The following is a 144,179-nucleotide window of genomic DNA, read 5'->3' as shown; positions in this document are numbered from 1 at the left end:
TGACCTATAAAAAACTTCGAATCTTGTCTTCAAACTTCCAAGGGTTTATCTCGGTACCATTGCGCACAATCTCAGGGATTTTGAGCAAGTTTTGACCGTGAAAAATATCTGAAACTGAAAAAGAATGAGTAGAAGACAGAATATTCGGCAATATCCAGCAAATTCCTGTAGAACTCCTCCTCCTGAAGCTCTGATACCACTTGTAGGATCGTTTGGCGACCCGAACGAGTCGTTCAGAGGTGTTTTCGTCAAGTACAGGTGCGGAAAACAAGTAAATGACGTAGGAATAGCTTGTATATCACTTTAAACTCCCTTTTCTATTGATTTGACGATAAGTACAACCTGTTTTCGATCCGGCAACGAGTCGTTCAGAGGTGTTTTCGTCAAGTACAGGTGCGGAAAACAAGTAAATGACGTAGGAATAGCTTGTATATCACTTTAAACTCCTTTTTCTATTGATTTGACGATAAGTACAACCTGTTTTCGATCCGGCAGCACTTCGGTACAAAAATCAGGAACATTACAAATGAGATCGCTCTAAGGGTATTTATGTGACAACCCGAATATTTAAGGTTTGCACTACTTTAAACTCTGCAACCTTTGACGTGTGTCGTTACGTTCATTTATCTGTTTCATGCACCACTAAATGTTTATATTTGTGTGGGTTGTAATTGTGCTAGGCATCAGTAAACGTTTTATGTGTGTTTAATTAAGTTAGGAAACTTATTTACGTTGTGGCTTACTTGGCATGCTTCTTAGAATTAGGCCGAAAAATCTCTTGTTACATATCTCTTCTCTCGGCCCACATACCCTACCGAGTCCAAGCTAAGTCGAACCAACCCGAACCCAAACCCGCTTTCACCTTGAGCCCATCTCGGTTACCATGTACCACCCAGAAATCATGTTTGGAGGTTACTGGATTTAAAAGTCATAGTTGGGCCCATGAAAGCCCAAGTAGTTCAGGATTTGGGGGCCGGTTGTGGAACTTAAGTTATTTATTTATTTACATGCTAAGCTACGTATCAAGATATCACAAACTCAAACAAACCCCTACCCTCCTCCATCTCCTTCGCACGGCAGTAGCGCAATCTCTTCCATCTCCTTCGTACCGTCACCATATTCTCCATATTTTGCGGTTAGTATATTCATCATCACTTGAAAAAGTTGATAAACATCCTGTGCTTTTTATGTGTAAACATGTTGGTTTGAATATATGAGAAGTAGTAATGATTTAGGGTTAGGTGATAGTTGAAACAGTGATGAATAGTTGGTAAAACAAACTGGTATATTCAAGAAGGTGCATATGATTGTATCATGCGATTTTTAGTGTGCCTCTAATGATGGTCATATTATGAAGGTGCATGTGTGATGTTTTGAAAGTGTAGTCAATTAGATAAGGACCCCTTCTTAATTGTCGGCTACTGTGTTATAATTGCGTGTGATTGTCAGTGGGCATATGATTCTTATGTGTCTCTAGATTATATATTATATGCTAAGTGCTCTTGATTTACCCATGAATAAGGTTTCGATCAATACTGAAATATAATTGGATGAAACATGTTAAATACGTGTGATATGTTAGATGTATGCATCACATGAATGAACTTGCAGCCCACTACTAAAAATCGGTCCAATCATAGCATGAAAACAATAATTTGTGGTCGGCCATTTTTGTTAATTTTATAATATTAGGTTATTGATAAGAATCAAAGGGTAAATGTTATGTATATTAAACCACGCTATGATGTCGGATATGTTGAATTAAAAATCTGTTTGAATGAAGAACTAGATTAGCAGGTTTTTACAAATAAGAAAGCATTGTGTGAATATATACAAACTATTATGAGGCTTCAGGATGGCAATGGGTCATCATATTGCATGAACAAATATATTAACGAGCATGAAATATGTTTAAGTTACTACATGTTGAGTGAGTATTTGATGGCACTATGTGAAAGGCTTAACTATCACGACTTAAATTACATGCATGTGTTATATGTACAATGAATGTGTTTTATGTGGACCATGAATACGTGAATTAATTTCATATGTGATACGCAATCTATGTGCATATAAAACTGACCGTTACCAGTAACCATGATAGGACGCGGTTGATCAACTGGTAATTAAGTAACTAATCTTACCGAGCAAACCAAGGTGAGTTCACTGCACTTTTCTAAGCATGCGTCCCGGTGGTTTGGGACATCTAGTAAACGTTTCTAAAGGGAATACTGGGTAAACTGTTTATTTGGGATGTTCGTTATTGAACACAGTATAAATCATGTAAGACCCCATACATCTACCGTGTTGCTGAGGAAGCAACGAGGTATTTAGTTGATAGCGCTATTAGGTTTGGCACCCTCACACCGGGCCGAAAGGACGGGCGTGAACTAATTACCTGGACTTCATGACCAATGCCTAGTTAGAGGCATTGGGGTTGGGCATTCACATCGTGTACATATAAGACCCCTTACATCTATTCAAGGTTGTTTGATACCTTGACATCATGACCAATGCTTAGTTGGAGGCATTGGGGTTGGGCATTCCCATCTAGTCGCCACATACGGTAATCGAGTTAATAACAACATCAAATCAAATCATCGAAACTGTGCAACGTTTTAATATGGTAACTGGTATCTAAACACGTTAACAAAACTTTGAACTCACCAGCGTCGTCTGACACACTTGTCTGCATGCTTGCAGGTCTGTAGGGTTATATCATGGAACTTGCTATCTGGAAGGCTGGAGTGGTCATGGGTCGAGATATGTGGAATCGCAACATAAGACTAATGGTTTTTACATGTGGTTTATACACACTTAACAAATGAATTATGCTTCCGCTGTATACTGTGAATTATTTGTAACGTTGTAACTCTTAATGCTAATAAATGAAAGTTTTTATTTAAATACATACTATAGTTCAATGTGATTGGTGGCTTGGATCCTGGTACGTCACACGTCCCGTGGTGTTTCCGCTTGTGGTATTTTGGGGGTGTGACATTTTATAGGCGACAGGAACCGCTTATTGGACAGGCCCAATAAGCGGTCCAACATGACATAACAGCGATCCAACATGTTGTCATATAAGCGACCCATATTGAATGACACATGAGCGGTCCATCTAGCTACCACTCGAGCGACCCACAAACCTAATTGACTAATAAGCGGCCCAACAATCTTAAACCTATACAATCTCACTATTTTCTATATTGTACCCAGATCTAACATTTAAGACAAATGACTCGATACAAGACGTAATCAGCAGATGTAGTGCACCAACAAGTAGATTTGGATTAACAACAATCCAGTCCCTCTGCCTTCTTGATTTGTTCTTTCAACAATTTTAAAGCCTTGTTTTTCACTATCTTTTGTAAATGCCAAATCTACTAGCTGTTTTTGTGATTCATACAGAGTTATTGGGAATTCTGTGCAAACTTTTTGTGATACCGACGTTCTGAATTCTGGAAACTTGTCTGTAACTTGTTGAACGCATGCCCACCATGGTGTATCAATCATTCTTTCTTTGAATGAATCATAGCTTCTGTTTAAGACTGTGTTTGTTTCTTTTTCTTGAAGTTTTTGTAACACCTGTTCATATTTTGTTTCGAGAATACTAACTTTTTGTTTTATCAGACTATTTTCAATCTTTTCTTGTATAGAGTGTGTATTTTTTCCTTGTTGTACAAGCTGATCTTGTAACTCAGTGATCAGCTCTTCTTGATTTTTAATTATTTGTTCTGGCTTAATTTTAGCCATGTCTGCAAATGTTTGAACCTCTTCAGGTTCTATGTAAAAGCCACTTACCCCAAAATGTTCTGTTGCTGTTTTTATAGCTTTTTGAAAATCTGTAAAGCCTTTGTAAATTGGATTGGGGCATTGGATATGTTTAGCCACAGTTTCCCATTTATTAAAAATACCAATTTTTGTGCCTCGAAATATGACATAATGGGTAAACTTAGGCCTCTGTGGTTTCTCAGGTGTTTTACTGCTTTGTTCATAAAAATAAATGTTTAATGCATTTAACACCTGGACTTTAAAGGTTGAGGTCTGAGGCATAGTTTGAATATGCCACAGGTTATCTAGTAAACACTGTTGTTTTTCTGTTAACTGCATCCCAATAATTGGACGAAACTTTGTATTGGGATCATCACATCTTTGCAATGCATAATTACCAAAGGTGATAACCGCATTTTGTGTATTCTGTGATTGAGAGCTTGCCCTTTGTGTAAAATGCCTATTTTTTGGAGGACGAACATTTGTAGCCTTTGATTGACTCAGGTTGTAAAACTGTGTAATATTGTTGAGATCTGTTAGTGTTGCAGGTAGTTGTCTAAAATTCTGTGTTCTTGCTGCTTGTATTGACTGGCTCATGAGTTTCTCTGTTTTTTCTCTTCTTCAGATGATGTATTCATTGGAGATGATTTTATAGGCTGTGTAGGATGTACAAGTATTGCCTTTCCTTTATCTTTTTTCCTGTCCATCTAAAAGCAACAATCTGTTAATATTACGAGATAACATATCGGCTATCCCATTATTTTTCCCTTTAATATGTTCAAAATTTATTTCATATCCACTTCCTTGGATAATATTTTGTAAATTAACCCATCGGGTCCTGTTTATCTTTTTTACTTTGATCATTCTTTATAAATTTTACAATAGCCTCACAATCAATTCTTACTGTAAATTCTTTGTGAAGAAAGAGTTTGAATTTTTCTAATGCATATATTAATGCCTGTATTTCAAAATCAATACTAGTCCAACTTGTTTTGTTTTGAAAATTACCGCTTGCATAAGCACAAATTTTCTCTTCTTGCTTAGGACTATATTTACTTGGTTTGCAGAGAAGAACTGCTCCCATCCTTCTTTGTATCCATCTGCCTCAATAATTATGTAATCTGTAACAAGTGGTAATTCTAGTGGTTTAATATTTTTAATTGCCATTTTAATTTCTTTAACTAGTTTTATGTCTTCTGAATTAAAGTACCTTTGGCCATTTTTTATTGTTTTACTGTATAAAGACCCTACTAACTTTGATAAATTTGGAACAAATTTTCTAGCATAATTGACCAGTCCTAGAAAGGCTTGTATTTGTTTTAAGTTTTCAAATTTTTCTGGGAAATCAAGTATCTTTGTAGAGATATGTGATTGTAATTCTATTTTTCTATTACCTATTTCTAATCCTAAGAAAGATATTTTTCTTTTAAATAGTTTCATTTTTCGTTTGGAAACTACTATTCCATTCTTTTTTATTTCTTCAAACACCTGTTGTAAATGTTTTTCATGTTCTTGTACTGTTTGGCTTGCTACAAGTATATCATCAATATATACTAAACAAAAGTCATATTTTAAGAAAATACTATCCATAAATCTTTGAAAAATTGAAGGAGCGTTCTTTAGCCCAAAGCTAAGGACATTCCATTCAAACTGTCCTTCTGAGCATGTAAAAGCTGTCCATGGCTTAAAACTTTCTTCAAGTTTTAACTGATTATATCCTGACTTTAAATCAAATTTTGAAAAAACCTTCTTTTTCTGTATAAGATTTAATAAAGTGTCTTTATTGGGAATATTATATCCATCATCTACTGTATTATCGTTTAGTCTTTTGTAATTGTATACTATTCTTGCTTTACCTCTTTTTATTTCACTATGGTTTCTTACTATAAAGGCTGCTGATCTATGAGGACTTTCTGATTTTTTAATTAATCCTTGGCTAATCATTTCAGGGATTTGTTTTTTAAATTCTTCTTTGTTTAAAGGACTATATTCTACATTAGCAGTTCTTATAGTAATATCTGGATTTTTTAGTTTAAATTTACATATGTATTTTATATGTGATTTTGTAATATCTTCACCTATAAGACCAACTTTTTCAAAGTGTAAAATCATAGGGTGATTTATACTTTTTGTAATATCTTTTCCTTTTTCTACTTCATGACTTAAAAAGTCTGTTAACAATTTTATAGTTTCATTTTCTATTGGATTATTTCTTTTTTGTTGCCTTAAAAATTCTAAACTTCCTTGACCACCACGCTTCTGTGCAATCTTTGATATATTGTTATACCTTGTTGTCGGGATTGTATAGATTTGTTTACTGAGTGTAATAAAGTTTCTATTCACTGTAACAGAACCATTTAAAGCAAATAAAAAATTTAATCCTAGCACAAAGTCTTTTGACTGTATATATGATGGGTTTATATTTACTTGTGGTATGTCGTACTTTATGCTATAATTGTTTGAAAAATCTAAAAACTGTATTCCTATAGGTTCTAAGTAGTGTGTTATTCCAACTAATCTATTTTCAATTGTTCTACTTACAACTTTATATTTTAATTCCTTATGGTATTGTTCTGGTACTAGACTATGTGATATTAGACTTTTTGTTGCTCCTGTATCAACTAATGCTGTTAAGTCTAAAAATTTATTATTATCAAGCCATAAACGGCATTGTGTATTGATCATATTTATAGATCCTTGAGTCTGTATAAATACTTGTTCCTCAGGTACTTCTGTCGACAGTTGACTTAACTCTTCTATTATTTTAGCTTCTATCTTTCTTTCTAGTTCTATAATTTTATTGTCTATATCTCTTAACTTTAGACTGTGTAATTCAGTTGCTAATTCTAACTTATTTAATCTTTCTATAATTATGTTGGTACTTGTATCTATAGTTTTTGATGTAGTACCTACATCTATGTTATGTAATTTCTTTATACAAATGCAACATATTTCCTGAAAGCATATATTACATTGTAACCTTTTTTCTATACTAGGATAGTATCCACAATTAGAGCATTTTATATAATTATTACCTCTTTGATGTACCCAGTTATGTTGACATTCCTCTATATTCATGTATGTGTAAGTGACCTTGGTTATTGGTTTTTCGTCTTCACTGTATATGCTATAGACTGACTCATTGTCTGATTCGTCTGATTTAATAGCTTCTATTTCATAATCGTGTAGCTGTTCCACTAAGCTAGCCCTTTCTATGTTCTTATTTTTATTAGGACATTTGTTAGCTAAATGTTGTTCTTCTCCACATATAAAACATTTACATCTTCTTGTTTGAGGCTTTCTAACATATTTATTTTTGTTATAATTTGCTTTGTAATGTTTGTTATAAGTAGTGCTTTTTCTTATATTTTTCTTTTTATCATAAAACCCATAGGCTTGGGGTGTGTAGATTGCTGTTTTACAGAATGCATATGCATTTCTTTTTAATTGTTCTTGTAAAGCTACTTCTTTGCATTTATCTTCTAGTATTCCAAATGTATAAGTTATTCTAGGTCCTATTCCAAGATTGTGGTGTTCTCCATATATTGTCTTCCATGACTCATGTATATTTTTTCCTAAATCACCTGGTAGTTTTATAAAATATTTATCACATAGATCATTATCCATTGCTTTTCCTGTTTGTGATAGCAATCTTGTAAAATCTAGTGTAAATTCATTTATGTATTTCATATCAGCTATACTTAATTGTTCTAGATTTCTAATAGCTGTATCTTGTATTAGGCTATTATTTTTTGCTGGATCAACTCCTAATATAAGTTTTCTGATTTGTGATGTGAAATTATAAAGATTATCTCCTACAGCTTTTAAATTGTTAATTTCTGCTGAATCTTGTGCTTTTTTACTTTGCCAGATTCCTAGGGCTATTTGTCCTAGTGTAGTTTCTAGATAGGAAAACATGTCCATACTATCTTTTTAATTTTTTCCCACATTCTAACTACTGTTTGTTCCCATGTTAACACTTCATCTATCCATAGTTGGGGTTTTTGCTGTTCTAATAACAACATATTCCCACTGTATGTTTGTCCTATTGGTAACCTGCTACCTCTTCCTCTTAATGTTGATTCTTGACTGTAATCTATTGATGGTTGTGTCCAGGGTTCTCTTCCTAAGGTTTCATGTGAAGTTCTATTACTAGAATCTCCACTCCATTCCATTCTAGGTCTTTTTCCTTGTAATTCTTCTTTTGTTGCCATATATGCTTGTTCATGTTTATAAAACTCTATTAACATTGTTTTTCCCTGTAAAATGCTTTCTACTAATGGTAAATTATAGAATTCTTGTAATTTTTTATAGCTTTCTTCATAGGTCATACCTAGGTCTATTATACATTCTATTATCATATTATCTACTTCTTCTTGTATATTTAATTCTGTAAATTTTCTATCTATTATTTGTTCTATTGTTTTGTTAATTTCCTCCGTTTTAAAACCTGTTAACTCCTCGTCTTGATAATCTATTAGAGTGTAATCCATATATTCCTCTTTAAATTTTAAGAAATCTGTGTTTATCTCGTCTTCATTTTCTGTATCGTATATTTGGTTTATTTCATCCTCCTCTAGTTGTTGTATATTCATAAAACTATATTCCATAGTATTTTCATTATTTTCTTCATTTGTAGTTTCTTTAAAATCTGTAAATCTTAAACTTTGTTTACCATTTGATCCTTCATATATATAACTCCTCTTTAGAATTAAAACTGTTTTTTCATTTTCTTGAAGATTGTTTATATTCCATTCTAAACCTGTTAATTGTTCGAGATCTATTTTAATTGGTTCTATCATTTGTATAGATTTTGATGCTACTGCCTTAACTATCCCATCTATGTTTACCTTGTATTTCATTCCTGAACTGTTACTAGCCTTTCCTAGTACTCCTACACTTATAACTATATTGTTTCCATCGTAATTTTCATATCCTTTTATTTGTAAAGCTATTTTTATATTTTGCAAATCTCTTATGTCTTTTAATATTCCTGGTGTGCAATAGAATAAGACTGTATTTTGGCTTAAGTCAACTTCCATTCCTGATATTATGGCTTTTTTCATTTCTGTTTTCCAACTTTTATCTAATATTAGTGCCAATAGTTTAGTTCCTAAATTCTTTCGTCCTAAAGCTTTAATGCCTATGACGATTAATCCTGTATGTACAAAGTGTTTACCAGAGTGTTTAATTCTTTGTATAGTTTCTGGTGATAATAAATCTATAGTTACTGTTTTATCTAGAACTCTGAGACTTTCTTCTCTAGTACTTCTTATTAATGTTGTATTTACATTAAATATACCCGTTTGATATAATATGTTTGGGTTTAATATGTCTAATTGGTGTTGATTATACAAATCCATATTTCTGTCTACATCTATTTCTTCTTCTATTTGTACTATCTGTTTATTACTATTAGACCCTGATCCTCGTCTAAGTATCCGATTTAAAAATGTTTCAGATGTAATTATATCTTGTATACTACTTGTTGAATTTCTAGCTTCTTGTATAGATCTACTTCTTCTTGAAATTTGGTTATTCATTTTCGAGGTTGCCAATGTTTATATGGTGTTGGTTTTTTAATAATTTTTATATCTTCGATGTTAAGCTTATTTATAGCGTCTGTGATTTTATCTACTTCTATTTATATATTATTATTTTGTATATTTTCTGTTTGTTTTTCTAAACAACTTTTCTTTAGTTCTTTAAGTATTTGGTTGTTTTGTTCTTTTATATAATCTAAATTTTGAGAATATTTTTTAAATTCTTCTGTATATACCGAAATCTTTTCAAGTAACTGTTTATTAATTATGGAATCTTTCTGTAGGTTACAACTGAGATTTATTACTAGATCTGTTAAAGCGTTTAGATGTGGGTTGTCTGTATGTAGACTATGTTTACACTTATCTTTAATTCTGCAAATAAAACTATAGTTTTCTGTATTAATATTTTTAAGGCTGGGTTTTTCAGTAAATTCTAAATTCAAGAATTCAAATTTTTTGAATGGCGAAGATGATTGAGAGTTCTCTATGGTTTAATAAATTCCGACTCCTTAGCTTTAATTCCTACCCTTAGTCTCTTGTTAGATATTCTTATATTCCAGTTTTTAAGATGATTAATATGAATCTAGTTCTAATATTTATTATATAATACCATAGAACCTCATCCAATTTGTTACAAAAGCAATAAACATTTCCCATAATCTTCACCTGAGAGAGTTTCCCACAAAAGGTTTTGGGCATTCATAGCCAGTAAAAATATGGGGCTTGTCTCAGTCTTTTAGATTTTAGGAAAGCCTTTGCTCTGATACCATATCAGAGGGGGTATATACTAATTTTTAGAATTTTTTATTAGTATACACAGAAATATAAATATAAACATAAATATGTAAAAAGAAATATAAACAAAAATATATAAGAAAAGAAATGCTGTGTACACCTGTCTCTTTGGGTCAATGCTTTCATCATGTCTTTTTAGAAATCTCTGTGTGTTGAGTCTATGGACTGTGGGCTTCCAGGGTCTGAGTCCGGTTCCTGGTCATCTTCAATATTGATTATGTGATCAATTTTAAGAGATTCCCCTTCTCCCACAAATGGTAGTAACATACTCCATTTGGAGGATGTGTAAATCTGAACATAATGCCCTTCACCTGACAATTTAAAGTCTAACCATTGCAAACATTTGGGAATTTCTGGGGTTTTTTGATGTGTTTTGATAAAATTGTTTAAGGCTTCTGTATTTTCTTTACTCCCATCCTTTAACCATGGTAACTTACCAAAGTCTATATTGTAGTTTACAAATTTGTCTCTTAAGGAGTATTTATAATCTTCAGTATCTCTGATAAAAATCCTTTTTCTAGCTGGCCTGTATGTATAAGCATCTATATATGGGAGAGAAGAGAATATCTTGTAGGAGATTGTAGGGCATAATGCTCTGATAGCAATATTGCCTGCTATGATTACCATCTTTTCACCCATTTTGTTTAAAAGATTTGTTGTTCTAACATCTGTCTTTATCTCTATGTGATCAATCATACCATTATGGTAAAATTGAAGGATTTGATCATCTGTTAATTTTGTAGGTAAGTGGATTTGGATTAACAACAATCCAGTCCCTCTGCCTTCTTGATCTGTTCTTTCAACAATTTTAAAGCCTTGTTTTTCACTGTCTTTTGTAAATGCCAAATCTACTAGCTGTTTTTGTGATTCATACAGAGTTATTGGGAATTCTGTGCAAACTTTTTGTGATACCAACGTTCTGAATTCTGGAAACTTGTCTGTAACTTGTTGAACGCATGCCCACCATGGTGTATCAATCATTCTTGCTTTGAATGAATCATAGCTTCTGTTTAAGACCGTGTTTGTTTCTTTTTCTTGAAGTTTTTGTAACACCTGTTCATATTTTGTTTCGAGAATACTAACTTTTTGTTTTAACAGACTATTTTCAATCATTTCTTGTATAGTGTGTGTATTTTTTCCTTGTTGTACAAGCTGATCTTGTAACTCAGTGATCAGCTCTTCTTGATTTTTAATTATTTGTTCTGGCTTAATTTTAGCCATTTCTGCAAATGTTTGAACCTCTTCAGGTTCTATGTAAAAGCCACTTACCCCAAAATGTTCTCTTGCTGTTTCTATAGCTTTTTGAAAACCTGTAAAGCCTTTGTAAATTGGATTGGGGCATTGGATATGTTTAGCCACAGTTTCCCATTTATTAAAAATACCAATTTTTGTGCCTCGAAATATGACATAATGGGTAAACTTAGGCCTCTGTGGTTTCTCAGGTGTTTTACTGCTTTGTTCATAAAAATAAATGTTTAATGCATTTAACACATGGACTTTAAAGGTTGAGGCCTGCGGCATAGTTTGAATATGCCACAGGTTATCTAGTAAACACTGTTGTTTTTCTGTTAACTGCATCCCAATAATTGGACGAAACTTTGTATTGGGATCATCACATCTTTGCAATGCATAATTACCAAAGGTGATAACCGCATTTTGTGTATTCTGTGATTGAGAGCTTGCCCTTTGTGTAAAATGCCTATTTTTTGGAGGACGAACATTTGTAGCCTTTGATTGACTCGGGTTGTAAAACTGTGTAATATTGTTGAGATCTGTTAGTGTTGCAGGCAGTTGTCTAAAATTCTGTGTTCTTGCTGCTTGTATTGACTGGCTCATGAGTTTCTCTGTTTTCTCTTCTTCAGATGATGTATTCATTGGAGATGATTTTATAGGCGGTGTAGGATGTACAAGTATTGCCTTTCCTTTATCTTTTTTCCTGTCCATCTAAAAGCAACAATCTGTTAATATTACGAGATAATATATCGGCTATCCCATTATTTTTCCCTTTAATATGTTCAAAATTTATTTGATATCCACTTCCTTGGATAATATTTTGTAAATTAACCCATCGGGTCCTGTTTATCTTTTTACTTTGATCATTCTTTATAAATTTTACAATAGCCTCACAATCAGTTCTTACTGTAAATTCTTTGTGAAGAAAGAGTTTGAATTTTTCTAATGCGTATATTAATGCCTGTATTTCAAAATCAATACTAGTCCAACTTGTTTTGTTTTGAAAATTACCGCTTGCATAAGCACAAATTTTCTCTTCTTGCTTAGGACTATATTTACTTGGTTTGCAGAGAAGAACTGCTCCCCATCCTTCTTTGCATCCATCTGTCTCAATAATTATGTAATCTGTAACAAGTGGTAATTCTAGTGGTTTAATATTTTTAATTGCCATTTTAATTTCTTTAACTAGTTTTATGTCTTCTGAATTAAAGTACCTTTGGCCATTTTTTGTTGTTTTACTGTATAAAGGCCCTACTAACTTTGATAAATTTGGAACAAATTTTCTAGCATAATTCACCAGTCCTAGAAAGGCTTGTATTTGTTTTAAGTTTTCAAATTTTTCTGGGAAATCAAGTATCTTTGTAGAGATATGTGATTGTAATTCTATTTTTCTATTACCTATTTCTAATCCTAAGAAAGATATTTTTCTTTTAAATAGTTCCATTTTTCGTTTGGAAACTACTATTCCATTCTTTTTTATTTCTTCAAACACCTGTTGTAAATGTTTTTCATGTTCTTGTACTGTTTGGCTTGCTACAAGTATATCATCAATATATACTAAACAAAAGTCATATTTTAAGAAAATACTATCCATAAATCTTTGAAAAATTGAAGGAGCGTTCTTTAGCCCAAAGCTAAGGACATTCCATTCAAACTGTTCTTCTGAGCATGTAAAAGCTGTCCATGGCTTAAAACTTTCTTCAAGTTTTAACTGATTATATCCTGACTTTAAATCAAATTTTGAAAAAACCTTCTTTTTCTGTATAAGATTTAATAAAGTGTCTTTATTGGGAATATTATATCCATCATCTACTGTATTATCGTTTAGTCTTTTGTAATTGTATACTATTCTTGCTTTACCTCTTTTTATTTCACTATGGTTTCTTACTATAAAGGCTGCTGATCTATGAGGACTTTCTGATTTTTTAATTAATCCTTGGCTAATCATTTCAGGGATTTGTTTTTTAAATTCTTCTTTGTCTAAAGGACTATATTCTACATTAGCAGTTCTTATAGTAATATCTGGATTTTTTAGTTTAAACTTACATATGTATTTTATATGTGATTTTGTAATATCTTCACCTATAAGACCAACTTTTTCTAAGTGTAAAATCATAGGGTGATTTATACTTTTTGTAATATCTTTTCCTTTTTCTACTTCATGACTTAAAAAGTCTGTTAACAATTTTATAGTTTCATTTTCTATTGGATTATTTCTTTTTTGTTGCCTTAAAAATTCTAAACTTCCTTGACCACCACGCTTCTGTGCAATCTTTGATATATTGTTATACCTTGTTGTCGGGATTGTATAGATTTGTTTACTGAGTGTAATAAAGTTTCTATTCACTGTAACAGAACCATTTAAAGCAAATAAAAAATTTAATCCTAGCACAAAGTCTTTTGACTGTATATATGCTGGGTTTATATTTACTTGTGGTATGTCGTACTTTATGCTATAATTGTTTGTAAAATCTAAAAACTGTATTCCTGTAGGTTCTAAGTAGTGTGTTATTCCAACTAATCTATTTTCAATTGTTCTACTTACAACTTTATATTTTAATTCCTTATGGTATTGTTCTGGTACTAGACTATGTGATATTAGACTTTTTGTTGCTCTTGTATCAACTAATGCTGTTAAGTCTAAAAATTTATTATTATCAAGCCATAAATGGCATTGTATATTGATCATATTTATAGATCCTTGAGTCTGTATAAATACTTGTTCCTCAGGTACTTCTGTCGACAGTTGACTTAACTCTTCTATTATTTTAGCTCCTATCTTTCTTTCTAGTTCTATAATTTTATTGTCTATATCTCTTAACTTTAGACTGTGTAATTCAGTTGCTAATTCTAACTTATTTAATCTTTCTATAATTATGTTGGTACTTGTATCTATAGTTTTTGATGTAGTACCTACATCTATGTTATGTAATTTCTTTATACAAATGCAACATATTTCCTGAAAGCATATATTACATTGTGACCTTTTTTCTATACTAGGATAATATCCACAATTAGAGCATTTTATATAATTATTACCTCTTTGATGTACCCAGTTATGTTGACATTCCTCTATATTCATGTATGTGTAAGTGACCTTGGTTATTGGATTTTTGTCTTCACTGTATATGCTATAGACTGACTCATTGTCTGATTCGTCTGTTTTAATAGCTTCTATTTCATAATTGTGTAGCTGTTCCACTAAGCTAGCCCTTTCTATGTTCTTATTTTTATTAGGACATTTGTTAGCTAAATGTTGTTCTTCTCCACATATAAAACATTTACATCTTCTTGTTTGAGGCTTTCTAACATATTTGTTTTTGTTATAATTTGCTTTGTAATTTTTGTTATAAGTAGTGCTTTTTCTTATATTTTTCTTTTTATCATAAAACCCATAGGCTTGGGGTGTGTAGATTGCTGTTTTACAGAATGCATATGCATTTCTTTTTAATTGTTCTTGTAAAGCTACTTCTTTGCATTTATCTTCTAGTATTCCAAATGTATAAGTTATTCTAGGTCCTATTCCAAGATTGTGGTGTTCTCCATATATTGTCTTCCATGACTCATGTATATTTTTTCCTAAATCTCCTGGTAGTTTTATAAAATATTTATCACATAGATCATCATCCATTGCTTTTCCTGTTTGTAATAGCAATCTTGTAAAATCTAGTGTAAATTCATTTATGTATTTCATATCAGCTATACTTAATTGTTCTAGATTTCTAATAGCTGTATCTTGTATTAGGCTATTATTTTTTGCTGGATCAACTCCTAATATAAGTGTTCTGCTTTGTGATGTGAAATTATAAGGATTATCTCCTAAAGCTTTTAAATTGTTAATTTCTGCTGAATCTTGTGCTTTTTTACTTTGCCAGATTCCTAGGGCTATTGGTCCTAGTGTAGTTTCTAGATAGGAAAACATGTCCACACCATCTTTTTTATTTGTTTCCCACATTCTAACTAATGTTCGTTCCCATGTTAACACTTCATCTATCCATAGTTGGGGTTTTTGCTCTTCTAATAACAACATATTCCCACTGTATGTTTGTCCTATTGGTAACCTGCTACCTCTTCCTCTTAATGTTGATTCTTGACTGTAATCTATTGATGGTTGTGTCCAGGGTTCTCTTCCTAAGGTTTCATGTGAAGTTCTATTACTAGAATCTCCACTCCATTCCATTCTAGGTCTTTTTCGTTGTAATTCTTCTTTTGTTGCCATATATGCTTGTTCATGTTTATAAAACTCTATTAATATTGTTTTTCCCTGTAAAATGCTTTCTACTAATGGTAAATTATAGAATTCTTGTAATTTTTTATAGCTTTCTTCATAGGTCATACCTAGGTATGTTATACATTCTATTATCATATTATCTACTTCTTCTTGTATATTTAATTCTGTAAATTTTCTATCTATTATTTGTTCTATTGTTTTATTAATTTCCTCCGTTTTAAAACCTGTTAACTCCTCGTCTTCATAATCTATTAGAGTGTAATCCATATATTCCTCTTTAAATTTTAAGAAATCTGTGTTTATCTCGTCTTTATTTTCTGTATCGTATATTGGGTTTATTTCATCCTCCTCTAGTTGTTGTATATTCATAAAACTATATTCCATAGTATTTTCATTATTTTCTTCATTTGTAGTTTCTTTAAAATCTGTAAATCTTAAACTTTGTTTACCATCTGATCCTTCATATATAAAACTCCTCTTTGGAATTAAAACTGTTTTTTCATTTTCTTGAAGATCGTTTATATTCCATTCGAAACCTGTTAATTGTTCGGGATCTATTTTAATTGGTTCTATCATTTGTATAGATTTTGATGCTACTGCCTTAACTATCCCATCTATGTTTACCTTGTATTTCATTCCTGAACTGTTACTAGCCTTTCCTAGTACTCCTACACTTATAACTATATTGTTTCTATCGTAATTTTCATATCCTTTTGTTTGTAAAGCTATTTTTATATTTTGCAAATCTCTTATGTCTTTTAATATTCCTGGTGTGCAATAGAATAAGGCTGTATTTTGGCTTAAGTCAACTTCCATTCCTGATATTATGGCTTTTTTCATTTCTGTTTTCCAACTTTTATCTAATATTAGTGCCAATAGTTTAGTTCCTAAATTCTTTCATCCTAAAGCTTTAATGCCTATGACGATTAATCCTGTATGTACAAAGTGTTTACCAGAGTGTTTAATTCTTTGTATAGTTTCTGGTGATAATAAATCTATAGTTACTGTTTTATCTAGAACTCTGAGACTTTCTTCTCTAGTACTTCTTATTAATGTTGTATTTACATTAAATATACCCGTTTGATATAATTTTTTTGGGTTTAATATGTCTAATTGGTGTTGATTATATAAATCCATATTTCTGTCTACATCTATTTCTTCTTCTATTTGTACTATCTGTTTATTACTATTAGACCCTGATCTTCGTCTAAGTATCCGATTTAAAAATGTTTCAGATGTAATTATATCTTGTATACTACTTGTTGAATTTCTAGCTTCTTGTATAGATCTACTTCTTCTTGAAATTTGGTTATTCATTTTCGAGGTTGCCAATGTTTATATGGTGTTGGTTTTTTAATAATTTTTATATCTTCGATGTTAAGCTTATTTATAGCGTCTGAGATTTTATCTACTTCTATTTGTATATTATTATTTTGTATATTTTCTGTTTGTTTTTCTAAACAACTTTTCGTTAGTTCTTTAAGTATTTGGTTGTTTTGTTCTTTTATATAATCTAAATTTTGAGTATATTTTTTAAATTCTTCTGTATATACCGAAATCTTTTCAAGTAACTGTTTATTAATTATGGAATCTTTCTGTAGGTTACAACCGAGATTTATTACTAGATCTGTTAAAGCGTTTAGATGTGGGTTATCTGTATGTAGACTATGTTTACAATTATCTTTAATTCTGCAAATAAAACTATAATTTTCTGTATTAATATTTTTAAGGCTGGGTTTTTCAGTAAACTCTAAATTCAAGAATTTGAATTTTTTGAATGGCGAAGGTGATTGAGAGTTCTCTATGGTTTAATAAATTCCGACTCCTTAGCTTTAATTCCTACCCTTAGTCTCTTACTAGATATTCTTATATTCCAGTTTTTAAGATGATTAATATGAATCTAGTTCTAATATTTATTATATAATACCATAGAACCTCATCCAATTTGTTACCAAAGCAATAAACATTTTCCATAATCTTCACCTGAGAGAGTTCCCCACAAAAGGTTTTGGGCATTCATAGCCAGTAAAAATATGGGGCTTGTCTCAGTCTTTTAGATTTTAGGAAAGCCTTTGCTCTGATACCATATCAGAGGGGGTATATACTAATTTTTAGAATTTTTTATTAGTATACACAGAAATATAAATATAAACATAAATATGTAAAAATAAATATAAACAGAAATATATAAGAAAAGAAAGAACAGTAAAAAGTAAAAATATTACAGTAAAAAGTAAATAAGGGGGGTAATAAAAAATTTCTTACAGTGGGTAACAAGAAAATGGCTCCTGAATGTGAAGGCAGAAGCTTGAGTAAAACTTGAGACTTATGCACAGCGGAGTGAACAAGGGGTAACAAAAGGTAAAAAAGACCCTGAATGTGAAGGCAGAAGCTTGAGTAAAACTTGAGACTTATGCACAGCGGAGTGAACAAGGGGTAACAAAAGGTAAAAAAGACTCTTTTTTTTTGTGGAATATGATATGAAGAACAATGAACAAAACTAAGGGGCTAGGAGGTTAGGCTAAGGAGTGACGGAGAGGATTTTAGTATGCCATAAGGATGAATGAGAATGCAAGAAATTTCTATTGAATTCTGGGATGATATTTACAACTGCATTCTATGCCTTATATAGGCAAAAAGAAAAGCTATCTTACAAACAAAACACTATACATATTGCTCTAGTGTCAGAAAAATAAACGGATACAAATAAAAGAAAGAAAAAGACAATAGGCACTATCTACAATAATGGATTCTTTTTCAGATGCATGTGCTGGGCAACAATCTGTCTAGAAATGCTGTGTACACCTGTCTCTTTGGGTCAATGCTTTCATCATGTCTTTTTAGAAATCTCTGTGTGTTGAGTCTATGGACTGTGGGCTTCCAGGGTCTGAGTCCGGTTCCTGGTCATCTTCAATATTGATTATGTGATCAATTTTAAGAGATTCCCCTTCTCCCACAAATGGTAGTAACATACTCCATTTGGAGGATGTGTAAATCTGAACATAATGCCCTTCACCTGACAATTTAAAGTCTAACCATTGCAAACTTTTGGGAATTTCTGGGGTTTTTTGATGTGTTTTGATAAAATTGTTTAAGGCTTCTGTATCTTCTTTACTCCCATCCTTTAACCATGGTAACTTACCAAAGTCTATATTGTAGTTTACAAATTTGTCTCTTAAGGAGTATTTATAATCTTCAGTATCTCTAATAAAAATCCTTTTTCTAGCTGGCATGTATGTATAAGCATCTGTATATGGGAGAGAAGAGAATATCTTGCAGGAGATTGTAGGGCATAATGCTCTGATAGCAATATTGCCTGCTATGATTACCATCTTTTAAACAAAATGGGTGAAAAGATGGTAATCATAGCAGGCAATATTGCTATCAGAGCATTATGCCCTAAAATCTCCTGCAAGATATTCTCTTCTCTCCCATATACAGATGCTTATACATACAGACCAACTAGAAAAAAGGATTTTTATCAAAGATACTGAAGATTATAAATACTCCTTAAGAGACAAATTTGTAAACTACAATATAGACTTTGGTAAGTTACCATGGTTAAAGGATGGGAGTAAAGAAAATACAGAAGCCTTAAACAATTTTATCAAAACACATCAAAAAACCCCAGAAATTCCCAAAAGTTTGCAATGGTTAGACTTTAAATTGTCAGGTGAAGGGCATTATGTTCAGATTTACACATCCTCCAAATGGAGTATGTTACTACCATTTGTGGGAGAAGGGGAATCTCTTAAAATTGATCACATAATCCATATCGAAGATGACCAGGAACCGGACTCAGACCCTGGAAGCCCACAGTCCATAGACTCAACACACAGAGATTTCTAAAAAGACATGATGAAAGCATTGACCCAAAGAGACAGGTGTACACAGCATTTCTAGACAAATTGTTGCCCAGCACATGCATCTGAAAAAGAATCCATTATTGTAGATAGTGCCTATTGTCTTTTTCTTTCTTTTATTTGTATCCGTTTATTTTTCTGACACTAGAGCAATATGTATAGTTTTTTTGTTTTTAAGATAGCTTTTCTTTTTGCCTATATAAGGCATAGAATGCAGTTGTAAATATCATCCCAGAATTCAATAGAAATTTCTTGCATTCTCATTCATCCTTATGGCACACTAAATTCCTCTCCGTCACTCCTTAGCCAAACCTCCTAGCCCCTTAGTTTTGTTCATTGTTCTTCATATCATATTCCACCAAAAAAAAGAGTCTTTTTTTACCTTTTGTTACCCCTTGTTCACTCCGCTGTGCATAAGTCTCAAGTTTTACTCAAGTTTCTGCCTTCACATTCAGGGTCTTTTTTACCTTTTGTTACCCCTTGTTCACTCCGCTGTGTATAAGTCTCAAGTTTTACTCAAGCTTTTGCCTTCACATTCAGGAGCCATTTTCTTGTTACCCACTGTAAGAAATTTTTTATTACCCCCCCCCCCCTATTTACTTTTTACTGTAATATTTTTACTTTTTACTGTTCTTTCTTTTCTTATATATTTCTGTTTATATTTCCTTTTACATATTTATGTTTATATTTATATTTCTGTGTATACTAATAAAAAATTCTAAAAATTAGTGTATACCCCCTCTGATATGGTATCAGAGCAAAGGCTTTCCTAAAATCTAAAAGACTGAGACAAGCCCCATATTTTTACTGGCTATGAATGCCCAAAACCTTTTGTTGGGAACTCTCTCAGGTGAAGATTATGGGAAATGTTTATTGCTTTGGTAACAAATTGGATGAGGTTCTATGGTATTATATAATAAATATTAGAACTGGATTCATATTAATCATCTTAAAAACTGGAATATAAGAATATCTAACAAGAAACTAAGGGTAGGAATTAAAGCTAAGGAGTCGGAATTTATTAAACCATAGAGAACTCTCAATCATCTTCGCCATTCAAAAAATTTGAATTCTTGAATTTAGAGTTTGCTGAAAAACCCAGCCTTAAAAATATTAATACAGAAAATTATAGTTTTATTAGCAGAATTAAAGATAATTATAAACGTAGTCTACATACAGATAACCCACATCTAAACGCTTTAACAGATCTAGTAATAAATCTCGGTTGTAACCTACAGAAAGATTCCATAATTAATAAACAGTTACTTGAAAAGATTTCGGTATATACAGAAGAATTTAAAAAATATTCTCAAAATTTAGATTATATAAAAGAACAAAACAACCAAATACTTAAAGAACTAAAGAAAAGTTGTTTAGAAAAACAAACAGAAAATATACAAAATAATAATATACAAATAGAAGTAGATAAAATCACAGACGCTATAAATAAGCTTAACATCGAAGATATAAAAATTATTAAAAAACCAACACCATATAAACATTGGCAACCTCGAAAATGAATAACCAAATTTCAAGAAGAAGTAGATCTATACAAGAAGCTAGAAATTCAACAAGTAGTATACAAGATATAATTATATCTGAAACATTTTTAAATCGGATACTTAGACGAGGATCAGGGTCTAATAGTAATAAACAGATAGTACAAATAGAAGAAGAAATAGATGTAGACAGAAATATGGATTTGTATAATCAACACTAATTAGACATATTAAACCCAAAAAAATTATATCAAACGGGTATATTTAATGTAAATACAACATTAATAAGAAGTACTAGAGAAGAAAGTCTCAGAGTTCTAGATAAAACAGTAACTATAGATTTATTATCACCAGAAACTATACAAAGAATTAAACACTCTGGTAAACACTTTGTACATACAGGATTAATCGTCATAGGCATTAAAGCTTTAGGACGAAAGAATTTAGGAACTAAACTATTGGCACTAATATTAGATAAAAGTTGGAAAACAGAAATGAAAAAAGCCATAATATCAGGAATGGAAGTTGACTTAAGCCAAAATACAGCCTTATTCTATTGCACACCAGGAATATTAAAAGACATAAGAGATTTGCAAAATATAAAAATAGCTTTACAAACAAAAGGATATGAAAATTACGATGGAAACAATATAGTTATAAGTGTAGGAGTACTAGGAAAGGCTAGTAACAGTTCAGGAATGAAATACAAGGTAAACATAGATGGGATAGTTAAGGCAGTAGCATCAAAATCTATACAAATGATAGAACCAATTAAAATAGATCCCGAACAATTAACAGGTTTAGAATGGAATATAAACGTTCTTCAAGAAAATGAAAAAAACATTTTTAATTCCAAATAGGAGTTTTATATATGAAGGATCAGATGGTAAACAAAGTTTAAGATTTACAGATTTTAAAGAAACTACAAATGAAGAAAATAATGAAAATACTATGGAATATAGTTTTATGAATATACAACAACTAGAGGAGGATGAAATAAACCCAATATACGATACAGAAAATGAAGACGAGGTAAACACATATTTCTTAAAATTTAAAGAGGAATATATGGATTACACTCTAATAGATTATGAAGACGAGGAGTTAACAGGTTTTAAAACGGAGGAAATTAACAAAACAATAGAACAAATAATAGATTGAAAATTTACAGAATTAAATATACAAGAAGAAGTAGATAATATGATAATAGAATGTATAACAGACCTAGGTATGACCTATGAAGAAAGCTATAAAAAATTACAAGAATTCTATAATTCACCATTAGTAGAAAACATTTTACAGGGAAAAACAATGTTAATAGAGTTTTATAAACATGAACAAGCATATATGGCAGCAAAAGAAGAATTACAAGGAAAAAGACCTAGAATGGAATGGAGTGGAGATTCTAGTAATAGAACTTCACATGAAACCTTAGGAAAAGAACCCTGGACACAACCATCAATAGATTACAGTCAAGAATCAACATTAAGAGGAAGAGGTAGCAGGTTACCAATAGGACAAGCATACAGTGGGAATATGTTGTTATTAGAACAGCAAAAACCCCAACTATGGATAGATGAAGTGTTAACATGGGAACAAACAGTAGTTAGAATGCGGGAAACAAATAAAAAAGATAGTGTGGACATGTTTTCCTATCTAGAAACTACACTAGGACCAATAGCCCTAGGAATCTGGCAAAGTAAAAAAGCACAAGATTCAGCAGAAATTAACAATTTAAAAGCTTTAGGAGATAATCCTTATAATTTCACATCACAAAGCAGAACACTTATATTAGGAGTTGATCCAGCAAAAAATAATAGCCTAATACAAGATACAGCTATTAGAAATCTAGAACAATTAAGTATAGCTGATATGAAATACATAAATGAATTTACACTAGATTTTACAAGATTACTATCACAAACAGGAAAAGCAATGGATGATGATCTATGTGATAAATATTTTATAAAACTACCAGGAGATTTAGGAAAAAATATACATGAGTCATGGAAGACAATATATGGAGAACACCACAATCTTGGAATAGGACCTAGAATAACTTATACATTTGGAATACTAGAAGATAAATGCAAAGAAGTAGCTTTACAAGAACAATTAAAAAGAAATGCATATGCATTCTGTAAAACAGCAATCTACACACCCCAAGCCTATGGGTTTTATGATAAAAAGAAAAATATAAGAAAAAGCACTACTTATAACAAAAATTACAAAGCAAATTATAACAAAAACAAATATGTTAGAAAGCCTCAAACAAGAAGATGTAAATGTTTTATATGTGGAGAAGAACAACATTTAGCTAACAAATGTCCTAATAAAAATAAGAACATAGAAAGGGCTAGCTTAGTGGAACAGCTACACGATTATGAAATAGAAACTATTAAAACAGACGAATCAGACAATGAGTCAGTCTATAGCATATACAGTGAAGACGAAAAACCAATAACCAAGGTCACTTACACATACATGAATATAGAGGAATGTCAACATAACTGGGTACATCAAAGAGGTAATAATTATATAAAATGCTCTAATTGTGGATATTATCCTAGTATAGAAAAAAGGTCACAATGTAATATATGCTTTCAGGAAGTATGTTGCATTTGTATAAAGAAATTACATAACATAGATGTAGGTACTACATCAAAAACTATAGATACAAGTACCAACATAATTATAGAAAGATTAAATAAGTTAGAATTAGCAACTGAATTACACAGTCTAAAGTTAAGAGATATAGACAATAAAATTATATAACTAGAAAGAAAGATAGGAGCTAAAATAATAGAAGAGTTAAGTCAACTGTCGACAGAAGTACCTGAGGAACAAGTATTTATACAGACTCAAGGATCTATAAATATGATCAATATACAATGTCGTTTATGGCTTGATAATAATAAATTTTTAGACTTAACAGCATTAGTTGATACAGGAGCAACAAAAAGTCTAATATCACATAGTCTAGTACCAGAACAATACCATAAGGAATTAAAATATAAAGTTGTAAGTAGAACAATCGAAAATAGATTAGTTGGAATAACACACTACTTAGAACCTGTAGGAATACAGTTTTTAGACAATTATAGCATAAAGTACGACATACCACAAGTAAATATAAACCCAGCATATATACAGTCAAAAGACTTTGTGCTAGGATTAAATTTTTTATTTGCTTTAAATGGTTCTGTTATAGTGAATAGAAACTTTATTACACTCAGTAAACAAATCTACACAATCCCGACAACAAGGTATAACAATATATCAAAGATTGCACAGAAGCATGGTGGTCAAGGAAGTTTAGAATTTTTAAGGCAACAAAAAAGAAATAATCCAATAGATAATGAAACTATAAAATTGTTAACAGACTTTTTAAGTCATGAAGTAGAAAAAGGAAAAGATATTACAAAAAGTATAAATCACCCTATGATTTTACACTTAGAAAAAGTTGGTCTTATAGGTGAAGATATTACAAAATCACATATAAAATACATATGTAAGTTTAAACTAAAAAATCCGGATATTACTATAAGAACTGCTAATGTAGAATATAGTCCTTTAGACAAAGAAGAATTTAAAAAAACAAATCCCTGGAATGATTAGCCAAGGATTAATTAAAAAATCAGAAAGTCCTCATAGATCAGCAGCCTTTATAGTAAGAAACTATAGTGAAATAAAAAGAGGTAAAGCAAGAATAATATACAATTACAAAAGACTAAACGATAATACAGTAGATGATGGATATAATATTCCCAATAAAGACACTTTATTAAAACTTATACAGAAAAAGAAGGTTTTTTTCAAAATTTGATTTAAAGTCAGGATATAATCAGTTAAAACTTGAAGAAAGTTTTAAGCCATGGACAGCTTTTACATGCTCAGAAGGACAGTTTGAATGGAATGTCCTTAGCTTTGGGCTAAAGAACGCTCCTTCAATTTTCAAAGATTTATGGATAGTATTTTCTTAAAATATGACTTTTGTTTAGTATATATTGATGATATACTTGTAGCAAGCCAAACAGTACAAGAACATGAAAAACATTTACAACAGGTGGTTGAAGAAATAAAAAAGAATGGAATAGTAATTTCCAAACGAAAAATGGAACTATTTAAAAGAAAAATATCTTTCTTAGGATTAGAAATAGGTAATGGAAAAATGGAATTACAATCACATATCTCTACAAAGATACTTGATTTCTCAGAAAAATTTGAAAACTTAAAACAAATACAAGCCTTTCTAGGACTGGTCAATTATGCTAGAAAATTTGTTTCAAATTTATGAAAGTTAGTAGGCCTTTATACAGTAAAACAACAAAAAATGGCCAAAGGTACTTTAATTCAGAAGACATAAAACTAGTTAAAGAAATTAAAATGGCAATTAAAAATATTAAACCACTAGAATTACCACTTGTTACAGATTACATAATTATTGAGACAGATGGATGCAAAGAAGGATGGGGAGCAGTTCTTCTCTGCAAACCAAGTAAATATAGTCCTAAGCAAGAAGAGAAAATTTGTGCTTATGCAAGCGGTAATTTTCAAAACAAAACAAGTTGGACTAGTATTGATTTTGAAATACAGGCATTAATATATGCATTAGAAAAATTCAAACTCTTTCTTCACAAAGAATTTACAGTAAGAACTGATTGTGAGGGTATTGTAAAATTCATAAAGAATGATCAAAGTAAAAAAGATAAACAGGACCCGATGGGTTAATTTACAAAATATTATCCAAGGAAGTGGATATGAAATAAATTTTGAACATATTAAAGGGAAAAATAATGGGATAGCCGATATGTTATCTCGTAATATTAACAGATTGTTGCTTTTAGATGGACAGGAAAAAAGATAAAGGAAAGGCAATACTTGTACATCCTACACAGCCTATAAAATCATCTCCAATGAATACATCATCTGAAGAAGAGAAAACAGAGAAACTCATGAGCCAGTCAATACAAGCAGCAAGAAGACAGAATTTTAGACAACTGCCTGCAACACTAACAGATCCAACAATATTACACAGTTTTACAACCCGAGTCAATCAAAGGCTACAAATGTTCGTCCTCCAAAAAATAGGCATTTTACACAAAGGGCAAGCTCTCAATCACAGAATACACAAAATGCGGTTATCACCTTTGGTAATTATGCATTGCAAAGATGTGATGATCCCAATACAAAGTTTCGTCCAATTATTGGGATGCAGTTAACAGAAAAACAACAGTGTTTACTAGATAACCTGTGGCATATTCAAACTATGCCTCAGGCCTCAACCTTTAAAGTCCAGGTGTTAAATGCATTAAACATTTATTTTTATGAACAAAGCAGTAAAACACCTGAGAAACCACAGAGGCCTAAGTTTACCCATTATGTCATATTTCGAGGCACAAAAATTGGTATTTTTAATAAATGGGAAACTGTGGCTAAACATATCCAATGCCCCAATCCAATTTACAAAGGCTTTACAGGTTTTCAAAAAGCTATAGAAACAGCAAGAGAACATTTTGGGGTAAGTGGCTTTTACATAGAACCTGAAGAGGTTCAAACATTTGCAGAAATGGCTAAAATTAAGCCAGAACAAATAATTAAAAATCAAGAAGAGCTAATCACTGAGTTACAAGATCAGCTTGTACAACAAGGAAAAAATACACACTCTATACAAGAAAAGATTGAAAATAGTTTGTTAAAACAAAAAGTTAGTATTCTCGAAACAAAATATGAACAGGTGTTACAAAAACTTCAAGAAAAAGAAACAAACACAGTCTTAAACAGAAGCTATGATTCATTCAAAGCAAGAATGATTGGTACACCATGGTGGGCATGCGTTCAACAAGTTACAGACAAGTTTCCAGAATTCAGAACGTTGGTATCATAAAAAGTTTGCACAGAATTCCCAATAACTCTGTATGAATCACAAAAACAGCTAGTAGATTTGGCATTTACAAAAGATAGTGAAAAACAAGGCTTTAAAATTGTTGAAAGAACAGATCAAGAAGGCAGAGGGACTGGATTGTTGTTAATCCAAATCCACTCACCTACAAAATTAACAGATGATCAAATCCTTCAATTTTACCATAATGGTATGATTGATCACATAGAGATAAAGACAGATGTTAGAACAACAAATCTTTTAAACAAAATGGGTGAAAAGATGGTAATCATAGCAGGCAATATTGCTATCAGAGCATTATGCCCTACAATCTCCTGCAAGATATTCTCTTCTCTCCCATATACAGATGCTTATACATACAGGCCAGCTAGAAAAAGGATTTTTATCAGAGATACTGAAGATTATAAATACTCCTTAAGAGACAAATTTGTAAACTACAATATAGACTTTGGTAAGTTACCATGGTTAAAGGATGGGAGTAAAGAAAATACAGAAGCCTTAAACAATTTTATCAAAATACATCAAAAAACCCCAGAAAGTTTGCAATGGTTAGACTTTAAATTGTCAGGTGAAGGGCATTATGTTCAGATTTACACATCCTCCAAATGGAGTATGTTACTACCATTTGTGGGAGAAGGGGAATCTCTTAAAATTGATCACATAACCAATATTGAAGATGACCAGGAACCGGACTCAGACCCTGGAAGCCCACAGTTCATAGACTCAACACACAGAGATTTCTAAAAAGACATGATGAAAGCATTGACCCAAAGAGACAGGTGTACACAGCATTTCTAGACAGATTGTTGCCCAGCGCATGCATCTGAAAAAGAATCCATTATTGTAGATAGTGCCTATTGTCTTTTTCTTTCTTTTATTTGTATCCATTTATTTTTCTGACACTAGAGCAATATATATAGTGTTTTGTTTGTAGGATAGCTTTTCTTTTTGCCTATATAAGGCATAGAATGCAGTTGTAAATATCATCCCAGAATTCAATAGAAATTTCTTGCATTCTCATTCATACTTATGGCACACTAAAATCCTCTCCGTCACTCCTTAGCCTAACCTCCTAGCCCCTTAGTTTCGTTCCTTGTTCTTCATATTATATTCCACCCAAAAAAAAAAATAGTCTTTTTTACCTTTTGTTACCCCTTGTTCACTCCGCTGTGCATAAGTCTCAAGTTTTACTCAAGCTTCTGCCTTCACATTCAGGGTCTTTTTTACCTTTTGTTACCCCTTGTTCACTCCGCTGTGCATAAGTCTCAAGTTTTACTCAAGCTTCTGCCTTCACATTCAGGAGCCATTTTCTTGTTACCCACTGTAAGAAATTTTTTATTACCCCCTTATTTACTTTTTACTGTAATATTTTTACTTTTTACTGTTCTTTCTTTCTTATATATTTCTGTTTATATTTCTTTTTACATATTTATGTTTATATTTATATTTCTGTGTATACTAATAAAAAATTTTAAAAATTAGTATATACCCCCTCTGATATGGTATCAGATATATATATATATATATATATATATATATATATATAGGTAGAGGATCCTGTAAAAAAGACCTAAAGTGTGAGAAGGGTAAGAAAGAATCTCAGCCATTAGATCTTTTGATCTAATGGTTGAGATCAATAGGGACCAAATTGTAAAATATTTTCATTAATTTGGACTGATTTGAAATATCTAGGGGCAATATAGTCTTTTAAACCCACTAGAAATTAGGTAATGCACATGTAACTTCCCCCCGTCTTTTTTAAATGTCAATAACTTTTTATACGTATCTTTTTTTTAAAAAAAAATTACACCATAATACGAGCGTTTTTTTATCTTTAATATGAGTACCATATTGCTATACTTATATAGAGAAAAAAATATGTTTTGATCAGATGTTTAGTCAATGAATTGTGTTATATACTTGCTGAATGGTGTTATATACTTGCTGAATGGTTTATATACTTACTGAATGATGTTATATACTTGTTGAATGGTGTTATATACTTGCTGAATGGTGTTATATACGTACTGAATGGTGTTATATACTTGCTGAATGTTGAATGGTGTTATATACTTGCTGAATGGTGTTAAATACTTGCTGAATGGTGTTATATACTTACTGAATGGTGTTATATACTTACTGAATGGTGTTATAAACTTGCTGAATGGTGTTATAAACTTCCTATAATTAAGGTGGCGGTTATGGGAAATTTTTAATTAATTGAATTAATGATAAAATTACTTGTTTACCCTTTTCAATTAATTTAGATCTAATGGCTGAGATTCTTTTTTACCTTTCTCACACTTTTGGTCTTTTTTACAATAACCTTACCCTATATATATATATATATATATATATATATATATATATATATTCAGGGGAGGGTTTATTGGGGAACACTAAAAAAGTGGGGAACAGCGGGGAACTGACTCAAACGAACTCCGATTGTACTCATTCCAGCGGCGTTGGAACCGGCTCGTCGAACCCTAACTAAGATCTCCTAACTCTAAACCGTAAATCCTAACTCCTAAACTCTAAACCTTAAAGCTAAAAAATAAGACTAAAATCTAAACTAAACCGTAAAATCTAAAGTATAAACCCTAAAAGCTAAACCCTAAAGGCTAAACCTAAAGCTCAACCCTAAAGCTAAACCCAAAAGCTAAACCCTAAACCCTAAAGCTAAACCCTAAACCCTAAATCTAAACCCTAAAATCCAAACCCTAATATATTTAGGGTTTAGGGGATATGATTTAGGGTTTAGGGTTAAAAGATCCTAGTTAGGGTTCGACGAACCGGTTCCAACGCCGCTGGAATGAGTCCAATCGGAGTTCCTTTGAGTCGGTTCCCCATTGTTCCCCACTTTTTAGTGTTCCCCAATGAACCTCACACTATATATATATAGGGAGAAGATCATGCGAGAACCACCTATTATTGCGAGAACCGCGAGAACCAATCTGAACACAACCAAAAATGCCTAGAAATAGCTAAAAATCACACAAATTTTTTTTAATATTTTTTATATAAAAATCGCTACTTTTCGAAGCCAAAAAAAAATTTTTTTGGCCACTAAAAGTAGCGATTTGAGCATAAAAAATACTAAAAAAAAAATTTTAGATTTTTTTTTTTTGATTTTTTTAGATTTTTTTTAGATTTTTTAGGTTTTTTGGGGGTTTAGTTTTTAGCATTTTAGCTTTGGTGGGGTGGGGGGGGGGGTTTAGGTCTTTGGGGGTGGGGGAGGGGGGTTTAGGTTTTTTTTTTTTTGTTTGGAGGGGGGGGGGGGTTAGGTTTTTTTTAGGTTTTTTGGGGGTTTTAGTTTTTAGCATTTAGCTTGGGGGGGGTTAGGTGTTTTTAGCTATTTTAGGTTGTGTTCACATTGGTTCTCGCGGTTCTCACAATAAGGGTGGTTTTCGCATAAGCCCCTCCATATATATATATATATATATAAGTTCAATGAAAGAATCCTTAAACTAAAATAGTAAAACTAGATATTAATATATAAAAAGATTCTTTATTTTTTAAAAATAGAATATTAATTAATATATATTAAAATAACTCTTTAACTTTTCTAGAAATATATTTATATATAATATAAAAACCACCAATCCCAACCCACCCACCCGTCTCTCTCTCTCTACCTCCCCCCCCCCCCCCACCCTCTCTCTCCACAAGTCCACAACCCTACCTCCACCTCCCCCTTCACCCATCACCACCCACCTCCGTCATACACCAACCTCCACCATCCATCATTGTCCACCTCGCCCGTACAAAACAATCGGGGATTGTTGGATTTATATTATATATAAAAATGTTTTAAATTTATTTAATATATATTAATTAATGTTTTGTTTTTAAAAAATTAAATCTTTTTTGTATATTAATATGTATTTTTATTTTTTTAGTTTAAGGGTTTTTTAATTAAATTTTATATATATATATATATAACTGAATAAAAAATGGTTTTTGGATGAAAATGACAACTACCAAACTATTTAGTGTGAGTTAACTGACATTGTTTAACGAAGTTAGTGGGTTGGACCAAAATGACAAAAAAAAAATGGAAAACCCATGGACACGAATAAGAAAAAAACTATTTGGATTAAAGTAACAATTTGGGAGAAACCTTAGGGACTAAAATGCCAATTTACTCTATTTTAATCTTAAACATTGTTTTGGTAAAAATTTTGTAAACTATCACTACAAGAATTAAAACCTTTGCTGGTCTGTTTAATATTTTTCTCCACAACACTATACCTAGGGGTGTTCATGGTTCGGTTTCAAACTGTGAAACCGTCCAAACCGGACATCGGTTTGGTTTCGTGGTTGGTTTTTTCTTTAACTTTCGGTCGGTTTCAAGTTTCCCAAACCGTAACAAACGGTTTGGTTTCCGGTTTATACCCAAAACCGGTCGTATAAAACCGGACCGGACCATAAGATTTAATTTATATGTTTATTTTATAGATATTTCCTATTATACATATTTGGTTATTTGTATTAGTCAAATTTTATTTTTTTCTTGTACAATAAAATCTGTTTTGTACAACAGCTAGAAAACTTATTCTAAGCTTTCCAGGTGTTTTGGTTTGAGTTTGTTATTCTCAGCATCACCTCCATTCTTGATGTTTTGGAGGCTAGGAAGCTTTTTGTATAACATATTTTATGTTTGTATCTGTTGTAGACAACTTAATTTTCTCAGGTTTATTTATTATTATTTAGAGTAAATTACTGTTTTCGTTTCTGTGGTTTAGTCAGTTTAACCATTTTTTTAAAATGGAATCTTCTAACATATCAGACCATGGGGTTGCATTTTATAACAATTTCGGCCAGTCACACTAACTTTGCTATTTTTTTACAGTTAAGTGTAAAGGTCATTAGGTCATTATATATCTTAAGGGTTGTTTTTGATAATTAAAAAGTTATTTTAATATTTAAGAGATTATTAATGTAATTACTCAAGTTTTTTTTATTATTTCGTTATTTTCACAATTATTATTAATCAATTAATCAAACATTCTACCCACTAATCCGTTAAACTCCTTTTTACAACCCATCAACCCTCGTTCCAATCCATTTATTATAACGTTTAGATAAATGGATTAAACAGGTCGTATTCAAGTACACAATATTAAGTGTGTGTCGGTTATGGTTAATGGTTTTGAAACAGATAAAAATATTAATCGAATCGAATATGAAACTAATCAACCTGCCCACCCACCCAACAGGATTTAAATCCTTCACTTACATTAGCACACTTATCGTGAATAGTTTCCCAGCAATAGAGATCTTGATGGGTGGGATGCTTGTTCTTCTGCAATTAAAGGGTCCAAAAAGTAAAATATAATTAAAAAGAAAGCAGACATATAAAAACCATTTAAAACTTTTTTTAAAGCAAAACGAATTCTTTAAATGGGCTACTGACGAAATTCACCACATCGGGATACACTCGTCTCTGAACCAGGAAAACTCTCACCTAGGGCTGAAGCCTGTAAACACTCGGCGCCGAAGGCACGACAGTGCGGTGAGGTAAAACCCGCTCAGGTCAAGGATCGAACTAGCGATCTCCCCCTATTCACCTAGTCCCCTATCATCACCAGTTGCCGCAGAAAATACCGTGTGCAGGAGAAAGAGGCATGGGAAGAGGAAGACGAAGCCAATGAGGAGAACATAAAAGCTGAAAACATAATAGTTAATCCGTTGAATAGTTGCGTGTTTGTAAAGTGTGGCGGCACCAATAAGCATGCACTCCACCATCACCATTCCTGCAAATGGCAATAAATCTTTATACATGAAACCCCCTCCATCTTCAACATCCATTCTCTCTCTCTCTATCTCTCTAATAATTTTGTATCTAGATTAGGTAGTAACAGCTTAACTACCAGCTTTGTGTTTTTGATTTTACATCAATGTCCTTCATAGTTGACCTGTGTCAAGAAGCAAATGATATTGCCTGTCACTTTATTTTAACAGTGGGGTCAACAAATTAGACAACTTTATTGTTGATGAACAGGCAAAGTTAAAGGATAGTAGGATACCACCACTTTCTTTCCCTAGCAACTCACAACAAACATCATTATCTAATTTATTTAACGAAAATGTACCTTACTAATGAAGAACTAGGTGTTTGACGTAACGTGTTGCGACGAAACGGAACAGATAACAATGTTAACAAACATTATTTGAAAATGATGCATGTTGTTAAGAAAACCAAACTATCAAAATCGGTTCAGTTTATCATCGTACCGTAAAACGATACCAAAGATTTTGAATACAACATTTTTAACTACACTTCTAACAAAATGTCCAAGGGAAAAAAAATAAACACAACTACATACTTCAGTTTAAAAAAAATTAAAGAACACAACTTATTTAAAAAATATATTAAATTAAATGATAAAGGAATATAACTTAAAAAGAAAAGAAAAAAAATTATGGATAACAAAAAGTGACAAAGGGAATATGATTTTAAAAAAGGAAAAAAAGATATATGTTAAAAGTAAATATAATATAAAGCAATATAATTTTAAAATAATAAAAAAATATAAATTATTATAAATTTGAAATTACTATTCATCGTCCTTTATCAACAATATATACTAGCTTTTTACGTCGCGTGCGACGAAACTGAGCAAATGATATTGTAAAACAAACGTCATTTGAAAATACGGCATATTGTTTAGAAAGCCAAATCATTAGAACAATTTAATTTATTATCGTACCATTTTATGATAACAAATAAATACTTTATTTTGAGCACAACTACGTTTCTAATAAAAGTTATAACGGAATGTAAGCGAAAAAATCAAGCACAATTACATACTTAAGTTTTTAGAAAAAAGATATAAACATAAATTATTAAAGAAATATCAAATTAATAGATAAATTAATATATGTTCTAAAAAAAAGAAAAAGAATTACTACAAACAAATTGGTAAAGGAAATATAAAAAAGGGAAAAAATAAAAATATGTTATTAAAGTAAATATAACAATAAACTACTATTATATATTAAATAAAAAATTAAGAAAACTATATTTATTATAAATATAAAATTACTATTTATCATTCTTCATCAACAATATATATATATATATAATATACATATATTTATTATATAATTAAAGAAATAAATTAAATTAATTGATAAAGATAATATAATTAACAAAAAAGAAAAAAAAACAATTATGGAAAACAAAAACTAAATGACAAAGAGAATATTTAAAAAAAAGAGAAAAAAGGATATATGTTCAAAGTAAATATAATATAAAGTAATATAATATTAAAGTAATAAATTATTAAATATATATATATATGTATTATAATTAGAAATTAATATTTATTATCTATATTAAATTAATTGATAAAGAAAATATAATTTAAAAAAATAAATAAATAAGAGTTATAGAAAACAAAAAGTAAATAAAAAAAGGAATGTGGTTTTCAAAAAAGGAAAAAAAGGATATATTCAAAGTAAATAGAATATAATATAAAGTAATATAATATTAGATTAATTAAATATTAAAAAACTATAAATAATTTTAAATTAGAAATTATTATTTATCGTCTTTCATCAACAATATATGTAATAGTATTCTTCCTTACCGCATATACTTATATAATATGTATAAGAGGTTAAATTTTAAAATCCAATAAAAATAATAGTTATATAATACAGACCGGTCCAATTAATTTAACGCTACCAACCAACTTATGATCCTTATGAGTTACACCTTGGATAATAAACATTAAATCTAGTTAACTTGATTAACAGGTGACCACGAACAGTTAACACAAAGGAATATATAATTATCTAGAATAATTATATATCCACGATAAACGGGATTTATTATATATATGTGTTATAAATAATATAACGTTTAATTATTTTTTATTAAACTATGTTTTTCGGTTTCGTATCACGAATTGGGCTTATACTTGACGTGTTAGGCTTTAGGCTCAAGAGATGATTAGCATATAATTAATTGGGTTACGAGACTTAAGCCTAATTAAGATATATATTAGTCACACCCTAATATCCTATATATGTGAAATAAACACAACCGTCAACCAAAGTTAAAAAAGGAGTTCTATTGTTTTGCTTTGTGATTCAATACAACTAGTAAAAGATTCGCGCGCGTTGTGGCGCGGGTATATTGCAGACGTCGAAAGGATTAGTTCAAACGTTGTGTAATGCGTTAATCATATGAAAACGTTCGTATCGTCGTATTTGATTGAACTCAATGTAACCTATAGTTGCATTGCAATTGGATAAAAACATAAAGTAAATCAAGTTTATATCGTACAATCATAACGTATTATATGCAACCCAACTAACTCGAATTTGTACCGTCAAGTCAAAACTTTTTATATGAGACCCAATTCATATGTAGGAAATATACAAAATAAAGCACAAAAGCGTATACCAAATTTACATCGAAAGGTGATGCAAAGTTTAAAGTTGAGGGGTCCGTATAAAGTATATGGTCTATAAACGTAAATTACCTAAGTATAGGCCAAAAACATAAGTTACAAAAGTAGGGGTTAAAAAGGAAATTTATATGTGCAAAAAATACAAATTATAAAAGTATAACATAAAAAAAGAAAAACTTTCAAAGTCAAAGGGCTGGTGGTGAAATATTCACCGATATTCCACTTTAATATATATAGATATATAGAAATTCCTAGCCGTAAAAAAAGGGTCGTATTATTGGCACATTTTGGGAAATTAAATCGACACCCTCAATACGCATCGTATAGGTCTATACGATGCGTATTGAAGGGGCCTATACGATGCGTATTGAGGGTGTCGATTTAATTTTTTTAATTTTGCAAGGTAGCTTTCTGTCATGCGGTAGCTTTTCATCATGCGAACGAAGAAGCAGCACTTTGGACATTTGTTGATCTTTAAACATCTAGGAAACATTATTTGAAAATACCCCTGAATTTATCGAAGCTGTAGAATAAGATCCTCCACTGTTGGGTTATCATCTTTCAACCCCATTTTTCCTAAATTTATCGATTCTGTTTTTCAACAGGGATGTAATTCAATGATTCCTCTCAATTGAATAGACAGACACGTGCTTCATAGGACTCACTTGAATCATCTCGGATGTAATAACAATACATTTAGCATCCGTGCCTGCTTGAATTGCAGAAAGCAAAGGATAACAAAGATGAACATTGTATTTATCACGAAAGTACTAAACAACCGAGATAACAGCTCTGGTTTCATTAGCTGCATTTGGATCAAGAAGTCCAACACTTCGTTCATTATCTGTTGTTGTCTCAACAATATGAATGCATGCAATGAATATCTACAATCCAATCAATGCACATTATGCGTTTCAAATCAAGGGTCCCATCATTACTGTCACACCCCCAAAATCCACCTGCGGATAACACCCGCTTTGAGGGCGTGACTGACCAGGATCCAGCCACCAATTATACCGAACATCGAATAATAGTAGAAATATTTACTATCCAAGGTGGTGAGCAATACCATAGCTTAAGTTCGATAATTAGTTTAACAAAACAGCGGAAGCATAAACCAAAGTAGTTTTAAAGATAATTCTTAGTTCAAGGTAGATAAACCCAACACACGGGTTCCGACGAACACTACACATCCCCAAGCAGCAGCTCCTCAGTCACGGGTTACCTGCAAAGCATGCAGTAAGGGGTCAACAATAACGCTGAGTGAGTTCACTGGTTGTCCAGTTTTAGTTTACCAAAAACTTAGGTTGTTTAGATAAAGCATTTATAATCACGTTGTGGGGAGCTACCCCATCTGTAAGCTCACTAAACTGTAGATACCGAAACTGTTGACGGAATGATATCGTGCCCCGAGTCAATGTCTATCGTCATTGACCATATTGCAAGGTCTACTAGTTCACGCCCGATCTCCCCCGGTCACGGTGTGAGGTTGTCAAACCTAATAGCGCTATCAACTAATAACCCGTTCGCCCCCGGCGACTAATCGGTATTTTAAGCAGGGACTTAGAGTGATAGAGTTTCGTTTAGTATAGCTAGTTGTGATTTATAATAATGTCCAAACGTATCTCCCCTGGAGATAGTAGTTACCCATTCTGTTTTCCCCCGGAGTAATGGGTCAAAAGTATTTTTTTCCAAAGTTGGTAGTTTGTTCGTGTCCCTCCGCGGGACGCATGCTTTTAGTGGGTGAACTCACCTTGGGTTGCTCGGCAGATTAGGTTACTCGTCAAACACGTTGGTCACCACGTCCTAACATGGTTACCGGTATAGGTCAGGTTTGGTGTACAAGCAATCACGTAAAATCTACACATAACTAACACGTTGCATGCATGAAATCAAACAGTGGGTTATTGGGCCGGCCTTAACATTTACACAGTCAAACAGCAACACATAATCCAGTTAACAGGTAGCCCATATTACACATATCGGCCCAATAACCAAAATGGACAGCCCAGTCGCAACCAGGCGGTCTCGAGTCGCAACCAGGAGGTCTCGGCTTGTCACGCTGTGGTTGCGAGTCGCAACCGTCGCGGTTTCGAGTTGTCATGCTATGGTTGCGAGTCGCAACCGTGTGGTCTCGAGTTGTCTTGCCATGGTTGCGAGTCGCAACGGTGCGGTTGCGAGTCGCAATGCTGTCCCTTTCATGTTCACGTGATGATTCAGATACATCAGTCCCATTAGTACAATGTAATCAGGCCCAAATCGAGTAATAGCCAATAAGGTTCAACTAACAACTTTTCCTAATCAGTCTATTAGTAAAATTGGATCAAACATTGCCTTTTTGAAATCTTCAAACCACATTCAACAAGTTCATCACAAGTTCATAGTTTTCTAGGGTTTTCACCTTAACATAATCATACATTTGGACCGAAAATCACATATTTCTAACAAGATTATTATGCAAGAACAAGTAAAACATACACTTTGTAGCCGAAATCTTGTGTTTAACAACCTCATATTGCAAGAAACAATGAAGCATAGATTGGTTGGCCATGAACACTCTTAAACTACCATTTTCTAGCCATTTTAAACATGTTATCACATATTTTCAAACTTTACAAATCAACCTAAGAATCATGCATAATACTACTAACCAAGTATTTCATAGTTCATTCAACACAACATAAATCCTATGCATATAATAATAATTAACACTAACCGGTTGTGAAGAAGAAGAAGAAGGAGCCGAAACAAAGGAAAGGAACCGAGAAGATGGAGTGTCCGAGTGATGATCTTGACCGAGTTTCTTGTCCGAGATTCTTGAGCTTGAACCGAAAGTTGGAGGAGAATGGAATGTTGTTTGGGGTTTTCTAGTTGAGAGAGAAGAGAAGTGTATGTGTGGATATGTTTGTGTAACAAATGAGGGAAGTGAGGAGAAGGTTGGGATTATATACCAAGTGTCAAGTTGGTTAAGGGGGGGGGGTGTAACACCTCGAAAAATTTCGTCCAATAATGTCTTGACACGTGTCATAAGGTTCCGTTATGTGAAAACATACTTTAGAGGGACTAAAAGTGACAAACAGTGAAAACTATGGAACGTAAGGGTCCAAAGTGTCAACAATGGATAAATAGGCTCTATGATAACCCCACATAATGTTTATAACCTTTAACGGATGGTTCATGGATCATACGACGCGGAAATTGCACAAAAGTGAAGTATTGTAAACTATAGGGGCCAAAAGTGTCAACATGTTTAATTTATACCTCTGAGTGAACTTTTGGCAGACCCGAAGCTTTGTATAGCTAAAATATACTCACTAGAATATGTGGTAAAAATTTCATGAAGTTTCGTCAACGTATGAGAAAGTTATGGCCAAAACCGTACTTAAGGGACTAAAAGCGTCAACGTCGAATTTCAGGCTTTTCGGTTGAGCGCAAAGTTATCCGAGAGCATTACCATGTTGGTAAAAGTCCTAAGGTTCTTAAAAACCAAGTTTGGGGGTTTACGGGTCGAGAAAAATAGCCGAAACATCGCGTACAAGTTCAGGGGTCAAAGCTGTCAACATTTGAAAGTTGTTTGGCTGAAACAGGGGTCAGGCGACCCGCCTGGGAAGGCCCAAGCGGGCCGCGTGGGTTGCCCAGCGACCAGAATTCGTAATTTGGTTGATTTGAGTCCGAATTTGAGTGCTTAACAGCTGGTTCTTGCCTCCTTTTGCACCAATTAGAAGCCATGCATGGCTAGGCAACAGTAACCCACGAAATTGTGACTTTAAATCAGATTTGATCAATGTTCTTGGCACTTGCATTTGTAAACAAAAGCTCTCTCTATCAAGAACCTTCAAGGCAAGACTTCTGGAGCTAATCTGAGCAACAAGGCCGACTTCTAGTGTCCACTAAACATCTTTAGGACCATTGTAAGCCTTCAATTCGTTCTTTAATCCGTTCATGTTGTGTTTATTGATAAAAGTCAAACTGGGTGTTCATAACCTTTGACTTTCTGATTAAACGGATTTCTTTCAGTAATATCTCGAATTGAAACTTGTTATAGATTGGTATTTATGTGGGAAACAAACCCTCTAAAGGGTACTAACTGATTCCCACTACATGCATGCTAAATGTCGAGTCAAACCTACTTCTAAAAAGTCAACAGAAGCGATTTTTGTGAAAAATGACATGATTAATGATATAGATGACATACAACCTGATTGATCATTAAAAATAACTTGTAATACATATAAGAATGTGTTTTAATCATCATCAACTCGACAATCTATAGTATAGCCACGAATCGGAACCGAAAGTCTTATAAAACGATTATTTCGTAGACTATCGATTCGGATTCATACATGCATGTTCGAGATCTGTATTGGAAAGTATTTTTGACTATTTATATTTTAGTTAAACTTTCTGGAATTTTCTTTGATTGAGTCTATGCTTAGCCTATTCGAATGCTTGTTTCCGGTTTATGCATAAAGTTGACTATTTTGCCCTTTTTGATTTAAAACGGGATTTTTGGAAAAGTGAAAGGATAGGAATCTTTATTTTTATTATATAAACTTGCACCGAAAGTTTCGGATCAGTTGGTGGTCCAGATTGTGAGTTATGGCCATTAGCGTAAAACTATATTATAAATTTACATAAACGGTCCTTTTTGCGTAGAACCCGTTTCTGGCCACGTTTTGGTACAAAACTTTTTACCAACAGAAGTAATATAATATTCTGGGAATTTTGATGATTTTTAATTGATTTTTGGCTGAACGGATCCTAGGTCGCCTAGTCATTTCGGCTTATGTCGGTTTTGACCGTTTTAGCCATAAAATGAGTTTTACACCTCCTTTTGACCCGAAACCTTTTTCTACTGATTTTATATGATGAATAAATTAATTTAAGTATTCTGGAAATATAAAAATCTCAGATTTTATTTGAAAACCCGAAAACGCCCTTAAATCGTATTTTTAGCGTTTTAACGCATAGTAAAGCATTATACTTGTTTTAAACATATAAGACTTATACCTACTGATGTAAATTACATATTTTCATATAATAACAGTAAGTATAATATTTTGAACTCAGGTTTCCAGTTTTGGCATTTTTAGCCCTTGTGAAATTACTAAATTGCCCCTACGGTGCATAGTTTGGTTTTAAATGATAAATTTGATATATGGGTCATACCCTACTGATATAATATGTTATATTAAGTATATTTACTGTATGAACCAGACCCGAAACTCAGATTTCTAATTTTACCCTTTTATTATCTTTTAAATGACCAAAATGCCCTTCTAAGGCATAAATCGAATTTAAAATTATCCCGGGCAATATAGAACATAACTTACTGATATAATATCATACTCTAAGCATATTACTTCAGGGAACTTGCATTTGAATCATTTGTCTACCCGTATCGCCCTTTTCGCGTTCGGTTCGGTTTACGTAACTAGTTTGCGTAAATTGACCGAAACGGGTCAAACGATATCATTTTTACTTCAAAATCCAGAATGTATTTAGTATACCCATATTATACAAGTATTCAAACTTGTCGGGTCTAAATCACACTCTATCCGGTCTTTCGCTTAATCGGGCGTAAACCGCATCATTCCTAAAACTAACCGGTCAAAGCTTAAGCTTAAATAAAAGGCCGTTAGGAATCTAATAGGTTAATTATAAACCTTTGTTCCAGATTAGGAAGCCCGGTAAAAGCTACCGCTCTTATCATTTGTGACTTATACTTGCTCAGGTAAATACATTTTGACTTATTTTCCCTATACGGGCTTGGGGTACGGTATTTAAAATACCGCTTGATCGGGCGCACAAGTCCTGCTCCTTATAGGTGTTCAGTCTTGAATAGCTTGTGCGACTTCGTTTAAACAGTTTTGTCTTACTTAAAGGCTTTGGGGGGTTGTTGACCATGTCCCGGATATCCTTGGCATTATCTTACGAGATGGCCACGACCAGAGCACGGGGTGTAGGCGTACACCCGTCGTGTATAACTCTTTGATGTGGTGTGTCAATTAAATCTCTAGCCCGGACAGTAGATCCCGGGCCACCAGAGATATAAGTGCATGTAATTCGTTCACAAGTTTATATTATATAATTATCCCAAGTTAATAAAAATATTTATGCCTTGTGCATTTAAATCAATTTTCAATCATTTTCAAAATGAGTCAGTCGATTTGTATTTACCAGTGTAAACTGACGTATTTTTCCCAAAAGATTAAGTGCAGGTACTATACGGAAATAGGCTGGCTGTTTCCTAGAGAGCGTCCACAATAGTCTCGCAAACTCGGACGACATTTATCTGTTGAACTATTTATTTCTATTTTTATTTGATCCGCCTGTGGATCCATTTCAACTACTGTGATATTTATTATTACACTTTGTTTAAAAGTTGAAATGTTTCTATTCTGCTTCCGCTGTGCATTATTATATTGTGTTGATTGTCTATGACGATGCCAACTACGTCACTGTACCCCACACCGGGCCCACCGGTGACACGTGGAAATCGGGGTGTGACAGGTTGGTATCAGAGCCAACGCTGAGTGAATTAAACACTAGTCTTTTGTGTTTAATCTCAGTTACACAATTGCACATTCCTCGATTTTCGAGTCTAGACAAAGAACTTAGGAAATGTTCAACATTTCGTTTAATTTACTTTTATCATTTTGCATTGTCTTATATATATTGTTGTGCAACTTGTTTGACTTTTGACAGGATCAGGATGCCGCCAAGGATGAGAGGTCGTGGAGGATTTCCCACATCACATGATCATGAGGCTGGTCCCTCGCATAGGCGGGCTCCATCCGCTACACACCACACAGCCGCCAACGACCTTTGGAGGTCTTTTGCCGAGCCTGCTAGGCATTCGGTTTCCGCGAGCACTTCTCCGTCATTACCCCACTCGTTTGGGCCCCATTCGGAGAACGGGCCCCATGGTTCGCATGGATCATACATACCACTGCACCAGTCACCGCACCAGTATCCAGCGCCAGCCTACCAGGGTTTGTATAACCCTAATGCTTATGTGGAGGAGCCAGTGGGCCATAACCCACTTGGACAGGAGGACCACTTTTCTGGTGGTCACGAGATGGACGTAGACGAGGAGACGGACCCTTCGCTCCCACCATCAGGTACACCAAACCACCCGATTGAGATATCGGATGGGTCGCCATACACGGGATCACCATTTAATGGTGTGGACAGCTTCCAGGAGAGGTTTAAGCAGCATGATTGGTACTTCACCCCTAGCCACAACTCTCCGATGCTTCAATCACTCCATGGTACTCCGATGCTCCAATCGCTCCATGGTTCGCCGGTGCACTCACAGCACCACTCGCAGCAGCAGCAGCTCCAGCAGCAGCCGCCTCTACCGCAGGACCTATCTGAGGCCCTGTGGCGTGACGTGATCACTCCGTCACCACCGCCGCCGCCAGTTTTACCTCCTCCGCCTCAGAGGCCGAGGAGGAATGCGCGCATGTCTACGCGCGGAGGGATTCGCATAGGCACCCCTCCACGTGTTAGTAGCAGCCGCTACACGTCTCTACCCGGGGAGTCCGAGACAGGGGAGTCTCAGCATCCCGTATCGGAGGTTACTTCTGTTCCGATCCCGCCTCTGCCGCCGCAGAATTTTGGAGAGCCGATTCCGGCTTATGCTAGTGCCGCTCAGTTCAACCCGTTCGAGCAGGTATTCCCTCAGGGTTATGATTACACGGGAGACCCTTATTGGCAAGCTGTGAACTACAGCTCACTCCCACATAGTGGTCCACTTGGAGACCCTTGGGCTGCTGGCCCATCTACTTTTGGTTACCCTCCGGGTTACCAGCAGCCACCGCAGCCGCAGCCTTACCAGCCGCCGCAGCCGCAGCACTACCAGCCACCGCCACCGGCGCCTATGATGTCGCCGCCGCAGGTTCAGGAGATCCTGCAGGGGATTGATAGCATGCGACGCGAGTTTCAGCACAATATGCGAGAGGATCGCCGACGCACCAGTGGCATGTTTAAGAAGGTATTTGATTTGCTCAAGGGTAAGAGCAAGAAGGATCGTTGAATCCTTCGATTATCATTTCATGTACTCATGTCCCTGCGTGGACATTTATTCCAGTACTCTACCCCTGCGTGGGTATATCTATCTTTCTCTACCCCTGTGTGGGTATGTTATCCTGTTAACCCCTGCGTGGGTTTGTTTTATTTTATTTTGTTATTGTTGTACTTGTTTAGCCCCTGCGCGGGCATGTTATTCATGCTAGTTATGTTATTTCAAAGTCCCGTTTAGGGCAATTATGTACTGGTATTTTATTGGAAATTTAAATGGTTAATTTGAATTTATCATTTTATTTATATGCATGAATAATATTAAAATAATGGAAAATATCAATTTTTATTTGATTTGCCATGTTATAAGAATCTTAGTAAGGTATAACCTAGCCTGAATGCCTTATTAACAGGCCTGGCCCTGATGGTAAAACCTGGTTGAAAGGATTCAACTCCCTGTTAACATCTGAAAACATGTTAACATTCCTGGCCAAGCGTGATCTGTAAAATCACACAAGCCACCCTTTTTAATAAATTATCTACAGATTATATCTGTATACAAGTCTATTAATGACTTGATACCTACGGGTTATGACTATGTCATATAGTGGCAGTTGTGGTCTATGACTCCCTGCCTAGTAAAGAATATCTACAGATTATATCTGTATACAAGTCTATTAATGGCTTGATACCTACGGGTTATAACTATGTTATATAATGACAGTTGTGGTTTACGACTCTCTGTCTAGTAAAGGATTATTTGTTCAATTATACAATTTATAATCCTATAAAAATCTAAATTTATAATTTAGTGATTGTCCTTGTGACTAGGCCTGTGGTGCCAATATATATATTTTCATTCCTTGATTGCTAATAAGAGCCTGAATGAAATTTATTAAATTAACTGCTAAGGTTTTTGATACCATGGTTAATAAATCGTCTAGGACGATAATACTGTTAGGTTCTAAATAAGACCTTGTCCTTTATTGTAGCTTAAAGCTACGATGGCCAAATCGGAAGAAACCAACAGTCATTCTGGGGAACGCTCAGATAATGCAAAGATTCACGTTACCGGTGCAGAATTGCAAGCACTGATAGATAATGCTGTCGCCAAGGCTATGGATAGGCAGTTCAAAGAATCTAGTGGTACTCAGAGTAGAACCCGCTCAGTGACGCATGTCAAGGCTAAGACTCATTCTGGGGCTCATAGTAAGCCGCCGTCTAAAAAGAGTGAGCCGAAGAAAGCTGAGGATGATAATCATTCCTCCAACCATAGCAGCGTCCCAAAGCAGGAGATTGAACTGAAACGTGACACGTACAGCAGGTCCTGTACGTACAAATACTTTGTATCTTGCAAGCCCAGAGATTTCACTGGGGAAAAAGGAGCCGTCGACTGCATGACGTGGATTGACGAAATGGACACTGTAGTTGATATCAGCGGGTGTGCTGATAGGGACGTCGTGAAGTACGTGTCCCAGTCATTCAAAGGAGATGCGTTAGCATGGTGGAAGTCACTCTTACAAGCTGCCGGTAAGGCCACACTGTACGGTTTGTCATGGGAACAGTTTGTGGCCCTGATTAAAGAGAACTTCTGTCCGCAGCACGAGGTCGAGCGAATCGAATCGGATTTTGTATCCTTAGTCATGAAGAACCTCGATTGTCAAGCGTATCTTACTACGTTCAACACGCTGTCTCGCTTAGTGCCTTACTTGGTGACCCCGGAGCCGCGTAGGATTGCTCGATTCATTGGGGGTCTGGCACCGGAGATTAAAGCCAGCGTCAAAGCTTCAAGACCTACTACATTTCGATCCGTAGCGGATCTATCCCTCTCCCTCACTCAAGACGTGGTTAGATTGAGAGCCATGAGGAGCTCTGAGGAGAACAAACGGAAACGTGAGGATGACACCTCACGAAGATCTGAAAAGCGACATAGAGGGAACAACGACCACAGGAAAGGGTCGGGGTCTAGGAAAGATGATCATCAGTCGGGTGAGAAACCCAGATGCAAGTTTTGTAGGAGACACCACTTTGGGAGGTGTCGGTTAGAAACGAAGTCCCAGTCTTCTGAGAAACGATGTGGAATCTGCAAGTCCACAGATCATAAAGCTGTGGATTGCAAGAAGATGAAGGATGCAACGTGCTTTGGTTGCAACGAAAAAGGTCACATTCGGCCCAACTGTCCAAAGTTTGCGAAGAAGGCCGAGGAAGGGAAGAAGACTAATGCGAGAGTCTTCAAAATGGACGCTAAGGAAGCAGTCCTTGACGATAACGTCATTACCGGTACGTTTCTCGTAAACGATATTTTTGCTAGAGTTTTGTTTGATTCGGGGGCTGATAAGTCGTTTGTAGATAATAAGTTTTGTAAACTGTTAAACCTTCCTGTTAAAACCTTAAGTGTGAAATATGAGGTGGAATTAGCCGATGGAACCATAGAAACCGCCTCAACTGTTCTAGATGGATGTGTTATATCCATTAGGAATCATTCTTTCCCGTTATCCTTGCTTCCCTTTAAGTTAGCTGGATTCGACATAGTGATAGGCATGGATTGGTTGTCAAGTAACCAAGCCCAGATTCTGTGCAATAGAAAGCAAGTAATAGTTAAGACTCCGTCTGGTGAGTCACTTACTATTCAAGGAGATACCCAGCATGGATTGCCGGAGCAAGTGTCCATGCTCAAAGCATCCAGATGCATGCAGAAGGGATGTGTCATTTATATGGCACAAGTTACCATAGATGAGCCGAAGCCGAAGATTGAAGATATTCCTATTATCTCGGAATATCCTGAAGTGTTTCCTGAAGAACTACCCGGATTGCCACCGGATAGACAAGTAGAGTTTCGGATAGATATCATTCCAGGTGCTGCACCTGTAGCAAGAGCACCATACAGATTGGCACCAACGGAGATGAAAGAGTTGAGGACGCAGTTGGATGAGCTTTTAGCCAAAGGTTTTATTAGACCTAGCTCGTCTCCTTGGGGAGCGCCAATCTTGTTCGTTAAGAAGAAGGACGGATCGATGCGTCTGTGCATCGATTACCGTGAGCTTAACAAAGTCACTATCAAGAATAGGTATCCGTTACCCAGGATCGACGATCTGTTCGATCAGTTGCAAGGAGCAAGTTATTTCTCCAAGATTGACCTAAGGTCAGGATATCATCAGTTGAAGGTCAAGGAGGAAGACGTACACAAGACCGCGTTTAGGACTCGTTATGGACATTACGAGTTCCTAGTGATGCCGTTTGGGCTCACTAACGCACCAGCCGCGTTCATGGATCTCATGAATCGCGTCTGCAAACCTTATTTAGATAAGTTCGTCATAGTCTTTATCGATGACATCCTTATCTACTCGAAGAGCCAAGCTGACCATGAGAAACACCTTCGTTGTATTCTCAAACTTCTGTATCAAGAGAAGCTTTATGCCAAATTTTCGAAGTGTGAATTTTGGCTTCGAGAAGTCCAGTTCCTTGGACATGTAGTAAGCGAGCGTGGTATCCAAGTAGATCCCGCTAAGGTAGAAGCAGTCATGAACTGGCAGGAGCCGAAGACTCCTACCGAGATTCGCAGTTTCCTCGGATTGGCAGGATATTATAGGCGATTTATCGAGAACTTCTCAAGGATTGCTGCGCCCCTAACCTCATTGACCCGTAAGAAGATTAAGTTTGATTGGGGCCCTAAGCAGCAGGAATCCTTTGACATTCTGAAGCAGAAGCTGAGCAATACGCCAGTGTTAACGTTGCCCGATGGTATAGATGAATTTGTGGTGTATTGTGATGCATCACATACTGGCATGGGTTGTGTACTCATGCAGAAAGGCAAAGTCATTGCCTACGCTTCTCGCCAGCTAAAGGTGCACGAGAAGAACTACACCACCCACGATTTGGAATTGGGTGCGGTTGTATTTGCTTTAAAGCTATGGAGACACTACTTGTATGGAACCAAGTGTATCATTTATTCGGATCACAAGAGTCTTCAGCACTTGTTCAATCAGAAGGAATTGAACATGCGTCAAAGGCGATGGATGGAAACATTAAATGACTATGATTGCGAGATAAGATACCATCCAGGCAAGGCAAATGTGGTTGCCGACGCCTTAAGCAGAAAGGAAAGGGTTAAACCGATCAGAATCAATGCCAAGCGCATTGAGATAAGAAATAATTTGAATGAAAGGGTGTTAGCTGCACAGAAGGAAGCTGTGCTGGAAGCTAACTATCCTGCAGAAAAGTTGGGAGTAACTGAGGAGCAGTTATCCCACGACAAAGATGGAATGCTACGCCTAAACGGACGAATATGGGTTCCAGTATATGGAGGACTTCGGGATGTTATCCTCCAGGAAGCCCACAGCTCTAAATATTCCGTTCATCCTGGAGCTGATAAGATGTACCAGGATTTGAAGTCAAACTACTGGTGGATTGGTTTGAAAAAGTCAGTGGCCGAGTATGTGGCCAAATGCTTGACTTGTGCGCAAGTCAAGGCCGAGCATCAGAAGCCGTCAGGTTTGCTTCAGCAACCTGAAATTCCCAAGTGGAAATGGGAAATGGTGACAATGGATTTTATCACCAAGTTGCCAAAGACGAAAAAGGGAAATGATACCATATGGGTCATAGTAGACAGACTGACTAAGTCAGCTCATTTTCTACCCATCAAAGAGACGTATAGCTCAGATATGTTAGCTCAATTATACGTCGATAAGATAGTAGCGCTACATGGTATACCTATATCTATTATCTCTGATAGAGATACTAGATATACGTCACATTTTTGGAAGAGTTTCCAACAGTCGTTGGGCACTCGTTTGAATTTTAGTACGGCTTACCATCCTCAGACTGATGGTCAGAGTGAGCGTACTATTCAAACTCTGGAAGACATGCTTCGTGCATGTGCGATCGACTTAGGTGGTAGTTGGGATAAGAACTTACCACTGATTGAATTCTCCTACAACAATAGCTACCATTCCAGCATAAAGGCTGCGCCTTTTGAGGCCCTATACGGTAGGAAATGTAGATCGCCCATTTGTTGGGCAGAAGTTGGAGATGTCCAGTTGTCTGGACCAGATATCGTCTTTGAGACGACAGACAAGATCGTTCAGATCCGTGATCGTTTGAAAGCTGCCAGGGATAGGCAGAAAAGTTATGCGGATCCTAAGCGCAAAGATTTTCACTTCGATGTGGGTGAAAAAGTGTTGCTTAAGGTATCACCTTGGAAAGGTGTAATGCGATTTGGAAAGAAAGGCAAGCTGAGCCCGAGATACATAGGACCTTTCGAGATTATCGAACGTGTCGGGTCAGTCGCTTACAAGTTAAACTTGCCTGAAGAGCTTAGTGCCATTCATAATGTGTTCCATATCTGTAACTTGAAGAAGTGTTTCGCTGACGATTCACTGGTCATACCGCATACAGATATACACATAGACGAAAGTCTAAAATTTGTGGAAAAACCTTTGTCGATTGAGGATCGACAGGTAAAGAAGCTTCGAAGGAAGCACGTGCCTATTGTAAAGGTCAAATGGGATGCCCGTAGAGGTCCCGAATACACGTGGGAAGTGGAATCCACGATGCAAGAGAAATATCCCCATTTGTTTGATTAAATCTCGGGGTCGAGATTTCTTTTAAGGGGGTGAGGATGTAACACCTCGAAAAATTTCGTCCAATAATGTCTTGACACGTGTCATAAGGTTCCGTTATGTGAAAACATACTTTAGAGGGACTAAAAGTGACAAACAGTGAAAACTATGGAACGTAAGGGTCCAAAGTGTCAACAATGGATAAATAGGCTCTATGATAACCCCACATAATGTTTATAACCTTTAACGGATGGTTCATGGATCATACGACGCGGAAATTGCACAAAAGTGAAGTATTGTAAACTATAGGGGCCAAAAGTGTCAACATGTTTAATTTATACCTCTGAGTGAACTTTTGGCAGACCCGAAGCTTTGTATAGCTAAAATATACTCACTAGAATATGTGGTAAAAATTTCATGAAGTTTCGTCAACGTATGAGAAAGTTATGGCCAAAACCGTACTTAAGGGACTAAAAGCGTCAACGTCGAATTTCAGGCTTTTCGGTTGAGCGCAAAGTTATCCGAGAGCATTACCATGTTGGTAAAAGTCCTAAGGTTCTTAAAAACCAAGTTTGGGGGTTTACGGGTCGAGAAAAATAGCCGAAACATCGCGTACAAGTTCAGGGGTCAAAGCTGTCAACATTTGAAAGTTGTTTGGCTGAAACAGGGGTCAGGCGACCCGCCTGGGAAGGCCCAAGCGGGCCGCGTGGGTTGCCCAGCGACCAGAATTCGTAATTTGGTTGATTTGAGTCCGAATTTGAGTGCTTAACAGCTGGTTCTTGCCTCCTTTTGCACCAATTAGAAGCCATGCATGGCTAGGCAACAGTAACCCACGAAATTGTGACTTTAAATCAGATTTGATCAATGTTCTTGGCACTTGCATTTGTAAACAAAAGCTCTCTCTATCAAGAACCTTCAAGGCAAGACTTCTGGAGCTAATCTGAGCAACAAGGCCGACTTCTAGTGTCCACTAAACATCTTTAGGACCATTGTAAGCCTTCAATTCGTTCTTTAATCCGTTCATGTTGTGTTTATTGATAAAAGTCAAACTGGGTGTTCATAACCTTTGACTTTCTGATTAAACGGATTTCTTTCAGTAATATCTCGAATTGAAACTTGTTATAGATTGGTATTTATGTGGGAAACAAACCCTCTAAAGGGTACTAACTGATTCCCACTACATGCATGCTAAATGTCGAGTCAAACCTACTTCTAAAAAGTCAACAGAAGCGATTTTTGTGAAAAATGACATGATTAATGATATAGATGACATACAACCTGATTGATCATTAAAAATAACTTGTAATACATATAAGAATGTGTTTTAATCATCATCAACTCGACAATCTATAGTATAGCCACGAATCGGAACCGAAAGTCTTATAAAACGATTATTTCGTAGACTATCGATTCGGATTCATACATGCATGTTCGAGATCTGTATTGGAAAGTATTTTTGACTATTTATATTTTAGTTAAACTTTCTGGAATTTTCTTTGATTGAGTCTATGCTTAGCCTATTCGAATGCTTGTTTCCGGTTTATGCATAAAGTTGACTATTTTGCCCTTTTTGATTTAAAACGGGATTTTTGGAAAAGTGAAAGGATAGGAATCTTTATTTTTATTATATAAACTTGCACCGAAAGTTTCGGATCAGTTGGTGGTCCAGATTGTGAGTTATGGCCATTAGCGTAAAACTATATTATAAATTTACATAAACGGTCCTTTTTGCGTAGAACCCGTTTCTGGCCACGTTTTGGTACAAAACTTTTTACCAACAGAAGTAATATAATATTCTGGGAATTTTGATGATTTTTAATTGATTTTTGGCTGAACGGATCCTAGGTCGCCTAGTCATTTCGGCTTATGTCGGTTTTGACCGTTTTAGCCATAAAATGAGTTTTACACCTCCTTTTGACCCGAAACCTTTTTCTACTGATTTTATATGATGAATAAATTATTTTAAGTATTCTGGAAATATAAAAATCTCAGATTTTATTTGAAAACCCGAAAACGCCCTTAAATCGTATTTTTAGCGTTTTAACGCATAGTAAAGCATTATACTTGTTTTAAACATATAAGACTTATACCTACTGATGTAAATTACATATTTTCATATAATAATAGTAAGTATAATATTTTGAACTCAGGTTTCCAGTTTTGGCATTTTTAGCCCTTGTGAAATTACTAAATTGCCCCTACGGTGCATAGTTTGGTTTTAAATGATAAATTTGATATATGGGTCATACCCTACTGATATAATATGTTATATTAAGTATATTTACTGTATGAACCAGACCCGAAACTCAGATTTCTAATTTTACCCTTTTATTATCTTTTAAATGACCAAAATGCCCTTCTAAGGCATAAATCGAATTTAAAATTATCCCGGGCAATATAGAACATAACTTACTGATATAATATCATACTCTAAGCATATTACTTCAGGGAACTTGCATTTGAATCATTTGTCTACCCGTATCGCCCTTTTCGCGTTCGGTTCGGTTTACGTAACTAGTTTGCGTAAATTGACCGAAACGGGTCAAACGATATCATTTTTACTTCAAAATCCAGAATGTATTTAGTATACCCATATTATACAAGTATTCAAACTTGTCGGGTCTAAATCACACTCTATCCGGTCTTTCGCTTAATCGGGCGTAAACCGCATCATTCCTAAAACTAACCGGTCAAAGCTTAAGCTTAAATAAAAGGCCGTTAGGAATCTAATAGGTTAATTATAAACCTTTGTTCCAGATTAGGAAGCCCGTAAAAGCTACCCTTCGTTTAAACAGTTTTGTCTTACTTAAAGGCTTTGGGGGGTTATTGACCGTGTCCCGGATATCCTTGGCATTATCTTACGAGATGGCCACGACCAGAGCACGGGGTGTAGGCGTACACCCGTCGTGTATAACTCTTTAATGTGGTGTGTCAATTAAATCTCTAGCCCGGACAGTAGATCCCGGGCCACCAGAGATATAAGTGCATGTAATTCGTTCACAAGTTTATATTATATAATTATCCCAAGTTAATAAAAATATTTATGCCTTGTGCATTTAAATAATTTTCAATCATTTTCAAAATGAGTCAGTCGATTTGTATTTACCAGTGTAAACTGACGTATTTTTCCCAAAAGATTAAGTGCAGGTACTATACGGAAATAGGCTGGCTGTTTCCTAGAGAGCGTCCACAATAGTCTCGCAAACTCGGACGACATTTATCTGTTGAACTATTTATTTCTATTTTATTTGATCCGCCTGTGGATCCATTTCAACTACTGTGCTTATCATTTGTGACTTATACTTGCTCAGGTAAATACATTTTGACTTATTTTCCCTATACGGGCTTGGGGTACGGTATTTAAAATACCGCTTGATCGGGCGCACAAGTCCTGCTCCTTATAGGTGTTCAGTCTTGAATAGCTTGTGCGACTTCGTTTAAACAGTTTTGTCTTACTTAAAGGCTTTGGGGGGTTGTTGACCATGTCCCGGATATCCTTGGCATTATCTTACGAGATGGCCACGACCAGAGCACGGGGTGTAGGCGTACACCCGTCGTGTATAACTCTTTGATGTGGTGTGTCAATTAAATCTCTAGCCCGGACAGTAGATCCCGGGCCACCAGAGATATAAGTGCATGTAATTCGTTCACAAGTTTATATTATATAATTATCCCAAGTTAATAAAAATATTTATGCCTTGTGCATTTAAATCAATTTTCAATCATTTTCAAAATGAGTCAGTCGATTTGTATTTACCAGTGTAAACTGACGTATTTTTCCCAAAAGATTAAGTGCAGGTACTATACGGAAATAGGCTGGCTGTTTCCTAGAGAGCGTCCACAATAGTCTCGCAAACTCGGACGACATTTATCTGTTGAACTATTTATTTCTATTTTTATTTGATCCGCCTGTGGATCCATTTCAACTACTGTGATATTTATTATTACACTTTGTTTAAAAGTTGAAATGTTTCTATTCTGCTTCCGCTGTGCATTATTATATTGTGTTGATTGTCTATGACGATGCCAACTACGTCACTGTACCCCACACCGGGCCCACCGGTGACACGTGGAAATCGGGGTGTGACAGGGGGTTTCGGCCCAAACCGGTTACGGCCTGAGAGGCCCACTCGAGACCGAGTGGCCCACTCGCAACTGAGTGGTTGCGAGTCATGGTCTCGACTCACTAGTTTATACGCATATACTTATATATATAATACATACACAACACATATCATGCAAAAAGATCACGTTTTCATTTAATAATATATATATACACAAAAATATTACAAGGTGTTCGTTCGGAAAAACCTAGAGTGTCACATTATCCCCAGGTTTTAAGAACTTTCGTCCTGAAAGTTAAAGCAGCCACTGCCAAGCTAGCGTGTTTCAACGGGGTGTCACATCATCCCCCCGTTAGTTTGGAATTTCGTCCCGAAATTCGGTTGTAGCTTCAGTGCTGGGGGTTTCATTAGGGAACAACTGGGGATACTTGGACTTCATCTGGTCTTCCCGCTCCCAGGTAAACTCTGGGCCACGTCGTGAGTTCCAACGAACTCGCACAAGAGGTATCTGGCTACGTTTGAGGGTTTTGATCTCTCGATCCGTGATCTCAATCGGTTCCTCAGTAAAGTGTAGCTGTTCATCAATAGTGAGTTCCTTGAAAGGAATTATGAGTGTTTCATCTGACAGACACCTCTTCAGATTAGACACGTGAAAAACATTGTGCACTGCACTCAGCTCTGCAGGCAGGTTCAATCTATAAGCAACCTTACCGACTTTCTCGGTAATTTCAAATGGTCCAACATATCGCGGATTCAGCTTGCCGCGTTTACCGAAACGAACCACACCCTTCCAGGGTGAAACTTTAAGTAGAACCCGGTCCCCGACCTGGAATTCTAGCGGTTTCCTACGCTTATCAGCGTAGCTTTTCTGACGGTCACGAGCTGTCGCCATGCGTTGCCTGATCTGGGCAATCTTTTCCGTTGTGTCTACCACCAGTTCTGGGCCTGTGAGTTGACTGTCACCGACTTCCGCCCAGCAAAGAGGTGATCGGCATTTACGACCGTACAATGCCTCAAAAGGTGCCGCCTGAATACTAGTGTGGTAGCTGTTATTGTAGGAGAATTCCACCAGCGGTAGATGCTTCTCCCAGTTCTTGCCAAAATCGATCACACATGCTCTAAGCATGTCTTCCAGGGTTTGGATGGTGCGTTCAGACTGCCCATCCGTTTGTGGGTGGTAAGCGGTGCTCATGTCCAAACGTGAGCCAAAGGATTTGTGCATAGCTTGCCACAACTCGGAAGTAAAACGAGCGTCTCGGTCGGAAATAATAGAAGTTGGCACCCCGTGCCTGGAGACTACTTCCTTTAAATAGATTTCTGCCAAGGTAGAAAACTTGTCTGTTTCCTTAATGGCCAGAAAGTGTGCAGACTTAGTCAATCGATCTACTATCACCCAAATAGTATCATTCCCACGTTGGGATCTAGGTAGCCCTGTAACAAAATCCATGGAAATTTGCTCCCATTTCCATTTCGGGATTTCGGGTTGCTGGAGTAGGCCTGCTGGTTTCTGATACTCAGTCTTGACTCTTGCGCAGGTCAAACATTTGCCAACGTAAGCGGCTATGTGGGCTTTCATGCCAGGCCACCAGTACGTGGTCCTTAAGTCGTGGTACATCTTATCTGAACCAGGATGTACTGAATAACGGGACTTATGGGCTTCGTCCATCACCAGTTCTCGTAGATCTCCGTAGAGTGGGACCCAAATGCGCCCTGCCACGTAGTAAGCGCCGTCTTCTTTTTGCTCTAATCGTTGTCTCGATCCTCGCAGGGACTCAGCCCTGATGTTCTCCGGTTTCATAGCTTCAGTTTGAGCATTTCGAATCTGGGTAGGGAGATTAGACTGGATGGTAAGTTGTAATGCTCGCACGCGCTTGGGCGTAGTGTCTTTTCGGCTGAGGGCGTCTGCCACGACATTGGCCTTGCCCGGATGGTACTTGATGGCGCATTCATAATCATTCAGAAGTTCGACCCATCGACGTTGTCGCATGTTTAATTCCTTTTGCTTGAAGATATGCTCGAGACTCCTGTGATCGGTGTAGATAGTGCACTTGGTACCGTACAGGTAATGTCTCCATATCTTAAGCGCAAAGATCACTGCTCCTAGTTCCAAGTCGTGCGTAGTGTAGTTCCTTTCGTGCGTCTTAAGTTGTCGAGAGGCGTAAGCAATAACTTTGTCGCGTTGCATTAACACACAACCGAGCCCATGGATGGATGCATCGCAGTAAACCACAAAGTCGTCAGTTCCTTCAGGTAACGAGAGAATAGGAGTACTACAGAGGTTATCCTTTAGTGTCTGAAATGCGGCTTCCTGAGCTTCACCCCATTTATAAACCATACCTTTCTGAGTAAGAGCCGTGAGAGGCTGAGCAATCTTTGAGAATCCCATGATAAATCTTCGATAGTACCCTGCTAGTCCCAAGAATTGGCGGACTTCGGTCGGAGTCTTAGGGGTAGGCCAATTCTTTATAGAGTCGATCTTTGCAGGGTCGACGTGAATTCCATCCTTGTTAACCACGTGCCCAAGAAAATGGACTTCTCGAAGCCAGAAGTCGCATTTCGAGAACTTGGCATACAGTTGCTCATTGCGAAGGAGTTCGAGGATAAGGCGTAGGTGCTGTTCATGCTCTTCTTGACTTTTCGAGTAGATCAAGATGTCGTCTATAAACACAATCACGAATTTGTCGAGGTAAGGTTTGCACACTCGGTTCATGAGATCCATGAATACCGCGGGCGCGTTGGTCATTCCAAAGGGCATAACGAGGAATTCATAATGACCATAACGAGTTCTGAATGCAGTTTTGGAGATGTCTTCATTGCGGACCCTTAACTGATGATAACCTGATCGCAGGTCAATCTTAGAATAGTAGCTCGATCCTTGCAACTGATCGAATAGGTCGTCGATTCGCGGGAGAGGGTAACGATTCTTGATGGTAACCTTGTTCAGCTCACGATAGTCAATGCACATTCGGAACGTGCCATCCTTCTTTTTAACAAAGAGTACCGGTGCTCCCCAGGGTGATGAACTAGGGCGGATAAACCCTTTATCCAATAGTTCCTGTAACTGAGTAGAGAGTTCTTTCAATTCTGCGGGGGCTAGTCGATAAGGCGCACGAGCTATAGGCGCTGCTCCGGGAGCTAGCTCGATTTGAAATTCAACCTGACGGTGGGGAGGAAGTCCAGGTAGTTCTTCAGGAAATACCTCGGGGTAGTCACGCACCACTGGAAAATCTTCAATCCTCTTTTCCTTTTCCTGCGTGTTGGTGACAAGTGCTAAGATAGCGGTGTGCCCTTTTCGTAAACACTTCTGGGCCTTCAAGAATGAGATAACTCCGGAGATTTCTCCGCCTTTGCCACCTTGTACAATGAGGGGTTTGCCAGAACGGCGGGGAATACGAACTGCTTTCTCTTGACAGAGGATCTCAGCGCGATGTTTGGATAACCAATCCATGCCGATAACGACGTCGAAGCTTCCAAGGGTAACAGGGAAAAGATCGATGCTAAACGTCTGACCAGACAATCCTAGTTTGCAGCCTTCGATAACATGTGAGGCCTCGATGTTTCTACCATTAGCTAACTCGACGATATGAGGAGAACTTAGTAACGAAAGCGGACGCTTAAGCTTCTTACTAATACGTAGGGACACATAACTAGCATCGGCTCCAGAATCAAATAATACAGAAACATAACGATCATCGAGTAGGAACTTACCCGCCACGACATTGGGGTCATTCCTCGCCTCGCCAGCTCCAATCAGAAAAGCCCTTCCCCTAGCACCATTCCCAGCATTGTTGTTCTGATCGTTGTTTCCAGCTCCCTGATTGTTGTTGCGGTTCTGGTTCAGTTCAGGGCAATTCTTCTTAAAGTGCCCCTCAGCTCCACACTGGAAACAACCCTTAGCGTTCCCATGATGTTGTTGCTGCTGGTTCTGCCCCACGGGACGTGGACTCCTACAGTCCTTGGCCTCATGCCCCATCTTGTTACATCGTTGACACTGACTTTTCCCACAAGGCCCACTGTGATGTCGATTGCACTTGTTGCACTTGGGGTGGTTACCGCGATAGCCACCCTGTTGTTGAGTGCCCTTGTTGTTTTCAGTTTTCCTTTGCTGTGCTGGGGCCTGAGTGGGGATAGCATCCTTGCTTTGATTTCCTTCCCACTTACGCTTGTTGTCACTAGAACTCCCGACAGTAGCACTGATCCTTTTGGGCAACCTGCCCTCTTCTACGGCCTGATCAGTAAGTTTGTGAGCAAGTCGAACGATCGGCTGAATGGCAGTGAGGTTGGCTGAAGTTACATGGCTGCGAATTTCTGGAGCCAAACCCTTGACGTACAACTCGATTCTTCGATACATAGGTCGAGACATGTTTGGGCAAAGAGCAGCATAGTCATTGGACAGCTTGGTGTAGGTTTCAATTTCTGACCCAACCATCTTAAGCGCATAGTACTCGTTCTCAAGTTTGTGGATGTCATCCCGGTGACAGTATTCCTCCTTAATCATGTCCTTGAAATCCTCCCACGCAGTAGCATTAGCAGTTTCCAACCCAAACATCTGAATCTGCGCCTTCCGCCAGGAAAGCGCGTTTCCTTCAAGCGTAGCAGTAGCAAACTTTACCCAATTCGCAGGGGGACACTCACAGATAGCAAAGACAGCTTCAACTTTCTCAATCCAGTGCAGAAGACCTATGGCACCCTCAGTGCCGTTGAAAGGGAGAGGCTTGCAATCCATGAAAGTTTTGAAAGTACACACGGGTGGTTGCGCAGGTGCATGCTGACCTGTTCGTGAGAAGCGAAGCGTATAGATTTAGGGATAAAAGGCGATGTGGCGGTAGGATCTAAACATCCTAGGATATCGAGTTTACCTCCAGGGTGAGCTGCGAAAGCTGCAGCCACCGTGTTAAGCAGGTTAGTGAATTGAGCCTGAGTCATGTTGATGTTTCCTCTTCCGCGTCCACTCATTGTCTTCATAACCAGAAAACGCAGTATGAGTGTGATATCGTAATGTAACGAGAATGAGATAGAAGAGAGAGGCGTATCTATCTAATTAGGCACACTAGTACGTATAGTAAAACAGGAAACATAAGGTAAGCAAACAAGTAAACACTGGTCCGAGCTATGAGGTCTAATGTGTTGAGCCTTGCACTTGGAGTGTAGTGTCGTCGCGAGTCATAGGTTATAGTCTGGTTTTTCTCAAAAAGATTTTTCCCCTTTTTAAAACCAAGTTCACTATAACCAATGGCTCTGATACCAATCTGTCACACCCCCAAAATCCACCTGCGGATAACACCCGCTTTGAGGGCGTGACTGACCAGGATCCAGCCACCAATTATACCGAACATCGAATAATAGTAGAAATATTTACTATCCAAGGTGGTGAGCAATACCATAGCTTAAGTTCGATAATTAGTTTAACAAAACAGCGGAAGCATAAACCAAAGTAGTTTTAAAGATAATTCTTAGTTCAAGGTAGATAAACCCAACACACGGGTTCCGACGAACACTACACATCCCCAAGCAGCAGCTCCTCAGTCACGGGTTACCTGCAAAGTATGCAGTAAGGGGTCAACAATAACGCTGAGTGAGTTCACTGGTTGTCTAGTTTTAGTTTACCAAAAACTTAGGTTGTTTAGATAAAGCATTTATAATCACGTTGTGGGGAGCTACCCCATCTGTAAGCTCACTAAACTGTAGATACCGAAACTGTTGACGGAATGATATCGTGCCCCGAGTCAATGTCTATCGTCATTGACCATATTGCAAGGTCTACTAGTTCACGCCCGATCTCCCCCGGTCACGGTGTGAGGTTGTCAAACCTAATAGCGCTATCAACTAATAACCCGTTCGCCCCCGGCGACTAATCGGTATTTTAAGCAGGGACTTAGAGTGATAGAGTTTCGTTTAGTATAGCTAGTTGTGATTTATAATAATGTCCAAACGTATCTCCCCTGGAGATAGTAGTTACCCATTCAGTTTTCCCCCGGAGTAATGGGTCAAAAGTATTTTTTTCCAAAGTTGGTAGTTTGTTCGTGTCCCTCCGCGGGACGCATGCTTTTAGTGGGTGAACTCACCTTGGGTTGCTCGGCAGATTAGGTTACTCGTCAAACACGTTGGTCACCACGTCCTAACATGGTTACCGGTATAGGTCAGGTTTGGTGTACAAGCAATCACGTAAAATCTACACATAACTAACACGTTGCATGCATGAAATCAAACAGTGGGTTATTGGGCCGGCCTTAACATTTACACAGTCAAACAGCAACACATAATCCAGTTAACAGGTAGCCCATATTACACATATCGGCCCAATAACCAAAATGGACAGCCCAGTCGCAACCAGGCGGTCTCGAGTCGCAACCAGGAGGTCTCGGCTTGTCACGCTGTGGTTGCGAGTCGCAACCGTCGCGGTTTCGAGTTGTCATGCTATGGTTGCGAGTCGCAACCGTGTGGTCTCGAGTTGTCTTGCCATGGTTGCGAGTCGCAACGGTGCGGTTGCGAGTCGCAATGCTGTCCCTTTCATGTTCACGTGATGATTCAGATACATCAGTCCCATTAGTACAATGTAATCAGGCCCAAATCGAGTAATAGCCAATAAGGTTCAACTAACAACTTTTCCTAATCAGTCTATTAGTAAAATTGGATCAAACATTGCCTTTTTGAAATCTTCAAACCACATTCAACAAGTTCATCACAAGTTCATAGTTTTCTAGGGTTTTCACCTTAACATAATCATACATTTGGACCGAAAATCACATATTTCTAACAAGATTATTATGCAAGAACAAGTAAAACATACACTTTGTAGCCGAAATCTTGTGTTTAACAACCTCATATTGCAAGAAACAATGAAGCATAGATTGGTTGGCCATGAACACTCTTAAACTACCATTTTCTAGCCATTTTAAACATGTTATCACATATTTTCAAACTTTACAAATCAACCTAAGAATCATGCATAATACTACTAACCAAGTATTTCATAGTTCATTCAACACAACATAAATCCTATGCATATAATAATAATTAACACTAACCGGTTGTGAAGAAGAAGAAGAAGGAGCCGAAACAAAGGAAAGGAACCGAGAAGATGGAGTGTCCGAGTGATGATCTTGACCGAGTTTCTTGTCCGAGATTCTTGAGCTTGAACCGAAAGTTGGAGGAGAATGGAATGTTGTTTGGGGTTTTCTAGTTGAGAGAGAAGAGAAGTGTATGTGTGGATATGTTTGTGTAACAAATGAGGGAAGTGAGGAGAAGGTTGGGATTATATACCAAGTGTCAAGTTGGTTAAGGGGGGGGGGGGGTTTCGGCCCAAACCGGTTACGGCCCGAGAGGCCCACTCGAGACCGAGTGGCCCACTCGCAACCGAGTGGTTGCGAGTCATGGTCTCGACTCACTAGTTTATACGCATATACTTATATATATAATACATACACAACACATATCATGCAAAAAGATCACGTTTTCATTTAATAGTATATATATACACAAAAATATTACAAGGTGTTCGTTCGGAAAAACCTAGAGTGTCACATTATCCCCAGGTTTTAAGAACTTTCGTCCCGAAAGTTAAAGCAGCCACTGCCAAGCTAGCGTGTTTCAACGGGGTGTCACAATTACAACCATTTGTTTGAAAATGGTCAGGAGAGATGAAAAAACTACAATTGGAATTGATCTTGGAACAACATACTCTTGTTAATTACCATATGAAAGCGCTTTTCTAGACAATCTAGGATTATGTTCCGCAAATTGGGAACCACATATTTGCTTCAAGATTTACGTCTGATGTCCAAGTTTGATCACATTTGACTTCATCTGCAGCTGTCCAATGACTTTCTTCCCATGTTTCTGCATCATGATCTTCATAATCTTGGTTCAATACCAACTCATCTTTAGTAGTGTTTGTTTGAGAACCTAATTCAGATTTAAATAATGCACGCCTCATTTCATCTTTTTTACTCTTTTCTTCGACTTTAACAAATCTTTTCAATAATCAGTAAGCAACTACACAATGGTTCTCCAATTCCAGATCAGTAATGTAAGGAGAAGCGTTGAGATAACGTACATCCATCAAGCTCAGAAAGAAAACATGTGTTTCCCATAGTCACAAACGATTGCGGTTTGTATTTCTCATAGCCACCGTTCCCGTAAACGAATCCGATATGTCTTGATATAGAGTGTTGCTGAGCATGTCCTCTTTGCTTCGTCCACTAGAACTATTTGTGTATGCATTCTTTTGGTAGTTAAAGTGATAATGAGGCATCATTAGAAGAAGTACGCAAACATTCTCTCTCTCTCTCTCTCTCTCTCTCCTCGGTCTCGGATGGGCATAAGATCCGTGAGCCCTATTTTCGGATCTGTGACTCCATGGAAGATGTGATTAAGGTAAGTGTGTCGTAAAGTTGCATATTTTAAGAAGTCCAACAATTCGTTTATTATCTGTTGTTGTCTCAACAATATGAATGCAAGCAACGAATTTGACAACTACGACAGCTTATTAAAAGTTCCTCAGGCTCACGACAACCGCACTGGTTTTTCAATCAATTCAACTATGTTGGTTCGGTTTAGTTTTTATCCGACTGTTTCAGTTATGTTTCAATAAATAATATCTGATTGAGAAGCACTAAAATAACAACGGTTCTCCAATTCCAGATCAGTCATGTAAGGAGAAGCGTTGAGATAACGGACCTCCATCAAGCTCAAAAAGAAAACTTGTGTTTCCTATATTCACAAACGATATTTGCGGTTTGTATTTCCCATAGCCACCGTTTCTATAGTAAAAACGGTTGCGGTTTGCACATTCAATCTTCGTTGCTTCATTAAAATTAACAAGGCGGTTTGCACATTCAATCTTCATACTCTAAAATACGAAAAACAAAACTCTAAAATACCATAAAATAGGCAAAAATACGCAAAAATATGTTAAAATACATGAAAATATGCAAAAATACGCTGCAATATGTTAAAATAAGCGACTATACGCTTCAAAATACGCCGAAATACATAAAAAATAACCTAAAATAGGTTAAAATAAGCTAAAATACGTTAGAATACGCTAAAATACGTAAAAAATACTATAAAATACGCAACAATATGTTAGAATACGTCAGAATAGGCGTAAATATGTCAAAATACACGACTAATGATATTTCCACACACGTATACATATAACACGACACTATACAATACAAGTGGATTTCAAACAAAACTGTACATAATCATAGAATACGGTAATCGCACGCAACCGAACGTCACCGAAACGAAGTATGTTGAAGGTATACGTCATAAAATGACAAAATATGCGAAAGTTCGTTAAAAACCACACATATACGCGTCGAACCGAAGAAAACACGATAAAACTAAATTTCAAATTATGCCATATACGATCGTATAGTCCTATGTTGAATTGTATATCGGCTTAATATGCATCGTATTGGCCTATATGATGCGTATTAATCTTCGAATTTTCTCAAAAATACCCCTAAATTTATCAAAAAAATAGGGGTATTTCAGTAATTTCGTCGATTAATACGCATCGTATAGGCCTATACGATGCGTATTAAACTATGAATTTCTCAATTGAATGTGTTAATTTAATTTGTTCAGTACTTCGTGCGTTGCAGTTTGGAAAGATGACCGAATAGAGATCTGAATAGGTTTCTGGAATTGGAGAACCGTTGTTACCAACACTTGAACGACTAAGATAACAGCTCCGGTTTCATCAATTGAATCGTCTCGGAAGTACTGAACAACCGAGATAACAACTTCGGTTTCATCAGTTGCATTTGGAACAAGAAGTCGAACGATCTGTTGAAACCACATATTCGTGTGTTTCACATTATGCGTTTCAAATCAGGGGTCCCATCATTACAACCACTTGTTTTCAACGGGGATGTAATGAAATGATTCCTTTCAATTGAATAGACAGACACTTGATTCATAGGACTCACTTGAATCGTCTCGGAAGTACTGAACAACCGAGATAATAGCTTCGGTTTCATCAGTTGCATCGTTTAACGTGGAATGCATCCTTATTTTTGTAAATCGCACAAACAAGCATGCCTTGAACAAGTCTGGAACACTCGTAATCCTCAACCGGCTTTGAAACCGAAAGGAATCTATGAAGAAAATGTTTGATTTCATGGTGAATGGAGAAATTAGCGACGGGTAAACTATTCGATTTCATGTGTCGTGCTCTTGGTGGGACAGACATGCATCAGGAAAGAAGCATATAAAGAACCTTCAAAAGTTAGAGAATATACAGACATCAAAAGTTAAACATATTTTATTAGCTATTATATCTCGTTTATGTCACACCCCCAAAATCCACCTGCGGATAACACCCGCTTTGAGGGCGTGACTGACCAGGATCCAGCCACTAATCATACTGAGCATTGATTTAATATTAGAAATATTTACTATCCAAAGTAGTTAGCAACATTGCAGTTTAAGTTCGATGATTAGTTTAACAAAACAGCGGAAGCATAAACCAAAGTAGTTTTAAAGATAGTCCTTAGTTCAAGATAGTAAAACCCAACACACGGGTCTGACGAACACTACACATCCCCAAGCAGCAGCTTCTCAGTCACGGGTTACCTGCAAAGCATGCAGTAAAGGGGTCAACAATAATGCTGAGTGAGTTCACTAGTTTCAGTTTTAGTTTACCAAAAACTTAGGTTGTTTAGATAAAGTATTTATAATCACGTTATGGGGAGCTACCCCATCTGTAAGCTCACTAAACTGTAGATACCGAAACTGTTGACGGAATATTATCGTGCCCCGAGTCAACGTCTATCGTCATTGACCATGTTGCAAGGTCTACTAGTTCACGCCCGATCCCCCCGGTCACGGTGTGAGGTTGTCAAACCTAATAGCGCTATCAACTAATAACCCGTTCGCCCCCGGCGATTAATCGGTACTGTAAGTAGGGACTTAAAGTGATAGAGTTTCGTTTAGCATGGCTAGTTGTGATTTATAAATAGTATCCAAACGTATCTCCCCCGGAGATAGTAATTACCCATTCTGTTTTCCCCCGGAGTAATGGGTCAAAAGTGTTTTCCCAAAGTTGGTAGTTTGGTCCGTGTCCCTCCGCGAGACGCATGCTTTTAATGTGTGAACTCACCTTGGGTTGCTCGGCAGATTAGGTTACTTGGTCAAACACGCTGGTCACCACGTCCTAGTATAGTTACCGGTATGGGTCAGGTTCGGTGTACAAGCATTCACGTAAAATCTTTCACATTACTACCACGTATCATGCATACAAGTAAACAGTGGGTTATTGGGCCGGCCCTAACATTTACACAGTCAAACAGCAACACACAGTCCAGTCAACAGGTAGCCCATGTTACACACATCATGGCCCAATAACCGAAGGGAACAGTCCAGTCGCAACCAGGTGATCTCGAGTCGCAACCAGGAGGTCTCGGCTTGTCACGCTGTGGTTGCGAGTCGCAACCGTGTGGTCTCGAGTTGTCATGCTGTGGTTGCGAGTCGCAACCGTCGTAGTCTCGAGTCGCAATCGTGTGGTTTCGAGTTGTCATGCTATGGTTGCGAGTCGCAACTGTATGGTTGCGAGTCGTAATGCTGTCCTTTTCATGTTCACGTGTTGATTCAGATACATCAGTCCAATATGTACTATGAAATCAGGCCCAAATCAGGAAACAACCAATAGGATTTCACTAACAAGTTTTCCTAATCAGTCTATTAGTAAAAATGGATCAAACAGTTAGGTTTTTCAAATATTCACTTTAACATTCAACCATTTTCATCACATATTCATCATTCTAGGGTTTTCTCATTCACACAAAGTAATTATAAATATGCATTTTATGAGTCCCAACACATGTTTTAACAAGATCATTAAGCAAGAAAACAAGAGAAATATACTTTTGTAACATCAAACATGAATTTGGTTGATTTATCATAATTCCTAAAATATCATTCTAGCCATTTTGAATCATGTTATCAAATGTTATCACATAATGATTTACACACATCATTAAGCCCACAAATCACTTCAAAGATCATGCATAACATTTTTAACTCTCATCTTTCTAGCATTCAAAGTAGGCATCATAGTTCACATAACATTTAGTAAATCTCAAAACTAACCGGTTGAGAAGAAGGAGCCGAAAACAAAGAAAAGGAACCGAGAAGATGGAGTGTCCGAGTGATGATCTTGACCGAGTTTCTTGTCCGAGATCCTTGTGCGATCCGAGCTTGGTCCGAAAGTTGGAAGAGGTTGGGGTGTTGTTGAGAGTTTTCTAGTGAGAGAGAAATAGTAGGAGTGTGTGGATATGTTTGTGTAAAAGTGAAGGAAAGTGGGGAAGGTTAGGATTTTATACAAGGTTCAACATAGGCTAAGGGGTTTCGGCCCAAACCGGTTACGGCCCAAGAGGCCCACTCAAAACCGAGTGGCCCACTCGCAACCGAGTGGTTGCGAGTCATGGTCTCGACTCACTAGATTATACGTGTATACTTATATATATAATACATACACAACACATATCAAGCAAAAAGATCACGTTTTCATTTAATAACATATATTACACAAAATATTACAAGGTGTTCGTTCGGAAAAAACCTAGAGTGTCACATTATCCCCACGTTTTAAGAACTTTCGTCCCGAAAGTTAAGGCAGCCACTGCTAAGCTATCGTGTTTCAACGGGGTGTCACATCATCCCCCCGTTAGTTTGGAATTTCGTCCCGAAATTCGGTTGTAGCTTCAGTGCTGGGGTTTTCGTTTGGGAACAACTGGGGATACTTGGACTTCATCTGGTCTTCCCGCTCCCAGGTAAACTCTGGGCCACGTCGTGAGTTCCAACGAACTCGCACGAGAGGTATCTGGCTACGTTTGAGGGTTTTGATCTCTCGATCCGTGATCTCAATCGGTTCCTCAGTAAAGTGTAGCTGTTCATCAATAGTGAGTTCCTTGAAAGGAATTATGAGTGTTTCATCCGACAGACACTTCTTCAGATTAGACACGTGAAAGACATTGTGCACTGCACTCAGCTCTGCAGGCAGGTTCAATCTATAAGCAACCTTACCGATTTTCTCGGTAATTTCGAATGGTCCAACATATCGCGGATTCAGCTTGCCTCGTTTACCGAAACGAACCACACCCTTCCAGGGTGAGACTTTAAGTAGAACCCGGTCCCCGACCTGGAATTCTAGCGGTTTCCTACGCTTATCAGCGTAGCTTTTCTGACGGTCACGAGCTGCCGCCATGCGTTGTCTGATCTGGGTAATCTTTTCCGTTGTGTCTACCACCAGTTCTGGGCCTGTGAGTTGACTGTCACCGACTTCCGCCCAGCAAAGAGGTGATCGGCATTTACGACCGTACAATGCCTCAAAAGGTGCCGCCTGAATACTAGTGTGGTAGCTGTTGTTGTAGGAGAATTCTACTAGCGGTAGATGCTTCTCCCAGTTTTTGCCAAAATCGATCACACATGCTCTAAGCATGTCTTCCAGAGTTTGGATGGTGCGTTCAGACTGCCCATCCGTTTGTGGGTGATAAGCGGTGCTCATGTCCAAACGTGAGCCAAAGGATTTGTGCATAGCTTGCCACAACTCGGAAGTAAAACGAGCGTCTCGGTCGGAAATAATAGAAGTTGGCACCCCGTGCCTCGAAACTACTTCCTTTAAGTAAATTTCCGCCAAGGTAGAAAACTTGTCTGTTTCCTTAATAGCCAGAAAGTGCGCGGACTTGGTCAATCGATCTACTATCACCCAAATAGTGTCATTCCCGCGTTGGGATCTAGGTAGCCCCGTAACAAAATCCATGGAAATTTGCTCCCATTTCCACTTCGGGATTTCGGGTTGCTGGAGTAGTCCTGCTGGTTTTTGATACTCAGTCTTGACTCTTGCGCAGGTCAAACATTTGCTAACGTATGCAGCTATGTGGGCTTTCATGCCAGGCCACCAGTAAGTGGTCCTTAAGTCGTGGTACATCTTATCTGAACCAGGATGTACTGAATAACGGGACTTATGGGCTTCGTCCATCACAAGCTCTCGTAGATCTCCGTAAAGTGGGACCCAAATGCGTCCTGCCACATAGTAGGCGCCGTTTTTCTTTTTGCTTTAGTCGTTGTCTCGATCCTCGCAGGGACTCAGCCCTGACGTTTTCCGGTTTCAGAGCTTCAATCTGAGCATTTCGAATCTTGGTAGGGAGATTAGACTGGATGGTAAGTTGTAAGGCTCGCACGCGCTTGGGCGTAGTGTCTTTTCGGCTGAGGGCGTCCGCCACGACATTGGCCTTGCCCGGATGGTACTTGATGGCGCATTCATAATCATTCAGGAGCTCGACCCATCGACGTTGTCGCATGTTTAATTCCTTTTGCTTGAAGATATGCTCGAGACTTCTGTGATCGGTGTAAATGGTGCACTTGGTACCGTACAGGTAATGTCTCCATATCTTAAGCGCAAAGATCACCGCTCCTAGTTCCAAGTCGTGCGTAGTGTAGTTCCTTTCGTGCGTCTTAAGTTGTCGAGAGGCGTAAGCAATAACTTTGTCGCGTTGCATTAACACACAACCGAGCCCATGGATGGATGCATCGCAGTAAACCACAAAGTCGTCAGTTCCTTCAGGCAGCGAGAGAATAGGAGCGCTACAGAGGTTATCCTTTAGTGTCTGAAATGCGGTTTCCTGAGCTTCACCCCATTTATAAACCATACCCTTCTGAGTAAGAGCCGTGAGAGGCTGAGCGATCTTTGAGAATCCCATGATAAATCTTCGACAGTATCCCGCAAGTGCTAAGAATTGGCGGACTTCGGTCGGAGTCTTAGGGGTAGGCCAATTCTTTATAGAGTCGATCTTTGCAGGGTCAACGTGGATTCCATCCTTGTTAACCACGTGCCCAAGGAAATGGACTTCTCGAAGCCAGAAGTCGCATTTCGAGAACTTGGCATACAGTTGCTCATTGCGAAGGAGTTCGAGGATAAGGCGTAGGTGCTGTTCATGCTCTTCTTGACTTTTTGAGTAGATCAGGAAGTCGTCGATAAACATGATCACGAATTTGTCGAGGTAAGGTTTGCACACTCGATTCATGAGATCCATGAATACCGCGGGCGCGTTGGTCATTCCAAAGGGCATAACAAGGAATTCATAATGACCATAACGAGTTCTGAATGCAGTTTTGGAGATGTCTTCATTACGGACCCTTAGCTGATGGTAGCCTGATCGCAGGTCAATCTTAGAATAGTAGCTCGATCCTTGCAACTGATCGAATAGGTCGTCGATTCGCGGGAGAGGGTAACGATTCTTGATGGTAACCTTGTTCAGCTCACGATAGTCAATGCACATTCGGAACGTGCCATCCTTCTTCTTAACAAAGAGTACCGGTGCTCCCCAGGGCGATGAACTAGGGCGGATAAACCCTTTATCCAATAGTTCCTGTAGTTGAGTAGAGAGTTCCTTCAATTCTGCGGGGGCTAGTCGATAAGGTGCACGAGCTATTGGCGCTGCTCCGGGAGCTAGCTCGATTTGGAATTCGACCTGACGGTGGGGAGGGAGTCCAGGTAGTTCCTCAGGAAATACCTCGGGGTAGTCACGCACTACTGGAAAATCTTCAATCCTCTTTTCCTTTTCCTGCGTGTTGGTGACAAGTGCTAAGATAGCGGTGTGCCCTTTCTGCAAACACTTATGGGCTTTCAAGAACGAGATAATGCCTGTGACTTCTCCACCTTTGTTGCCTTGGACGATGAGGGGTTGGCCAGAACGACGAGGTATACGAACTGCTTTTTCTTGACAGAGGATCTCAGCGCGATGCTTGGATAACCAATCCATACCAATGACGACGTCGAAGCTTCCAAGTTTGACGGGGAAAAGATCGATACTAAACGTGTGGCCAGACAATTCTAGTGTGCAGTCGTGGATCATGTGCGTGGCCTCGATGTTCTTACCATTAGCTATCTCGACGATGTGCTTAGAACTTAGTGACGAAAGCGGACGCTTAAGCTTCTTACTAATACGTAGGGACACATAACTAGCATCGGCTCCAGAATCAAATAATACAGAAACATATCGATCATCGAGTAGGAACTTACCCGCCACGACATTGGGGTCATTCCTTGCTTCTCCAGCTCCAATCACAAAAGCCCTTCCTCTAGCACCATTCCCAGCATTGTTGTTCTGATCGTTGTTTCCAGCTCCCTGATTGTTGTTGCGGGTCTGGTTCAGTTCAGGACAATTCTTCTTATAGTGCCCCTCAGCTCCGCACTGGAAACAACCCTTGGCATTCCCGTGATGTTGTTGCTGCTGGTTCTGCCCCACGGGACGTGGGCTCCTACAGTCCTTGGCCTCGTGCCCCATCTTGTTACATCGCTGACACAGACCTTTCTCACACGGCCCGCTGTGATGTCGATTGCACTTGTTGCACTTGGGGTGGTTACCGCGATAGCCACCCTGTTGTTGAGTGCCCTTGTTGTTTTCAGTTTTCCTTTGTTGTGCTGGGGCCTGAGTGGGGTTAGCATCCTTGCTTTGATTTCCTTCCCACTTACGCTTGTTGTCACCAGAAGTTCCGACAGTAGCACTGATCCTTTTGGGCAACCTGCCCTCTTCTACGGCCTGATCAGTAAGTTTGTGAGCAAGTCGAACGATCGGCTGAATGGCAGTGAGGTTGGCTGAAGTTACATGGCTTCGAATTTCTGGAGCCAAACCTTTAACGTACAACTCGATTCTTCGATACATAGGTCGAGACATGTTTGGGCAAAGAGCAGCATAGTCATTGGACAGCTTGGTGTAGGTTTCAATCTCTGACCCAACCATCTTAAGCGCATAGTACTCGTTCTCAAGCTTGTGGATGTCATCCCGGTGACAGTACTCCTCCTTAATCATGTCCTTGAAATCCTCCCACGCAGTAGCATTAGCAGTTTCCAATCCAAACATCTGAATTTGCGCCTTCCACCAAGAAAGCGCGTTTCCTTCAAGCGTAGCAGTAGCAAACTTCACCCAATTCGCAGGGGGACACTCACAGATAGCAAAGACAGCTTCAACTTTCTCAATCCAATGCAGAAGACCTATGGCACCCTCAGTGCCGTTGAAAGGGAGAGGCTTGCAATCCATGAAAGTTTTGAAAGTACACACGGGTGGTTGCGCAGGTGCATGCTGACCTGTTCGTGAGAAGCGAAGCGTACAGATTTAGGGATAAAAGGCGATGTGGCGGTAGGATCTAAACATCCTAGGGTAACGAGTTTACCTCCAGGGTGAGCTGCGAAAGCTGCAGCCACCGTGTTGAGCAGGTTAGTGAATTGAGCCTGAGTCATGTTGATGTTTCCTCTTCCGCGTCCACTCATTGTCTTCATAACCAGAAAACACAGTATGAGTGTGATGTTGTAACGTAGCGAGAATGAGATAGAAGAGAGAGGTGTATCTATCTAATTTAGGCACACTAGTACGTATAGCAGAACAGGAAACATAAGGTAAGCAAACAAGTAAGCACTGGTCCGAGCTATGAGGTCAAAAGAGTTGAGCCTTGCACTTGGAGTGTAGTGTCGTCGCGAGTCACAGGTTATAGTCTGGTTTTTCCCAAAAAGATTTTCCCCTTTTTAAAACCAAGTTCACTATAACCAATTGCTCTGATACCAATCTGTCACACCCCCAAAATCCACCTGCGGATAACACCCGCTTTGAGGGCGTGATTGACCAGGATCCAGCCACTAATCATACTGAGCATTGATTTAATATTAGAAATATTTACTATCCAAAGTAGTTAGCAACATTGCAGTTTAAGTTCGATGATTAGTTTAACAAAACAGCGGAAGCATAAACCAAAGTAGTTTTAAAGATAGTCCTTAGTTCAAGATAGTAAAACCCAACACACGGGTCTGACGAACACTACACATCCCCAAGCAGCAGCTTCTCAGTCACGGGTTACCTGCAAAGCATGCAGTAAAGGGGTCAACAATAATGCTGAGTGAGTTCACTAGTTTCAGTTTTAGTTTACCAAAAACTTAGGTTGTTTAGATAAAGTATTTATAATCACGTTATGGGGAGCTACCCCATCTGTAAGCTCACTAAACTGTAGATACCGAAACTGTTGACGGAATATTATCGTGCCCCGAGTCAACGTCTATCGTCATTGACCATGTTGCAAGGTCTACTAGTTCACGCCCGATCCCCCCGGTCACGGTGTGAGGTTGTCAAACCTAATAGCGCTATCAACTAATAACCCGTTCGCCCCCGGCGATTAATCGGTACTGTAAGCAGGGACTTAAAGTGATAGAGTTTCGTTTAGCATGGCTAGTTGTGATTTATAAATAGTATCCAAACTTATCTCCCCCGGAGATAGTAATTACCCATTCTGTTTTCCCCCGGAGTAATGGGTCAAAAGTGTTTTCCCAAAGTTGGTAGTTTGGTCCGTGTCCCTCCGCGGGACGCATGCTTTTAATGTGTGAACTCACCTTGGGTTGCTCGGCAGATTAGGTTACTTGGTCAAACACGCTGGCAACCACGTCCTAGCATAGTTACCGGTATGGGTCAGGTTCGGTGTACAAGCATTCACGTAAAATCTTTCACATTACTACCACGTATCATGCATACAAGTAAACAGTGGGTTATTGGGCCGGCCCTAACATTTACACAGTCAAACAGCAACACACAGTCCAGTCAACAGGTAGCCCATGTTACACACATCATGGCCCAATAACCGAAGGGAACAGCCCAGTCGCAACCAGGTGATCTCGAGTCGCAACCAGGAGGTCTCGGCTTGTCACGCTGTGGTTGCGAGTCGCAACCGTGTGGTCTCGAGTTGTCATGCTGTGGTTGCGAGTCGCAACCGTCGTAGTCTCGAGTCGCAATCGTGTGGTTTCGAGTTGTCATGCTATGGTTGCGAGTCGCAACTGTATGGTTGCGAGTCGTAATGCTGTCCTTTTCATGTTCACGTGTTGATTCAGATACATCAGTCCAATATGTACTATGAAATCAGGCCCAAATCAGGAAACAACCAATAGGATTTCACTAACAAGTTTTCCTAATCAGTCTATTAGTAAAAATGGATCAAACAGTTAGGTTTTTCAAATATTCACTTTAACATTCAACCATTTTCATCACATATTCATCATTCTAGGGTTTTCTCATTCACACAAAGTAATTATAAATATGCATTTTATGAGTCCCAACACATGTTTTAACAAGATCATTAAGCAAGAAAACAAGAGAAATATACTTTTGTAACATCAAACATGAATTTGGTTGATTTATCATAATTCCTAAAATATCATTCTAGCCATTTTGAATCATGTTATCAAATGTTATCACATAATGATTTACACACATCATTAAGCCCACAAATCACTTCAAAGATCATGCATAACATTTTTAACTCTCATCTTTCTAGCATTTAAAGTAGGCATCATAGTTCACATAACATTTAGTAAATCTCAAAACTAACCGGTTGAGAAGAAGGAGCCGAAAACAAAGAAAAGGAACCGAGAAGATGGAGTGTCCGAGTGATGATCTTGACCGAGTTTCTTGTCCGAGATCCTTGTGCGATCCGAGCTTGGTCCGAAAGTTGGAAGAGGTTGGGGTGTTGTTGAGAGTTTTCTAGTGAGAGAGAAATAGTAGGAGTGTGTGGATATGTTTGTGTAAAAGTGAAGGAAAGTGGGGAAGGTTAGGATTTTATACAAGGTTCAACATAGGCTAAGGGGTTTCGGCCCAAACCGGTTACGGCCCAAGAGGCCCACTCGAAACCGAGTGGCCCACTCGCAACCGAGTGGTTGCGAGTCATGGTCTCGACTCACTAGATTATACGTGTATACTTATATATATAATACATACACAACACATATCAAGCAAAAAGATCACGTTTTCATTTAATAACATATATATACACAAAATATTACAAGGTGTTCGTTCGGAAAAAACCTAGAGTGTCACATTATCCCTAAGTTTTAAGAACTTTCGTCCCGAAAGTTAAGGCAGCCACTGGTAAGCTAGCGTGTTTCAACGGGGTGTCACAGTTTAATAGCAAGATAAGAAGGATGAGATATCGGCAGTTAGCTCGAAGAAGTTTCTCTCGATCATTCAACACATGTGATCTAGAGGTCGGTATCGGGTGGGCATAAGATTCGTGGGCCATATTGTCGGATCTGTGACTCCATGGAAAATGTGATTAAGGTAAGCGTGTCATAAAGTTACACCTGTTAACAATGTCCTCTTAATTAGTTTCTCTCAATCATTCAACACGTGTGATACAGAGGTTGGTCTCGGGTGGGCATAGTACTTCGTGGGCCTTATTGTCAGATCTGTGACTCCTTGGAAAATTTGATTAAGGTAAGCGTGCTGTAAAGTTGCACCTGTTAACAATGTCCTGTTAATTGTTTAAGATGACATGCTTGGTAACAAAGAGGAACACTTTCTTCTTTTGTTCTTTAATCTTTGTTAGTTGTTAATGTTTTATTTTTTTCTACTTTTAGAAAGGTTTGACCACCTCACGACTGAAATAAAACAGAACATAATCCCAGATTGTCTAGAAAATCGCTTTTATCATGTGTCATATGTTGGACGGAATATATGGATGGAAAGCCCGCATAGTTTGATTTTTTTATAATTTACAGACGATTTAGAGAAACAGAGAATACGTTACGAGATTTTTCGAGAATTAGAAAAGGAGAAAATACAGAACGACAAGGGTGCTGGTTTTTTCTCCCACTATGCAAACTTGAAGAATCTCACCATAACACGTTGTAGACTGGTGGGCTTGAAGATCCGGGGGCCCTATTGTCGGATCTGTGATTCCATGGAAGATGTGATTAAGGTAAGCATGCCGTAAAGTTGCATATGATTTTTAAAACATTCCCACTGACATATATTTTACAAATTGAGAACCACATATTCGTGTGTAAAAGCTCAGAAAGATGACCGAATAGAGATCTGAATATCCTCTTGGTAGTTGTTACCATATGACACATGATAAAAGCGCTTCTTAGACAATCTGGGATTATGTTTCACAAATTGGGAACCACATATTCGTGTGTAAAAGCTCGGAAAGATGACCAAATAGAGATCTGAATATCCCCTTGGTAGTTGTTACCACATGACACATGATAAAAGCGCTTCTTTAGATAATCTGGGATTATGTTCCGTTTTAGGGTTTCTTCATCACCTATAACAATGTCGATAAACGTTGATCGGAACACGCAGCTTAAATCTCAGTTATGTGTCATTGCATTATGACAATACTGACAGGGGTGCTAGTCTTTTCTCCCACTGTGCAAACTTGAAAAATCTCACCATAACACATTGTAGACTGGTGGGCTTGAATGGTTTTAATAATTTCATCTTGGACTATTTAGTCTAATACTGGAAAATGGATATGACCGTGTCAAGATCTTTATCTATCATGTCATTGACCAACTGCTTGAAATTCCTTTTGTTTCTGAGGTTCGCATTCGACACAACACACCAAAAAATAAACTTCAAAAAATCAGTGCCTTGACACGCATCGTATAGGACTATACGATGCGTCTCAAGCCCACCGCCAGACATAACCTTCACCTGTCAGTCTGCCATGTCTTTTACTTTATTTCAATACACATCGTGTAGGCCTATACGATGCGTATTGAATTGGAAAAGTATACGGATAGATAGGCGGTGTGCCATTAGAAAACCCAAAAAAAAAAACCAAAGCAGAGTTCTTTTCTTTTTGGTGACTTTTTGATCAACAAGATAAGGACAAGCCGCCATCTATATGTCTATACAGTGCGTCCTCCTTTTTTCCACTTGCAATTACGACCGGCCAAGACAAGGTCGTCGCTCGGTTCGTGTTTATGTCTAGCACTTGTTCGTTGTAACTCCGTGTCTCACACGATTAATTATTAATCAAAAGGGTATATTTAATCTCCTTAATAGATTTATTTTATATGTGTACCATATTTGTATGTTTGTAATCATGATCCTGTTCAGTTCACTTTTGGTGTTGTTTAATTATAATATTCCGCGGCGTTTTATTAATTATAGATCTAATTAATAAAATATTATCAAACCAGTTTTTGATAAAAGTAAAATTGACACCACTGAATCCCAACAGTGGTATCTGAGTCAAGCTTACAACATGCAAATCGGAACCGGTTCTTTTAACGATTATAGTTTGAAAATTGTGAAGGAATATATATATAGAAAATTTTCAAACGTGTATAACTTTTCCATACAACGATATTCTTTTAAAAAAATTACACCAAATTAAAGATACGTTTATCATCTTTAATTTTGTGTAATTTAAAAAAAAATATTACCATATGAAAAAAGTTATACCTGTTTAAAAATCATGGTGGAAAATATATAAAAAAACGAAAAATGTTTAAGCCTCTCTAGTGATGGCTGAAGCCTTTCTAGAGAAGGCTGAAACAGTTTAGAGTCTTTACAATACACGTGGCGCAATGTGGTTGATTAATGCTGAAAGGATTTTCAAAGCCACTAGAATAGCCTCGATTTCAGTGAGAAGCCTAGGGAGACGCTTCAAGTGGCTATTTTTGAAAACTTGACCGGTCAACAGCTAATTTCGTTATTATCCCTTAATTTATTATTATTATTTTAATTTAAAGGTAAAAGAGTACTGATATGAGAGTATGTGTTTTTGATAAAACAGTTTGAAAAGAGTAAACTGCCAAAATTATCCTAAGGTTTAGTTACTTTTGTCACTTTGGTCCAAAACTCAAACCTTTTGAATCTGGATCTCTGTAGTTTCAATTTTGTTGTCATTTTCATACAAAAGCAAAATCTTTTCAGATTTTTCACTTAACATCCTGCTTTTTTTGTCTTTTTTTCGCTTTTAATGAAGGGCAAATGGTCTTTTAAAGTTTTATTATAACAAATTAAAAAAAAGAAAAATTGACCTTATAAATACAAACGCCCCTTCTTCAACCCCCATTCACATGCAAACCCTAATCCGGTATCGTCCCTTCTTCAACCCCTATTCACCTGCAACTGAAGATCGACAATGGTCTTTATGGTCTTATGCATTATATGCATATGTTGTTGTGACCTTTTGCAGTGAGCAATCACACTATTTATTTCGTTTTCGATCTTAGAACTCATGTTGATGCTTCTATGGTGAACCTGCAACTCATTAGAGCTGTTGGAATTACTGGAATTTGAAAAGGGTGAAGGCCTAGATGAAGTGTTTGTATAAAAACTCTCTTGGACGTCGTCATGGCACGAGAACTATTAAGTTTTTCTTTTTTCATTCCACCAGTTCTTGGGAATTTGCTCCTAGAACCATCTGAGTAGCTCGATTTACCGAAGAATGACTAGAGTTTCGACCACCCAGAGATGATTCCTTAGTTAGGTTAAGCTTTTTGTTCCAAGATTTTTTAGGGTTTTCAGTTGTATTATCAAGAAAGTAACCATTTGGATTGAGTTCCTTGCTAATTTGACAAGAACCTGAAGGTGATATATTGCAGGACCGAAACGGGGTATTTGGGTTGGGGACAGCGTAGGAGCTCGTGGCTAATGAGGTGCCGAAGAATTCATCTAAAGCATCATTGTTTTGGTCTCAGTGGATCTTTTCAACAATTTGTAACATCGGTGGGAAATTAAGGGGAAGGAGGTTTCCTTTGTAGAAGAGCTAATGAGAAGTTGTCAATTTTCTTTTTTTACTTCAATAAAAGTAAGGAAAAAAAAAAGCACGATGTTAAGTGAAAAATTTAACCAAATTTTGCTTTTAGATGAAAATGACATCAAAATTGAAACCACAAAGACCCATATTCAAAATGTATGTTTGAGTTTTGAACTAAAGTGACAAAAGTGACCAAACCTCATGAACCTTGGCAGGTTACCCATTTGAAAATTATAGCTTTTCTTATTTTGGATACAACAAACAAAAATGTCCAAACCTTAGAGACAATTTTAGCATTTTACTCTTTAACTATTTACATATAGTTTTTCTTCACTTTTTTATGCTTTGAAATACTTATCTTTTAAAAATTATTATTTAACATTGTTATATTATATGTTTTTTCATATTTTTTTTTTATTATAGTATACAGTTAATTGGTTGTTCTGCTAGTCCGATCGATCTATTGTTGGACCTATAGAGTAACCGGTTCAATACTTCAATTATTGGTCTAGTTTTCAAAGTATTGTCTTGAAGGGTTTATAACTAAGAAGTCAAAATGTTTGATAAACACTTTACAAGTTTACATATGTTTGATTCAAACAGATATACATGCACATGCCTAAAGGGGTTGCAAGGTTAAAAACAATTCAAATTCAAAATTTTTTGTGCACTTATCATTGTTATTCGAATATAATGTTAGAAATTAAATTTACACATTTAAATTTACGTGAATTCGTAAATAAAAAAAATTTACACATGTGTAAGTTTGTCATTTACACATGTGTAAGTTTGTTATATTTACACATGTGTAAAGAATCGAATAAAAGTGATTTTGAGAGAAGAAATGAACTATATGATGTTGTAAACTCTTTTTCTGATATTGTGTTTTAATTACAATGAGTTTTGTAGTAAAAAAAATTAGTTTTGATTGGGTTTTTCATTCGTTCTCACGATTTTCACAATATTTATTATATATATATATATATCTATACTACTTTATAAAGCACTAGTCACGTACCCGCGCGATGCGGCGGGAGTGGCAATTTACAATAGTATAATTGTTTACCGTTAGTTTATCCGTCGTCTCGTAATATATTGTATAGTACTTAAGTTAGTTTTCTTATTCGTGATATGATGGCACTGGTTTTTCTGTTAGTTTATCGATTCTTTGGTGATCTTCTACAAGAAGAGTACAAAACAAGGAAGTAGATGTAATTAAAAACAAGAAGAGTTCAAAATAGCCAAGTAGCTGGACAAAACAATAAAAACAAAATGTGGGGAGTCTCTTGTATCTCTTCCTGTTTTACCAATACATCCGTTCGCTTATGACTTTCTTGCATCTTCTCCTCTACTGTACCAGATTTCAACACATAAAAAAAATGTTAGACACTTACAGTGATTTAAAATAGTAATTAAAAGGTAATTTCTGGAAGCAAATAAGGCACAACATCTACTAACTTACCTTCTTTTTGATAAGGATGCGATTAATTAATCACGCAACACTTCCTGGTAGACAACATTTGATGTGTAAACTCCGCGTTGTTTGAATTCTTTGGCGAGATGTACCAACACCTTCGTACTTTGTCTTGAAATCCCTCTTGATAACGCGACATAAAGTTGTCCATGTGAAAATACAGAATCCGGTAGATAAATACCAACGTTCGGAATTGTTTGACCTTGAGCTTTATTAATCGTCATGGAAAAGCTAAGTCGAATTGGAAATTGTTTTCTTTTCAGCTTGAATGGGAACATGTCATCTTCAGAAAGGGTTAGAGGGATTCTTGGCAAAAAAACTCTTTTTCCGGCATGTTGACCAACTGCAATTTCCGCATCAATAACATTTCGCATGAAACCCTTACATATCAACCGCGTGCCATTACACAGGCCATGTGATGGATCGATATTACGTAACAATATTATTGGGCATCCAATTTTTAAATGAAGCTTATGAGGCGGCAATCCACTAACATTTAGCGAATTTAAGAACTCGACCGGATAGAAGTTGCGCTGATCGTCTTCAGCTTCATCAAAACTGTAATAAACTTTTTCCTCCCCTTGAAAAATTTCAATCATTTGATTATTAATCTCGTCAACACTATCATTTTTAGTGGACAATATTGCTCTAGAGATTATATAATCTGAAGAATATACATTATCTTCAATTGATGGAAAGATGGCATGGATCAATTCTTTTATAGCGTTTTCTTTGTTGTTGCACTGAATTGTCATGTCATCGGGTATGCGGATATAGTTTCCTTCGATTGGTTCTTCAGTTCCATCGCCGACTCTTAAAAGAAATTTAGAAAACCATGGATCTTTCAGCGCTCTCATATTTATGGTCAACCGCATCTTCTTAGTCAAAGACCAAATAGGTGACATTCGTACGCTGGAGTCTACAATCTGTGCTCGAGTGCCACGTTTGATAACCGGCAACACCTGTCTGAAGTCACCTCCCATAACCATTATCTTTCCACCAAATGGGAGACTAACACCTATAATGTCTTGGAATGTACGATCGACTGCCTCTATCGCTTGTCGTTTAGCCATCGACGCTTCATCCCATATGATTATTTTGGCAGAGCAAATCAGTTTAGCGGCCCCACTCTGTTTTTTAATATTGCACATTGAATTATTTTCAAGATTAAGAGGAATCTTGAATCTCGAGTGAGCCGTTCTACCTCCTGGCATATTATTAGCCGCTGCACCTGATGAAGCTGTTGCGAGAGCAATAAGACCACGTGACCGAATTTCAGCAAGCAAGGCAATGTACAAAAATGTTTTTCCAGTTCCACCTGGACCATCAATAAAGAACACGCCTGGAAGATCATTATCAACATGCATCATGATCTCATCAAACACATTTTTTTGGTCCGGATTAAGTGAATGTTTGGCACTCAAGTGTTCAGGTTCCAAAACAATCCCATACTCTTCTTGTAACTCACGATAACCTGCATCTTGTAAGTTAACATCGTCAGTTATCTTAGGAAGGTCGAATTCATTGAAATTTTTACCCATGGATTGTACCAAGACACTTATTTCGGTAAGAACCATATTTTGAACTCGTTCTATACTTTGACAGTGTAACCGATGATCTTCAGATAGTGAATCAAAGTGGTCATTCCATAACTTTCGAACATCTCCAGGTTCGCAAAAAATCATTATGGTCGCAAATAACCTTCTAAGAGCATTGGGAAACTGAAACGTAGAGGCTTCTTCGAGACATTGTGATAGATATTCATCGTCTTCTATTAAGCCTAACTCAAGAGCTGCTTTCCGAAATGTCGCACACCGTTGACCATTAACTGTGCAAAGATGTTCGAAAGAAGTAGGCCCTCTGACATTTGACAAAAGTAGGCGTAAGTAGTACCTTTCTCCTTCGGCTGGATTAGCGGAAACGATACGACCTCTTTGTTTTTTTACCGAAACGACGACTCCAACGGCGTGTGCTTCCATTCCAAGTATAGTGTTTTGGAAAATCTTTATACAAATGTACCCTTGCTGTTTCATCGTTTCTATTCTGATCAAAAAATGCTGTTAGCATGGTTCTCTTATCCCTTTCCCTATCAACAATATTAGGCATCAAGTCATCATCTCTAAATCTAACCATCTGATTATTTGGGAGATGAAGTTGTAAGGCTAGAACAGCAGGAAAGATTTGAGAAAGAGAGAAGGAAAAAATTCGCCACATAGCCTCTGGGGGCGATATGTAGCGTGCATCTTGAAATCTTTTTATCTCATTAATAACAACCCCTGGCTCACTTTGATCGACTTGAATAACCTGTTTGTCATGTCCTTTATAAACATACTTGAAAAGATATTTCACAGATTTTATACTTGAGCAAACTTCAACATTCATGTGGCAGTTAAACATCATCAAAAGCCTTGGGTTATATGGGACCACCCATCTATTATCAAGTGTTTGTCCTCGTAGGTCCACTTCTATCCCGGTGTCTCTCCTTCGATACAACGGATACGAATCTTCTCCTTGTGTCGTCTGTTCGTTAAATTGTCTAGGATAGTGAAAACGACAAATTTTAGGATCACCCTGCATACAAGGACTGCTTGATCGTAAATTGCCGCAAGGACCGTGAATCATGTGCTTGACAACCATCTCATGCAATCTGGGATGTGTTAGTTTGTTAGGAATTTCAGCACACACAACCTTATCATAATGGTCCGCGTTATTGATCTTGTGTTGCGGGTACATGATTAGGAGAAAATGTGCGTGCGGCAAACCCCGCTTTTGAAATTCAATGACATAGACGTATGACTTAACTTCCCCGAGGACATGTTTCTTGAAGAGTTGATCCTTAAGATCTTCTAATTTAGCCCGGAACACTCTTGAAACAAGGTCTGGACGATCTGTAGCAGTTTGACCAACATGTAAGTTATCACATATCTCAGGCCACTTAGGATTACATGTCATTGTAAGGAATACATCAGGCTTGCCGTCGTCTTGAACTAACGTCATCGCATCTAGAAACCGACGTCGCATGTCGCGAGGCCCCCCGATGAAAGATGCAGGCAACACAATTCTTTTCCCGACTCTGTTTGCATGAACCTCGCCAGTATTGACGCAATCCACAATACCTTGGTACAATTCGGCTCGAATTTTTTCCTGGTTTCTCTCACAAAATTCTAAGCGTGACGTCTCAATTTTGATGTAAACATCAACCACAAACTGCTGTAGCAGCCTACCACCGAACAAAAGCACATTATCGGTAGATCGAATCTGGAACTTGTAACAGTAGTACTCTCGCATAGCCACGGTTGTTCTACCACTTCGTGTGTTAGCCTCTGAACGATGAAGATGTATTAAAAACAAACAGTTAATAAAAATAAAACGCATTACGCTATTTTTATGATCTTCACTTAAAAAGGATAACAAATTGTTGGTACCTTCCATTTCTCCTTCGATGTTGTCATTGTTGCGAACCTCATTGATTGATACTCCTTGACGTGGTATGTTAGCATGCCAACCCGACTCACCATTAGGAAAAAATAAAGGATACGACAATGGATCGTAACAACTGAAGTACGGCTGAATAGTTTGGCTATATTCAGACCTACCGTACACTACAATACTTCGTTTATACGAAGTGATATTGTCATTACCTTCAACCCAAATACCAGCAACCTATATAATTGTGAACTATAAGTAAGTAAAATAAGCAATTATATTAAATAATTGCAATTGATATAATATATTATATATACCTCCGATGTCGTTGGTCGGTTGTACACCCTTTGGTCAAGTTCAACCGAAGTATTCAAAGTGACTCTATAGTTGTCCAGAGGTCCTAGTTCCGCAAGTCTTCTAAATGTATCGACATATGGGTTTGTAGAAAGAACGCGTGTTAAAATCTGAGTAATACGCCGATCAAGATTTGGCCATCGGAGTCTGTGATCTAACTCAGTATCAGGATCGTAAAAATACAACTGCAAGTACCTAGGAGTCCCATCCCTCGGAACTAATTGGTCGATTCTGTGATATATTCCTTTATGTGCACGAAAAGTATATACGCCGTCTCTCATATTGTTCAATGTATCATCCAATGTCACACCCATTGAGGCAAAAGAAAAATTGGTGTTATAAGCACGGATGTTTTGCCTAAACAAATCTCCAATTTCATCTTGAGACGTGAAAAGTCGGTACAATTCCTCTGGAATTTCTAAGTTTGCTAACACGGTTTTCCCACTCATACAACAAAAGGTATCAAATTCAAATTGAAATCGTTTTGCTCCACAATTAGGACATGCGGCTCGTTCCTTTAAAACACGATGCTCTCCAGGTACACCATTGTAAACAAAATTATAAGGATCATCTTCTACGCTCCCATGTTGGAGGGAAGGTTAATCAACTACTTCAGCAAATTGGGGTAATAAAGTACGCGGATGAATTTGAATACCTAAAAAAATTGGTGTATTAAGTAATGAAGGTTGTAAAAGATGTCAAGTTCGAAAAAGAAATCTTTGTTAAATAAATAGAAACCTCGTGATGTTCTATGCCTGACTACGTCAATTACATCATCTATCGGGGTTTGGTTGACTTGACTGCCATTTGAAATACGCATTCCATTATCGTTTGGTGTATTAGAACATCCTTCATTGTACTCCTTGCATTTTGTAGTAGAAACACTTGAGGCGTTCTCATTTGTTGTTTGTAGAAATTGAGTAATATTAGTTTGTAAACTTCTTAACGGTGTCCTTTCTGTTGACCTATTATTCATTAAAGATATTGATGAAGCACTTTGGGGGGCATCACCACTCCCAAATTTAGATACTTTGTTATTTTCTTTGCGTGCAGCATAGTATCTTTTGTGACAACCCGAAAACTAGAACTTTTCGTTGTGTCGTGATGTACCTTGTTTGTACATTATGTGACTAGTGACTGACTAAACTTAATGATAACGTGAATCTTTATGTGATATGTGCTTTGTTATGTGTGCATTGGTATGTATATATGTATGTGTTATATGTGAGCCGAGAACCCAACCCGAGAACAAGGAACCCGACTCGAGACCATGAGGTCTCGAGTGATTTGTGACCATGACTCGCAACCGGGCGGTTGCGAGTAGGCCTTTGGGCCGTAACCGGTTTGGGCCGAAACCCCAAGCCCAACCCGAAACATCCCTTGGTATATATACCCCATCTTTCCCCACTTTCCCTCATTTCATACACAACACACAAACACACTTCTACTATTTTTCTCTCAACTAGAAACCCTCAACAACACACCCCAATCCCTTTCAATTTTCGGTTCAAGCAAGGATCCCGGACAAGGACTCGGTCAAGACCACTAACTCGGACACTTCACCTTCTCTCATTTTCTTCCTTTCTTTCGGCTCATCCTCCTTCTTCACAACCGGTTAGTGTTGTTACTATGTGCATGAGATTTATGTTTGTTATATGAACTAGAAATGCTTGGGTAGTAGTTTTTGTATAATTTTTAGGATGATTTGTGGAACTTGACTATATGTGAAAACCCTTGTGAACAAAGCTTGATAACATGTTTAAATGACTAACAAATGGTAGTTCAAGAATGATTATGACTAACCATACTATGCTTCTTTATTCCTTGCAAATAATGATGTTAAACTTAAGATTCGGATATATAATGTATGTTTTGCATGTTGATCTTGCTAAAACATGTGATTTTGGTTCATAAATATATGATTATGTTGATATGAAAACCCTAGAAAATGATGAACATAAGATGAACTTGTTTGAATATGACTTGAAGATGTAAAAATGGCAAAGTTTGATCTATTTTCATTGCTGGTCAGTTTAGGAAAAATGTTAGTGGAACCTTATTGGCTGTTTCCTAATCTGGGTCTGATTGCATAGTACATATTGGACTGTTAGATCTGCATCATCACGTGTACGTGAAAGGGACAGCTTACGACTCGCAACCACAGCATGATGACTCGAGACCACACGGTTACGACTCGCAACCATAACGTGACAAGCCGAAACCACCTGGTTGCGACTCGAGACCAGCTGGTTGCGAGTGGGCTGTCCACTTTGGTTATTGGGCCATTATGTGTTATGGGCTATCTGTTGACTGGGATATGTGTTACTGTTGACTGCTTAATTGTTTAGGCCGGCCCAATAACCCCATGACTGTTTACTTGTATGCATGTTACGTGCCAGTATGTGTTTTACGTGAATACTTGTATCTGACCTATACCGGTAACCATGTTAGGACATGGTGACCAGCGTGTTTGACCGAGTAACCTAAACCTACCGAGCAACCCAAGGTGAGTTCACAACTTAAAAGCATGCGTCCCGGTGGTTTGGGACACGAGACTAGCAACCCTATCCCCTGGTAAAAGGGGATACCATTTACATACTTTCCCTAGTTATTGGGAACAAAACTTACTTTTCCTTCCCGGGTATTGGGAAACCTTTTGGTTAATTACTGTTTATACGGATTGCAACTAACGGCACTAAACGAAACTCTATCACTCAAGTCCCTACTACAAATACCGATTAGTCGCCGGGTTAGGCGAGCGGGTTATTAGTTGATAGCGCTATTTAGGTGTTTACCAGCCTCACACCGTGCCCTGGTTTGGGACGGTCGTGAACTAATGTACTCAGAAATCCGTCAATGATGATAGAACATTGACATCGGGGCATCCTGCGGATACGCAACGGTTACCTAGTGTTCGGTATTGGAAAAACAGTTTAGTCGCTAACTTTTGGGGTAGCTCCCCAGGGCATGTATAAACGGATAAATTAACCGGTGAAACAAGTTTTTGGTAATTAAAACTGGACAACTAGTGAACTCACTCAGCATTATTGTTGACCCCTTACTGCATGCTTTGCAGGTAACCAATGATTCAGGAGCTGCTGCTTGGGGATGTGTAGTGTCCGTCAAACCCGTGTGTTGGGATAACTGTTTTGAACAACGAACTGTCTTTAAAACTATTTTGGTTTATGCTTCCGCTGTTTTGTTAAACTAATTACCGAACCTAAACTCTGATATTGCTAATTACTACGGATATTAAATATTTCTTAAATGCTCGGTATAATTGGTGGCTGGATCCTGGTCAGTCACGCCCTCGAAGCGGGTGTCATCCGCAGGTGGATTTTGGGGGTGTGACAGATTGGTATCAGAGCCATTGGTTATAGTGAACTTGGTTTTAAAAAGGGGAAAATCTTTTTGGAGAAAACCAGACTATAACCCGTGACTCGTGACGACACTACACTCCAAGTACAAGGCTCAACACTTTTAACCTCATAGCTCGGACCAGTGTTTACTTGTTTGCTTACTTTATGTTTCCTGTTTCGCTATACGTACTAGTATGCCTAACTAGTGAACGCCCACATACAATATTGCATGTGATTGCACGTTAGCACACCAATATGAATTCCTGAACACTTTCTCGTATCATGTGATTGATAGGGTGGTAATTCCCTAAACCTCCGTGACTTACACTACTTAATACTCTTTGAAATCTACTCGAGTGTGGGGAACCATTTGACATGAGTTAAGAGGAGCTGAGATGAACATGCAAATCACAATATTATTGTGGGTGCACACATAATAATATAGTGGGGTGGATGTAAGTCCCAGTGAGGCTTAACAAGTGAAAAAGGGGTTCCGTTTCGTTATCTGTATGATGAGAAACACAACAGTCCATAGGAACCGTAGCAGTGATTGTCTCCTACTCGAACACGATCTTTTCACTTCTCACTGCACCCCTTTCGAACCTCGATGCTATCGAGTATTACCTGAACACCCATATGAACGCCTAGCGAACTGTGTAGAACATTAGGTGCTTGTACGAGCATCCCCGGGATGGGTGTTGAAACGACAATGATTGGTCTATATCCTTCTCACCTTTCTTCACTTGCTGGAACGTAACGTGTTGACGTCTTAAATCCCGAAGTGCGATCACTTCTGCAACACTATCTCAACATACCGTGTAGTACTCAGTCAAGAGGGTAGACGTAGTACCTTACTGGCTTCAGCATTTGAACGACCCTAGTCACCGACAACGAGCATCAGCGAATTGACTCCAATCGAACCCTTAACCCTAGTCAGCGGCTCATAGGAGCCAGCTCTTACGAATCAGTCGGGCCATAAGCGATGACAATCGACAATGGTGCGGAAATGCGTAACGGCCAGCTCAATAAGTACACCTTGGGACGCGGCACGGAAACGCGACAAGATGGACTTGTCAGTGAAGGATCGTAGCGCACCATTTCAAGCAACGACATCAGAAACAACAGTCGCGACAACATCAAGGTCAACAACCAGGGGAATGATGATAGTAATGGGAATCCTCGCAACCGTAACAACAACATTGGAAATGATGCTCGTGGAAGGGCATTTAGGATTGGCGCAGGCGACGCCAGGCATAGTACCAACATGGTAGCTTGTATGGGTAGTTGTTTGCTTCATCTCTATTCTGCTTGACCCTGATACTTCTTGAAACCGAACCAGATGTGGAATCGACTGATGGCAAGTCAAATAGAATCTCAAAAGTTCGTTAGGATGTAAACACGACCTTGTGGGACGAGTGTCCGATGTCGACCTTCCTTCTACCCCACTCGATGGTTACAACGCAGTAGTTAGTGAGAATTGGTTACCCAGGAATCACGCGAATATACCCAGTGAGGAGAAAACTTTGTGTGGAGAATCGGCATTTGTTCTAAAGCATCAGAGTAGTTCAATAGTTAGCGCCATTTCAGCTGTGAAGGCCAGAAGTGTCTACAGAGGGATTACTCCGCTGTGTTAGCAACCGCTACGGATGTTAAGGCTAAGGAAAAGTGGATCGAGGATCCACCAGTTGTTCGTTGTTTCTCTCGGCGTGCTATCCGAGGAACATTCAGTTTTTCTTCCGAAAATTTGTTAGGCGGAATCTCAGTTTGATCTCACGTCTGAGGCAGCCCTGATTACTTGTACTTTTACCATTTTGCGCCAGGAAGGTCGCAAGATCTATCAAAGCAACTATAGGAACCGTTGGGCAGGAGTTTTGTAGGGTCTAGTTCTTCGCTTTGGGGGAGCCCCACTTATCCTAGGGAAGATGGGCCTTTTCGTGTGTATACTGACTATTAAGAACTCATCAAGGTGACAGCCCATAACCGTTTGTCTCGATCCTGTATTGACAACCTGTTGACCAGTTACATGGGTCATGCTCCTATGTAAAGATTGAGTAGCGAACGAACTAACATCAGATGGAAGTCCAAATGGAGGATGTTCCTAAAACGGCATAGCGAACGCAATAAGGCCATTTCCAGGAAACACCGGATGAATCATTCCATGACCTTTTGGGGTGAACAACCCACCAGCTGCTTTATGGATCACACTGCAACTGTGTTTATCTAGTACGTTTTGAATCACTTCTAGGAGAAAGGGGCACCTTGAACAACACTTGTATTCCATTGTAGAGCTTCTAGGGGAGGAGCGTCTACGTGCGAAGTCTACCTAAGTATGACTTCAGGATTCGGGAAGTACACATTTTCTTTTATCAAACAACGAAGTGGGAATACACATGGATCTCGCTAAGATCCATTTTGTTAGGAACTGATCAACATCAAAGATCCCTTCGAGGATACAGGAGTTTCTTGGTCCCACTAGATACTAACGCAGCTTAATCACAAGATTTTCGAAGGTCGCACAGCTTAAGTCTCGTTGGCACAGCAGGGTGTTGTGTTCGTGAAAGACCAAAACAGGAGGACGTCTTTTCAGCTTTCGAATCCCAACTTTGTAATGCACTGAGCATCATCTTCACCCTAGGGTACGGGTGATCTAGCGGTATACCATGATGCTTCGAATCAGGATCCCAGTTGCACATGGATGCAACGCGAGAAGGTTATTGCTTACGCCTCTCGACAACTTAGGACGCACGAAAGGAACTACACAACGCTTGATTTGGAACTGGGAGCAGTGATCTTCGCACTTAAGCTATGACGGCATTACCTATACGGAACCAAGTGCGCCACCTACACCGACCACAGAAGTTTAGAACACATATTCAAGCAGAAGGAACTGAATATGCGACAGCGACGATGAGGCGAACTGCTGAATGATTACGAGTGCTCTATCAGGTATCACCCGGGCAAGGCCAATGTAGTGGCAGACGCCCTCAGTCGGAAGGACACTACGCCTAAGCGCGTAAGAGCTTTATAACTCACGATCCATTCTAGTCTACCTTCGCAAATACGAGCTGCTCAGATAGAAGCACTGAAACCAGAGAACGTTAGAGCTGAAGCCCTATGCGGGTCAAGGCAACGCTTAGAACAGAAGGAAGACGGTGCTTATTATGTAACAGGACGCATTTGGGTCCCACTCTATGGCGACTTACGAGAACTTGCGATGAATGAAGCGCACAAATCTCGCTACTCAGTACACCCTGGTTCGGACAAGATGTACCACGATATTAAGACTACGTATTGGTGGCCTAGCATGAAGGCCCACATAGCAACTTACGTCAGCAAGTGTTTGACTTGTGCGCGAGTCAAGACGGAATATCAGAAACCCTCAGGCCTACTCCAACAACCAGAGATACCACAATGGAAATGGGAGTAAATTTCCATGGATTTCGTTACTGGCCTACCTAGATCACAGCGCGGAAACGACACTATCTGGGTGATCGTGGATCGACTCACGAAATCCGCACACTTCTTGGCAATCGAAGACAACAGATAAATTCTCCACTCTGGCGAAGATATACCTCAAGGAAGTGGTTTCGAGGCACGGGGTGCCCACCTCTATCATCTCTGATCGAGATGCACGTTTTACTTCGGAACTGTGACAAGCAATGCACAAGTCTTTTGGCTCACGTTTAGTTATGAGCACAGCATATCACCCACAGACGGACAGGCAATCCGAACGCGCTATTCAAACATTAGAAGACATGCTTCGCGCTTGTGTAAACGACTTTGGCAACAGCCGGGAAAGGCATCTGCCACTCGTGGAATTCTCGTATAATAACAGCTACCACACCAGCATTAAAGCTGCTCCGTTTGAGGCATTGTACGGACGTAAATGCCGGTCACCTCTTTGTTGGGCAGAGGTGGGGGATAGTCAAATCACTGGTCCAGAACATGTGGTAGACACTACTGAGCGGATTGCTCAAATACGACAACGCATGGCGGCCGCTCGTGACCGTCAGAAGGCCTACGCCGATAAGGGCAGGAAACCACTTGAGCTCCAGGTTGGGGAGCGGGTATCACTCAAAGTTTCACCCTGGAAGGGTGTGGTTCGTGTTGGTAAACGAGACAAACTCAACCCACGGTACGTTGGACCTTTCGAAATCCTTGAGAAAATAGGCAAGGTGGCCTACAGACTGAACTTACCAGCAGAACTCGGTGCAGTTCACCACGTTTTCCATGTGTCGAATCTGAAGAAGTGTCTGTCAGATGAGACGCACGTAGTTCCTCTGAAGGAACTCACGATCGACGAACAGTTGAAATTCGTCGAAGAACCTGTCGAAATCACGGACCGGGATGTTAAGGTCCTCAAGAGCACTAGAATACCTCTTGTTCGAGTCCGTTGTAACTCACGTCGCGGCCCAGAGTTCACCTGGGAGCGCGAAGATCGGATGAAACAAAAATATCCCCAACTGTTTGAGAACAGTACAAACGCTACTGAGGCTGAAGCTACGGAATTTCGGGACGAAATTCCAGATCAACGGGGGGTGGATGTGACACCCCAGGATAACCGGGAAAACCTTACAACTTGACTAGCTTCCTCAGTGAGTGCCATCAAATTTCGGGACGAAATTTCTTTCAACTTGGGGATGATGTGACAACCCGAAAACTAGAACTTTTCGTTGTGTCGTGATGTACCTTGTTTGTACATTATGTGACTAGTGACTGACTAAACTTAATGATAACGTGAATCTTTATGTGATATGTGCTTTGTTATGTGTGCATTGGTATGTATATATGTATGTGTTATATGTGAGCCGAGAACCCAACCCGAGAACAAGGAACCCGACTCGAGACCATGAGGTCTCGAGTGATTTGTGACCATGACTCGCAACCGGGCGGTTGCGAGTAGGCCTTTGGGCCGTAACCGGTTTGGGCCGAAACCCCAAGCCCAACCCGAAACATCCCTTGGTATATATACCCCATCTTTCCCCACTTTCCCTCATTTCATACACAACACACAAACACACTTCTACTATTTTTCTCTCAACTAGAAACCCTCAACAACACACCCCAATCCCTTTCAATTTTCGGTTCAAGCAAGGATCCCGGACAAGGACTCGGTCAAGACCACTAACTCGGACACTTCACCTTCTCTCATTTTCTTCCTTTCTTTCGGCTCATCCTCCTTCTTCACAACCGGTTAGTGTTGTTACTATGTGCATGAGATTTATGTTTGTTATATGAACTAGAAATGCTTGGGTAGTAGTTTTTGTATAATTTTTAGGATGATTTGTGGAACTTGACTATATGTGAAAACCCTTGTGAACAAAGCTTGATAACATGTTTAAATGACTAACAAATGGTAGTTCAAGAATGATTATGACTAACCATACTATGCTTCTTTATTCCTTGCAAATAATGATGTTAAACTTAAGATTCGGATATATAATGTATGTTTTGCATGTTGATCTTGCTAAAACATGTGATTTTGGTTCATAAATATATGATTATGTTGATATGAAAACCCTAGAAAATGATGAACATAAGATGAACTTGTTTGAATATGACTTGAAGATGTAAAAATGGCAAAGTTTGATCTATTTTCATTGCTGGTCAGTTTAGGAAAAATGTTAGTGGAACCTTATTGGCTGTTTCCTAATCTGGGTCTGATTGCATAGTACATATTGGACTGTTAGATCTGCATCATCACGTGTACGTGAAAGGGACAGCTTACGACTCGCAACCACAGCATGATGACTCGAGACCACACGGTTACGACTCGCAACCATAACGTGACAAGCCGAAACCACCTGGTTGCGACTCGAGACCAGCTGGTTGCGAGTGGGCTGTCCACTTTGGTTATTGGGCCATTATGTGTTATGGGCTATCTGTTGACTGGGTTATGTGTTACTGTTGACTGCTTAATTGTTTAGGCCGGCCCAATAACCCCATGACTGTTTACTTGTATGCATGTTACGTGCCAGTATGTGTTTTACGTGAATACTTGTATCTGACCTATACCGGTAACCATGTTAGGACATGGTGACCAGCGTGTTTGACCGAGTAACCTAAACCTACCGAGCAACCCAAGGTGAGTTCACAACTTAAAAGCATGCGTCCCGGTGGTTTGGGACACGAGACTAGCAACCCTATCCCCTGGTAAAAGGGGATACCATTTACATACTTTCCCTAGTTATTGGGAACAAAACTTACTTTTCCTTCCCGGGTATTGGGAAACCTTTTGGTTAATTACTGTTTATACGGATTGCAACTAACGGCACTAAACGAAACTCTATCACTCAAGTCCCTACTACAAATACCGATTAGTCGCCGGGTTAGGCGAGCGGGTTATTAGTTGATAGCGCTATTTAGGTGTTTACCAGCCTCACACCGTGCCCTGGTTTGGGACGGTCGTGAACTAATGTACTCAGAAATCCGTCAATGATGATAGAACATTGACATCGGGGCATCCTGCGGATACGCAACGGTTACCTAGTGTTCGGTATTGGAAAAACAGTTTAGTCGCTAACTTTTGGGGTAGCTCCCCAGGGCATGTATAAACGGATAAATTAACCGGTGAAACAAGTTTTTGGTAATTAAAACTGGACAACTAGTGAACTCACTCAGCATTATTGTTGACCCCTTACTGCATGCTTTGCAGGTAACCAATGATTCAGGAGCTGCTGCTTGGGGATGTGTAGTGTCCGTCAAACCCGTGTGTTGGGATAACTGTTTTGAACAACGAACTGTCTTTAAAACTATTTTGGTTTATGCTTCCGCTGTTTTGTTAAACTAATTACCGAACCTAAACTCTGATATTGCTAATTACTACGGATATTAAATATTTCTTAAATGCTCGGTATAATTGGTGGCTGGATCCTGGTCAGTCACGCCCTCGAAGCGGGTGTCATCCGCAGGTGGATTTTGGGGGTGTGACATCTTTTTTGATACTCTTTTCGTTTTTCAGCTTTAGTAGATGCACTCGAGCTAGAAGCATGATTTCGAGGGTTTGAGAGTCCATTAGTCATTGTAAATTGAAAAAATGACAAATACCTTGCAAATTAAATAAAAGAGAGTTATCATAGATGATGAAATTCTCAAATCATAACAACATTCCAACACATAACTTAGAGAAAAACAAACCGAAGGATAACATTGAAATACATAATGATAACATTAAAATACATGACTTAAACGGAATATCATGACTTAGAGAAAAAAAAACACAAATCCTTAAAACATTGACATACATAATGATAACATTAAGTGAAAGCCAATCTAAATACTTGGTGAAACAATGGTCTGCACAAACACCGCACCCTTAAAACCTCGAAACCAAGAAACGGGATAAAAACATTCGAAGGGCTTCATATCCATTTCAATTGTAAACAACTTCCCTAATTTAGTCATCACAAACCAATTACCATTTGTCACATAATGTGTTATATCGCACCACAATGACAATGATATCGGGGGGATCGGAGGACATGATAAGACCTTAATCCAGTAATCCCCTTGTAGTGTCCATAGGTCATGCGTCATCTCAAACATGCCAGTGCTAGCAAACATGTGAAGCACATTTTTTACATTAACCAAAACACCTTGAACCATTCCATTAGAAGGAACGGGTGGAAAGCTTATCTCCTTGAACTGCTCCGAATTAACATCAAAACAAATCACCACATTCGTACCTCCAATCCAACATTCGCAAACAGTGAAATATAGAGTACCACCACAAAATGTGCCAGCTGACCAATTGAAATGAGGGCTTAGGTACTCTTGTCTTGTTATGAAAGGAATATTTCTCCAAGAGTCTACTTCCCTAGAATAAACATAGACACCAAGTACACCACTCCTACGCTTTATATGCAAGACCTTGTAATCATCGTCAGCGTCAACGTACAAACCAATGGCATCAAGGTTATTTATATAGAATCCATGAGAATTAGGGGTTGACAAACGCTTGAAAGCAGTAGTTGTTGGATTCCAAAGAAGCAGCTCGTATGTATCATTCAAGCAAACACACAACAATCCGTTCAAATGTGAAAGTATTGAGACATCATTATTTTGGTGATGGAATGGAAATGTAACTATTGAGCTTGGACCATAGTCATTGTTATTAGAGATGATTGGACGAACAGAACACGTTAGGTCGTCAATTAGTAGAACTCTCTGGTTAGATGAAACTACTGAGCGAGAACAATGTATCTTTACGAAATCTTGTGTTGACAATAACGCATACCATTGCTTACATACACTCTTAGAACGACCTACATCCTTTGCTGGCAGCCTCGTTAATATCTCAAACACGATTGTATGAGTAGGAAGGTCAGCCATGGTTATACCTTCGTTTAATACAGATAATGATTATTTAGTTGTCCAATCTAAGAAGATTATACCTTGGTGATAGATTATAAATATTTCTACAATTACATCAATATGAGGGAAACAAAAAGCAAAACACGAAACACCAAGAGAGACTTTAATATTCAACAACTAAACAAATAACAACACCAAATGTTTCTAACTTAAACACAAATTGGATAACGATCCATAATTTACATATCCCGTGCCTCGACCATATCCGGTTCGTACGTAATCGTACTCAACTCCGTAGACTTCAAAATATTAACTGAAATAACAAATAAAATATAACTTTTATTAAACTACATGAGCCATTAGATCTAACTAATTATTAGAATGTTCATGTGTAAAGCATAACATACTATCTGGTAGATGAACCAACTTGAGACGTGATACATATATGATGGACCTTTGTTGCACGGCTCGAATGGAACGTATCACATCGGAAGGCTTCAGGGCAGACAAAAACAATTGTATTGTGTGACCACTGTATATTACGATTTTGGGTTAAAGTTCTTCTAATAATAATATTTTCTTACATATAACGTAAATATTATGTTTGTAATATGTTAATAATAAATAATAACGTACGTCTTATCTTGAAGAGAAAGTTCAAAACAACATCGATCACGTTTGCCTTCTATTATTCTCCCAACCACATCTAAAACCAAATCAGTTAAATCGTATAGACCATATGTAAAGTTTTATATATTTAATAAAAATTATAGATAGAGAATTAATATGTACCAACAATATCCATTTGAGGTCTCCTGTCATGCTTCAATTCTATAATGGAAGGGACCAATGGATATAAAGAAGCACCCCTTGGAATCGTAAGCGTAAGTGAAGAAAGCTTTGTATATTCGTTGATGACAATTTTCTTCTCGGACCAAACTAACACGTAATTCTGGTACTTTGGGCACTCAAGATAGTTGAGATTCTCAATTTGGAAATGATTCAACGAAAAAAAACCACCCATCAATGACGCGTCATTATATTTGTGTATCAAATTTTGTGGGACGAACGCAACAATTTTTTGTCTCTAAAATGAAAAGAAATTTAGTGGTGGAAAAACGCTTATATAACACAAAGTAAATTAAAATAATGTTCTTACGTGTTGATCAAGAAATATAACCACTAATCTCTTTCCATCGACGTCATGCCAAATAAACTCCACCTTAACAAAGATTATATTATACCATGCTCTATCATTTGTCAATGATGAAAATTCTTCAACGGAAAAATGATCAGACATATCCTATTAAGTGTTCAATATTAGTTAACTAAAAAAATAAAAACTCCAGAAATAAAATTTAAACTAAAACATGATTAAAATTAAACAGCAACAAATTTAAATTTAAACTAATACATAATTAAAAGTTACATAATTAAGATTCAAACTAATTCGAGAAAAAAAAAACTACAGTCATCATAAAAGTTGTTCTAAGGTTCCCAAACCATTTTTTCATCCAATGGTGGTTCGTAAACCGCCCCAGGGTCAGTTTCGTACCCTTCAGCCCAGGTCGGTAGTTCTTGTGTTTGACTGTAGTTTTCCACATAAGGGGGGTTTGAAGGTGGAGGATGCATAGGAAGTATAGGAGTGTTTGCCACCGGACGATGATGCCCCTCCTCAATTTGTAGTCCACCAAATTGTAGTTGAGCGAATGTATAGTCATACGCCCAATTCAACTCTTCATCCGTCCAACCAAATGGATCATCGTGTTCAAGGTTTGTCACCGGATGAGGGTTTGACACCGGAGGTGGGTTTGACACCGGAGGTGGGTTTGACACCAGAGTTGGGTTTGTTGATCCTTGTGGTTCAATAGGAATTGGATAACCACCACCCATACCTCTCAATTGATATTTGTTTGGAGTGATTTATAAACTGAAAAATACAATTTTGATTGTATATAAAGATCAATTTTAAAGCAAATAAAAATAGTTTGATTAAAAGGCGTTTCCTTTTTACTACAGGAAGTGGCTGAGCTTGTACACAGGACACATTTACTCTGTTTAATTGGACGGGGACGATTGATTGATAGTGTTTGAGTTCTTAAGTGTTTGACCATAAAAAAAATTCAATATCAGTCAGTAAATCAAATCTGAGAGTTCATAATGCCCACCTAACTGAGCATGCTATTGATTCAATATGTTAAGCAATATAAGAATTCATAATGGCGACTCTTGTATGTATTTCGCAAAAAAAAGTATACCCACCGTAACACCAACATATGTATACTTGTATATAAATATGTTGAAAAGTATACACACCATAACATCATTTCAGTTTTTAGTTTATCTCCAGTCACGGACATTTGTATGACAGCTCATATGTGTTGTAATCCTCCGGCTATACTTAAGTTAAAAGGCATTTCCTTTTTACTACAGGAAGTGGCTGAGCTTGTACATAGGACACATTTACTCTGTTTTAATTGGACGGGGACGATTGATTGATAGTGCTTGTGATGATCCTTTAATTCAGGTTATTTTCTTAATCATTACTTATGTTATATATATATAGAAAAGAACAATATATATATGTATATATTAAATAAAAGATTTAACTGACTGTATAAAACGATTTAAAACGATTTAACTTTAGAAACAAATTAACAACTCAACAAAACACAAAGAAATTAGAACAAGAAATTAAAAACCTAAACGTTTAATGTGTCAAGTCCATTACAAAAAAACGTGTCAAATCTTTTTTCCATACTTTACACATACTTCACTTAGGTGAGTTGGTGACATTCTTTTTCAAAGATATTTTCATACAAGGAAAAGAACAATAACATATAACAACTAAAATAAATATTTTAACTTAATTATATGTATATGAAAGGTATGATTAATTGGTCGGGTAGATTAATAGCGGTGTATTAATGTTGTTATTTTTGTGACTATATGCATCGTTTGTGTGATTGTGTTTATCATGCAACTAAATAATGTAGTCACTGGTGTGGAGCTGGTTGCCAAAAAAACTCCAGTCACGCACATTTGTATGACAGCTCAGCCCATCAATAGACAACAGCCTTCTTTGATCCCTACCAACACATGATGTTCATTATTTCAGAAGTTGTGATTAGCGACTATAATTACATAAATAATTTGTGGTTTTAAATTTATTTTATGAAAATATTAGTGAGATAAATCATGTTCCAGCCCACTTAAACTTTTCATTGTTGCAAACTATGTGTGTGTTGGAAGGGGGTTGTATAACCTATTCCAGGCTATACAGTGTGGACAGTTAAATCCTTTTAATTGAACCCAAAAAAGAACGAACACTAATATATTTGATATACCTGAATTATTCTTTTTTATCAAAGAACGAACACTAATATATTTAATAAAAGAACGAACACTAATATATTTGATATACCAGAAGAGGGTGATTTTGCAATATGCATACCATAAACAGCAAACAGCAAATATGATAAATAAAGAAAAATATGAAACAGCAAACAGCAAATATGAAAGAAAGAAAAATAAAACCAACACATGAGTCACTGGTACATATCAACAGCCCAAAAAACAAAGAGGCAGTTAAACAATACAGATCAAAAAACCAAGAAATTTGGAAGAACTTACAATAATGCAAGAGGCAGATGTAAAAAGCCAACAAAAAATGTGAAACCTTGATGTGAGAGCCGAGGAACAACGCAAGATCCAGATGCAAAGAGTCAATATATTCTGAAATCGAAGTAAAATAGAAGTTGTTAGGTTGATGTTTTGAAGGTTTAATTGATGCAAGACTTAAAAGTAGGATTTAGTTCAACTGAGATAAACTTACAATGTGAAAGTTTAATTCGTCTGAGTTGAGTGATTGTATAGTGTTGAGCTTGATGAAGTATTTATAGAGACTGAAGCAAGCATGCTCTCTTTCACAAAACAGTAAAATGTTGCTTTACAGCTGTAGATGTAAAAGCAGTAGTCAGTTGAGTGTAGTTGAGGGTTTGTGTACTTATAGACACTGAACCAAGCAAGAGACAACAGTAAAATCTTGGATACTGATATGACTTGGTTGTTGAAAAGGTTGACATGTAAAGAAGTGGTAAGTAGTAAAAAAACAAAAAGGACAAAAGTCAAAGAAAAGCTACTGACATGACTTGCTTTTTGAATTGTTTTGGATTATAAGTTGAAGTTGGATTCTAACTAAACACACTTCACATCCAATACAAATATAACACACATAAGAAACCAAAACAGACCATCATGCTTCATGGTTAAAATAGAATAACAAAGTTAGTTTCTTTAAATACAAAAAAGACCATTATAAAGCACACAAACTATATAGCTTTTAACCTAGATTCTTATTTCAAAATTCGAAACAACAGTAAAACAAAGCCAGTTGAATTTTTATAATATTTCAAATCTGCATAATCAAAACATAAAAACACATATAACTAATTATATCTCCACACACAAAATCTTTAATTTTTCCCCTAAATCCCCTAAAGAATCAAGCTTAAAAATACAAATATAACACACATAAGAAACCAAAACAGACCATCATGCTTCATGGTTAAAATAGAATAACAAAGTTAGTTTCTTTAAATACAAAAAAGACCATTATAAAGCACACAAATTATATAGACTACCAAAGTAATTGGATCAAACCAATCCTAAAAAAACAAAGTAACAGCAAACAGGTCAAACACTTACAAACGGGTCGATCCAATTCCGACTATGTTTATATCTAACGGGTCAAACAATAAATTAGCTAAAAAAATGTGGCAAGCAAGTCAAATAGGTCGACAGCCGTGCAAAGTGTACTTTTAGTACATAAAATTTTTGTTGTTGAAAAGGTTGACATGTAAAGAAGTGGTAAGTAGTAAAAAAAAAGGACAAAAGTCAAAGAAAAGCTACTGACATGACTTGCTTTTTGAATTGTCTTTGGATTATAAGTTGAAGTTGGATTCTAACTAAACACACTTCACATCCAATACAAATATAACACACATAAGAAACCAAAACAGACCATCATGCTTCATGGTTAAAATAGAATAACAAAGTTAGTTTCTTTAAATACAAAAAAGACCATTATAAAGCACACAAACTATATAGCTTTTAACCTAGATTCTTATTTCAAAATTCGAAACAACAGTAAAACAAAGCCAGTTGAATTTTTATAATATTTCAAATCTGCATAATCAAAACATAAAAACACATATAACTAATTATATCTCCACACACAAAATCTTTAATTTTTCCCCTAAATCCCCTAAAGAATCAAGCTTAAAAATACAAATATAACACACATAAGAAACCAAAACAGACCATCATGCTTCATGGTTAAAATAGAATAACAAAGTTAGTTTCTTTAAATACAAAAAAGACCATTATAAAGCACACAAATTATATAGACTACCAAAGTAATTGGATCAAACCAATCCTAAAAAAACAAAGTAACAGCAAACAGGTCAAACACTTACAAACGGGTCGATCCAATTCCGACTATGTTTATATCTAACGGGTCAAACAATAAATTAGCTAAAAAAATGTGGCAAGCAAGTCAAATAGGTCGACAGCCGTGCAAAGTGTACTTTTAGTACATAAAATTTTTGAATCAGTTTATTCAAAGTAGTATATTATAATAATGATACAAAATCTGTGCTTATATTGGACACCCTAATTATTTATCAAAACCATTCGAAACGTGTTTTGGGTCGACCTGCCCGTAGTTTTGGCCCGTTACACAGCCCGCCTAACCGGCCAAGCACCTAGCATGAAGCAATGAGAAAAAGAGCAAAAATCATACCTACTCCCATTGATGTGGGAAAGTTGTTCACCACAAGCAACTTGAAAAGATAGATTGAAATTACTACCTGCAGGAGAAGGGGCAAGAAACAAAAAGCTCATGAACAAATAAATACGTTATACGATGACAACAGGAAAGATGCATTAAATATTAAGTAAATAAAATCGGTAAATACCTTAAAAAACAAACTCCAGTCGCTTCCTTCTGCCAAGATTCTAGCTACATTACCTACTTCATTCCTTATTCAATTGAGCCGCACCATGTTCGACGGTTGAAGCGTGTTAAGCAAACTTCAACCTACAAACCGTAGAGCTGCACAATAAGAGTATCACAATTAGTATAATTCATTGAAAATTAAAAACTGAAAACAAATTATGTGTTTGAACTTTAAACAAAGAGATGGGGTCTCACTTGACTGTCAATGTAGCACCGTATATCCTTCCATAGTCCTGTTGTTTTAAACTTCTCCTGAAATGATGTCGAAATTCCCATTTAATACAAAATTCAATGATTTTTAAAACCTTTAAACGTCAAAAACAAAATCAATTACCCCTAAACCATGTGGGGAATCAGATCGAGATGGCTAGTAGTCGAATCAGCAATTGGATCAAACCAATCCTAAAAAAACAAAGTAACAGCAAAACTACTTTTAATTAGAGAGATTCAAATTTAAATCATATTAAGCGATGACTATTTGGTATGTGCATGCACTCACCATAACTCCCATGTTGAGGTTGTCCGCCAGCCGATTCCTGTATGGTTCCTTCGCCGGTGAGCTTGCAATCGGATTCTCCTTACAAACAAAACCATAATTCAGTAACCGATTAGATCAAACAAAAAGCCCTAATTATGAAACAGAAATTACGTTTTCGTATAATTCATTGAAAATTAAAAACTGAAAACAAATTATGTGTTTGAACTTTAAACAAAGAGATGGGGTCTCACTTGACTGTCAATGTAGCACCGTATATCCTTCCATAGTCCTGTTGTTTTAAACTTCTCCTGAAATGATGTCGAAATTCCCATTTAATACAAAATTCAATGATTTTTAAAACCTTTAAACGTCAAAAACAAAATCAATTACCCCTAAACCATGTGGGGAATCAGATCGAGATGGCTAGTAGTCGAATCAGCAATTGGATCAAACCAATCCTAAAAAAACAAAGTAACAGCAAAACTACTTTTAATTAGAGAGATTCAAATTTAAATCATATTAAGCGATGACTATTTGGTATGTGCATGCACTCACCATAACTCCCATGTTGAGGCTGTCCGCCAGCCGATTCCTGTATGGTTCCTTCGCCGGTGAGCTTGCAATCGGATTCTCCTTACAAACAAAACCATAATTCAGTAACCGATTAGATCAAACAAAAAGCCCTAATTATGAAACAGAAATTACGTTTTCGTATAATTCATTGAAAATTAAAAACTGAAAACAAATTATGTGTTTGAACTTTAAACAAAGAGATGGGGTCTCACTTGTTTTTTTAAAGTTCAAACACATAATTTGTTTTCAGTTTTTAATTTTCAATGAATTATACGAAAACGTAATTTCTGTTTCATAATTAGGGCTTTTTGTTTGATCTAATCGGTTACTGAATTATGGTTTTGTTTGTAAGGAGAATCCGATTGCAAGCTCACCGGCGAAGGAACCATACAGGAATCGGCTGGCGGACAGCCTCAACATGGGAGTTATGGTGAGTGCATGCACATACCAAATAGTCATCGCTTAATATGATTTAAATTTGAATCTCTCTAATTAAAAGTAGTTTTGCTGTTACTTTGTTTTTTTAGGATTGGTTTGATCCAATTGCTGATTCGACTACTAGCCATCTCGATCTGATTCCCCACATGGTTTAGGGGTAATTGATTTTGTTTTTGACGTTTAAAGGTTTTAAAAATCATTGAATTTTGTATTAAATGGGAATTTCGACATCATTTCAGGAGAAGTTTAAAACAACAGGACTATGGAAGGATATACGGTGCTACATTGACAGTCAAGTGAGACCCCATCTCTTTGTTTAAAGTTCAAACACATAATTTGTTTTCAGTTTTTAATTTTCAATGAATTATACTAATTGTGATACTCTTATTGTGTCACACCCCCAAAATTACCACCTAGGGAGTGCCCCTGTTAGGCGTGTGACGACTAGCAATGAGCCACCAATTACATTGAATCACAAGTTTGCAATAAAACTTCGTTGTTTAAAGTTAATAAAATCCCAACATACATCATTCAAAACCATAAGTTTAGCGGAAGCATTAATGAAACGTAATATAAGTGTTATCCCAAACGAACATAATATAAAAAGTCTGATAATAAATCCAGCAAGCAACCATGACCACTCACGTCCTCCAGCCAGCAAGTTCCTGCTGTCTTAGTACCTAGGGACCTGCGAGCATGTAACACACGTATCAGACAAAGCTGGCGAGTTCACAGTTTTAGAAAACGTTTGTTACCCGGTGTATGTAAAACAGTTTAATACCCAAATGCAAGTAATATTGTTAATATCTCATTTCCAAACACAGACGGCTCACGGACTGCCCTTCCCACGTACTCCTATCTAGTACTGGGCCAGACTGGGTCATTAGTTCACCTCCGTCCTCTACAGGCACGGGGTGAGGGTGCCAAACCTAAGTAGCGCTACTAACTAATACCCGATGAGGGACTTACAAAAGATGATAGGTGAGAATATTAACCAATATACCCGTTTTTACCCAAGACTTATCCCCCCCATGGGATACCCACTGACTGTCCCCAACCACTGGGACGCATGCTCGAATGTAGTGAACTCACCTGGGATTGCTCGGTAGAATTAATTATTCGTTTAACCACGGTGATTTACCAAGCCCTATGATATTTACATTTAACAGTCAGTTGTATACAAGCACATCACATATCGTTTCACATTGATCACAAACTAGTGTACACAAGTATTATCTTTCGGTTCATGTTTCTGTTTTACACAACAACCATCTTTCGACACATCATCATTCGACATATCAGATATCATTCGACACATGACCTATCTTTCGACAAACCCAGCTATCTTTCGAGTACAACAGATATGTTTCGACTAACACAGTTATCTTTCGATCATCAACAATGTTTCGATCAACAGTTATCTTTCGATACTACGGTTATCATTCAATCACAGCAGTTTTCATTCAACAAACAGTTACGGCACAAACCCTAATTGAGCATCAAGCATCACCGTAAACATGTATCCAGATCTACCCCGTTTAACCCAGCAGTTTATGTTATACCGTCTAACAAAAACAAGACCTTAATCGAACCCAACATCCATGCTAACTAGTCACCAAGATTTTACGCATAATGTCTAACGACCTAATCCACATACACATTCATCACATCAGAATTTGTTAATCGGTTAATATGTAACACAAAACAACAAGTATGTCCTTCGGTCGGTTGTGTGTCAATCATCAACTCAAGATAACAAGAAATCATCATACACCAACTCGACTAATTAGTATCATGTCATAAGCAATCATAATTGAACACAATCATCTTTCAACTATCAATGGTATTACCCCAACTAACAATTCAAGACAACATAATCGTTTAACGTAAACTTCATAAACACAACGATTAGTAGATACAAGACTAACCGAGATTATCAATGTATCGAAAGAGGAAAAGGGATTCTGAAATCTGCTGCCGTCACACAAGAGGGAACTAGGGTTTGGAATTTCGATTGGTTCTGTGCATTACTACGTAACTGTCGTTTAATATACGTAAGGTTTTGGGCCTGGGCCGAAGGTTAAGGCCTTTAGTCGAAAGACTGGACCTTGGCTCGAAGGATCTTCGAAAGATGAACTTTCGGATCGAAGGTTATCGAAAGTTGGTTCCTATGCTTCGTGATCCCTCGAAGGTTGGAACCTTCGAAGGTTGGATCTTTCGGTTCCAGGATCCTTCGGTCGAATGATCTTGGGTTGAAAGATGTCTTAGTATGACTCAAATATTCCAATACGTTACCCATAAACAAATACAAGTTTGCACATATACCCACTAACACAAGGATCTAGGATATGTAAATACAACACGGGAGTCGGGGAATAGAATAATACTAACCTCAAGAAGTCGGGTTGTCACATCATCCCCAACTTGAAAGAAATTTCGTCCCGAAATTTAGCAAATAGGTACGAGAGAGTGAAGTGACAATTCAAGATTGTTGCGGATTTTCCCCAGGTGTTACATATTGTGCAGCTCTACGGTTTGTAGGTTGAAGTTTGCTTAACACGCTTCAACCGTCGAACATGGTGCGGCTCAATTGAATAAGGAATGAAGTAGGTAATGTAGCTAGAATCTTGGCAGAAGGAAGCGACTGGAGTTTGTTTTTTAAGGTATTTACCGATTTTATTTACTTAATATTTAATGCATCTTTCCTGTTGTCATCGTATAACGTATTTATTTGTTCATGAGCTTTTTGTTTCTTGCCCCTTCTCCTGCAGGTAGTAATTTCAATCTATCTTTTCAAGTTGCTTGTGGTGAACAACTTTCCCACATCAATGGGAGTAGGTATGATTTTTGCTCTTTTTCTCATTGCTTCATGCTAGGTGCTTGGCCGGTTAGGCGGGCTGTGTAACGGGCCAAAACTACGGGCAGGTCGACCCAAAACACGTTTCGAATGGTTTTGATAAATAATTAGGGTGTCCAATATAAGCACAGATTTTGTATCATTATTATAATATACTACTTTGAATAAACTGATTCAAAAATTTTATGTACTAAAAGTACACTTTGCACGGCTGTCGACCTATTTGACTTGCTTGCCACATTTTTTAGCTAATTTATTGTTTGACCCGTTAGATATAAACATAGTCGGAATTGGATCGACCCGTTTGTAAGTGTTTGACCTGTTTGCTGTTACTTTGTTTTTTTAGGATTGGTTTGATCCAATTACTTTGGTAGTCTATATAATTTGTGTGCTTTATAATGGTCTTTTTTGTATTTAAAGAAACTAACTTTGTTATTCTATTTTAACCATGAAGCATGATGGTCTGTTTTGGTTTCTTATGTGTGTTATATTTGTATTTTTAAGCTTGATTCTTTAGGGGATTTAGGGGAAAAATTAAAGATTTTGTGTGTGGAGATATAATTAGTTATATGTGTTTTTATGTTTTGATTATGCAGATTTGAAATATTATAAAAATTCAACTGGCTTTGTTTTACTGTTGTTTCGAATTTTGAAATAAGAATCTAGGTTAAAAGCTATATAGTTTGTGTGCTTTATAATGGTCTTTTTTGTATTTAAAGAAACTAACTTTGTTATTCTATTTTAACCATGAAGCATGATGGTCTGTTTTGGTTTCTTATGTGTGTTATATTTGTATTGGATGTGAAGTGTGTTTAGTTAGAATCCAACTTCAACTTATAATCCAAAGACAATTCAAAAAGCAAGTCATGTCAGTAGCTTTTCTTTGACTTTTGTCCTTTTTGTTTTTTTTACTACTTACCACTTCTTTACATGTCAACCTTTTCAACAACAAAAATTTTATGTACTAAAAGTACACTTTGCACGGCTGTCGACCTATTTGACTTGCTTGCCACATTTTTTTAGCTAATTTATTGTTTGACCCGTTAGATATAAACATAGTCGGAATTGGATCGACCCGTTTGTAAGTGTTTGACCTGTTTGCTGTTACTTTGTTTTTTTAGGATTGGTTTGATCCAATTACTTTGGTAGTCTATATAATTTGTGTGCTTTATAATGGTCTTTTTTGTATTTAAAGAAACTAACTTTGTTATTCTATTTTAACCATGAAGCATGATGGTCTGTTTTGGTTTCTTATGTGTGTTATATTTGTATTTTTAAGCTTGATTCTTTAGGGGATTTAGGGGAAAAATTAAAGATTTTGTGTGTGGAGATATAATTAGTTATATGTGTTTTTATGTTTTGATTATGCAGATTTGAAATACTATAAAAATTCAACTGGCTTTGTTTTACTGTTGTTTCGAATTTTGAAATAAGAATCTAGGTTAAAAGCTATATAGTTTGTGTGCTTTATAATGGTCTTTTTTGTATTTAAAGAAACTAACTTTGTTATTCTATTTTAACCATGAAGCATGATGGTCTGTTTTGGTTTCTTATGTGTGTTATATTTGTATTGGATGTGAAGTGTGTTTAGTTAGAATCCAACTTCAACTTATAATCCAAAACAATTCAAAAAGCAAGTCATGTCAGTAGCTTTTCTTTGACTTTTGTCCTTTTTGTTTTTTTACTACTTACCACTTCTTTACATGTCAACCTTTTCAACAACCAACTCATATCAGTATCCAAGATTTTACTGTTGTCTCTTGCTTGGTTCAGTGTCTATAAGTACACAAACCCTCAACTACACTCAACTGACTACTGCTTTTACATCTACAGCTGTAAAGCAACATTTTACTGTTTTGTGAAAGAGAGCATGCTTGCTTCAGTCTCTATAAATACTTCATCAAGCTCAACACTATACAATCACTCAACTCAGACGAATTAAACTTTCACATTGTAAGTTTATCTCAGTTGAACTAAATCCTACTTTTAAGTCTTGCATCAATTAAACCTTCAAAACATCAACCTAACAACTTCTATTTTACTTCGATTTCAGAATATATTGACTCTTTGCATCTGGATCTTGCGTTGTTCCTCGGCTCTCACATCAAGGTTTCACATTTTTTGTTGGCTTTTTACATCTGCCTCTTGCATTATTGTAAGTTCTTCCAAATTTCTTGGTTTTTTGATCTGTATTGCTTAACTGCCTCTTTGTTTTTTGGGCTGTTGATATGTACCAGTGACTCATGTGTTGGTTTTATTTTTCTTTCTTTCATATTTGCTGTTTGCTGTTTCATATTTTTCTTTATTTATCATATTTGCTGTTTGCTGTTTATGGTATGCATATTGCAAAATCACCCTCTTCTGGTATATCAAATATATTAGTGTTCGTTCTTTTATTAAATATATTAGTGTTCGTTCTTTGATAAAAAAGAATAATTCAGGTATATCAAATATATTAGTGTTCGTTCTTTTTTGGGTTCAATTAAAAGGATTTAACTGTCCACACTGTATAGCCTGGAATAGGTTATACAACCCCCTTCCAACACACACATAGTTTGCAACAATGAAAAGTTTAAGTGGGCTGGAACATGATTTATCTCACTAATATTTTCATAAAATAAATTTAAAACCACAAATTATTTATGTAATTATAGTCGCTAATCACAACTTCTGAAATAATGAACATCATGTGTTGGTAGGGATCAAAGAAGGTTGTTGTCTATTGATGGGCTGAGCTGTCATACAAATGTGCGTGACTGGAGTTTTTTTGGCAACCAGCTCCACACCAGTGACTACATTATTTAGTTGCATGATAAACACAATCACACAAACGATGCATATAGTCACAAAAATAACAACATTAATACACCGCTATTAATCTACCCGACCAATTAATCATACCTTTCATATACATATAATTAAGTTAAAATATTTATTTTAGTTGTTATATGTTATTGTTCTTTTCCTTGTATGAAAATATCTTTGAAAAAGAATGTCACCAACTCACCTAAGTGAAGTATGTGTAAAGTATGGAAAAAAGATTTGACACGTTTTTTTGTAATGGACTTGACACATTAAACGTTTAGGTTTTTAATTTCTTGTTCTAATTTCTTTGTGTTTTGTTGAGTTGTTAATTTGTTTCTAAAGTTAAATCGTTTTAAATCGTTTTATACAGTCAGTTAAATCTTTTATTTAATATATACATATATATATTGTTCTTTTCTATATATATATAACATAAGTAATGATTAAGAAAATAACCTAAATTAAAGGATCATCACAAGCACTATCAATCAATCGTCCCCGTCCAATTAAAACAGAGTAAATGTGTCCTATGTACAAGCTCAGCCACTTCCTGTAGTAAAAAGGAAACGCCTTTTAACTTAAGTATAGCCGGAGGATTACAACACATATGAGCTGTCATACAAATGTCCGTGACTGGAGATAAACTAAAAACTGAAATGATGTTATGGTGTGTATACTTTTCAACATATTTATATACAAGTATACATATGTTGGTGTTACGGTGGGTATACTTTTTTTTTGCGAAATACATACAAGAGTCGCCATTATGAATTCTTATATTGCTTAACATATTGAATCAATAGCATGCTCAGTTAGGTGGGCATTATGAACTCTCAGATTTGATTTACTGACTGATATTGAATTTTTTTTATGGTCAAACACTTAAGAACTCAAACACTATCAATCAATCGTCCCCGTCCAATTAAACAGAGTAAATGTGTCCTGTGTACAAGCTCAGCCACTTCCTGTAGTAAAAAGGAAACGCCTTTTAATCAAACTATTTTTATTTGCTTTAAAATTGATCTTTATATACAATCAAAATTGTATTTTTCAGTTTATAAATCACTCCAAACAAATATCAATTGAGAGGTATGGGTGGTGGTTATCCAATTCCTATTGAACCACAAGGATCAACAAACCCAACTCTGGTGTCAAACCCACCTCCGGTGTCAAACCCACCTCCGGTGTCAAACCCACCTCCGGTGTCAAACCCTCATCCGGTGACAAACCTTGAACACGATGATCCATTTGGTTGGACGGATGAAGAGTTGAATTGGGCGTATGACTATACATTCGCTCAACTACAATTTGGTGGACTACAAATTGAGGAGGGGCATCATCGTCCGGTGGCAAACACTCCTATACTTCCTATGCATCCTCCACCTTCAAACCCCCCTTATGTGGAAAACTACAGTCAAACACAAGAACTACCGACCTGGGCTGAAGGGTACGAAACTGACCCTGGGGCGGTTTACGAACCACCATTGGATGAAAAAATGGTTTGGGAACCTTAGAACAACTTTTATGATGACTGTAGTTTTTTTTTTCTCGAATTAGTTTGAATCTTAATTATGTAACTTTTAATTATGTATTAGTTTAAATTTAAATTTGTTGCTGTTTAATTTTAATCATGTTTTAGTTTAAATTTTATTTCTGGAGTTTTTATTTTTTTAGTTAACTAATATTGAACACTTAATAGGATATGTCTGATCATTTTTCCGTTGAAGAATTTTCATCATTGACAAATGATAGAGCATGGTATAATATAATCTTTGTTAAGGTGGAGTTTATTTGGCATGACGTCGATGGAAAGAGATTAGTGGTTATATTTCTTGATCAACACGTAAGAACATTATTTTAATTTACTTTGTGTTATATAAGCGTTTTTCCACCACTAAATTTCTTTTCATTTTAGAGACAAAAAATTGTTGCGTTCGTCCCACAAAATTTGATACACAAATATAATGACGCGTCATTGATGGGTGGTTTTTTTTCGTTGAATCATTTCCAAATTGAGAATCTCAACTATCTTGAGTGCCCAAAGTACCAGAATTACGTGTTAGTTTGGTCCGAGAAGAAAATTGTCATCAACGAATATACAAAGCTTTCTTCACTTACGCTTACGATTCCAAGGGGTGCTTCTTTATATCCATTGGTCCCTTCCATTATAGAATTGAAGCATGACAGGAGACCTCAAATGGATATTGTTGGTACATATTAATTCTCTATCTATAATTTTTATTAAATATATAAAACTTTACATATGGTCTATACGATTTAACTGATTTGGTTTTAGATGTGGTTGGGAGAATAATAGAAGGCAAACGTGATCGATGTTGTTTTGAACTTTCTCTTCAAGATAAGACGTACGTTATTATTTATTATTAACATATTACAAACATAATATTTACGTTATATGTAAGAAAATATTATTATTAGAAGAACTTTAACCCAAAATCGTAATATACAGTGGTCACACAATACAATTGTTTTTGTCTGCCCTGAAGCCTTCCGATGTGATACGTTCCATTCGAGCCGTGCAACAAAGGTCCATCATATATGTATCACGTCTCAAGTTGGTTCATCTACCAGATAGTATGTTATGCTTTACACATGAACATTCTAATAATTAGTTAGATCTAATGGCTCATGTAGTTTAATAAAAGTTATATTTTATTTGTTATTTCAGTTAATATTTTGAAGTCTACGGAGTTGAGTACGATTACGTACGAACCGGATATGGTCGAGGCACGGGATATGTAAATTATGGATCGTTATCCAATTTGTGTTTAAGTTAGAAACATTTGGTGTTGTTATTTGTTTAGTTGTTGAATATTAAAGTCTCTCTTGGTGTTTCGTGTTTCGCTTTTTGTTTCCCTCATATTGATGTAATTGTAGAAATATTTATAATCTATCACCAAGGTATAATCTTCTTAGATTGGACAACTAAATAATCATTATCTGTATTAAACGAAGGTATAACCATGGCTGACCTTCCTACTCATACAATCGTGTTTGAGATATTAACGAGGCTGCCAGCAAAGGATGTAGGTCGTTCTAAGAGTGTATGTAAGCAATGGTATGCGTTATTGTCAACACAAGATTTCGTAAAGATACATTGTTCTCGCTCAGTAGTTTCATCTAACCAGAGAGTTCTACTAATTGACGACCTAACGTGTTCTGTTCGTCCAATCATCTCTAATAACAATGACTATGGTCCAAGCTCAACAGTTACATTTCCATTCCATCACCAAAATAATGATGTCTCAATACTTTCACATTTGAACGGATTGTTGTGTGTTTGCTTGAATGATACATACGAGCTGCTTCTTTGGAATCCAACAACTACTGCTTTCAAGCGTTTGTCAACCCCTGATTCTCATGGATTCTATATAAATAACCTTGATGCCATTGGTTTGTACGTTGACGCTGACGATGATTACAAGGTCTTGCATATAAAGCGTAGGAGTGGTGTACTTGGTGTCTATGTTTATTCTAGGGAAGTAGACTCTTGGAGAAATATTCCTTTCATAACAAGACAAGAGTACCTAAGCCCTCATTTCAATTGGTCAGCTGGCACATTTTGTGGTGGTACTCTATATTTCACTGTTTGCGAATGTTGGATTGGAGGTACGAATGTGGTGATTTGTTTTGATGTTAATTCGGAGCAGTTCAAGGAGATAAGCTTTCCACCCGTTCCTTCTAATGGAATGGTTCAAGGTGTTTTGGTTAATGTAAAAAATGTGCTTCACATGTTTGCTAGCACTGGCATGTTTGAGATGACGCATGACCTATGGACACTACAAGGGGATTACTGGATTAAGGTCTTATCATGTCCTCCGATCCCCCCGATATCATTGTCATTGTGGTGCGATATAACACATTATGTGACAAATGGTAATTGGTTTGTGATGACTAAATTAGGGAAGTTGTTTACAATTGAAATGGATATGAAGCCCTTCGAATGTTTTTATCCCGTTTCTTGGTTTCGAGGTTTTAAGGGTGCGGTGTTTGTGCAGACCATTGTTTCACCAAGTATTTAGATTGGCTTTCACTTAATGTTATCATTATGTATGTCAATGTTTTAAGGATTTGTGTTTTTTTTCTCTAAGTCATGATATTCCGTTTAAGTCATGTATTTTAATGTTATCATTATGTATTTCAATGTTATCCTTCGGTTTGTTTTTCTCTAAGTTATGTGTTGGAATGTTGTTATGATTTGAGAATTTCATCATCTATGATAACTCTCTTTTATTTAATTTGCAAGGTATTTGTCATTTTTTCAATTTACAATGACTAATGGACTCTCAAACCCTCGAAATCATGCTTCTAGCTCGAGTGCATCTACTAAAGCTGAAAAACGAAAAGAGTATCAAAAAAGATACTATGCTGCACGCAAAGAAAATAACAAAGTATCTAAATTTGGGAGTGGTGATGCCCCCCAAAGTGCTTCATCAATATCTTTAATGAATAATAGGTCAACAGAAAGGACACCGTTAAGAAGTTTACAAACTAATATTACTCAATTTCTACAAACAACAAATGAGAACGCCTCAAGTGTTTCTACTACAAAATGCAAGGAGTACAATGAAGGATGTTCTAATACACCAAACGATAATGGAATGCGTATTTCAAATGGCAGTCAAGTCAACCAAACCCCGATAGATGATGTAATTGACGTAGTCAGGCATAGAACATCACGAGGTTTCTATTTATTTAACAAAGATTTCTTTTTCGAACTTGACATCTTTTACAACCTTCATTACTTAATACACCAATTTTTTTAGGTATTCAAATTCATCCGCGTACTTTATTACCCCAATTTGCTGAAGTAGTTGATCAACCTTCCCTCCAACATGGGAGCGTAGAAGATGATCCTTATAATTTTGTTTACAATGGTGTACCTGGAGAGCATCGTGTTTTAAAGGAACGAGCCGCATGTCCTAATTGTGGAGCAAAACGATTTCAATTTGAATTTGATACCTTTTGTTGTATGAGTGGGAAAACCGTGTTAGCAAACTTAGAAATTCCAGAGGAATTGTACCGACTTTTCACGTCTCAAGATGAAATTGGAGATTTGTTTAGGAAAAACATCCGTGCTTATAACACCAATTTTTCTTTTGCCTCAATGGGTGTGACATTGGATGATACATTGAACAATATGAGAGACGGCGTATATACTTTTCGTGCACATAAAGGAATATATCACAGAATCGACCAATTAGTTCCGAGGGATGGGACTCCTAGGTACTTGCAGTTGTATTTTTACGATCCTGATACTGAGTTAGATCACAGACTCCGATGGCCAAATCTTGATCGGCGTATTACTCAGATTTTAACACGCGTTCTTTCTACAAACCCATATGTCGATACATTTAGAAGACTTGCGGAACTAGGACCTCTGGACAACTATAGAGTCACTTTGAATACTTCGGTTGAACTTGACCAAAGGGTGTACAACCGACCAACGACATCGGAGGTATATATAATATATTATATTAATTGCAATTATTTAATATAATTGCTTATTTTACTTACTTATAGTTCACAATTATATAGGTTGTTGGTATTTGGGTTGAAGGTAATGACAATATCACTTCGTATAAACGAAGTATTGTAGTGTACGGTAGGTCTGAATATAGCCAAACTATTCAGCCGTACTTCAGTTGTTACGATCCATTGTCGTATCCTTTATTTTTTCCTAATGGTGAGTCGGGTTGGCATGCTAACATACCACGTCAAGGAGTATCAATCAATGAGGTTCGCAACAATGACAACATCGAAGGAGAAATGGAAGGTACCAACAATTTGTTATCCTTTTTAAGTGAAGATCATAAAAATAGCGTAATGCGTTTTATTTTTATTAACTGTTTGTTTTTAATACATCTTCATCGTTCAGAGGCTAACACACGAAGTGGTAGAACAACCGTGGCTATGCGAGAGTACTACTGTTACAAGTTCCAGATTCGATCTACCGATAATGTGCTTTTGTTCGGTGGTAGGCTGCTACAGCAGTTTGTGGTTGATGTTGTCACACCCCCAAAATCCACCTGCGGAGTATCACCGCTTGGGAGCGTGACTGACCAGGATCAAGCCACCAATCATATTGAACATGCATTTAATATTAAGTAAAATAAATGAAAACCATCCATTCAATACAAAAGGTGATCAACCAAATCATCGTCTCAAAATGTAGCGGAAGCATAGTAAATAAACCAGTAGTAGTTAACAGTTTTAAGTGTCATAATAGTTTAACAGAAAAGTCACGATCCTTGTCCACAACGACCCGCTTCTCCAGTGCAAGCTCCAAGTACCTAACGATCTGCAAGGCATGTAACAGAAAGATCAACAAACTAGTTGAGCGAGTTCACAGAAAGTAAATGCGTAATAGTAAGTTCGTTTGTAACAGGTGGCTCTACTGGGCCGTTTGTATGTTCTATTGGTGGTGGTGTTCCACGTTATGGGTGGTGGTGTGCCACGTTACTGGTGGTGGTGTTCCACGTTACTGGTGGTGGTGTTCCACGTTACTGGTGGTGGTGTTCCACGTTACTGGTGGTGGTGTTCCACGTTACTGGTGGTGGTGTTCCACGTTACTGGTGGTGGTGTTCCACGTTACTGGTGGTGGTGTTCCACGTTACTGGTGGTGGTGTTCCACGTTACTGGTGGTGGTGTTCCACGTTATATAACCACTAGACTACTCGTAACTATAGGTATCCTTCACAACCGAGGATAGTGATCAGTATAAGTATCCTTCACATCCGAGGATAGTGATCAGTATAAGTATCCTTCACATCCGAGGATAGTAATGTGGTAGTCTAGTCATAGTGTCAATAGTGTATCTAATCAACCTTTCTATCCCATTCCCAACACCCCGGGAATCCCATGCCTTGGTAAGAGTGTGAACTCACCTTGGTTTGCTCGGTATGCTAGATTATGCACTCACAAGTAATTAATCACGTCCTATTGTATGCACGTATAACAAATCAGTTCATGTTCGCAATGATACGCATGCAATTTAATGTTCACATAACAGTCAGTTTGCATAACGGCACAACACGTAGTATTTCACATTAAATCATCAGCTAGTATGCACGAATGCAATTATTAACGCTCATCACCAAGCATGGCATGTCAAATAATCAAGCATACATTCCATCTTTCAAAGTACATTCATAACCATGCATCTTTCGATCCACCCTTATCTTTCGGTCTATGATTAACACAATTATCTTTCGGACAAAAAAAGCTATGTTTCGAACTATATGTCATCTTTCGACCATAGCTATCCTTCGGTCCACTCCAGCTATGTTTCGGTCAAGGTTATGTTTCGGTCAAAGCTATGTTTCGGAGAACACATATCTTTCGGTCACAACCTATTTCGATAGCACCATTGGGCCGAAGCCACAACCAATGGCCTTTACTTGGCCGCCCACCCTCACCAAACAATTATCACACACATGACTTCCTGAATTCTACTGACCTTGATCTAGAAACCTACATCACTAGAATGAAATACTAGCCGCAAATTCCACATGAACCAATCCATGCAATACACATCATGTTAGCCGACAATTTGCTAAGAATTCACATGTAAATCCTCAGATCACTATCATATGTATGAAATCATTATAAACCCCTTAGCCATCCATGAAGTCACGTGCAGCACTTGTTAATTTATGATATCACCCTATTCGAGGTTCCACAATACCATTATTTAACTCACAAAAATTCATATAAGACCAAGCAAGTCATCGGTTAACAATTCATAGTGAAAGCCTACTCCCTATTCACGAGAGTACTAGGAGCATCATGTCAACCTTAATCTTCCTGCAAGTCATTAACTAGAGACACACATATTAAACCATCACATGTCCACTGTCATAATCACATGTCTACTGACAAAAGTAACCACCCTAATCATGCACCGTCTTATTCTATGCACTATCTTATTACCATTGGTCCCATAGTAAACATTCAAGGTATTATCCATTCATTCCATATTAAAAGGATTCACATATTCATTGTTTATGCAGTTATCTACCTATCATCATTCTATTAACACCACAATATTTATTATCCAGTATGTTCTCTAGATCAAAACAGCCGTATATGATTACAATCATAAAACACCCATACACGACCTAATTTATATCATGCATGAATGCGACAATCAGGTTTATTCAACATCAAACAATTAGTCGGACATGTTCATGAGTAACAACCTACTAAATATTTTCACAAGATACTAACCAGATTGAATGATGAAATGAAGAGGGCTTCGAGTGACAGGAGGCAGCCGTCGGTTTGCAATAGGAGGGGAGAGAAGTTTAGGGTTTTGTGGTTATGACAAATACTAACTTAATGAGAGGGGGTTTTCACAAACCAAGTGTATATTCGCTGGATGTGAGCCGAGCCCAATTCTCGGGTTTCGTTTGGGCCGAGGGCTAGTCCAAGATAATTAAAAGAGTGTTGTGCGACACGGGGGTGTATTGTGAAATCGGTTATACATTGTGCGGTCCACATATGTTACACGTATATACATAACACACTAAAATCTCATAACACTTCTCACATAATAAAACATAACATTTAACATAACATACCATTTAATCAATGAATCATATAATCACGTAGCATTCAAACATGTTACACTAAGTACAAAGATAGGTTCGAGATACGAGTTGTCACATTATCCCCAACTAAAAAGAAATTTCGTCCCGAAATTTGGTACGCACTCACTGAGGAAGCTAGGTAAGTTGCATCGTTTACTGATTTTCCTGGGGTGTCACATCATCCCCCCGTTGATTTGGAATTTCGTCCCGAAATTCAGTAGTAGTAGCTTCAGCCTCAGTAGTGGTTGCATTGGTTCGAATATCTGGGGTACTTTTCTTTCATCTGATCTTCGCGTTCCCAGGTATACTCTGGACCACGCTGGGAGTTCCAACGAACTCGAACAAGAGGGATTCTCTTGTGCTTGAGGACCTTAACATCCGGTCCGTGATTTCAACTGGTTCCTCGACGAACTGCAACCGCTCGTCGATAGTGAGTTCCTTAAAAGGAACTATGAGGGTCTCATCTGACAGGCACTTCTTCAGGCTCGACACGTGAAATACATTGTGAACTGCCCCGAGTTCAGCTGGTAGGTTCAATCTGTAGGCTACTGAGCCTATTCGTTCTATAATCTCGAATGGTCCGACATACCGCGGATTGAGTTTGCCTCGTTTGCCAAAACGAACCACACCCTTCCAGGGTGAGACTTTTAATAAAACCCGGTCCCCGACCTGAAATTTCAATAGTCTCTTACGCTTATCCGCGTAGGCTTTCTGACAGTCGTGTGCTGCCGCCATGCGTTGACGTATCTGTGCAATTCGTTCAGTAGCGTCAGCTACCATTTCTAGTTCTGTAATCTAACTATCCCCCACCTCTGCCCAACCGAGAGGTGACCGGCATTTACGTCCGTACAATGCCTCGAATGGAGCGGCTTGAATGCTGGTGTGATAACTGTTATTGTACGAAAACTCCACCAAAGGGAGGTGCTTTTCCCAGCCGTTGCCGAAATCGATAACACATGCCCGAAGCATGTCTTCAAGAGTTTGAATCGTTCGCTCAGACTGTCCATCCGTCTGAGGGTGATAAGCTGTGCTCATGTCTAACCTTGAGCCGAAAGATTTGTGCGTCGCTTGCCATAGTTCTGACGTGAATCGTGCATCCTGATCCGAAGTGATAGAGGTTGGCACTCCGTGCCTCGAAACAACTTCTTCCAAGTAGATGTCTGCTAAGGTAGAAAACTTATCCGTTCCTTTATTGCCAGGAAGTGTGCAGACTCGGTGAGTCGATTCACGATCATCCATATGGTATCATTCCCACGCTGGGATCTGGGTAGGCCTGTAACAAAATCCATGGAAATTTCTTCCCATTTCCACTGTGGTATCCTTGGTTGTTGAAGTAGGCCTGAGGGTTCCTGGTACTCTGTCTTGACTCTCGCACAAGTCAAACATTTGCAACGTGGGCCTTCATGCTAGGCCACCAATATGCAGTTCTGATGTCGTAGTACATTTTGTCCGAACCAGGATATACCGAGTAGCGAGACTTATGAGCTTCATCCATCACAAGTTCTCGTAAGCCGCCATATAGTGGGACCCAAATACGCCCCGATACAAAGTAGGCGCCGTCTTCCTTTTGTTCCATTCGTTGTCGTGAGTCACGCAAGGCTTCAGCCTTGACGTTTTCGGGTTTCAGTGCTTCTATCTGAGCAGCTCGTATCTGTGCAGGAAGACCGGACTGAATAGTAAGCTGTAGCGCTCGCACGCGCTTAGGTAGGGTGTCCTTTCGACTGAGGGCGTCGGCCACAACATTGACCTTGCCTGGATGATACTTGATGGCGCATTCGTAATCATTCAGCAGTTCAACCCATCTTCTTTGACGCATGCTCAAATCCTTTTGCTTAAGAATATGCTCGAGACTCCTGTGATCGGTGTAAATAGTGCACCTGGTACCGTACAGGTAATGTCGCCATATCTTAAGCGCGAAAATAACAGCTCCCAGCTCTAAATTGTGCGTCGAGTAGTTCCGTTCATGAATTCTTGAGTTGCCGCGAAGCGTAGGCGATAACTTTATCCTGTTGCAACAATACACACCCGAGTCCCAACGGTAGGTGACACCATTTCTGTGTCAGCATAGTGAGCGGCTGCGCGATCTTGGAGAAGTCTTTGATAAACCTTCTGTAATACCCCGCCAAGCCCAAGAATTGGCGTATTTCCGTCGGTGTACGCGGTGCGGGCCAGTTTCTGATCGAATCTACCTTGGATGGATCGACATGAATCCCATCCTTGTTCACCACATGGCCTAAGGAGTGGACTTCACGTATCCAGAAGTCGCATTTTGAAAACTTGGCGTACAATTGTTCCTTTCGGAGAAGTTCCAAGATAAGACGTAAGTGCTGCTCGTGTTCCTCCTGACTCTTGGAGTAGATCAGAATGGTGTCGATGAAGGCAATGACGAACTTGTCAAGGTAGGGTTTGCACACCCTGTTCATAAGATCCATGAAAAACTGCAGGCGAGCTCTGAAAGCTGTCTTGGAGACGTCCTCATCCCGGACTCTCAGCTGATGATAATCAGCCTGTAGGTCAACCTTGGAGTAGTAACTCGACCCTTACAACTGGGCGAATAAGTCGTCAATGCGTGGAAGAGGATAACGGTTCTTCACTGTGATCTTGTTCAGTTCACGGTAATCAATTTCACATCCTGAAGGTGCCATCCTTCTTTTTCACAGATAATTGGTATCCCAGAGTTCTTGTAGTTGCGTCAATAGTTCTTCCGATTCGGATGGGGCTAAGCGATACGGTGCTCGAGCTATGGGTGCTGCTCCTGGAGCGAGCTCGATTTGAAATTCGTCCTGACGATGCGGCGGTAGACCAGGTAAATCCTTGCGAGACACCTGAGGAAAGTCGTGTACAACTGAATGGTCTTCCAACTTCTTTTCTTTGCATGGGATTTCTGCTTGCTGTTGCTGCTGGCGATTCCGATTTGCAGGCCGTGGATTCCTGAATCCTTAGCTTCATGGCCCATCTTGAGACACCTCTGGAAACGTCCCTCGTTGCACTAACCACCGTGGTGTCTGTTGCATTAGTTACACATTGGGTGAATTCCCCGATATCCACCCTGCCCCTGACCACCAGAAGTTGGCTGACTCGGCTCTGGTGATCACTATTCTTGCGCTGCTGCTGTGCTTGAGACTGAACGGTAGCTGAACCCTTGCTGGAATACCCATCCCATTTCCGCTTGCTGTCACTAGGAGTAGCGGGAGTAGCAGAAGTGATAACGGTAGTAATAGTGCTGATACAACTAGGCAGCATGTTCTGTTCCACTGCCTGATCCGTGAGGCGATGAGCAAGACGCTGAATGTCTTGGATATTGTCGAGGTTAGCCAATGCAGCATGGCTCTGAATTTCTGAGGCTAGACCCTTGAGGTACAATTCGATATGCTTGCTTGGAGGGTCCACCATGGTTGGACACAAGATGGCCAGTTCGTTTGACCGTTTCGTATAAGCTTCAATTCCTGACCCCGTCATTTCAAATGGTAAAGATCCACTTCCAACTTGTGGATGTCATCACGCGTGAAATTTCCCTTTTAACGCGTTCTTTGAATTCGTTCCAGGGGGTGGCGTTAGCAGCTGCCAACCCTAGTATCTGTACCTGCGCGTCCCACCAGGTTAGTGCGATTCCTTCCAACGTACCAGTGGCGTACTTGACCCTGCGAGCCTCAGGGCATTCACACATCTTAAATACTGACTCGAGCTTCCCAAACCAATGGAGTAGTCCCACCTGCTCCTTCTGTGCCACTGAATGCGTTTGGACGACGGTCCATGAAGTTCTTGAATGTGCAGTCAGGTTGCTATGCGTTCTGACCCGTTGCGCGAGAAAGATAGGTCAATGTTAAGCGCGAGAGTTGGGTCACGAGAGTAGGATCTAACATCCTAGGATAGGTCTGGTATAGCAGGTTATACCTCCTGCTTGTGCGGCTGCAAGCGCCGCAGCAACTTGTTCGTTAATGAGAGCCGTCAACTAGGCTTGAGTCATGTCAACACGTCCGGACATGATCGAACAGTAAAGGTAACATAAGTATGAATGGTTCGCGAGTAATGCGATGACAGAAAAGTGTAGGCACGTAGGTGGTCTTAAGCAGTAACAAGTAGTGAGCAATGTAATGTAAGCATACTACGAGCAAAGTTCTATGCAGTTCTAGCAAGCAGGTAATAAACATAAACCTTATTACCTAAGATGTCGAGTCTTGCACGTGGAGCGAAGCGTCGTTGTGGATCGTTGAGAGCACTGTTCTGGTTATAGTCTGGTTTTAATAAAAACGTTTTTCCATATTAAAACCAAGTTCTCTATAACCAATGGCTCTGATACCAATCTGTCACACCCCCAAAATCCACCTGCGGAGTATCACCGCTTGGGAGCGTGACTGACCAGGATCAAGCCACCAATCATATTGAACATGCATTTAATATTAAGTAAAATAAATGAAAACCATCCATTCAATACAAAAGGTGATCAAACAAATCATCGTCTCAAAATGTAGCGGAAGCATAGTAAATAAACCAGTAGTAGTTAACAGTTTTAAGTGTCATAATAGTTTAACAGAAAAGTCACGATCCTTGTCCACAACGACCCGCTTCTCCAGTGCAAGCTCCAAGTACCTAACGATCTGCAAGGCATGTAACAGAAAGATCAACAAACTAGTTGAGCGAGTTCACAGAAAGTAAATGCGTAATAGTAAGTTCGTTTGTAACAGGTGGCTCTACTGGGCCGTTTGTATGTTCTATTGGTGGTGGTGTTCCACGTTATGGGTGGTGGTGTGCCACGTTACTGGTGGTGGTGTTCCACGTTACTGGTGGTGGTGTTCCACGTTACTGGTGGTGGTGTTCCACGTTACTGGTGGTGGTGTTCCACGTTACTGGTGGTGGTGTTCCACGTTACTGGTGGTGGTGTTCCACGTTACTGGTGGTGGTGTTCCACGTTACTGGTGGTGGTGTTCCACGTTACTGGTGGTGGTGTTCCACGTTATATAACCACTAGACTACTCGTAACTATAGGTATCCTTCACAACCGAGGATAGTGATCAGTATAAGTATCCTTCACATCCGAGGATAGTGATCAGTATAAGTATCCTTCACATCCGAGGATAGTAATGTGGTAGTCTAGTCATAGTGTCAATAGTGTATCTAATCAACCTTTCAATCCCATTCCCAACACCCCGGGAATCCCATGCCTTGGTAAGAGTGTGAACTCACCTTGGTTTGCTCGGTATGCTAGATTATGCACTCACAAGTAATTAATCACGTCCTATTGTATGCACGTATAACAAATCAGTTCATGTTCGCAATGATACGCATGCAATTTAATGTTCACATAACAGTCAGTTTGCATAACGGCACAACACGTAGTATTTCACATTAAATCATCAGCTAGTATGCACGAATGCAATTATTAACGCTCATCACCAAGCATGGCATGTCAAATAATCAAGCATACATTCCATCTTTCAAAGTACATTCATAACCATGCATCTTTCGATCCACCCTTATCTTTCGGTCTATGATTAACACAATTATCTTTCGGACAAAAAAAAGCTATGTTTCGAACTATATGTCATCTTTCGACCATAGCTATCCTTCGGTCCACTCCAGCTATGTTTCGGTCAAGGTTATGTTTCGGTCAAAGCTATGTTTCGGAGAACACATATCTTTCGGTCACAACCTATTTCGATAGCACCATTGGGCCGAAGCCACAACCAATGGCCTTTACTTGGCCGCCCACCCTCACCAAACAATTATCACACACATGACTTCCTGAATTCTACTGACCTTGATCTAGAAACCTACATCACTAGAATGAAATACTAGCCGCAAATTCCACATGAACCAATCCATGCAATACACATCATGTTAGCCGACAATTTGCTAAGAATTCACATGTAAATCCTCAGATCACTATCATATGTATGAAATCATTATAAACCCCTTAGCCATCCATGAAGTCACGTGCAGCACTTGTTAATTTATGATATCACCCTATTCGAGGTTCCACAATACCATTATTTAACTCACAAAAATTCATATAAGACCAAGCAAGTCATCGGTTAACAATTCATAGTGAAAGCCTACTCCCTATTCACGAGAGTACTAGGAGCATCATGTCAACCTTAATCTTCCTGCAAGTCATTAACTAGAGACACACATATTAAACCATCACATGTCCACTGTCATAATCACATGTCTACTGACAAAAGTAACCACCCTAATCATGCACCGTCTTATTCTATGCACTATCTTATTACCATTGGTCCCATAGTAAACATTCAAGGTATTATCCATTCATTCCATATTAAAAGGATTCACATATTCATTGTTTATGCAGTTATCTACCTATCATCATTCTATTAACACCACAATATTTATTATCCAGTATGTTCTCTAGATCAAAACAGCCGTATATGATTACAATCATAAAACACCCATACACGACCTAATTTATATCATGCATGAATGCGACAATCAGGTTTATTCAACATCAAACAATTAGTCGGACATGTTCATGAGTAACAACCTACTAAATATTTTCACAAGATACTAACCAGATTGAATGATGAAATGAAGAGGGCTTCGAGTGACAGGAGGCAGCCGTCGGTTTGCAATAGGAGGGGAGAGAAGTTTAGGGTTTTGTGGTTATGACAAATACTAACTTAATGAGAGGGGGTTTTCACAAACCAAGTGTATATTCGCTGGATGTGAGCCGAGCCCAATTCTCGGGTTTCGTTTGGGCCGAGGGCTAGTCCAAGATAATTAAAAGAGTGTTGTGCGACACGGGGGTGTATTGTGAAATCGGTTATACATTGTGCGGTCCACATATGCTACACGTATATACATAACACACTAAAATCTCATAACACTTCTCACATAATAAAACATAACATTTAACATAACATACCATTTAATCAATGAATCATATAATCACGTAGCATTCAAACATGTTACACTAAGTACAAAGATAGGTTCGAGATACGAGTTGTCACAGATGTTTACATCAAAATTGAGACGTCACGCTTAGAATTTTGTGAGAGAAACCAGGAAAAAATTCGAGCCGAATTGTACCAAGGTATTGTGGATTGCGTCAATACTGGCGAGGTTCATGCAAACAGAGTCGGGAAAAGAATTGTGTTGCCTGCATCTTTCATCGGGGGGCCTCGCGACATGCGACGTCGGTTTCTAGATGCGATGACGTTAGTTCAAGACGACGGCAAGCCTGATGTATTCCTTACAATGACATGTAATCCTAAGTGGCCTGAGATATGTGATAACTTACATGTTGGTCAAACTGCTACAGATCGTCCAGACCTTGTTTCAAGAGTGTTCCGGGCTAAATTAGAAGATCTTAAGGATCAACTCTTCAAGAAACATGTCCTCGGGGAAGTTAAGTCATACGTCTATGTCATTGAATTTCAAAAGCGGGGTTTGCCGCACGCACATTTTCTCCTAATCATGTACCCGCAACACAAGATCAATAACGCGGACCATTATGATAAGGTTGTGTGTGCTGAAATTCCTAACAAACTAACACATCCCAGATTGCATGAGATGGTTGTCAAGCACATGATTCACGGTCCTTGCGGCAATTTACGATCAAGCAGTCCTTGTATGCAGGGTGATCCTAAAATTTGTCGTTTTCACTATCCTAGACAATTTAACGAACAGACGACACAAGGAGAAGATTCGTATCCGTTGTATCGAAGGAGAGACACCGGGATAGAAGTGGACCTACGAGGACAAACACTTGATAATAGATGGGTGGTCCCATATAACCCAAGGCTTTTGATGATGTTTAACTGCCACATGAATGTTGAAGTTTGCTCAAGTATAAAATCTGTGAAATATCTTTTCAAGTATGTTTATAAAGGACATGACAAACAGGTTATTCAAGTCGATCAAAGTGAGCCAGGGGTTGTTATTAATGAGATAAAAAGATTTCAAGATGCACGCTACATATCGCCCCCAGAGGCTATGTGGCGAATTTTTTCCTTCTCTCTTTCTCAAATCTTTCCTGCTGTTCTAGCCTTACAACTTCATCTCCCAAATAATCAGATGGTTAGATTTAGAGATGATGACTTGATGCCTAATATTGTTGATAGGGAAAGGGATAAGAGAACCATGCTAACAGCATTTTTTGATCAGAATAGAAACGATGAAACAGCAAGGGTACATTTGTATAAAGATTTTCCAAAACACTATACTTGGAATGGAAGCACACGCCGTTGGAGTCGTCGTTTCGGTAAAAAACAAAGAGGTCGTATCGTTTCCGCTAATCCAGCCGAAGGAGAAAGGTACTACTTACGCCTACTTTTGTCAAATGTCAGAGGGCCTACTTCTTTCGAACATCTTTGCACAGTTAATGGTCAACGGTGTGCGACATTTCGGAAAGCAGCTCTTGAGTTAGGCTTAATAGAAGACGATGAATATCTATCACAATGTCTCGAAGAAGCCTCTACGTTTCAGTTTCCCAATGCTCTTAGAAGGTTATTTGCGACCATAATGATTTTTTGCGAACCTGGAGATGTTCGAAAGTTATGGAATGACCACTTTGATTCACTATCTGAAGATCATCGGTTACACTGTCAAAGTATAGAACGAGTTCAAAATATGGTTCTTACCGAAATAAGTGTCTTGGTACAATCCATGGGTAAAAATTTCAATGAATTCGACCTTCCTAAGATAACTGACGATGTTAACTTACAAGATGCAGGTTATCGTGAGTTACAAGAAGAGTATGGGATTGTTTTGGAACCTGAACACTTGAGTGCCAAACATTCACTTAATCCGGACCAAAAAAATGTGTTTGATGAGATCATGATGCATGTTGATAATGATCTTCCAGGCGTGTTCTTTATTGATGGTCCAGGTGGAACTGGAAAAACATTTTTGTACATTGCCTTGCTTGCTGAAATTCGGTCACGTGGTCGTATTGCTCTCGCAACAGCTTCATCAGGTGCAGCGGCTAATAATATGCCAGGAGGTAGAACGGCTCACTCGAGATTCAAGATTCCTCTTAATCTTGAAAATAATTCAATGTGCAATATTAAAAAACAGAGTGGGGCCGCTAAACTGATTCGCTCTGCCAAAATAATCATATGGGATGAAGCGTCGATGGCTAAACGACAAGCGATAGAGGCAGTCGATCGTACATTCCAAGACATTATAGGTGTTAGTCTCCCATTTGGTGGAAAGATAATGGTTATGGGAGGTGACTTCAGACAGGTGTTGCCGGTTATCAAACGTGGCACTCGAGCACAGATTGTAGACTCCAGCGTACGAATGTCACCTCTTTGGTCTTTGACTAAGAAGATGCGGTTGACCATAAATATGAGAGCGCTGAAAGATCCATGGTTTTCTAAATTTCTTTTAAGAGTCGGCGATGGAACTGAAGAACCAATCGAAGGAAACTATATCCGCATACCCGATGACATGACAATTCAGTGCAACAACAAAGAAAACGCTATAAAAGAATTGATCCATGCCATCTTTCCATCAATTGAAGATAATGTATATTCTTCAGATTATATAATCTCTAGAGCAATATTGTCCACTAAAAATGATAGTGTTGACGAGATTAATAATCAAATGATTGAAATTTTTCAAGGGGAGGAAAAAGTTTATTACAGTTTTGATGAAGCTGAAGACGATCAGCGCAACTTCTATCCGGTCGAGTTCTTAAATTCGCTAAATGTTAGTGGATTGCCGCCTCATAAGCTTCATTTAAAAATTGGATGCCCAATAATATTGTTACGTAATATCGATCCATCACATGGCCTGTGTAATGGCACGCGGTTGATATGTAAGGGTTTCATGCGAAATGTTATTGATGCGGAAATTGCAGTTGGTCAACATGCCGGAAAAAGAGTTTTTTTTGCCAAGAATCCCTCTAACCCTTTCTGAAGATGACATGTTCCCATTCAAGCTGAAAAGAAAACAATTTCCAATTCGACTTAGCTTTTCCATGACGATTAATAAAGCTCAAGGTCAAACAATTCCGAACGTTGGTATTTATCTACCGGATTCTGTATTTTCACATGGACAACTTTATGTCGCGTTATCAAGAGGGATTTCAAGACAAAGTACGAAGGTGTTGGTACATCTCGCCAAAGAATTCAAACAACGCGGAGTTTACACATCAAATGTTGTCTACCAGGAAGTGTTGCGTGATTAATTAATCGCATCCTTATCAAAAAGAAGGTAAGTTAGTAGATGTTGTGCCTTATTTGCTTCCAGAAATTACCTTTTAATTACTATTTTAAATCACTGTAAGTGTCTAACATTTTTTTTATGTGTTGAAATCTGGTACAGTAGAGGAGAAGATGCAAGAAAGTCATAAGCGAACGGATGTATTGGTAAAACAGGAAGAGATACAAGAGACTCCCCACATTTTGTTTTTATTGTTTTGTCCAGCTACTTGACTATTTTGAACTCTTCTTGTTTTTAATTACATCTACTTCCTTGTTTTGTACTCTTCTTGTAGAAGATCACCAAAGAATCGATAAACTAACAGAAAAACCAGTGCCATCATATCACGAATAAGAAAACTAACTTAAGTACTATACAATATATTACGAGACGACGGATAAACTAACGGTAAACAATTATACTATTGTAAATTGCCACTCCCGCCGCATCGCGCGGGTACGTGACTAGTATATATATATATATATATATATATAGGGGACCGCTAGAATGAGAACCACCTCGAGTTGTAAGAACCGCGAGAACTACTTGATCCGGGGCGAGGTGGACCAAATTATTTTTTCAAAAACGTAGATGCATGTATTATAAACACATTCGTAAAAAAAAAATTTAAAAAAATGCCATGCGTGTAGTTTTTTACACCACAAGTTTGTGGTTCACGAGTTCCGTAAATTTACGGAACTCGTAAACCACAAACTTGTGGTGTAAAAAACTACACGCACGGCATTTTTTTAAAATTTTTTTTACGAATGTGTTTATAATACATGCATCTACATTTTTGAAAAAAAAAAGTTTGGTCCACCTCGCCCCGTACGGTGTGGTTCTCGCGGTTCTTACAACTCGAGGTGGTTCTCATTCTAGCGGCCCCCTATATATATATATATATATATATATATATATATATATACTACTTTAATAAGCATATAGGAAGGGCAAGAATGGTCATTTGCCATTGTACAACCATTTTATGCACATTATACAACCATTTAAGCATAAATGTGTTGAAAAAGTTGGAAATCTGTTGAGCGGGATATGTGGGCGGGATCTTAAATTTCAAACACCCTTAAGAATTCTCAGATCTATCTTTTCTTAGTCTACACGCCTCTCTCTCTCTCTCTCTCTCTCTCTCTCTCTCTCTTTCTCTTTCTCTTCTTTTCTATTGTTTTTCCCCTTTTCTCCTAAATCTATGTCCCTCTTTTTCCTGTGTTGAACACCGATTTGAAGAAATTCCCATTCGATTCGCAACTGATGAACACTTACTTGAAGAAATCCATATCGATTTGCAGGTTTGTTCTCGCACGTGGCACTTTCGGCACCGTTACCTCCTCTCAAATTTCACTTTCGGTGCAGTTTCATCCAAGTTTGATTCTTTGCTAAGATTAATCTTACAATTTCTCACTAGCTTTCTCTTTTTGGTTTTGGTTACAAGGTTGAACAGGGCGGTGACAACATAGGGTGTTAAGATCTAGGGTTCCGACAAAAACAGAGATGGTTACGACTTCGGGTGGTGAATGTGTTAAGATCATACAACTATCAGATGAGAGGATGATCGAACCTTCCAACCATGTTCCGTTGAAGATTCTGGAAACTCCAGTAAGGTTGTTTCACAATATTATTATAGGTTTTTTTTTTTTTGGTATTTGGGTAATGTCTTGAGTTCCAGCAGAATCTCAACCATCAAAGCTTGTTGGTAGCCAAGGTTTTGCCAGAGACCCATTATCCTGCTTCTTATTTTCATTTTTCATTTGCAGAAAAAATAACCAGAGACAAGAAAAAGTGTGTGTGTGAGAGAGAGAGAGAGACGGGTAGGAGAGTCTCTGGAGAAGGTAGAGGTGGCAAAGGGAACTAGGGTTCTTGCGACGAATGTCTATGTAGGTACTCATTGAGAGTTTGAGACCATGAATCCATCTATTGCTTGACAAATCAGGTAATTTTACTTCCCCATACTTGATTTTAGACTAATATATGTTTCCGGCGACTTGATTATATGCTTAGAATGGTTTTGGTAAATTGTAGGGATAATCTTGACAGGTTTAAAGCTGGAGCTTCATATATGGATGAATGGGTCAAACGGTTCAAACGGGTCAGATATGTTGCAGCACTGGGTCATTCTGTCACGTTTATTTTCGGTTTTATTGGGTCTAAATAAAATGATTTTGTTTTCAGTTGACCCACCCAAAACTTCAATGTTCGTTCTTAACAACGAAGAGATCACCTGCAGCTACATACGCGAGTTGTGAGGGGACGGGATGACGGTGGTCAGGCATCACTCCGGAGCACAAATTCCGAACGCAGTTGTCTATTGTCATGTTAAAGAGGCCAAGCAAAATCTATGAAGTTAATTTGGCACACAAAGCTGAAGGAGGGAGGTAACTCTTATCTTTTAATATCAGAAAACTTATCTTTTATTATTTAAGAAAGCTTGTTCATAAAAGAACTTCAACTTCCCGATAAACGTAAAAACTTCGGCACACCCGACAAGAAATTATTATGGCAACTGCCATAAAATAGACATGGGAATGTGCTCGAGTTCATAGTAGTTGTTTCTTGAAACCATCTCCAGCCTAATGACTTCAAGAACTCCAACACAGACCATGCTGAATATCGAAATGAAGAGGCCAGTCCTGTAAATTAACCAGACGTTGATGAATTTATGATCGATATTTTGACTTGTTTTAACGAAACAATGATTAAATGATTTTAGAAGTAATGACTTACACGAAATCTAAAGAATGATTGATCTTGCTAGCATCTGAAGTCTCGTATAAGAGTGAACTATCCGACGGCACCTCAATATTTTTCTTTCTAAAAGAAGCAACCACCACCTGGCAAAGATGAACGAGCGGGCTGCTACCTGGCATCTAAAACTAGATCATTTAATGTAGGGGTGTTCACGGTTCGGTTTGAAACCGTGAAACCGCCCAACCGGTCATTGGTTTGGTTCCACGTTCGGTTTTTTTGTTTAACTTTCGGTCGGTCGGTTTAAAAATTTTCAAACAGTAGCGAACGTTTTGGTTTACAGTTTATATAAAAAACCGATTGTATAAAACCAGACCGGACCATAAGTCTTTTCATTTTTTTATATTGTATATTAAGTATATTTAATCATGTATATTATAATTATTTGAACAAAGTTGGGTTAACTCTAATTATATTAAGTAATCTGGTTCTTATTTTAGCCCAATGGATCTTGTTTAGTTTTTAAAAGACACAAACAGTCCTGAATCCTGGCTCCTAAAATAGTTTTACTCAGAATATGTATCTCCTTTTTGTTAAGTATTATGTGATAATGTCTATATTTTTAAGTTAAGTTTTATGTATAACATTTAACTATTAACTGTATAATCTTTACTCGGTTAAGTTGTATGTCTAAGCTGTTAATCCTTAATCAAAGCTTATTATTAAGTTTTATGTTTGCTTTTTGTGCTTGTTTAGGAAACTATGAAACTGGAACAAATATTAGTATTTTTATACATCATTCAATTCATATAAAGGCTCCATAAATCGCAAACCGTGATACCAAACCGTTAGTACCGTTACTAACGGTTTGGTTTGGTTCGGTTTCAATTTTTAATGGTTTGGTTTTGGTTTTCAATTATCAAAAACCGTTACTAACGGTTTGGTTTACGGTTTGACTCATAAACTGTTAAAACCGGACCGTGAACACCCCTAATTTAATGTAGTTAACTATATAGTAGTCACAAGCGCCCTAGAGACTAGACGCAAGCCTAGGCTCTCAGGGCGAGGTTAAAATTGATATTAACACTTGTATTGTGGAGGTTAAAATTGATCTAAGTTACAGGGTCTATGATGCTGGTCTTTAGGGGCGGATTTATGTGTGGCCGAGGGGTAGCCCGGGATACCCCTCAACTTTTTTGGCGAAGTGCAATTTTATGTTAGGTAAAGATAAAAATGAAATGAAGTTTTGTGGTTGACGGAAACGAAATTTTCCTATGGACTGCAGTGAAGTTTTCCGATGGACTGCAGCGGCACTTGTTATTTATCGGAGAAGATGAAGTTATATGTTCATATTAATATATTTATAAGGTCATGGGGAACATGAATGAAAATCAAACTACAAAATTAGAATTAATAAATTGGTCAAACTTGAATTATATTTATCCATGTAATATGGATTTGGGCTGGGTTGAAGTTGGGTATTATTTGAGTTCTTCTTTCATGAGTGTTATGTGTAGTTCGTGTGAGGTGTGCTGGATGACTTGGGTTTTGGGTTAGAAGATGACCCGACAGAAGAAGACTTTTGCGATTGTCAATTTGGATAGTATTTATGTGAATTGCGTGCGTTTTTGAAGAAGACGCTTGAGGTCGATATTTTCTTAATTTTTTTGTATTTTACATGGGCTATGCAGGCTTTCTTGAAGTTCGTTGAAGATTGTTCAGTTGTCATCCCCAACCCAAGTAGGAAAGATGCTATTAGCGAGTCACCGTTAAAAATAGCTCTTTTTGCATTGTATAAATTGTGCACACACGCACCTTGTCGACAGTTTCTGCGCGCATCTGATCGTTGCCCAGTACTTGGAAAACACTTTGAATCAGGAGATGATACCATTTCTGAATATGCTTCTGTCATTCTTAAAAAAACTGCTCAACCGTGATGGTATTCGTGTTTGACCTTTCGCATTTTGCTTGCTTGTTTCAAATCAACTGCTTGTTTGTCTAAAGGCTTTAGTTGACTAATTTTTAATTTGATTGCATTGCAATGCAGACAACCTTTATTTGGCATAGGGAGCATGACATACTCCAGTTAAGCCGCCGCAACCTTTGTTTGGCATAAGGAGCATGACATACTCCATGTGAACTACTCATTGATGTTAAAATTTTCTTCTGTTTAAGTATTAGCCTTAGTTTATTGAATCAAATTTCAAATCTGTTGAATGGGATCAAGAATCTGTAGATTGAGGGGGAGGGTGTAAATAAAATATTATTCCATATTTTTATAATGATGTAGTTTAGACATACATATGATGCACACAATTTACCAATGTGTTTTTCCTTATTCCCCGTTTAACATATATTAGTTAAAGTGTTTTGGCATATACACAAAAACATCCGTGGCCGTTTCTGTGTTTTAAAAAGGTGTCGAGGAACATCTAGGCGGTTAGGTTATTGCGTTGCAGCAACATAGGTGACGCGTGTACATGAGGCACATCAAGGCGCACGTTTACAATAAAGTTGTCAAGATTAAGTTCATACGTTTCCTAATAAGATGAATAAAACTTATTTAATAACTGTAAATGACTTCTAAAAGATTAACATTTACGATAGTCAACTTAAAGTAAGTTTGATGAAACATTATAACTATTACATTTACTAAAACGGATGAAGAGTGCTTTACTTTTTTTTTTTTTGACATTTTTGCCTTTTTGTCTCTTATTATTTTTTTTTGTAGTTTTATTATTTTTTTCCTTTTGGATGTTTTGGCCTTTTGTCTTTTCTTTTTTGATTTTTATTGCATGTGGCAGGTGGCTATTATTTGCTTTTAGTTTTTTTACTGCTTCAACTTTTTTTATTTGCCTTTACTTTTATTTTTTTTGTGTTTTTTTATAGTTTTGTATTCTTTTATACTTTTTTGATTTCTTTTATCTTTTGCTTTTTATTTAAAGTTTTTTTATTCTTTTACCTCTTAACTTTTAGCGTTGACACTTACAACATTTTAACTTTATAAAAAATTGTAATAAAGTATTACGTGTTTATTTTTATTTAGTGTTGGTATAAATTAAAATTAATGTGCGCTATTTTACGTTTAGACGTAATTTTTTCACGGAAATGAGTTTGGTCAAGTATAACATGTTTTCATCCGTATAATTATGTACGTTTTCAGTTAGTCTATATTTTAATGTATTTTTTTTTTTGGAAAATGAGGCAGGTCAAATATAATACACTTTCGCACTTATTTTTATTTACGTTTTCAATTTCTCTGCGTTTTGACTTAAATTTTGTTCGGAAACGAGTAGAGTAAAATATAATACGTTTTCATTAGACGGTATAAATCCGAGTCACTTTGCGTTTTGATAACGCCGCAATGCGCCGTAACTATTTTCTTACGTGCTTATTTTATTGCACGTGTCGGTATAAATTCAAATTGGTTTACCTTTCGATGTAATTTTTTTTCAGAATATGTCAAGTCAAATATAACACGTTTCTATGCTTATTTTTATGCACTTTTTTTTCTTTCTTAATTTTTTTCTAAACTTTATTATTTTATTTCTATACTTTTCTTTATGTTTAGTGTTTTAGATTTATGTTCCTTTTTTTAAGTTATATTTAAGATAACATTTAAATTTTCATTTACAATTAATTTAAAATCAGCACATCTTGCTGTCCAATTTAAATTTATTTTTAGGGTTTTCGATTGATGTAAAAATTGTGTCAATATTCTTTTGAGTTTATTTCTTTCGTTTGGTTGTTATATTGAACCAGAATAGATATCGAACGAAACCAGTGCCAACATATCACGAATAAGAAAACTAACTTAAGTACTATAGAATATATCACGAGACGACTGATAAACTAACGTCAAATAAGTATCCTATTGTAAATCGCCACTCCCGCCGCATCGCGCGGGTAAATGGCTAGTATGTATATATATATATATATATATATATATATATATATATATATATATATATATATATATATATGGGAAGGTTTAAATAAGAACACTAAATATTATGAGAACCATAAGAACGAATGAAAAAAGCACGAGAACTTGGTCAAAAACAATTCAAATTCAATTTTTTTTTACACTTATCATTATTGTTCAAATAAAATGTTAGAAATTTAATTTACACCTTTAAATTTACGTGAATTCGTAAATAATGAAAATGTACACATGTGTAAGTTTGCCACTTACACATGTGTAAATTTGTTATATTTACACATGTGTAAAAAATCTAATGAGAGTGATTTTGAGAGGATAAATGAAGTATTTGATGTTGTAAAATCCTTTTTTTAATGTTGTTACTTAATTACAATAAGGTTTGTACTAAAAAAAATTGGTTTTAATTGGTTTTTCCATTCGTTCTCACGGTTCTCGCAACACTTAGCGTTCTTAAGATAACCCTCCCCTATATATATATATATATATATAAATATATATATATATATATATATATATATATATATATATATATAGGGTGGGGTTCTAGAGTGAACACTAATGTATTTGCGAACTGAGTGAGCAAATCTTGGCCATTGATTTACACACATGGAAGGCTAGGATTTAATCATCAAATTGTAAAATACATTAGTGTATTTCAGCATTATATCTTGGCCATTGATCTACACACATGTATGGCCAGGATTAGTTCGCTCAGTTCGCAAACTACATTAGTGTTCACTCTTGAACCTAATACTCTCTCTATATATATAGGGGATGGATCATGAGAAAAGTAATTTAAATGAGAAAACCAAAAAACTAACTAAAAAAGCCAAAAAAAACATGCCAAAATTTTTTTTTAAAATTTTTATAAAAAAATTGTAGCTTTTTATGCATGGAAAAAAATTTTCAAAAAATAAAAAAAAGTTTTTGGTTGTATTGCACATGTGCACTATTACGGATATAGTGCACATGTGTAGTACACACATAATCATATATATTGCGCATGTGCAATACAACAAATATTTTTTTTTTGAAAAGTTTTTTTTATGTATAAAAACTAGCGATTGTAAAAAAATATTTTTTAGCTTTTTTTAGTTAGTTTTCTAGTTTTCTCATTTATATGTAGTTTTCTCATGATCCTCTCCATATATATATATATATATATATATATATATATATATATATATATATATATATTAGAGAGAGAGAGGTCGGTTAACGTACAATACGGCTTAACGTACATCACGTACGACAGATAATTACGAACGTTCATTTGAAAATCACGCATGTTGGAAAACATTAATCACGCATGATGGAAACATTAATCACGCACGTTATACACATAATCACGCACGTTGTCGTACGTGATGTACATTAAGCCATATTGTATTTTACACTTTTCCTATATATATATATATATATATATATATATATATATATATATATATATATATATATATATAGGAGTGTAGAATACAAATTCCCTAATGGTACATTACGTGCGCGATCATAATAGCCCTAGACGTGTCCCTGATTCAATTTTCCTTCATAAAGGTATATCGGACAATCCATTCAATCAGTAAGGGCAAATTAGACAATTCCTTCAAAAAGCAGATCACGAGTTCGTTACACCAATATCCCGGTAATTATAAATCGCATCAGTTTCGAATATTCATAATTTTTAAAACTATACATTGCGGTTTTCATTTCTACGTGATTAGGGTTTAATCGATTGTTGTTTTCAATGGATCCACAGAGCAACACCGGACGAAACACAAATGTTGATTTTGAAGACGTTGAATTCGTCAGTGAGCATGGTGGTGACCATAGAGTTACGATTGAGGAAGTTAGAAATCCCATTTTGTCAAATATTGTAACTGAGGGTTCCAATAGACATAAATTTCGCATGTTATTACTTAAACAAATCGCATGTTATGAAAAGCATGAAATACAATTTCGCATGTTATACAATGTCACATGTTTATAATGTCGCATGTTATACAATTTCACATGTTTATAATGTCACATGCTATACAATTTAGCATGTTATACAATTTAGCATGTTATACAATGTAGCATGTTATACAATTTTGCATATTATGCAATTTAGCATGTTATACAATTTAGCATGTTATACAATGTAGCATGTTATACAACGTAGCATGTTATATAATTTAGTATGTTATTCAATTTCATGTTATACATTTTCGCATGTTATACAATTTCGCATGTTGTTATGGAAACCCAAATTCGCATGTTAGTTACGAATTCGCAAGTTATACATTTTGTACGTTAGTTACAAGTATTCTCATGTTCGATTGTGTTCTTGCTCTGTTGCTCCCACACAACTGACAAGAACAATCACATCAAAATTTTTATCATTCTAGTAAACATTGTTGTCGATTGGGGATATATTACCTCCCAAAGCTGTTGTAGTTGTTATAATCATTGGATGAACAATTGAGTGGATGAAATCGCACGGGCGGACGTCGATTGCAGAAGAGTCGGTTGGAGAAGAAGAAGGTACTGAACGAAATTACCAGGATTTTGATAGAGGAATTGTCAATTTTATCCTTCGCGGTTGGTTTTATGTATATTAATTTGATTAACTTAATTATATAAATTAATTTCGCAGTGTTCAATAGATAGAAGATTGGACGGCTGGGCTTATCGCGTACATAATATAGGATAAGAGGTATTGTACGTTAACCGGCTTCTCTCTCTCTCTCTCTCTATATATATATATATATATATATATAGGGTAAGGTTCATGCGAGAACCACCCTTATTGCGAGAACCGCGAGAACCAATGTGAACACAAAATAAAATCTAAAAAAAATAAAAAAAGCACTCAAATTTTTTTTTTATTTTTTTTAATATTTTTTAACCAAAAATCACTATATTTCGTTCCATAAAAAAAAAAAAAAAAAAAAAAAACTTTTTTTTTCGAGTAACAGTTATCCATGCACATGTGCATATGTATCATTACTTCAACAAATTCGGTAATACATTATCAGGAATAGACAATTGCACTTTAATTTACAATACCATTAGTAATACACTACTTTTTACATTACCAATATTCAAAATGCACATGTGCATAATTAGGTATAACCATGATATAACGTGTTTTGGTACAAAAAGTTTGTGATTTTGAATGGAGAAGTAGACCCATATACATGTTTTTTGGTTAGTTATATCTAGTGGTTGATGGTTTGGTTATAGTTGTCAATTTTTTATGTAATATGTTGATTGGATGGTATAAATGGTGTTTACATACATGTAATAAAGTGAAAATATTGTTAATGGTATTGTATTATGGATGGTAGGAGGTAATGGTATTGTATTATGGATGGTAGGAGGTAATGGTAGTGTATTATGGATGGTATGATAGATGAAAGGGAAAGTGTATTCAAAGTGGTGTACCAAAACACCTTATTTCATGTTGATACATATAATGCACATGTGCATTTCTAACATTGGTAATGTAAAAAGTAGTGTATTACATATGGTAGTGTAAATGAAAGTGCAATTGTCTAATATATGTAATGAATTACGGAATTTGTCAAAGAAATGACAGAAATGCACATGTGCATGCTTGTGTATTATGGATGGAATGATAGATGAAAGAGAAAGTAGTGTACCAAAACACCTTATTTCCTGTTGATACATATAGATGCACATGTGCATTTCTAACATTGGTAATGTAAAAGATAGTGTATTACACGTAGTAGTGTAAATGAAAGTGCAATTGACTATTATTTGTAATGAATTACGGAATTTGACAAAGAAACGACACATATGCACATGTGCATGGATAACTGTTACTCGAATTTTTTTTTTTTTTGAATTTTTTTTTTATTTTTTATTAACAAAATATAGCGATTTTTTCAAAAAAAAATAGTAAAAAAATAAAAAAAATTTTTTTTGGGTGTTTTTTAGATTTTTTTAGGAATTACTGTTTGTGTTCACACTGGTTCTCGCGGTTCTCGCAATAAGGGGTGGTTCCTAACGGATCTTTGTCCTATATATATATATATATATATATATATATATATATATAGGATTAGGTTCATTTGTGAACAACTTCTTGAGAGTGAATTGAGTGAACTAATTTTGGCGCTTTATTATTTTTTAGATTAAATGAGTAAGATTGACATTAGCCAAGTACTTTAATTAAAATCCCTTAATTTCTCATCTCTTAACTCTCTCTCTCACACATTTTAATTATTTTTTCGTTATTTTAATTATAGGAGATTGAAGTGCTAATGTTTTTTTAAATAAACTCTTATGTTCTTTTTAAATTAAATATTAATCCTAATTAAATTATGTTTTTTAATATATATGTATACAGGTCAGTATATACAAGATTTATACACCTGTGTATTATTCAAGTACATATGTGTATACAGGTCGGTATATACCAGACATATACACCTGTGTATTATTCAAGTACATAGTGTATACAGGTCGGGGGTAAGGTTCCAGCATGAACTACCTCCCAAGAGTGAACTGCGTGAACAGATATGGACCCTAGATTTCCTTTTTAGTTGTTAAGGGTAGGATTGTAATTATATAAAAATTAGATTTAAATCATTATTTTAATAATTGAATTAAGTTACATCTTTCCTAATTTAAATTCATTATCCACATTATGTTTATTTATTAATAAGTTAATTATCAAAACAAACAACAAATCACCAAATTTCAATTTTTATTTTAGATTTCATTACCAGAATTCAAATTTTGATTTTTAAGATCCACGTAACCTTTATATTTTAACGGTATACACATGTGTACTTGGATATGAATAGGACAGTACACATGTGTACTCAGCATCGTAAATATGTGTACAGTAATTCACAGGTGTACATCAACATTCAATACAAAAAAAATTCTGAGATATCACAAAAACAGACGATATACACATGTGTACAGCGCATTAAAAAGAGGGCAAAATCAGAATACACATGTGTATATCGCATTAAAACAAATAATTATTTTAATAATTGAATTAAGTTACATCTTTCCTAATACTTGATTTGATTTGTGAGGGATTTATGCAATCAATTTAAGAGGATAATTAATTACTTGATGTGTGAGAGATTTATGCAATCAATTTAAGACTGAAATTACACATATACCCTTTTTGTATTTAATTAAATGAAAAAAAGTAACCAAATAATTACCATCATGCCACTAACTTTAATCTCAAGATCATAAAAATCAAGGGCCCAGATCAGTTTACGCAGTTCACTCTTGGGATTTTGTTCACGTTTGAACCTAATCCGGTATATACCGGATTTATACACTTGTGTTTTATTACATATTGTTTCCACTATGCATCTTTTCATCAAACATTGATCTAATAAATATATGTATAGATAATGTAATTAAATATTTTTAATCATGTTCTAGATGGAACAATATTTGATAATGTTTGTATTTTTTTTAAATTATCAAATATTAAGTTAGGTAATTTGTGAGAGAAAAAATTATAGAGAATGTAATTAAATATTCTTTTAATTGGAAAGAGAAATCAGGAGAGTGAAAAAATCAATTAATTAAATGAATAGAGAAAAATACAATTATACTCTTGTATCTATCAAAATACATGTAAGTTACAAAAGATAATTACAATCTTTCCACTAAAGAAAACATCTAGATCTACAAAATCAATGGTCAGGATAAGTTTATTTTGTTCACAAATACATCATTGTTCACTCATGAACCCTGCTGTGACAACTGTGTTTTATAGTCGTGGTTCAATATAAAACAATGTTGATTGTTAATAAAACAATGTGCTTTGGTGTTATTATATGTGTTTTTGTGTTATTATGTGTGTATTTGTGTTTGATGATTTTGCAATTTAATTAGATCCCAATTTCAAGCTCTAAATCGCTTTCTGGAAGGTTATACGCGCACAGATGCGTAAATATAACCAGTTTAATGGAACAAACACTCCGGAATAGTGAGATAGGCTTAACATACCTTAAATATCCTCCACATAACTTAGAAATAAGTTTTGGGTGGTTTGATGTGTTGAAATCAAGTTTGTTCGATCGCAGGGACTATTTGTGTCAAAATGCGAAACTATACCGATTTGTATAGTAACGAACATTCCGGAACTTGATCATAAGTTAAACATACCCTAAATATCCTTTACATAGCTTAGAAATAGGCTTTGAGGGGTTCGGTATGCTAAAATAAACTTTATTGATCAATAGGGACTAAAAGCGTCAAAAAGTGCACAAGTTTGCATTTTCGCGCATATTTTACGTTCTGAATATATCCGGACATCCAAAAATTCATGTAATCATTAAAATATTATGTTTTAGTGTTTGGCATGATAAAAATCCATTCGTCGCTTGATTTGGATCGTTTTTGCGTTCGTTACGACTTCCGTCGTAATTAAGCGAATAACGCGACCGTACGACCAAACGAACCGACATCCGAGATATTTTTGAGCATGTTTTAAGTTCCTTATACTTTAACTTTATTTTAGAGCCTTGAAATGGGGTTAACGGGGCTTAAAAGTGAAAAAAAAATCAAGTTTTACAAGTGCAGGGACCATTTTTGAAATTTCTGACCAGATTCAATGAACCTAGTCCATTTTGAAGTGTTGATGGTTTTAACCCATGGTTTTGCAAAACCATGGGCTGGTATTCAATGAACCTGGTCCATTATGACTCATATTAGGGGCTCCCATGGTTTTAGAAAACCATGGGCACACATGTAAGGTCCAGATCAAAGCTTAGTTTTCGATGAACGATCTTAACGGTTCTTGAATTCCTATAAATACCCACCCTCACTTCCTCCCAAAGCACACTTGAATCTGATTTTGGCTCTCTAAGTTGAAGTTTATGCTTCATACCTGAGAGTAAATCGGATCAAGAGCTTGCGGGGACGTTCTGTAAGTATTCTTTCGTTCTTTTCATTCGTTTTTGTTGTTAAAGTCAAACTGCGTTTGACTTTCTGCTTTGACCAGTTATGGTCAACGTGAAGTTCGTTTGAACTTCATAACGTGAGCGTAATCACAGTGGTTATAGTCCCTAGTGACTATACCTACTGATTACCACGTTATCTAGGCTTAGTGACGAGTCGTAGTTTCGGCCAAAATGCGTATTCTCGCGTATTTTGTAACCAAACAACTCTAGGGTATCAAAACCGTTTGTTTTGATATCAAAACCTGTTTTCTAACTTAACTAAACATGTTCTAGCATGTTTAGCTCGTCACTTTTTAGTTTAGTGCTTGTGTAGAGTCATAAGTCAAGCGGACTAAACACCCGCTTAGACTTTCGAACATGACCCGTTTGGTCGATCATTAGGATCCGACCAAACATGTCTAGTGACCATAGTAGCGTAGGGACTAACCTTCCAAGGTTATACCTTATGGTCACTTAGGTTGATTAGTCGCATGATAGGTAGTTTATATGCCTTTGGTAAATTACCAAAATACCCTTTTCATACATAATTGGTAATTAAGTATATGTAACCTAAACTTTTGTCACGTAACTGATTATGTAACATATTTAAACATGTATGGGCATATAACACTTGTCATATGATTAGTTAGACGTCTCAAATGCGCATTGCGCGCACGACGCGTTAAAGTAGCGTAAGTACCTTAATGGGTCGCAATGGGTCGAAAGCACTTAGGTTAGGTTTCAATTTAGGATGTAAGCTTTGTTAAACCATATCACATGAGTTCCAACACTCTTTTGGTTCACGAGACTTCATTCTATTTGATCTTCCGATTTAGGTGTCTATTGTTTGACTAGTGGTTCGATTACTAGGTGCTACTTGATTTCTCTGGTTTACTTGAGGTTGTTTGAAGTTCTATTGATTGAGGATACATTGCACTTCATGTGAGTACATAGTTCCCCTAGTTTACTGTTTTTAAATGTTTTGGGGTGATTCATATGTACGAAATGTTTTCAAGGTTTAAACGATGATTTTAAAAAACGATTACAACGATTTTTACTAAATTAATAACGATTTCAATAATGTGAACAAAACTTGATGGTTGTAGTTACATAACAAATGACATTCATTAATTTTGGCCCAACCGACCGGTATTAGGTTATGGTACCATAGGATCTGACAAATCCCGTTACTTTACTACACCCATGGTTATGTTTGGGGGTTGTGGGTAGCGATTGAATCCGATGTTTGTTAACTTACCCTTTGGTGGTTTGTTAATTCGAGAAGCGAGAAGCGAGGTGATCGAGTCACAAAGGTTTGAATGTTGTTAGCGAGACGACCATAAATAGTTTTTTCACAAATTAAAACAAGGATGATTTAAATGATTTTAAACGAGTTAACGATTTTGAAACGATTTTTAACGAGTTAAACGATTTGGGTAAACGATTGGTTTTTGGTTAGTGTTTAGATAACGGGACGGGTGTAATGTTATGAAAACATGGTGGATACGCCGCTGGTACTTCCTATATATAAGTGTTTTCATCATATTACATACCGTGGCGTTGTTTAGTTCACTTGGGTAAATGATTTTGAAACGATCTCACACAAACGATGTTTTCTAAAAGATACAAACCATACGAGTTTTTAACGAGTTTTTACAAGATGTTTTACAAGTTGGTTTTCTAAAACAAATGTTTTTGGGTTAAGAAGCATGGCTATGGGATTTTACAAACTATAACCCACTTGATTTGAGTTGGTTAATTATGTTGCAATACACTTTTCAAAACAAGGTTTGTATTTTGACTCTTGTAGTCTAATAAAGTACTGCAACATACAAACGAGCCATGATTCCGATACTCTTATAAAACCTATGTACTCGCCAGCATTTCTTTGCTGACTAAGTTTTTACATATGTTTCAGGTGTGGATGCTTGATTGATTTCTTGGATGCATGCGTCACGTAGGATCTGGACAAGGCCTTAGTGACATAATAACTATGATAGACGATATAAAACTTGTTTGTTCTATGTGTTAAGACAATGTAATGTTTAATTTTATCAATAAAACGAAACTATTTTGTATCCTTGGTTGTGAAACAATAGCTTCTGTTGCAACACTCCCCGACGTTTCCGCCATGGTTTGTTGTCCTACCTGGTCGGGGTGTGACAGAAGAAGTTGGTATCAGAGCCAATGGTTATAGGGAATTAGGTTATTAGTAATGCTTTGACCTAGACTATAACTTTAGGACCCTAACACAAGTTTACTTGTGTTTAAATTTTTAAACAATACCGTCACCTATCCTTAGGTGATAACCACAATAAGTTCAAATCCGCTTTGAAAACTAATCATTTGTTCTAGGATGATTGATTACTAAGTTTTGAACCCTTTGTTATAAGGTTTTGAACCCTCTAAGTTTTCAAAATCTCGTCAAAGTTTGGGTCTAAATAGTGTGAACACGTGCAAACTGGAAGGGTGAGTGCCTGTACCCTGAGTTTTCTGTCTAAGGCTAGAGTGTTCGTACAAGTCCACATAATCGGACCAGTCACTCTTACCTGGGAACTCTTGGGGTGAGTGTTCACTTATAGGCGAGCATTTCTTCGGCGATACATTAGTTTGACCCCTTTACTTTGATTAGTTTCTGCGTGTCGTTTGTTTGTTCGAGGTAATGAACAAATGATCGCCTTTGTTGTGTTTTGTCGATGTTTTCAATGCCTCTTTTGTTTTTCCAATTGTCGATCCCGCTCGTGGAGGAGCATTCAATCTGAATGCAAACGAGGCTCGAGTTGACAACCTCGTTGTCAATGGTACCTTTGTTGTCAATGGTACGTTTCTTGTTAACAATCGACCTGCATCTATTCTTTTTGATTCTGGAGCCGATAGAGGTTTTGTTTCTTTATCTTTTGAACCCTTGCTTGCGATATCTAGAACTAAACTGAGGAAACCCTTATCTGTCAAAGTTGCTACTAGTAAACCCCTTGTTCTCGATTCTGTTATTCGTGATTGTCAGTTGAACCTTGACAACCATCTTTTTCCTATGACCTCACACCGATGCAACTTGGGAGCTTCGACATTATCGTTGGAATGGATTGGTTAACCAAATACCATGCTGAGGTGGTTTGTTTTGACAAAATTGTTCGTATCCCTTTGTCTTCTGGCGATGTTCTGGAAATTCGTGGCGAAAAACCTTCAGGTGGATTGAAGCTTATGTCGTGTATGGAAGCCCAAAGGTATTTAAGGAAAGGATATGTTGCTTTTCTAGCACATGTCACCGAGGAGAAAGACAAAAACAAGAGTATTCAGGGTATTCTGATTGTTCGGGATTATCCAAAGGTGTTTCCTGATGAACTGCCTGGTTTGCCTCCAGTTCGTCAAGTCCAGTTTCAAATTGACCTTGTACCCAATACCAACCCAATTGCAAAAGCACCTTATTGACTTGCACCGTCTGAGATGCAAGAGTTATCGAAGCAGCTTCAAGAGTTATCTGATAAAGGATTCATGCGACCGAGCTTTTCACCTTGGGGAGCTCCAGTCCTCTTCATGAAAAAGAAAGATGGGTCTTTTCGAATGTGTATCGATTATCGTGAGCTTAATAAGCTTACCATCAAGAATCGATATCCCCTACCTTGAATTGATGATCTCTTCGACCAGCTGCAAGGTGCTTCATGCTTTTCCAAGATCGATCTGCGTTCTGGGTATTATCAACTTCGTGTTCTCGAAGAAGATATTCCCAAAACTGCTTTCTGCACAAGATATGGGCATTATGAGTTCACTGTCATGCCTTTTGGTTTAACGAATGCTCCAGCTATCTTTATGGACTTAATGAATAGTGTCTGTAAACCTTATTTAGACAAGTTCATTATTGTGTTCATCAACGATATTCTGGTTTATTCGAAGTCTCGAGCCGAGCACGAGCAACACCTTCGCTTAACATTGGAACTCCTGAAGAAGGAAAAACTTTTCGCTAAATTCTCCAAGTGTGAATTCTGGCTTAAAGAAGTTCAATTCTTGGGTCATATAGTCAATGAGCACGCTATTCATGTGGATCCATCCAAGATTGTTGCTATTAAATACTGGAATACACCAACAACACCTACAGAAGTTCGATCTTTTCTTGGTCTTGCTGGTTATTATCATCGATTCATCTCAAACTTCTCAAAGATCGCGGTTCCACTCACTGCTTTGACTCAGTAGAATAAGCCTTTTGAGTGGAGACCCAAGCAAGAAGAAGCGTTCCAGACGCTATCTAATCTTCAAACTCGTGTTCTTCAAGCTCAGCAATTTTGTGTTTCACAAAATTTGATTGGTAAGGAACTGCCACGTCAAAATTGAGCTTAAGCTCGAAGCGAAGGACAATTGGGTTGCTCTATTTTAAGGATCTTCGTACTCAGTGTTGGTGGCCTGGTATGAAAAAGGATGTTGCCTTGTATGTATCAAAATGCCTGACTTATCTCAAAGTCAAGGCTGAACATCAACGACCTTCTGGTTTGCTTATGCAACCAGAGATACCGGTTTCGAAGTGGGAGAGCCTTGCGATGGATCTCATCACTAAGTTACCGCGTACGTCTAAAGGTCATGATGCTATACAGGTTGTTATCGATCGATTAACGAAATCAGCTCATTTTATCCCAATTCGCGAGGATCCATCTACTGATAAATTGGCAAAGATTTATGTTGATGAGATTGTATCACGACATGGTGTGCCTTTGGATATCATTTCTGATCGTGATGCTTGATTTTCATCTCATTTTCGGAAGACCATGCAATCTGCTTTGGGAACCCAACTGAATCTAAGCACTGCTTATCATCCCTAAACAGATGGTCAATCTGAGCGAACAATTCAAACTTTGAAGGATATGCTTAGAGCATGCGTGATAGACTTTGGTGCTAATTGGGATTCTCATCTGCCAATGATCGAGTTCTCTTACAACAATAGCTATCATGCTAGTATTAATATGGCACCGTTCGAAGCTCTCTACGGTCGAAAATGTCGTTCACCTGTCTGTTGGAACGAGACCGGTGAAGCTCAGCTTACTGGACCTGAGCTCGTTCTAGAAACAACAGACAAAATCAAGAAAATCCGCAATAATCTTATGACAGCTCGAAGCCGTCAAAAGAGTTATGCGGATATGCGACGCAGGCCCTTAGAATTTCAAGTCGAAGATCGTGTCCTACTCAAGGTTTCACCTTGGAAAGGAGTCGTGAGATTTGGAAAGAAAGGAAAACTTGCACCTCGATATGTGGGACCATTCAAGATTGTGGAAAGAATGGGAAGGTTGCCTATCGACTAGAG

At 37.2% G+C, this 144,179-nt stretch overlaps 7 protein-coding genes and 5 long non-coding RNA genes across 17 annotated transcripts; 5 read left to right on the top strand and 7 right to left on the bottom strand.

Annotated features, from left to right (window-relative positions):
* Window positions 1-11,640: 11,640 nt before the first annotated feature.
* Window positions 11,641-32,765, bottom strand: LOC118488059. Of its 3 annotated transcripts, XR_004883529.1 has the most exons (3): window positions 32,308-32,698; window positions 32,080-32,145; window positions 11,641-12,056 (listed from the first exon to the last, which is right to left on the bottom strand). It is a non-coding gene; the product is annotated as an uncharacterized LOC118488059 (long non-coding RNA). The 3 variants fall into 3 exon arrangements; XR_004883527.1 differs by lacking the exon at window positions 11,641-12,056 and having other exon boundaries at window positions 32,017-32,145; window positions 32,257-32,765; XR_004883528.1 differs by lacking the exon at window positions 11,641-12,056 and having other exon boundaries at window positions 32,017-32,145; window positions 32,308-32,748.
* Window positions 32,766-77,942: 45,177 nt separating this feature from the next.
* LOC110919179 (ATP-dependent DNA helicase PIF1-like) lies at window positions 77,943-79,961 on the bottom strand. The gene has a single exon (XM_022163456.1). It carries the CDS (start codon window positions 79,959-79,961, stop codon window positions 77,943-77,945), a length of 2,019 nt encoding a protein of 672 aa, XP_022019148.1.
* A 41-nt stretch (window positions 79,962-80,002) lies between these two features.
* LOC110919178 lies at window positions 80,003-82,022 on the bottom strand. The gene is made up of 4 exons (XM_022163455.1): window positions 81,672-82,022; window positions 81,354-81,591; window positions 80,059-81,251; window positions 80,003-80,014 (listed from the first exon to the last, which is right to left on the bottom strand). The coding sequence occupies exons 1-4, from the start codon at window positions 82,020-82,022 to the stop codon at window positions 80,003-80,005; spliced, it is 1,794 nt and encodes a 597-aa protein (XP_022019147.1).
* Window positions 82,023-92,339: 10,317 nt separating this feature from the next.
* Window positions 92,340-93,398, bottom strand: LOC110919177 (F-box/kelch-repeat protein At3g06240). The gene has a single exon (XM_022163454.1). It carries the CDS (start codon window positions 93,396-93,398, stop codon window positions 92,340-92,342), a length of 1,059 nt encoding a protein of 352 aa, XP_022019146.1.
* Window positions 93,399-93,501: 103 nt separating this feature from the next.
* Window positions 93,502-94,686, bottom strand: LOC110918378. The gene is made up of 4 exons (XM_035985749.1): window positions 94,540-94,686; window positions 94,173-94,467; window positions 94,017-94,086; window positions 93,502-93,912 (listed from the first exon to the last, which is right to left on the bottom strand). The coding sequence occupies exons 1-4, from the start codon at window positions 94,678-94,680 to the stop codon at window positions 93,750-93,752; spliced, it is 669 nt and encodes a 222-aa protein (XP_035841642.1). The 5' UTR covers window positions 94,681-94,686; the 3' UTR covers window positions 93,502-93,749.
* A 4,759-nt stretch (window positions 94,687-99,445) lies between these two features.
* On the bottom strand, window positions 99,446-99,917 carry LOC110917896. The gene is made up of 4 exons (XR_002580927.2): window positions 99,899-99,917; window positions 99,734-99,801; window positions 99,595-99,651; window positions 99,446-99,495 (listed from the first exon to the last, which is right to left on the bottom strand). It is a non-coding gene; the product is annotated as an uncharacterized LOC110917896 (long non-coding RNA).
* Window positions 99,918-100,126: 209 nt separating this feature from the next.
* On the bottom strand, window positions 100,127-100,582 carry LOC110920477. Its single transcript, XR_002581707.2, has 3 exons — window positions 100,433-100,582; window positions 100,268-100,335; window positions 100,127-100,185 (listed from the first exon to the last, which is right to left on the bottom strand). It is a non-coding gene; the product is annotated as an uncharacterized LOC110920477 (long non-coding RNA).
* Window positions 100,583-100,730: 148 nt separating this feature from the next.
* On the top strand, window positions 100,731-103,464 carry LOC110917632. The gene is made up of 4 exons (XR_002580725.2): window positions 100,731-100,880; window positions 100,978-101,045; window positions 101,128-101,184; window positions 103,415-103,464. It is a non-coding gene; the product is annotated as an uncharacterized LOC110917632 (long non-coding RNA).
* A 4,782-nt stretch (window positions 103,465-108,246) lies between these two features.
* On the top strand, window positions 108,247-109,391 carry LOC110918389. The gene is made up of 4 exons (XM_035985750.1): window positions 108,247-108,393; window positions 108,466-108,760; window positions 108,847-108,916; window positions 109,021-109,391. The coding sequence occupies exons 1-4, from the start codon at window positions 108,253-108,255 to the stop codon at window positions 109,181-109,183; spliced, it is 669 nt and encodes a 222-aa protein (XP_035841643.1). The 5' UTR covers window positions 108,247-108,252; the 3' UTR covers window positions 109,184-109,391.
* A 143-nt stretch (window positions 109,392-109,534) lies between these two features.
* Window positions 109,535-110,593, top strand: LOC110919176 (F-box/kelch-repeat protein At3g17530). Its single transcript, XM_022163453.1, has one exon. It carries the CDS (start codon window positions 109,535-109,537, stop codon window positions 110,591-110,593), a length of 1,059 nt encoding a protein of 352 aa, XP_022019145.1.
* A 249-nt stretch (window positions 110,594-110,842) lies between these two features.
* Window positions 110,843-125,041, top strand: LOC110923913. The gene is made up of 5 exons (XM_035985420.1): window positions 110,843-111,254; window positions 111,338-112,029; window positions 112,110-112,347; window positions 112,450-112,564; window positions 122,074-125,041. Exons 1-5 carry the CDS (start codon window positions 110,843-110,845, stop codon window positions 125,039-125,041), a joined length of 4,425 nt encoding a protein of 1,474 aa, XP_035841313.1.
* Window positions 125,042-126,463: 1,422 nt separating this feature from the next.
* On the top strand, window positions 126,464-130,323 carry LOC110922833. 4 transcript variants are annotated; one of them, XR_002583511.2, is made up of 7 exons: window positions 126,464-126,630; window positions 126,783-126,942; window positions 127,096-127,271; window positions 127,361-127,427; window positions 127,511-127,713; window positions 129,715-129,962; window positions 130,071-130,323. It is a non-coding gene; the product is annotated as an uncharacterized LOC110922833 (long non-coding RNA). The 4 variants fall into 4 exon arrangements; XR_002583508.2 differs by having other exon boundaries at window positions 126,774-126,942; XR_002583510.2 differs by having other exon boundaries at window positions 126,464-126,688.
* Window positions 130,324-144,179: the final 13,856 nt, after the last annotated feature.

Source organism: Helianthus annuus, chromosome 16 (genome assembly GCF_002127325.2).
Source record: "Helianthus annuus cultivar XRQ/B chromosome 16, HanXRQr2.0-SUNRISE, whole genome shotgun sequence".
NCBI classification, from domain to species: domain Eukaryota; kingdom Viridiplantae; phylum Streptophyta; class Magnoliopsida; order Asterales; family Asteraceae; genus Helianthus; species Helianthus annuus.
This window is presented reverse-complemented; position numbering and strand designations above follow the sequence as displayed.

What these genes read in the sequence shown, in the direction of transcription:
- LOC110919179 (XM_022163456.1), bottom strand. Translation starts at nt 79,961, where the DNA reads ATGAAACAGCAAGGGTACATTTGTATAAAGATTTTCCAAAACACTATA.
- LOC110919178 (XM_022163455.1), bottom strand. Translation starts at nt 82,022, where the DNA reads ATGGGTGTGACATTGGATGATACATTGAACAATATGAGAGACGGCGTA. An exon ending in ACCGACCAACGACATCGGAG is followed by an intron (nt 81,592 to 81,671) that starts GTATATATAATA and finishes ACAATTATATAG; the next exon opens with GTTGCTGGTATTTGGGTTGA. An exon ending in CATCGAAGGAGAAATGGAAG is followed by an intron (nt 81,252 to 81,353) that starts GTACCAACAATT and finishes TTCATCGTTCAG; the next exon opens with AGGCTAACACACGAAGTGGT.
- LOC110919177 (XM_022163454.1), bottom strand. Translation starts at nt 93,398, where the DNA reads ATGGCTGACCTTCCTACTCATACAATCGTGTTTGAGATATTAACGAGG.
- LOC110918378 (XM_035985749.1), bottom strand. Translation starts at nt 94,680, where the DNA reads ATGTCTGATCATTTTTCCGTTGAAGAATTTTCATCATTGACAAATGAT. An exon ending in TTATATTTCTTGATCAACAC is followed by an intron (nt 94,468 to 94,539) that starts GTAAGAACATTA and finishes TTTTCATTTTAG; the next exon opens with AGACAAAAAATTGTTGCGTT. An exon ending in ACCTCAAATGGATATTGTTG is followed by an intron (nt 94,087 to 94,172) that starts GTACATATTAAT and finishes ATTTGGTTTTAG; the next exon opens with ATGTGGTTGGGAGAATAATA.
- LOC110918389 (XM_035985750.1), top strand. Translation starts at nt 108,253, where the DNA reads ATGTCTGATCATTTTTCCGTTGAAGAATTTTCATCATTGACAAATGAT. An exon ending in TTATATTTCTTGATCAACAC is followed by an intron (nt 108,394 to 108,465) that starts GTAAGAACATTA and finishes TTTTCATTTTAG; the next exon opens with AGACAAAAAATTGTTGCGTT. An exon ending in CTTTCTCTTCAAGATAAGAC is followed by an intron (nt 108,917 to 109,020) that starts GTACGTTATTAT and finishes CGTAATATACAG; the next exon opens with TGGTCACACAATACAATTGT.
- LOC110919176 (XM_022163453.1), top strand. Translation starts at nt 109,535, where the DNA reads ATGGCTGACCTTCCTACTCATACAATCGTGTTTGAGATATTAACGAGG.
- LOC110923913 (XM_035985420.1), top strand. Translation starts at nt 110,843, where the DNA reads ATGACTAATGGACTCTCAAACCCTCGAAATCATGCTTCTAGCTCGAGT. An exon ending in CAGGCATAGAACATCACGAG is followed by an intron (nt 111,255 to 111,337) that starts GTTTCTATTTAT and finishes CAATTTTTTTAG; the next exon opens with GTATTCAAATTCATCCGCGT. An exon ending in CATCGAAGGAGAAATGGAAG is followed by an intron (nt 112,348 to 112,449) that starts GTACCAACAATT and finishes TTCATCGTTCAG; the next exon opens with AGGCTAACACACGAAGTGGT.